At 40.3% G+C, this 144179-nt stretch overlaps 1 protein-coding gene across 1 annotated transcript; it reads right to left on the reverse strand.

Moving 5' to 3' along the window:
- Positions 1-52193: 52193 nt before the first annotated feature.
- DHX15 (DEAH-box helicase 15) lies at positions 52194-104741 on the reverse strand. The gene is made up of 14 exons (XM_082838325.1): positions 104528-104741; positions 98263-98698; positions 94917-95110; positions 79801-79960; positions 78022-78240; positions 73519-73686; positions 65460-65546; positions 64296-64445; positions 63781-63889; positions 63074-63265; positions 60080-60202; positions 55663-55853; positions 53956-54125; positions 52194-52743 (listed from the first exon to the last, which is right to left on the reverse strand). Exons 1-14 carry the CDS (start codon positions 104596-104598, stop codon positions 52626-52628), a joined length of 2388 nt encoding a protein of 795 aa, XP_082694451.1. The 5' UTR covers positions 104599-104741; the 3' UTR covers positions 52194-52625.
- Between the last annotated feature and the right edge of the window lie 39438 nt (positions 104742-144179).

Here is a 144179-nt window from a genome sequence, read left to right on the forward strand (position 1 = left end):
TTGCTGTTTGGTTTTGTTTTGTTTTGTTTTAGAAACTTGTTCTATAAGGCCAGTTTCATTGGGGAAAATAATCCTAAATCTATTTCTAGTGCAACTGTTACTAGCAGGGTCACAAAATCAATTAGCAATGGAGTCCTACTTCCTAAAAAACAAGGATTCGACAAACATTGTAAAGATGATTCCATTCCCCTTTACAATTTTTTTTTGGCTCTTTTCCCAACGCTATGTAACCCTTTTAGTCTGACATCACGAAAAGAAAGAAGTAAATAATTTCATTAGCACTGCTGCACAGGCCTCAGAGTGTGTCCCCAACTTCAGAGGCTATGTCACTTTCTAGCTCGGATGACTAATTTTAATCCAGAAAATGTTTAGCAATCCATTAAAGTGCAATAAGATCCAAAATAAAACTTTACGTTTGATTTACTAATTAAACTGTTCTCTTGACATTGTCAACAGAGCAGATTTCAAATGATGCAAAGATCTTAACTCTCAACTAAGTTTGAAAGCTTTCTTGCCTGCTCGTGACAGAACAGAATGGAAAGCAACTCCCCTGTTTAGATTACTAACTCACATGATCCCACCTCTGCTAGCTCTGTCCCTATGCTAAGCAAGAGAGAGGGAGGGGGACTGCTGGTGGGAGGACTGTAAACTCGTCCCTTGGAAGAACCTTTATAAACTTCCAAAGTTGAAACAGTGAGTAGGGCAGACCCTGCCCCCTCACCTGTTCTTCTCTCTATATAACATTTTTTATTTTTCTTTCTTGGTACTTCACACAATTTGAACGAGATGATGGATAGATCGATGGATGGATGGATGGATGGACGGATGGAAGGATGGAAGGAAGGGCAAATAGATGATAGATTGATGATGTATATACACATGGAGACAGATACAAAAGAATTTATATATAATATATATTATATATATGTCATGTGATCTATGTCTCTCCCACTAAATTAAAGCTCCTTGAGGGTGGGGATAAGCACAATAAATTGTAGGTACTCAATAAATTTGGTTGAATGAAAAACAAATCGACAAAAAAAAAAAGAACAATCTTTGACAACTACTCCTTGACAAATTCCTTCTGCGCTTTCCTTCTGCCTGGAATGCCCCCTCTGCCTCATTCTCATCTACCCGAATTCTCCCCATTTTCCAAAGCCCAAAGCAAATGTCCCTGCCTCTTTAAAATCTTCTGTGATTCTTCCAGCCAAAAGGAAACTCCCCATCATCCAAATGACCACTGCACTGTTACCCACTGCTTTCTTAAAGCACTACCCATTTTCTAACCTTCTCTGCATAGCGGTGAGGTTCCACTTGAAACCCACACCCATGTTGAAGGCGGCAGGTTTTATCCATCTTTGATTTCCCTGTCACCCATCGGTTCGTCCACCTGAAGGCAGCCTAGCATGGTGGTTAATATTAAAACATGGGCTCGGAAGCCAGACATGATAGATACAGATCCTGACTGTACCACTTACTGACTGTGTGACCTTGGTTGTCACTTCACCTCTCTGTGCCTCGGCCCATTTGTAAAGGGTAATATGCAACACTGATAACAGTACCTACCTCTAGGGTTATTCTGATGACAAAATGAGTTGTTCTATGTAAAGCACTTTAAAAGGTTTCTGCAATGTTATAGTAAGTGTTCAATGCAAGAACTCTATTATTATCGACTCAATCTAATGTATTGAGACTACTATGCACCAGGCACACTGCTGGACTGCCACATCAGTAGGTACTCTATAAATATTTGAGGATTGATGGAGAAGACCTAACACTGACTCAGCTCTTTATTAGTCAAGAGCAAAGGTCTTCCCAGGTCCAAGGTCTCACTTGATCTTAACAACCATTCTAGGGGATGGATGTCATCATTCCTACTTTTATGCAGAAGCAAATGGAGTCCCTTCTGCTCTGAACTGCACAAACACATATTTGATGGGTGAAAAGTCTCTATAGTGTTCACCTCACAAGCCCTCCAACTTCTAGAGATTTTTTTCCGTCCCCTCCTGCAGCTCCCTCAACTTCACCAGAAGCATCCTTTTTAGCATCTGTTCAGCCTGACTCCTGTCATTAGATACATTCTTGTGTGTTTATAATGCACCACTGATTTGTTTCAGACTAAATCGTGGGATCTAAAAATAAAGTGATGTTGAACATATTTCTTTGCATATTAACTTTAAAGAAATAGATTAATCTTTTAGAAATAATCAAAAATGAATGATCCACTCAGCATGTAGAAGTTACCAAAAAATAAAAAGTTAAAATTAAAATTACAACCCCTCAGATTCCCACTTTTCCTCCTTTATCCTTTCTGAATTTATTAATTTAAGTATACACTTCATAATTTTTCATTTTAAAAATTAAGAGGTCTAGTGAGCCTACAGTAAACCAATCATCTTCTTCCCTGGGGACACTTAAATGAAAGCAGGATTCATTTACTCTCCAAGTCAAATTCCCATTTTCAAAAATGACACTGTAGAATTGTCCTCATCATCCTAAGAGATGGAACAAATAAGAATAAACGAAGGGACACATATAACGGTATAAAAGTTTTCTGAAATTTCAGACATTTTCCAACACCTCTGTCTGTCTACTACAGGCCAGGCATGATGAGGGATCTTGAACTGAAGAAGGCACTGCTCCTTCCCACAGGGAGCTTCCTAAGTGGTAGGAAGGGGAGGTGAAACTTACACATTAACGATGACAACTCAGGATGGAAAGGATTATGGGAAAGACAGTCACGGGAGTGGGACAGAGAAATGAATTCTTGCTGATGTAAAAATACGACTCATCTATTTGATAAATTATTTAAAATGTTGCCCCCTTCAGAACACACTCACACACACCCATTTTGACAATATACTTCTTTTCTTTCTTTGCAACCTGAAAACACTCTCACTCATGAGCCCTTGGGTGTTTATCTTAAGCCACCAACCAGCCTTGGTGGCATCATTTTTGTCAATTTGATGTCTTCTTATTACTCAGAAAGGTTACATCTGCAAATAAATATACATTCTGGTTGCAACACTAAATAATGAAGCAACCTGCAGTCCATAAGATGCAGTCATTCCACGCCACATTTCATTTTGGAAGAGGGAGGGCTACAGTCGACTGTGAACAATTACCAAATCATCAATGGAATTCAATAAATGTTGTTTAAAAAAACTAATTATTTGTTACAATAACCAGCTACTACTGCCACTTTGTATTTGGAGGTTTGTAAACTACTTCCATTTGAAATGTAATTGATTCCATTTTTATCATTTGTTCAAGTTTATGGGGTTGTTCTCATCCTAAGAGATGATAACATCTATTTTCAGCAAATTATACATTATAATTCCTCATTCAAAAGCTGTAACAGAAAACAAAATGCTAATTTATGCTGTAAACAAAACTACAGAATCATAATCATTCATTGTTAACTTTAGGGACTGAACTGCTACTGGAAATAATAAATTGGAGCAAAATGTGGTAGGGGGTGATGGTTAAAGTCCTTTTTCTTTTTGTTTGTGCTTTTTTGGCTTGTTTGGTTTCGTTGTCACACAATTAACACACTTTCTAATACGCTTTCAGGCAAGAGATTACATGGATTTTTTGTCTTCTCCCAGATATAAGCCAGACGTTCTTTGTCCCATAGCTACGACCTGCAGCTGGATATTTCAAATCTACAGGAAGATGTGCTCACAAAGAAATCAGAAGCGCACCCAATCAGAAGCGCACCCTAAAAAGGGGCGGGGTATTAGAACCGCACGCCTGCATCTACGTATGTCGTTAAGCTTCCACGCCCACACTGCCCTTTACCCCAGCGATAGCCCCCCTTCTCCGTGCCTCTCCCATATAAGCATTCCTCTGCAGCACCTTCTTGTCAAGGTGAGGTTGGCAAGCTTCCCCTCTATGTCAGGGAATACATGGAATAAACAAACAAACAGAAGTCCGGTAACTTTAATAAATCAGGTCGATTCTTATTAACCAAAAAAAAGGGGAGGGTAGATGTGGTCCCACATCCCAGACACTGCTTTCCTTAAGTAACTATCTTCAGGTGAAAGACAGTAACAGCACCCAACGGTACTTTCTCTTCCCCATTTTTTTAAAAAAATATAATCCAAAAGAAAGAAAGATGTTAATATAATTATGTCAAAAATGTGAATTCTTTGAAGGGACCAAAAAGTCACACTGCCGTCTTGAGTAAATCACTTTTCTGCTGCCCTTTCATTTAATGCCGTCTGCTGTCCACATTTACCTCTCCAGTGGCAAAGTGTGATCATTGATTTCCTATGGTCTCTCTCTCTCTGGAAGGAAGTTCTGCTTCCCTGATGATGACTACAAAGGGTAGGTGACCCCATTCTCATTCCAATGCAAACCCAGCACTTTTACATCTCCACTAGGGCCGCAGGAACGTGCAACTAGACAGAGACTCTTTGCCCTCTTCGCTGAGACTGTCTTGCTGTAACTACTGACATTTAATGTGTTCCCTCCCCTTCCCACAACTGTATTTTAGAAGATCACGATACAAGTGATGAACCACTAAAAGGCATTGGTTCGTGAGGGACATAAATGTTAGGTGCGTGATTTGGTATAGAAGACATATGTTATAACGTCGCCATGACGAGAAAGGTAAATCTCAGTCTAAATCGCAAACACAGCTATATACAGAACAAACCCAAAATGATATAAGTTTGCTTATAAAAGGAGAGTGAGTTATGCCTCAAATATATATATATATACATACATACACATACCTATACCTATACAAGCTACGGTCTTGGTGTATCTGAATGATTATTTATAAAAATTATTCTATTCGTGTACCTTAAAATTACATTCCTTCTGTACAGTGTTATCTTCCTGATGCCCACATACATTTGGAACGAGCCCTCCACTAACTCGTAATTATCTGATGTTGGGAGCTGGCAATCTGAAGACCCTCTCTATCTCTCAACCTGGATGAACCATTCAAACCGAAAAGAATGGTAAACTCGAACATTTAGTCCATCACCAAGAAACAAAAAAAAAGCATCAGGTAGTTAAGGCTGATTTCGCCAAAACAAAAGACTTCAACTCATTCCCAAACAGAATTATACCTGGTTATATAAATAACCAGGGGGAGAAAAATGAGCAAACTTGGACAAGCAAAGGATTTATTCATTATTTCATGAAGCTGGCAAATGACTGACAGCATAACAAACTTGCTAGAAACGTACCTGTGGCCACACAGCATTTTTCTGTTGTACTGGAGAGCAAGTCTAATGTGGAGAAAGAGTAAGTGGGACTCTGGGCTCTGAAACCAGACTGCCTGGAGGATGTCCCAGTCTGGCCCCTAATTAGCACTGAGGTCTGAGGCAAGGTACTTACCCCTCTGTGCCTTATTTTCTTCATCTATAAAATGGGAACAATAATAAATGTATCTAACTCATATGTTGTGGAGATTAAAGGAGTCACAGACTTTTAATTTGGAACAGCGTTACTCAATCGTAGCTATTGTCACTGTACTTTGGTTCCCAAGTTTTAGGGTGACAACACTTTATACAGAAAAGAGAACAAGACTTTCAAGCTTGTACCTTAAAGAAGCTGCCCTTGCTGGAAGATCCACAACAAACCCAAGTCTCTTTTACTTTTCTGTCTACCTAGGAGAAACCCAATGTTGGAAAAACTGGGATAAGGTGAGCTGGATTTAGAGGTAGATTTCTAAAATGTATTTGAAGTAAATATATAGAAATGCACCTAAAAACTAGTTTGCAGCTCATACACTCATCTTCAGGGAAATTAAAATGTTTTTAAACAAAGAAGCCCTGTTTATATTTTTCCAGCTTTAAGATACTGGCTTCCTAACAACCTTGTAAGCGGAGGACGGTCCCAAGTCTTGGCTCATCTCCATGGATCCAAGCAGTGCTACCACTTTAAGAATTATGAAATACCCAGAAAAGAGGGGGAAAAATATTAAATTCTTTACGGTACTTGGACTGGATGGAAAAGAAGTGCTCCTCAGCGGACTGTTTCTGCTTTGGCCATCTATATTCATGGAAGGAGTGCCAAGCCCTACCCCTCACCCCCCCAAAAAAAATAGGCAGTCAGCACAGCGTTCAACAACTTACCCAAATCCATTAATGATTCTGCACTGAAACGTCTAGCCTGCTTGAAAAGATAGAGTGAGTACAAAGAATTATAGGTCTTGGCTAACAAAAGTCCAGGGCTGAATTCAAAACAGTCACTGTCTACTCTGAGAAGAGAGCGTGTGTCCTTATAAGGATGCCATTTTCCATTTCTAGTCTGGCAAATTTGAGGGAGTGGCAGGGGGAGGGGGTTAGGAAAGAAAAACAGTTAAAGGCAGAGTCGAGTCTGCTGGTGATGCCTTTATCATGAACTCAGGTTTAAGCTAGACCCAGTAACCAAAGAACTGGTCAATCGAGTGAATAAAGTCAGATAGCTGGCCTTGTGGACACCCAAGCAGTCAGCTAATTGGCTTCATTTTTCACTTTCAGTTGATTACTTCAATATCATACAGACCTGGCCTGCTTCAATTTGGGCTTACAGAGGGACAGCTAAGAAGGTGACCCAGGTCCCAGCTGCAAGCAGTAATGACCAGTGCGCAGTTTCCTGATGGAGGCGGAAAGCTTCAACAACTATAGGAGAGACGCGCAGGTTGAAAAAGCACAACATAAAAAGATAGAGTTGGGTTCTGGAAGCTTGCACTACTGCCATCCCTAGGCGTGAAACTGTAAATTAAAGAATGGTCTGTTGTCTGCTGCGCTGAGCCAAATCAGAGACATTTCGTATACGCACTTTAATTGGGGTTTTCATTCTAATTGAAGAAATAAATTCCACCTAAGCAGATGCTCCCCGCCCCCCTCTCACTATGGTATGTTTTGCACATTGGCAAGTGGGTGCAAAATTTCTGCAACATGGTCCCTTCAGATATAAGATGGAATTTCCCAGTTTTTAAATGGTAACATATTCGGCTCTAATACACACTGGGTTCTCTCCAAAAAAATCACCCCAATCCACCCTCCCCCTGCTTTAATAATAAAATGTCACAGAATAACTAAAAACCTTCCAGTCAGCCATGATTCGTGTTTGGGTTTTTTGGGTCTGTTTTTGTGTTTAGTAAGGAATAAAGGCACCAGTCGTTTCCAAATTTCCAGGTCTCTGTATAAAGAACCCCCATTTCCATTAGTTTTTTCACTTGCTTGTTTATCACCAGAGGTGTCATAATCATGTTTCTTGTGAAAATGAAAGTAATCAAACTGCCTTGTGATTCCAGGAAAAGAGCTTCTTAGGGAGACATGCCTGCGTTCTATTGATGTTGTAAAAAGGCTTCTTTTACATGGTATTAGATGTTGAGAGCATATCATATTGATCTAGAAATAAAAAGGTTGTTTGTTTTTTTTTTGTACAGGGAACCCTGACCTTCATAAGCACTTTCTAACACTAGGAATAGGATTTTATTTTTAATTGAGGTGGAGTAAACAAATTGTATTTGAAGAGCATTGCTATTTTTAGGGAATGGAAGATTTGTAAGCTTTTGGGCAGCGATTCAGGTAAAAATCATGAATAAGTTGCACTCTTTCAAATTTGGCCCAGGCCTCCCCCTAGCAGCCCTGCCCAGAGTCCAAGATGAGAGTTGGGGTTGCCTTTGTTTAATTAACGCTTTTTCTCCTAAGGAACAGTTAGGAGCAGGTTTCTTAGTCATTTAACCACGCTCAAATGCTGAAATGCAAACTGGCGATCAATAAGAAACTAGGTCCTTATACCTATATATTCTTCATCCCTGAACATGGTGATAGGGCCGCGATGGAAGCCGCAAGTCCTGGTAAGACTCACTGCCACTGCCTGGCTGCATCTATCACCAGAGATTAAAGCCTCGGTAGCACTTTGAGGGCACCTTTCTCTAATAATGTACATCTCTCATTTGTTTCTGTACTTTATCTTAAAGTTCATACCGCACCAGTGGAAGAAGAAATCAATATTTCAAATAATCTCCCTTTCCCCACCATACAATGTCACTGCACTAAGAGTAGCACGCCACCCGGTACCGGCCTGTGAGCTAATCATCCTCCACAGAGCAGCGCCAGCTGCTTTGTCAGAAATTCTTTCCGATTTTCTTAGCAACATGAGTCTCCCTTTCTAGAAGAAAGATCTTGCCTTTTGGGAAAACGCTTTTCCAAATCAAGTTAAACTAACTTTACCCGAAGAGACCGATAGTTTTCCTCTTTTTAAAACGCCACCCCCGCCCCTTCTCTGGTTCTCTCCTTCCTTTACTCCAATCCTGCCCGCACCCCTCCCTCTCGCCCACCTCCTTTGGTTTCCAAGGAGTTTGCACGTGATTGCCAGTCTTGCAAAATCGGGCCGTAGCCCTTCGCTTTTAAAGGCTCTCAAACGACTTGCTTCCTATCTCGTTAAAAGATGTTGCCAAACCTCCCATCGCTGTAAAGCTGTATCTCTGTGAGCTTCCTTACACCCAAATCTCCTTTCTCTCTCCCTTGGGAGGTAAACAAAGTGCGGGAGTTTCGCGGCCCAGAGGTGCAGGTCGGAGGTACGCGCCTAGAAACTTATCCTAACGCAGCTGACTCCCGGACTCGGGGGCGCGGCGCTGCCAAGGAATCCCTAATCCCGCCCCGGCTTGTGCGGGGTGAGTGGCTCAAGCCTTTCCTACACCTCTCGGTCCTCAAAGACCAGCTGGGGTTGGTTTCTGACTCATCGACAATCTCACACACACACGCGCGCGCGCGCACACACACACACACGCACACACACACACACACACACACACACACACACACACACACAGGCGCGCGCGCGCGCGCGCAGGCGCGCGGACGCCCGCTCCTGGAGAGCTGGAGTTTGCCGAGCCAGAGGGATTGTTGGCTCTCGGCAATCCGGAGCCGGCGCCGGGAGGCACGGAGAGCACCCGAGGCAGGGTGGTCTGGAGAAAGCCCCCAGCGCCTGCCTCGTTCAGCCGAAGTACCCCTCCAGTTCCCCAATCCCAGCGCCCGCCCGACCCCCTCGTCAGTTCCTGCAAGTTTCTACTCCCAGCGGGGCCTCCCGTTTCTCGGCTGCCTTGCCTGAACCCCCAGTTCAAGCCGCCACCCCGCCCCCCCCGTCGTCCCCCCTCCCCCACACCGCGGCCCCCGCCTTCCAGAGCTCCGCACCCGGCGAGCTGCCGGCACGCTTCCGGGGAGCGGCCCAGACGCCCCCACCCGCGGCGGCAGCCGGCCGATCTGGCCGGAGCTCGCCGCCGTCTCCCGCTGATGCTGTCTCGGCGGCAGGAGCCTCTCCGAGGCTCCCGGGCCGCCCTGCTGTATTATTCACTCGGATGGCCACGGCGCTTTCTGGAGAGCCCACGCCGGAGACGCGAGGTCTTCGCCCGGCGATTACTAGTTCGGCAGTCTCAGTTTCTTGGAAACTGGGGGTGTTGCGGGGGCGGCGGAGCGCATTTTTCTGTTGTTTCGCTTTGGGGTATTGGCTCTTTTGCCGGGAGCTCGCAGGAGCGCGCTGCGCCCCGGGCCCAGGAAGGAGCGCGCCAAAGCCGGCGAGTGCCGCGGGCAGCCCGGCTAACGGCCGAGGCGGGCGGGCTAGCTGAGGAGGAGAGACGCCGCGGCGGCTGGGCAAGCCGGGCAGAACAGAGCTCTTTTCCTCGACGCCCCCCAAACCCCGCCGGCCTGCTCCCCCCGCGGCGCTGGCTCCGCTGGGCCCGGGAATCCCCCGCGCCCCGGACCGCCCACCGAGTTGCTGCTGCCTTTCACCATTGCTCCTTCGCCTCGCCTCCCGCCCCAACTTTCCCCAGCCTGGACTCGCGCGCGTACACACACACACACACACACACACACACACACACACACACACACACACACTCACTCACACTCTCCTCTCCCTCGACTCCAGCTCCACTTCCCCGTGTAGTTTGGAGATGACAGATGCCTGTAGACTTTCACCAAACAAGCGGTGGGGGCAGCAGACTACAACAGTTATTTAATTAAAAGGCATTTTTCCTCTCTTTCTCGCTCTGGCTCCCGGAATAGCTTCTGAACGCCTAGACCCTGAGCACATGCCTGTCTCTCCAGGTTACCAGTGGCCCACTAACACCCATCTCCTTCCACGCCCCCCCCTTCCGGCGTCTACCCCCAGCTCCTCCGCGCCCCCCGAGCCACACCGACAAGCACACCTCGAGGCCGGCGGCGGGGAGCGTCGAGGGCACGATGCAGCCGGACTGCATTGCACTGTCATCAAAGTTAAGTGTGTTTGTGGGGTGCTTGTGCGCGCCGGGGGAGGCTCGGGGTCACGGGCACCGGAGCATCCACTCTGCCCCCCTCCTCCTCGGGGTCAGGGGACGCCTCCACTTGAGACTGCAGCCATTTTAGGGAAAGAGGTGGCTTGGAGCCCGGGGGGTAGTGGAGGGGGAACAGCACGTCGCGGGGGACTCAGAGCTCCGCAGCCCCTCGGCGCAACTGGAGGGCGGGCAGGCGCCGGGCGCACAGGGGCGCGGCGCCCGCGGCGACTTGGGGAAGGTTGCGCTCGAGTTCCCTGGTTTTGCCTGGAGTTGTTCGGGGTAACGTGCCGGCTCCTACCTCTCTCTCCCGGGTTCCCGCTGGGCTGGGAGGTTGGGGCGGGGGGTGGGGAGAGGTCTGGATGGTAGATTGCACAAGGGAGGGACGCAACAGACCCTGGAGACTGGAAAGCTAGTGCTGGGGGAAGGCGGACACCTCCTCTCGCCGGTTGGCACAGACCCAGACGGTGCGACCCACTTGGCCCCCCCAGCCTCCCCACCCCCTCCCGAGCCTCTGCTTCCCCGCCGAGTGCCAAGTGAGCGCACGGCTGGGGGCACGGGGCGCGACGCCGACCGGCACCGAGCCACCCCTTACCTGGTTGGAAGGGGTTTCCCAGGAGGAGCCGTAGTTGTAAAAGAAGGAAGAGAAGAAGGTGTCTTCCGACAGCCCGCAGCCCGCCATGCTCTGGATGCAAATAAAATGAGGAAAGAAAAAAAAAAAAAGCACACACACAAAAGCAACCAAAATTTTTCAAAATCAAATTAAACCAATAAGCGAAGAAGAAATTCTCTCGAAAAATAAAGAAAAGGAGGGGGAAGGGAACGGCAAAGGGAACGGAAACTCTCGGCGGTGCTCCCTCTCCGGCTGAGGAGGGATGCTCGGGCTGCCGCTGTCGCTGCTGCCGCTGCCGCCGCCGCCGCCGCCGCCGCCGCCTTCTCAAGACGGTACCTAGAGAGGTTCGTCCTGACTTGAGCAGCCGCCGCCGCCGCCTGTGCCGGCTGCGTGTGTGCGCGCGTGTGTGTGCGTGTGCGTGTGTGTGGTGTGTGCGCGCAGAGCGAGAGACCGCAGGGGAAGCGAGAGGGCGAGAGAATGAGCGAGCCGGGATGGAGGGCGCAGAGGCAAAGCGGGCGGGCGTGTGCGCGCGGGGGTGCGTGCGTGTGTGTGTGCGCGCGTGTGGCTGGGTGTGCGTCTGTTTGGGGAGCTCACTGGAGAGCCGGGGCCGTCACGTGGGTGCGCTGACTCCGCCGGCTGCCGGGGACAGCCTGTACTACAGCCACGGCCACTAAATAAGCCCTCGCCGCCAGACCTTTGCAGTCCCCCCCAGGCCGGCGGCCAACCCTCCCCGCGGGTCTGTGCGGGCCCCGGGACTGCAGGGGGCGCGGGTGCGGCGGCGGGCAGGTGGGTGGGTGGGGAGGGGGTCGCCCCAAGCCTGGACTGGGAAAGAAAGATACCGGCGGGGAGGCACTTGTCCCCCGCTACGCCCCGCACCCTCCTGGCCAGCCTTCCTCACACCCTCTTTGAAGATTTTTTTTTTTTTTTAATTCCTAAAATTGCTTTCCCGTGCAGGGACCCCTCTTACAGCCACGGGGAAATTATTTTCACACAGTTGCTACGTCTCAATGGGTTTTTTTTCCTTTCCCGGTGCTCCACGTCTCCCGCGCGCGCGCGCGCACACGCCGACACACACACACACCCGTGGCCGCCTCCTCCCATCCCAAATGCAAACCCACTTCCTTTTGCTGTAGTTAAGCTAAGTCAATGCTACATCAAACTAGGCTAGGCTGAGAGAACTGGAAAGTGGATTTAGGGGACAATACTGCCCCAGCAGGAAGAAAGGCTCTAGTTTGGCATTCTGTTGATTTAACAGTTTAAAACGTAGAAGGATTTTGTAGCTTCTGCACTGAAATTCAGGCCCCTTGAGTCACAATTCTTTAAATGGAGCTATTTCCTTAAGTCTATTACATGCTATAAAACTGTAAACTGATAACCCCCGCCCCCAAATGGTATTTTAGGACCAAAGCTTTCTCTCAATTTTAGTAATTGAATATCCAAGAGGATTTTTTCTGCAAAAAGCCATTCCTTACCTGCTCCCCCCAACTTTTTATAGATATTCATAGTAAGTAAAATTCAGATAAAAGTCCGCGTATCGGTGTAGGGTGCTCCTACAAGTATTTGAATCCTTCCAGGACAACTTGAAACAACCTGTTATAGACAATTTATACTGTTTTCTTTCTGAATCCTTTTTCCAAATGCTGCCCATTTTTATTCAAACCAATCGTGCTTTTCCAAGACTCCACACTTCCTCTTTTAAATTCCCCACTTGAGGTCGAAATCCTCTGTGAAATCAACATTTCCACAGCAACCCAGTGATGTCACAAACATCGGCTCATGATTTCAGAGGGAAAATAAAGCAATAGAAAAGGATCTCTCTAGAAAGACAGCTTCTGTTTTCCTGCAAATGGCATTGCTCCTAGTAGCGATTCAGAAAACATATTAGATTTCTGGTTAAATACCTGTTTTCTTTTTTCTGAGATTAACTTATTTTTCAAAGATATGTCAAATGATCTTAAAAGAAATAGGTCACCATCCTCTTTCCTGGGTTCGTGAAGAATGGTGTTTCAAATCAGTGGTCTCTAATCACACTGGCCACTAGAGATTTTAATAAATGGGAAAAAGATGTTTTTTTCTAAAAAATGATGGCAGAAAGAACACTGAGAGATGAAATTTAATGTACTAACTTCAGATCCAAACAATGCTGACTGACCTGGCTTCAAAAATACAGTCGTTTTTAAGGAGTACTAGACCCATGGAAATTCTATTCGGTTATCAAAATTAGTGCTGATCTCGCCAATATTGAAGAGAGGGGCTTTTCCTCCATCGTTCCTTCTATTGTTTCCTGGATCTCCAGGCTGGGAGAAAGAGGGAAACAGTTTTCATGCCGTCCCCCCTTTTAACCCCCTGCAGTCTCACGCTTATCAATATTAAACGTAAAGGGAATGGAAAATAGAAATGAGGCCCAATGCCTGGGATTTCTTACTTACACTTCCTGTCTAAATAGGTCCTTTAGATAATATTTCCACAGAGCACTATAGAGATTTAGTCTGTAAGGTGTTTTTCATATACATTTTATCTCAAGTTTACATTCTATTCCTACAGCCACTTACTGCTTCCCTGGTTTCCCCTCAGGTCCCACCTCCACCCCAAGGAAAGTTAATTCTGTCTCTGTGATCCCCTTTCCTATTTGCTGAATGAATAGGTTTATTCCTTACAACAATCCTGGCAGAATCGAGACTCTTTAAACCCATTTCAAAGATGTGGAAATAGGCTCAGATATGCCAAATAACTTGCCAAGGTCACCCAGTGGCAAAGTACTGGGAAGTGAACCCAAACTTTGTGACCACCCCCCTCACCTATCTCTCACATCCAGATCTAACTGAGCCCATCAGAGCACTGCTCTTACATGACCATATCACACATCCCTCCAAGAGCAGAGTCAGTGGTTCCACCCTCTAGCTGCCCAAATTGGTGGTGTGTGTACATCTGTGAGACGTGTTCATTTAAAAGTTGATTGCACGTTCACTAGCTCATCCACTCTTCATGAGGACCCTGTTAGGAAGCTATTATTATTTTTGTTTTAGAGGTGAGGAAACAGAGGCTCAGGGAAAGACTCTGATCCCCATCCTACCCAGCTAGTAAGTGGCAGAGCTAGGTCTTGAACCAACGATTTCTGGTTCATGACTTCTCTTTCCTTAAAAAATAGTCTTTCCCATCTCCAAACACACAGGAAAATGGGTATATGGATCCACGGAGCAGGCAGGACCTACAGAGACATCCAGGGAGGGAGAGGCAGGAACAGGTGGAAAGAATCTCCTCTGAGCACCAAACAGGGGAACATTCGTAGACAGAAGTCTGGCCTCCAGCCACAAACATTTGGCTGCCCTCAAATCTCCAGCTCTTTCTTTTTCCAAACAGGGGAGGCCCAAGGAGGGTCACCTGGATAGGCTTCTGCCCAGCTTGTCCCTCTCCCAGGGCAGCCCTGCCATCCTGAAAAAATTCTTCCTTGGTAGGTTCGCTCACCAGGTATTAGCACAGTAACGTAGAGGTTTGTTTGCTAGTTCCCAAAAACATAAAAACAAGCCACCCCTTCTACCCCCACTGGGGCCCAGAACAGATGGAGACAACCCCTTGGGAAGTCGGGGGAGCCACAAGCTCATTGAGAAAAGATCATCCCGGCTACCATGCTAACTCTTTGCTCTGCAGTATTCAGAGATACGAAGATGGAAACCGCGTTTCATTTCCAAATCCCCTGTGCTTGGTTCTCTGAAGACAAACCAAACTTCTGCACGCATTCCCCTGTCATACTGCCAAGTCACGATTTGTCACACTGCAAATGTGTGATTTGTTAACTTGACATCTTTCCATTAACAAGAAAATACATCTTTATTCGTAAACACTTTCCCCCCTAAGAAATGTTTTGCATTCATTTCATATTGGAAATTGGTTAATAGTCCATATGAGGCTGGGGTGTTTTCCTTGTTTATAAATGAGTTGCATTAACACTCTCATACCACTAGGGTGTCATTTAGTGAACGGTTGCTCCACTCTGCAGATGCAAGAGGCCAAAGTGTGGTGGATGAGGATAAAAAATGGTCGTTTTGGCAAAAACTGCAGATGGGAAGCAGATGCACAGAGGAAGAAGATTTCATTCAGTCTTTTTCCTTTATTAAAATGAAGTCTGCTAATCTGTCTTATTTTAAAAAGCCCTCTGAATACAAACTCGTGTTAATTCCAGGCACAGTGGAAACCAAAATCATCCCTGCCTTCAAGAAGTTTACAGTCTTGGGACTTCCCTGGTGGCGCAGTGGTTAGGAATCCGCCTGACAATGCAGGGGACACGGGTTTGATCCCTGGTCCAGGAAGATCCCACATGCCGCGGAGCAACTAAGCCCATGTGCCACAACTACTGAGCCTGCGTGCCACAACTACTGAAGCCCACGTGCCTGGAGCCCGTGCTGCACAACGAGAGGAGCCACTGCAGTGAGAGGCCTGTGCACTGCAATAAAGAGTGGCCCCCGCTCGCCGCAACTAGAGAAAGCTCGCGTGCAGCAGCAAAGATCCAACACAGCCAACAATAAATAAATTTATTAAAAAAAAAAGTTTACAGTCTCAGCACATGTTGTTTGGTCTACCAATTGGTTTAGTTGCCGATTTTCTTTATAGTTGTTTAAAAATTTACATTCACTCATCAAAATTATAATTACCCTGGGGAGAGATTAAAATTAAGAAGTAGTGAGACAAGGAAAAGTTGAGAGGGCAGAGGGATGGTATAGCAAGAAAGAGACAGGGAGATCCCGTGGAAAGTGCAGAAAGAAAAGGGCAGGAAGAAGGATGCAGAGGTTCATGCAAAACCCAACTACGGCAGAAAATGAACCTCAAAATAACTATGACAATAGTAATAACAAATGTGTAACGAATGCTGACAATATGTCAGGCATGATGTTAAACGTAAGGCAGCCTTACTTGGGGCTGCCCTGACCAAAGGGAAGTGCATTAAAGTGCAAGCTGTTTATTTGGGAGGAGATCCTAGGAAGCATAGGTAGGGAAGTAGAAGAAGTGAGAAAAGAAGTGAAGAAAGGATTAAAGCGGGCACCTATGGGCAACCAGAGCTTAACGCCACTTGGGAACCTCTGGGGGCAGTGGAGGAAGCACCCTTCAGAGTTACCCCACTCGAGGGCTGAGGGCGCTGGGATACGGATCCGTCAACTCCTCAGCTGACGGCTGCTCTCAGGTGTCGTTAACTCCCCAGCACGTCCAACCTGCGGCAAACGTGGGCAAAGTGGGCGCCGGCAGCCAGAGCAAGTCCTCAGGCAAAGGGATGCAGAGACCGCTGTTCGAACCTGGGGCCACATACTTGGAAATGGTAAGGGCTGTGGGGCTATGGGTGAGGCACCAAGAGCATCTGCACCCCAAACATTGACTCATTTCATTTTACAAAAACCTTTTGAAGTGGGAACATTTCCACTTTTCCCTGAGAGAACATAGTCTAGGAGAGTAAGAAGGGGCATCTGTTGTTTTTACCCAGTTAACTAACATCAGTTCCCTCTTCTGGTAACAGCCCCCTGCTTTTCCTTTGAGGAACATTCCCTCCCCTGTCTCATTTATCTGACCTAAGCCCCTCACTCCAGGGATGTGCAGGTGACCCAAGCTGACCTGATAAGAGCACTACCTCAGACTTTCACTGGACCTGTAGGGCTATAAGAGCTGTAGAGCTGTGTTCTTTCTGCTGGGAGAGCAAAGCTGGGAGGATATAGGCCTGGAGCTCTTCCAGGCCCTGTTACACCCACAAGAATGAACCCAACTGCTTCAGAATGAAGCCAGCTCAGAGGAAAGCCAGCACTGAAAGGAAGCACCACAGATTCGTGACTTACATCCTCTGAGCGACTGGATCCAGCCCAACCTGAAGCCAGCCACCGCCCTGGACTTTCCAAGTATGTAAGCCAATAGACTCTTCTTTAATTATACTCCAGTTGGGGCTAAATTCACAGAAGTTAAGCAACTTTGCCAAGATCATACCTCTAATGAATGTGGAGGTAATATTCAAACCCAATTAACCCTAATTCATTTTGGTGCTACGGCCCATGTTCTTAGCTCACGCTCTACAGTGGCAAGTAGTATCTACCACAGGACAGAGCTCAGAGCCACAGCACCCTCCTCATTGTCTGGCCCTCACTTGGAACCTCTTTCCTTCCAGAAGCAGCTGCCAGTTTGTTTAAGAGGATGATGGATCGAGGTGTATCTTGGCTGTATTTGAATTGCTTGTTCCATCAAATCATTAAAAGCGCAACCATGTGTTAATGATGGTCACTTAAGAAAGGCTGGAGCGGAAGTGACAGAAAGCTTAAAACGAAAACAGAGAGTTAAGACCTTCAGTTTTTTGATGAGCCAATCAGGACCCACTTATGGACAATTCCAGTTTTAGTCAGGACTCTTGGTTGTAAGTGACAAAAACCCCACTTCACTGGCTGAAGCAAAAAACAAACAAGTGAAAACTTTATTGACTAACCTAACTGAAAAGACCAAGAGTAGGCCTGTCTTTGGGAAAGGCTGGATCGCTGCAAGTCTCAACCTACATCAACAACACAGTTTCTTGGTTTTACTTGCCTTTGGGTTGACCTCATTCTCAAGCCTGCACAAGAGCCTCCAGCAGCGCCTGGCTCACCTCTTCCTTTTTATCAGTAGTCCCAACAGAAAGAGAGTAGACAGATGCCCCTCTCTCTCAACAGTCCCAGCAAAAAATCCCTGACATTTCAAATCACTGGCTCTGATCGGGTCATGCGCCTATCTTTGCGCTAATTATGGTAGCCAGTGGGACACAATGCTCTGACTGACTGGACTTGAGTCGCATGCCCATCCTTGGCTCTCTTGATGGAGTCAGCCCATGAAAGCATGTGAACTGAGACTGGAGAAGATGGGGTCCCCCAGAGGAAAGCTGGGGCACATACTAGTAATCTCCTCTTTCTAGAAGAATGATGATTGGCTGTCAAGCAGACAGATACGGCAATCATCCCCAGCAGCACTGTGGTTGATATTAGAGAAGACTCATGACCTCGTCTTAGTCTTTAAGGAGCTCATACTATGCTCGGAAAAAAAGGAACATTACATGTAGAACAACAAAGAAAATATGTAATAATAAATGAAGTGAATTGCAGGTTCTTATTTGCAGGCAACAGAATACATGTCAATGCTTTAAGCAGACAGTCTGAGGAAATTCATATCATTCCTGGGAGGGCCAGACAATTGGGTTCGGATGCTACAAATAGGAACAAAGCAGACAGAAAAAGAAGTGATATGACAGTAGGGACTGGACATCAGAAAACTCTACCGCCCACTGTCCCAGAAGAACAAAAAGTCTTTGCCACCTCATTGGCCAGAACACCTGATCTCCTGCACTTAGCAGCCACCAAACATTGCTCACTTCTGCCTGTCAGTCCAGAGCAGGTGTGTGCACTTGGGGGGCATCTTATGTGCAAAGGAGTCTGGGAAATGTAGTTTTCCACTGTGTGGCCTCCAAGTACCAAAAGGTTAATTAGGAGGTGTGGCAATGGATACTGAGTTAATTTACAATACCTGCCACAGAGCAGATGACAGGAGTTCAGACCGAGAGTAGATGATAAAGGCTGGACTCAGATCACCTGTCACACTGTTTTGTCTGACTTGGCTCTGACATTTGCTAAAAAATTAGAGGATCTCGATTCCAGGGGATAAGATGCCCATAGAAGCCTGTACTCTTCAGACCACTCCTGGACCATACCTGCAAGTCCTGGGTGCCATCTGAAGACAGATGACGGCACATTGTGTCTGTCGCTGGGAGGCAATTAGGAAGACGTCTTGACCATGATGTATGAAGAACAACCTGGACATCTCCCTCCCCTTCGACGCCTATATCTACTGTTTCCTCCCCTTAAACCTTCCACTTTTCTCCAATTCTTCCCCATCACTCTAGGCCAGGCCACTTTTCTCTTTCACCAGGACCTTACAGTAAACTCCTTTCCCTTCCTTTTGTCTCCATTCTTGTTCTCTACTTACCATTCAAACAGAATAAGATTTCAAAGCACAGGTCTAATCAGGGCCTCCCTTCAGTGGCTTCCACTGCTCTTTGGATCAAAGCCCAAGTCCCGTAACAGATACCCACTATTACATATAAAATAGCTAAGCAACAGGGACTTGCTCTATAGCACAGGGGGCTATACTCAATATCTTGCAATAACCTATAATGGGAAAGAATCTGAAAAAGAATAAAGTTTTAAAAATATATATGTACATAAAATGGGTAACTGAATCACTTTGCTGTATACCTGAAACTAACACAACACTGTAGATTGTTCAGTTGTAAACACTTCAATTAAAAAAGTAGTAATTACTATTGTTTAAAAAAGGCCCAATCCTTACACGGGCCCCTTCCAATTCCTTCAGTCTAACTGTCCTCACCCTCTCCAAGTCTGGCATGATTTTCTATGTTCCCGTGTGGCTTAAGAAGCGACAGGAGCGGGCTTCCCTGGTGGCGCAGTGGTTGAGAGTCGGCCTGCCGATGCAGGGGACACGGGTTCGTGCCCCGGTCCGGGAAGATCCCACATGCCGCGGAGCGGCTGGGCCCGTGAGCCATGGCCGCCGAGCCTGCGCGTCTGGAGCCTGTGCTCCGCAACGGGAGAGGCCACAGCAGTGAGAGGGCCGCGTACCGCAAAAAAAAAAAAAAAAAAAAAAGAAGCCACAGGAGCCCTGACGATCAGATTCCTACCACATTATCTACCCGGTCTCATCTCAAGTCCCTTTCTCCTCTGCTCCTCCTCACGTCTCCCAGCCACACACAACCTCAGTGCTGCCAACACTGATGCCCAGAGACATCAGATTCTCCACATGGGTGTAGCTTTGCCCCTATGGCTCCGTCTGCCTGGAATGCCTTTCCCACCTTTCTGCCTGGCAAAGACCTCAACAGCGAACTTGGGAGTCACCTTTTGGGGGAAAGCCCTTTGTAAGAGTCCCAGAGGAAACGACATGTGTCTCTCTTAGCCCTGCTCCCACCATTCCTATGGTCCACTGCCCACAGGCCGGTCTTTTTCACGTGGATTTTCCCACCTAGCCCAGGACCAACTCGATAAAAGTTGACCGAACAAGACCAAATAAACTTTTTTTTTTTTTTTTGGCTGCATCGGGTTTTCGTTGCTGCACGTGGGCTTTCTCTAGTTGTGGTGGCTTCTCTTGTTGAGGAGCACGGGCTCTAGGCACGCGAGCTTTAGTAGTTGCAGCACATGGGCTCAGTAGTTGCGGTGCACGTGCTTAGTTGCTCCACAGCATGTAGGATCTTCCTGGACCAGGGCTCGAACCCGTGTCCCCTGCATTAGCAGGTGGATTCTTAACCACTGCGCCACCAGGGAAGCCCCAAATCAACTTTAAAAAAAAAAAAAAAGTCATCCCTCTACACAGAAAGCAGTAATAAAGAAAATGTGTTCTACTACCACCTTGAGACTTCAATTAATGTGCTTTTCTCCTCGTGAATCCTTGCTTCCAAACAAACAGAACCTGACAGCCCGAATTAAATCATTTATCTTTCTAGGTCTCTGCCTTGGCTCTAACACTAGTGAAGAAGCCTGATATCTCATAAGAAACTGGCAGAAACAAAAGCTGCAGCCCGGTACCCTTGACTTCATCTGGTTTTATAACCCATACACACACACGTGCAGGAGAAATGTTCATCTCCAACTCTCTTACCTAGGCGGAATTAAACGCCAAATTATCAGACTTGATCATTACCAGACTTGTTTCCTCCCATAAACCCTAAAGAGTGGTGTGTGTGCGTGCGCATGCGCGCGTGCGAGCGCCTGCTCACGTGCACGACGACAGACCACTTTATCCGACTCCATCCGTGAATTACACAGTGCAAACAGCCTTGGCAGTGAAGAACACAAGCAGAAATGGAGAAAACTTCTGCTAAATGTTATGTTCCAGTTCCTTCGTATACATTTTAATGGCTTTTGACTTAGAGTGACCTCTGTGTTTCCAACCATGGGCCAGTGAGGAAAGAAAAGACCATTTCCACTCTGCCCTGTATAATTAAATACCTAGATGAAGTTTTTTCCCCCGTTCTGCTTTTAGAGCCAAATAATGCTGGTTTGCATTCCATCATCATATATAAACACCCACAGGCCAGGATAATTTACCTTTGCTGTTCTAGCCCCTTAAATCAGGGCACCCTGAACTGCATTTAAGCATATCGGAAGGACCTCTGGTTATGGAGCCTGCAGTATTTATCTTTTTTTAAATAACAAAAATATCCTCTTTACAGTCTACTATTTGGAAAGAGATAACATGGATACAGGCACTCCATAGATAATCCTCAAATCAGGTCTATGGATTCAGACATCTTTTTTTTTCTTCAAACCTTTGTCTTAGAGCTGCTAAGTAGTCACTAAAGAGAGTGGCTTGGAGGTCGCTTCTACCAGCTTCCCCTGCTGAGATCTGGAGAGTGAGATCCCAGCAAGGAGTAAGAAGTATCAGGAACGGTCAGGGGGGCAGGCAGGCTGTGGGGGAGGCCTGAGGGACGCTGCACAGCACGGCGGGTCGACCAAGGTTTCTCAGACTTAACTATGTACATGAACCACCCAGGGACTTTGTCACAGTGCGGATTCTGGTAGGGCTAACTGGGGCCTGAGATTCTGCATTTTTCTCGCAAGCTCCTGAGCGATGCTGATGGTGCTGGCCCAGGACCCACAAGTCAAATGATGAGGCTTTTAGACCTCAGGCTCCCAGTCAGATAGGCCTGGCTGGGAACCACCTCCTTGGTAGCTGGGCGCTCTGGGACAAATTACTTGACCTCTCTGGGCCCTGGATTCCTTATCTGTTTAACAGTGACGATAGCAACCTAACAGGTCTGCCAAGAGGATTAAATTGTGGAATGCATGTGAGGGGCTGAGTGTAATGCCTGGCATGTCCTTAGCGACAGAATGGAGACCAGGGCCCACCTTCCTCACTCCCCGGGAAGTGTGCCTTGCCCATTCTAGTATTTCATTCTTTTTAGTATTCAATGACTTTTCTTGATTTTATTGTCTCATTACACAACGTAATACATGTTCGATTAAAGAAAGAAGACGGGAAGGGAGGTAAAGAGGGAGGGAGGGAGGAAAGAACAGAAGAAAATAAGACCTATCCCTATACCTCCAGTCATATGTATACACATATCTTAACTAATGGAATTGTATTGTCCACCTCATTCTGCAAGCCTGCATTCTCACTTGTTCTATCAGGGTAACAACAGAAACAATAACGGTCATAACGACAGCGAGAGCTCATCTCCATTAGGCTCTTGCTATGTGCCAAACACCCGTCTTGCACACTAAGTGCCTGAACTCATTAATTCTCACAACTCTTTGACATGGACTCTTATCGGCCTCATTTTACAGACAAGGAAACTAAGGCGCAGAGAGTGTCACTTACCCAAGGTCACACACTGGTCAGTGGGGAATTCAGGTTGGAAACCAGGCAGCCTGGAAGCACAGCCTGGGCCTTTAATTCCAAATTCTGTACCCTTCATGGGTTCACCCTAACATGCTGTTCTATTGCCTGATTTTTTTTCCCACTTGCCACATCGTGAATATCTGTTCATGTTATTTCATATTTTTGCACAACATCATTTTAGGGGACTGCTAAATGGTAGTATTCCATTGCCCGTTTTACAGATGGGAAAAGCGAGGCCTGGCTGCTCGCTAGAGGGCAAACAGTAAGAGGAAGAACCATGCCCCGCCTGGGGGCCTAGGCCCCGTGCACCTGAGCATGCCCTCTGGTCACAGAGATGCTGACTGCGCACCTACCACGTGCAGGGAATGTGCTGGCCTCAGTGGAGAATGGAAGACCGACAGGATTCTTACTCTTGTGGCCCTCGCTGTCCAGTGAACTGAGCCATGCAATAAACTCAGTCATTTTTTATTTGGACGAGATGATGTGAGATAACTACGAGAGAAACAATTCTACCCTGTGATGTGGCAAACGGAAGGGCTGGTGATCATTTAGGAAAACTGAGGAGGTAAGATTTGAAGGGATACCCAAGTGACAAGAGGAGGGAATCACACAGTCATCTAGAGTCAGGTTTATTTAAATCTCTCAACGTAAAACAAAAGCTTAATGGTAACCCTAGGGAAGGGTACTCAGGAGTGTCATGTCCCTACAAAATTCTCATAACATGTAAGAGTGCACAGTGGGAACAGCAAGGCTAGGGGGCCATCCTGGATCTGTCCTCCATGCAGCCTTAGACAGTCTCAGTCACCCCATCTGCAAAATGGGCTTGGGACACTTACCCGAGGGCAGGGGCGGGGCTGCTGTGAACATGAAATGGAACAACGTGGGAGACATGGGACACTTTAGTTGCTGTTGACCTTGACACTGAGTGGTTGACCTGGCTGTTGAAGGGCCAAATCTGCGCTATTGAGACATCAATATTCATCAATAGTAGAATAAGGAGATTCCTGAGACCTCACAAGCTATACATATCTGGGAGCATGTTGGGCATGGACACGTGTCATGATTAAGATTCAGATAATCCTTCCCACATTGTTTGCTGAGTCTCACCACCAGGGCAGCTTAGGACATTCTGCGTAATGACTTTGGCTTCTCGTTTAATCTGTTTACTCTGGTAAACTGAGGGAGAAGTCTAACCAGGGTCCCCTGAGCACCTTTGACCTCTCTCAACTCTCAGGTGGTGTCATTGCTGAGGTAGAGGCCCGGAGGGAGGTTGCGGTAGGGATTCTTCCTCACACATCTTTGCTCAGGGCAACAAATAACACTAACAACGGCCACTACCGTGCGGGCTAAACACTCTACATCCAGCGTCTAACTTCATCCTCTGACCTCTTGTCCTCTCCATTTTACAGATGCGGGGACTGAGGTTCCAAGAGGCTAGGGAGCTTGGCCAAGGCCACACAGCCAGCCAGGCAGCTAGCACTGTGCCAGGTCCCTTCCGCATCCCCAGGCTGGGGCTCAGCCTTCCCTGCACAGGGACCACTCCCTCCCATTTTTCCCTGGTTAACTCCGATCTCGTTTGGATCCCAGCGCTGTCACAGTGAAATGCCCATATCGTGGGCACTCCAAGCCACCTGTCAGAGCTACAACTGCACGCCGTGCACACAACCATGGGCTTCCTGTACAAAGTCGGGGTTGAGCCCAGCTCAGATATCAGGCATCAGAGCTGGAGCAGGTGCCGCCTCTTCCCAGCTGAGCGCTGGGCGAGTTCTCTAGCCGCCCTCCACCTCAGTTTCCCGGGCTGTAACACAAGGAACATAGGAATCACGACCTCATGGGGTGGCGGCAACGATGAAATTCACTGATGCTGCCGCATGGGAAGTACCCCGCGGGTAGCACCCGTAGGAAGGGGGAGAAGGCCGACCCCCCGCCCCCGCCCACCAGGCTCCACCAGGGCAGGACTGTGCCCGGCTCAGCAGAGCAGGCCTGCCACCAGCATCTGGAGAACTCAGTGAGATACTACGATCATCATCCCATTTTACACACCAGCGGTGAGTTCCTGCCCAAGGTCACCCAAGCTGGTGGAGGGGCCGCGCTGAGCCTGGCCCTGAATCCTGTGTGCGTCCCCTCTTGGCCACTCCCCGCTGCCCTTTGGGTCTTTCCTCCCGTCTGTGGGGTAAGAGGCCACAGCCTGGGTGGGAGAGGTGGCAGGGGTGTCGCGGAAGCTCAGAGGGAGGCCCATCCTCACACCCTCTCCCCAGCATTCCCACCGCCCCGCCCCCGAGCCTGCACAGGGACCATGAAGATTTCACCCAGACCCCGTGGTTCCGAGCAGCTGGCAGCAGAGGAGCTGAAGGGCACTCCCGGGAGGGGGACAGAGGGGCCCGAGGCGTCCAGACCTCCCTGCCCCGGGCAGTGGGGCCTCCCGTCAGGCCTGGGGCTCCTGGGCACAGGACGAGGACAGGGAACCTCTCAGCTGTCAACTGCCCTCGTGTTTTTAACTTGTTCCTTCATTTCCCCAGGGCCTCACATGTGGCCTGGGCCTAAAGCTCTCCTGTGAAAGCTCCACCAGGGGTGTTTTCTGTGTCTTTAGAGGAAGGACTAACCCAGCCAGACCGTCTCCATTCCCCTCCTTTCACCCCCTCAGACCAGACCAGCCCGGCCTTTTTTTCCTCTTGAATTTAAGAGCCTTGCAGACACAAAGATCCTTTTAGCTTTTAACATATTTAATAATTTATTATTTATCTGATATTTTGGTAAATGTATTCCTCAGATCGTGCGTCTGCATCTCCAGTTTCCAATTTGCACCTACCTGACATGGTTTATATTACAATCCATTGATGCTCTCAAGGCAGGGTTTCCTCTTTTAACACTCCTTTACAGCCCTAATGAACTTCTATGCTCCATTTACTCAAGAAGACAGTTCTTTCCCCCTTTTACATTTTCCTGCTCACAGGCATACAAATCATATGTGTCACTAATACAGTGTTGGTTTTCCCTGCGTTGCTTCTTTTTTTAAACATGTTTGCCCTTCAGCCTGCTATTAACCAGTTTCTTCCTACTCTGAGAAACTTGCTCTTTTTAAATTTCATCATTCAGTTTTTTTCCTCGGGGATTTTACCCTTTATTAAGAAGTCAAAACCAATTTTGGAGCGATCGTAGATATCAAATAGTCTCATGAATCTTTTGTATCCTCCACTGCTCCTGACACAGGGGTGGGCACACAGCAGGGACACTGTAAACACTTGTTGCAACCAGGATGGTCGACAGGCGATTTTTGAAAGGCAGGGCGGTGCAATGGCTAAGTACACAGGAGCGAAATCTGACTGCGTGGATTGGTTTAAATGCTCATTTTTATCCCACATTAGCTGTGTGACCTCAAGCAAGTTACTCAAAGGCTCTGTGCTTTAGTTGCCTCAGCTCTAACATGGGAATGAGAGTCATTCTACCATCTTCCAAGGTTTGTTGCGAGGATTAAATAACTAAAGCGCTTAAGATGGTTCCTCACCAAGCAAGCTCTGAATAAACAGTGACTTTTGTTATCACTGCCTGCCGACTATTTGCAACTTTCAGATATTATCGATTACCTTGGATCACAGATAGAATCAGGCAAATCATACTTCTCCCCTCCCCTCAAAATTAAGAACCACACATGATGAAGGTAATAAGATCTCGTTCCTCATTGTCTACACGGGATTCAGGCGTGTGGAATGGCCCCTCTGTGTGACCTCAAGGCCAGCATGTATAAAATGGGAATGATGCGTCGTCTCTTGCTGGGGAAAACGCCCACAATCCCCGTTCTCAGACCTATCACCTTCATTTAAATAATTTCTCGACTCGTTCGTCTAAAATGAATTGCCCACATACTAGTTCAGAACAGTTGCTAACAAGCCAACGGAAGCCATCGGGTCGTAAGGATGTGTCGACTCAGGTGGCAGAGGCAGAAATGCCCACTAGGGGGCGAGCGCGTTCACTCCTTGTTCCCTGTGGTGGCTCAGTCCCAGAACCGGCTCCAGCCCCTTCTCTGTGTGCACTACCGCCTATAATTCCCCACTGCCCAGCTCAGGAAGCTGTATTAACTCCATATCAGACCTGAGAAATCTCAGGCTAACCTGCCCAGGATCACAGCGCTGAGAGGAGAAACTGCAATGGAACCCAGATTTCTCTTACTCTACCAGGCTGCCCCCAGATCCCAGAAGAAGGCAGCCCTCGTCATTGCCCGGAGGAAGCGAAGGTGTGCAGACACCTGAAATGTAGACACTGACAAAACGGTGGGTCACTCGCATCTTCCCCCCAAAACGAGCACAGGATTAGGCCTACATTTCCCAAAGTGTGTCCCATGGAACATAAGTCCTGGGAGGTGCTCTGTAAAAAGGGTCTGGGGCCATACCAAGTCTGTGAAACATGGCATTCACTATTCTGTCTGAAATACAAAGTACACATTAGTTTGTTAAAGGTTCTGATAAGTCCTGCAGTAAAGAAAACTCTTTGCTTGACTTTGTTTAATCATTAGCATTTCCCTGGCCTACCTGACATCTGGGTTTTTATATACATATGACATCTTTTAATGTTCACTTTGACAAATGCTGGTTTTGGCAAATAAGGAGCATAATGAAAGTGAAGAAAAGGAACTTTACACACATGAATAATGAACTGATACAGATGTCTCAAGGACAGAGGAAAATGTGTCCAAGCAAGATACTCATGGAAAGTCTGAATTATGAAACAAACAGAACCAAAACCATAAAGAAACCTAAAGTCTTTATGATATGGAAAACCATTTCAGCATTCAGGATGACTCCCAAATATAATCCAGAAGACAAAATAAAATGGCAACCAGGTTGCTTCACACCATGGGGTACGAAACCTCTATTTCATTAGTTCATGCTCAGAGCTAAGATCTTCACATGGAATGATGAGATTGCTATGTTCCCCAAAATGATCGGATGTTTGCTAAGACTCTGCAATGAATGGCTTAGAAAAGTACAGTCCATGAAGCATTATTTACACTAACCAAGACATGGAAACAACCTAAGTTGTAGTGGCTTGTACATGTTTCCTTCATGAGTCTATAAGCTTCTCTTGCATATACCAAGAGTCTAAGTGCTATGGTTGGGCAGGACAGACAAGCACCACTGCTGGGAAGGATGGATGGATGGATGGATGGATAAAGAAAATGTGGTGTATATAATACAATGGAATACCATTTAGCCATAAAAAAGGAAATCCTGTCATTTCCAGCAACATTGATGGACCTTGAAGACAATCTGCTAAGTGAAGTAAGTCAGACAGAGAAATTCAAATATTGCATGATTTCATTTATATGTGGAATCTAAAAAACAAAAAAAGCAAAAAAAACCCAAAAACAAAACCCTCGAAGAGAAAGAGATCAGATTTGCGGCTACCAAAGGGAGGGAGGGGCATGGGTGGGGAGGAATTGGATGGAGGTGGTCAAAGGGTACAAACTTCCAGTTATAAGATAAATACTGGGGATGTAATAGATAACATGATGACTATAGTTAATGCTGCTGTATGGTATATTTGAAAATTGTAAAAGAGTCCTAAAAGTTCTCACCACAAGGAAAAAAAATTTTATAACTATATTAAGTAATGGTTATTATGTAAACTTATTGTGGTAGTCATTTCACAATACACGTATATCAAGTCATTATGTGGTGCACCTTAAACACATGCAGCACTATATGTTGATTACAGCTCGTTAAAACAAAACAAAAAACAAAAAGAATTTAAAGCAGTATTTAAAGGATTACTCAGTTAAACAAATTCAAGAGAACCTGAAATAAATAACCAAATAAATAAATAAAAGCATCAAAACAACACACAAAAAAAGAAAGAGAAAAAAGAAAGAGGAAGGAAAAAAAGGAAGAGCGAGAGAAAGAGAGGAAGGAAGGAAGGAGGGAGGGAAGGAAGGAAGGAAGGAAAGGAAAGGAAAAGAGGGAAGGAGGGTGGGAGGGGGGGAGGGAGGGAAGGAGGAAGAACAGTCCACAGGGACAGATGGTGAGACCCACGGCTGGCTCTGAAACCTGCCTTCTCCAGTTCAGTGAGAGGACAGCAGAGACAAGTAAGGAACCAGGTGCTGCTCCACAGCTGGAGCTGCTGAAGGACTGACCCTGAGTAGACCCGTGGTCAGCACTGGAGCCCAGCAGCTTGTGCTGACCTCATGCCTCAGCACATACAATAAAAACAATACTTGCTGTTCCTGGTGGGTTAAAGATAGGTGCAAATCCTTTGATACTTCTCCTTTTAGTAGGTGTGGTCTAATTTGCCTTCCCTTGGACCTGAACTGGCCCTAGTGACCTGCCTGACCAAGAAAATGCAGCAGCAAGAATGTTCTGGGACCTCTGAGGCTAGATCACTGCAGCTTCCGTCCGTCTCTTGGGACACATTCTTGGAACCTAGCCCCTCTTCTGTAAGGAAGACCACGCAGCCACGTGGAACTCCAGCTGAGCCCCAGCCGTGTGAGCGAGCCATCCTGGAAGTGGATCTGCCGGCCCCAATCATGCCATCTCAGCCATGCACTAGCCGACGCCACCCAGCCAAGTCCTTCCCAAATAACCTGACGCTCCATGCACGGAATATACGGTAAGATGGTTGTTTTAAGCCACTAAATTTGAGGTCATCTGTTAAAAAGCAATAGATAACTGGAACACAATTTTATTGAGCTACTACTATATGACAGGTGCCAAAGTAGATGCTTTGTATGTTATCTCCTGTCATTTTCACTAGAGCCTCCATGAGGTAGATATTTAATGATAAATATGTGAGAATAAGTTTTGTCCTTGGGTGAATTAAAAAATTCACCCAAAGTCACATAGGAACACTGTGTTGTCTGTCTCCAAAATCTTTAATGACTAGAAAACTCTTTAGGGGAAGAATCCACGAAATATGCTAGGGATAAAATAGGTGGGAGAAAAGCAGAATGAATGGTGAGTTTGTGTGGGTGCAAGGGAATACACCTCAGATTCTGGCCTAAAATAAAAATAAAAGTTGTAGGCAATTGGAGAATTTTCGTGAAAACACGCACTCCCTCTGCCTTCAGCTTTATCACTGCTATGCAATGAAATAGGAAAATGGAGGCAGGGAATATTTTCACAATGTTAAAGATATTTTTTCTTTTAAATTACCAAAGCTAGCACACCGACTGTGCCCTGACGTTTGTCTTTAATAACAGCACCCATGGACGTAGCATCTACTACAGGTAGGCATTGCTTCAGGTGTGTCACCTGTCAGGTAACCTCAGGCACATTTCCTTACATTTTTGTAAGTGCTTTGGAGTTTATAAACCACGTTTACCCACATGCTTATTTTATCATGAGAGCAGATGCTTTTCCTGGGGAGCAAACAGAGCAAAATGAATCAACAATTAATATTTATCAGGTACCACCTATGTGATTGAGAAATATGATCTTCCTTGATTCTCCCTTCCCACTAGCTTATTTCCTTTGCTTTCTTACTTAACAGTTTGCATTGTAATGGCTTGTACATGTTTCCGTCATGAGTCTGTAAGCTTCTCTTGCATATACCAAGAGCCTAAGTGCTATGGTTGGGCAGGACAGACAAGCACCACTGCTGGGAAGGATGGATGGATGGATGGATGGATGGAAGGAAGGATGGATGGAAGAACTGTATGCATAGTTAAGCGGTTAAGAGTGGTTAAGACCTGTGGAATCACCCAGTCCTTACTACATTATTGACCATGTGATTGTGGGCTAGGGACTTAACCTTTCCGAATGGAAATACTATTACTTACTTCCATAGAGTTACTGGGGATTAAATGAAATAATAGATATCTCTCATAGTGGCTGATACACTATTAACTCTCAAAAGCAGAAGCTGTGAAAGGAGGAGGGGATGCTGCAAAGGGGGAAGAGCTGGAAGGACAGGAGGAAAAAGAAGTCAGCACAGGGAAATACCTGCCTACTATAAGAAACAAGCAGACGTTTCTGGCCCCTTCCCCTACGTATTTACATATAATGTGGTATCTGCTTTCTTGTTTGACCATTTCTTTACTAACTTGCTGGATTAACCGAGGCCGCCCAGTCCCTCTGTAAAGCGCGCTGACGACGCCCACAGCCCATGAAATGCTCAGAGCTGGTTTGCTCCACTTCAGTTCGCCCACATATTCCCACAAACTGAATCAATCTTTTGTTCCCCAAACCTGTGGCTGCCAGTTTAATTCATTCGTACCACAGACATTTGAGCACCTGTGATGTGTGGGCACTGTTCTAAGCTCTGGTGAATAAGACAGAGAAGGCCTGCTCTCAGGGACCTTCTATTCCAGTTATACGTCTTTGATTTCATAGTTTAATCACATACTATGAAACCTGTGGGAAAAAGAAGTCCTTGTTCCTATGAAAACCAAGTGAAATGTTTTGCCATGACTGAGTGGATGCAAGTTGCTAAAAGAAAATTGCTGTTGAATCTGGTGTGGGCCAGATGACCAGACAGTGCTGGGAGCATTGGTAAGAATCCAGGATTCCGCTCTGCAGGTGTATTAAAGTTCTTCCCAGCCTTTAAGGAAGCCGAAAGCAGAGGTTAGAGATGACATATTACTTCAGCGTATGGCTTGTGCAGACAACAAACAAGAAACTCTAATCAGACCTAGATAGCAAAGTAGGAAGCTGGTGAGGCAAGCGAGGAACCCAGGGTGCAGAATTTCGGGAGGACTTGCCCCAGCACCATGCGCATACAGGGTCGGCACCCCACAGTGAGTGCCTCCTTTTATTTTGTGCCCGAAGTGCCTCATTTGCCTTCCCCCTGGGGTCAGCCTGGCCAGGTGGTCTCAGATCTACGTATGTTTTAAGGTAAAACATTGAAGGGGTATAACGTTTTTAAATATCCATCATTTTATCAACCAACCAACTGGTTCCAAGCTTATTGGAAAGGAGAGCTTCTGCGGTATCAAAAATATGCATTCAGCTGTACAATAATGGCAAACCTTTATCGAGTGCTTTCCATGGATCAAGCAATGTTCTAAGTGCACTGTGTGTGAACTCTGTTAATCCTCTGCTTTGTTCTAGATACTACTGTTATCATTCCCATTTTGTAGACAAGGAAACAGGCACTGCGAACTCAGTTGCCTAGTCGCAGTGTCTGGCTGCAGGGTCTGAGACAGCAGTACTTACTCTCAGAGGCCACATGAGTCATGTAGGGCACGACTACCCCCGCCCCATGCTCTACTACCAGCCCTGTCCAGACAGTCGGCAGGGTTCCATCTCCCTGGCCAGAGTGATTGGCTCAGGAGTGGGTATGGATCCCAGCTGATGCATCCTGAGACCGGGGCTCCCAAGAAGAGCCACTGTCTTTTCAGTTGAGGGAGCTGCTAATGAAGTGGATGAGTTAGCTGGTGGTGTCCCCAAGAGGAGCCTGAAAAAGCCAACAGAGAGGAAAGCAGAGGCAAAAGGAGGGGAGAGACTGAGTCCCAAAGCCATTGTCTGAGCTTTGGATCGAGCGCTGCCTAAAGCCAATGTACCCCTCGACTCTTCCACTGTACAAACCAATACGGTCCCAGTTTTACTTAACCCTATTTAAGTTGGGTGTTCTGTCGTCTACAACCAAATTTTTTCTAATTGAAAATTTTCTAATCGCAATCCTCTTTTCTGGATACTCTGATCATTGAATGAGTATTTGTTGAGAAATTATTAGGTATCTGGTCCAAAACTATATGCTCAAAGGGCGATTATCCAGTTTAAGACAGTGTCCCTGCCTACCAGGAACTTACAGTCTCACTGGGAGAGATATGCCCACCCTACCCACCCCAACTCCATCAAAAGTTGGATAATATTAGAACTGCCTCAAGGCAGTATGTGCCAAATGCAAGGAGGGATACTCACTGCTGAGGAAGGAGTGCCCTGGAGTGGCCTGAGAAGGTAAGGATGGGTCTTGGAGGACAGGGAAGATGCAGCTAAAAGATGAGTAGCACTTAGGCAGAAAGGAACAGAAGTGGTAGACCCCAGAAGCAGACGCTGAGACGACAATGCAGTGTGTGTATTTTATTTGGGAGATGAGCTCTGGAAATACGGGTAGGAAAGCAGGGTCAGGGAAGAGAAGGAAGCCAGTAAAAAGGGCACCATCAAGCTCACTACTGCAAGGGCACGGAGCTCTATCCAGTGTGCAACATGCTCGAGAATCATCCCAGCTGAGGAGAGAAGAAGGTATTTATCCGCAAACTTTCTGCCCGATACTGGCTCCAGGCTGCTCCTGGGGCCATTACCTCACTGCTGGAAAATCAGGAACAGCCTGGGCAACCAGGCACAAGTGCTAGTCCCACAGGTCTGCGACAGTCACCATTCTGCCTGACTGCCTTTGCACTGAGCCAGGACAACCAGGATTTTTGTCCCCAACTGTATCATAAAACCTGTCAAGTGTCTTACTGAAGCCTGGGCAGTTTGGGGCCAGCGGGGAGTGGGTGAAGGGATGTTGGGGAATGGGGTACTATTTTTGTAATGTTAGCGCCCAGGGAATGTTTCAGGAGTCAACATGGCAAAGGCAGGGAGTGAATCCAGACCGTCTCCCCAGTTCCCTCCCAACTCTGCTGATCTCTGATGCTGAATTAGGATGAAACAAAGCTGCTCCTCCAGAAGCCCAGGTGAGCCATTTGATCAGAGACATTGGATTCACCTTTGTCCTCTGCCCAGCACAGTGGCCCAAATCCCCACAATTATGGTTTTAAAAAGCTGCTGGCCTTGGACAGGTACTTCTTTCTCATTTGCAAAGTAGAATTAATGCCAATTTCTTGTTGGCAACCCACAGTGTGTTTGAAGCATTCCTTGATTTAAGCAGAGTGCCTGCATTTTAATGAAAGATTCAAGGAAGAAATCCACAAACTACACTAAGAATACAGGTGAGGGGGGAATGTCATTTAGGAAGCCCTCGAGCGAGAGGATTCATACCACAAGGAAGATCTTTCCTTCTTTCCTTCATTCAACAAATATTTATGGAATCCCTACTTTGTGCCAGGTAAAGTGAACGAAACAAGCTTCTGCTTTCATATATAAATAAAAATATATACGTACATGTATATATTGTCAGGTAATTTGATGCTATGAAGAAAAATAAAGCAAGGTAAGGGGAGATACAGGGATAGGAGTGTGTTACTTGAAAAAGGCCTCTCTGAGCAGGTGGCATATGAATAGAGAGAGACCAAGGAAGGTGAAGAAGGTGGAGGAACCCAGGCAGGTAACTGGGGGGAAGGGCATTTTAGAAAGAACAAACAAGAAGACATTACCATACTGGTTTATAGCTTTTACATAAAGCATGTGATGCAGGTTGCATTAGCTTCCTATTGCTGCTGTAACAAATTACTACAAAATTAGTAAAATAAAACACATTTATTAGTTTACAATTCTAGAAGTCAGAAGTCCAAAATGGGTCTTGCAGGCTAACATCAAGGTGTCAACAGATCTGTATTCCTTCTGTAGGCTCTAAGGGAGAACCTGTTTCTCTGACTCCTCTAGCTTCCAGAAGCCACCTGCATTCTTTGGCTTTTGGCTCTTTCCTCAAATCAGTCCAAACTCTCTCTGCCTCAGTCATCAAATCTCCTACTCTGTGAGCCTCCTGCCTCCTTCTTATAAGGACCCTTATGATTATAGTGGACCCACCAAATAATCCAGGATAATGTGCTCTTCTCAAAATCCTTAAATTAATCACATCTGCCAAGTCCCTATTGGGACGTAAGGTAATCTATTCACAGGTTCCAGGGATTAGGACATGAATGACTCGTGGGGGTGGGTCATCATTCAGCCTACTGGTGTACAGCCAACGGTCATAATGCTGGGACCCCTGAAAAGGATGGCAAAATGTTAACTGTTGATGCAGGGAAATGGATACATGGGAGTTCATTACAAAACATCTATACTTTTGTACAAGTTTGAAAAATCCCATTAAAAAGTCTGAATGGGATTTTAGAGAAGGACCAGCTGAGGTTTAAGGGAAAACCTGGCTTTTGAATTAGAAAATTTAAGATCTATTTGCACATGAAGACATGTTCTAACTCATGAGTAATCAGAGAAACACAACTTGAAATAATGAGATATGAAGATGGCGAAGATGAGAAAGTGGAATGCCACCAGCTGGCAGAGGCGTGGGGGGAGCGGAGCCTGTGCAGCCATGCTGAGAGCAGCACGGCCCTGCTCTGACCTGGCACCCAGCACAGAGGTCCGCACACAGGTGCACAGGGCGAGTACAAGGAAGTGTTCCACGCAGCTTCGTTTACGGCAGTGCAGAGCTGGGGGCAACTTGTGTGTCTGTCACTGGGAGCGTGGGTGGGTAAACCGTGGGGCTTGCAACCCACGGAGCACTATGGCGTAGTCAGAAGCAACAGGTTTGATGTACCCACGGCAACAATGGACCTTAAAGGCATCAAGTCGAAGGAGGAACAAAGTAAGAAACAAATTCTCTGTGAAAAGTCAATTCAAAATACTGTCCCACAAGACAAAAGTCCTCATTTGGAAAGACACATATAAACTAGGAAATGGGACTTCCCTGGTGGTGCAGTGGTTAAGAATCCGCCTGCCAATGCAGGGGACACGGGTTCGAGCCCTGGTCCGGGAAGATCCCACTTGCCGCGGAGCAACTAAGACCTTGCGCCACAACTGCTGAGCCCGCGCTCTAGAGCCGGTGACCCACAACTACTGAGCCCGCGTGCCACAACTACTGAAGCCCGTGCGCCTAGAGCCTGTGCTCCGCAACAAAAGAAGCCACCGCAATGAGAAGCCCATGCACCGCAACGAAGAGTAGTCCCTGCTCTCCACAACTAGAGAAAGCCCGCGCTCAGCAACGAAGACCCAACGCAGACATAAATACATCAGCAAACTATGGCTCTCAGGTCAAATCTGCCCTTTGTTTTTGTAAATAACGTTTTATTGGAACACAGTAACCCATTCGTTTAAGCATTGTCAGGGGAAGCTTATCTGTACAAATGACGGTAACATGCCATACACTAAGGGCCTGATTAACTTAACCCTCTGTGCCAGAGGTTAAAAAAACAAAGAAGGTGGTAAGAAGATCTAGGCTTGAGTCCTCACTAGCTAAGAGAGCCCTGGGAAGTCACTTTTCCTGTTTGCTCCTCAGTTTTGACTGTAAAAATGGGGCAATATTCATCTTAGAGACAATATACCTGCAAGTGCCTTGTGAATTATAAATGGCTCTTCAAATGTGAAGGCTTCTTAGTATCAGGGGTGGGAATGGTATCGCAAACATGTGTCCTCCTATAATCCAATGTTGCCTTCTTCCCAGACTTCCTACTAACAGTGTCTTATCCTTTCTCTTCCTTGCCCACTCTATGGAGACACTAACGGTAAGGAAGTAGCCAGAAGGGAAGGCAAAGAGAAGGGAAACTGCAGACCAACAGGATCCACAAATGGGAAGCAAGCTGGGAAAAGAGTTAGAAAAGCTTATCAAGGGGAGATGGGTTGGACCTGACTGTGGCCACTGTCCAACAGGCCTCAGAAGACAGCCGACTTAGGACGTAATATCGCCTCATGACATCCGACGTAGAGGGATGAGGGAAATTGGCAATTTCTGGTAACAAGGTCCAACAGCTACCATTGCTTAGGTGCTGAGCACAGAGCAGGCGTATGCTGAACACCTCACGTACATAACCTTATTTATCCCAAGTACCTCGTACCATGATCCCATATGACAGATGAGAATACTGAGGGTATCAAAGGTTCAGTAATTATTCCAAGGCCACAGAACTAGGAAGTGGCAGAAGCAGTTCATTCAGCCCTCCCCACAACCCTACGAGGAATCATCACCACCGCATAGATGTGAAGTAACACAGCTGAAAGTGTTTGTGGCAGGGCCTCAGAAGAGTGACGCCAAACGTCCCAACTTTCACCACCACTTCAAAACGTCTCCCTGAGACCCAGGGCCCAGACGACCATTTATTAGAAAAGCCCGTTCGCTTTCTCATGCCCTGAGCCATGCCATCCAAGAGAACATTCTAAGAAGTAAAAGCAGACTTGAGCGCTGCTGGAGACCTACCTGCGAGGGGCTGAGCAGCCTGCTGTGCACATTCCCTTCCTAAAGGCGCCCAGCTCCTTGCTGTCGGTAATTGAAGGGAAGGCTACCTGGTGTAACTAAGAAGCTGAAATTTAAAGGGGAGATGGCATAAAGATAAGAAAATCAGCTTTGGAGGAGGGAACAGGACCCTAGGCCTAGTGGTGAGAACTTGGGCAAGTCGCTTCTCAAACTGTCAAGTTGGGTTTGCTTCTTTGCAAATGGAGACCTTCTTTCCTGCCTGAACCTGACCCAAAGTTCCCAGTCATTTAAAAATTAATCACAGTAATAATCTACTGGGTACTTGATCCTGGGAAGGGACTATGCCCTTTTACATATACTATATAATTTTATACTTAATACAAACGTGTGAAGTAAATACTAAACTATCCTCATTTTATAGATGGCAAAGCTTAAAGTAACGTCCTCTGTCAACTCCGGATTTGAATCCAAGACTGCCTGACCAAGAAGAGCCCATGATTTTAACCCAAGGTATCTAAACCCTAAATTCACATTAGAACCAAATGGGGAGTTTTGGGGGAAAAAAAAAAAAAAAAAACCTGATGTGTGGGCCCAATCTTAGAGATTTTGATTTCATTGGTCTAAGGTGGGGCTGGGTTGATAACCACTGGCTTAACCGTATTACAAGGCAGCCCCCTATTAAAAACTGACCAGCTGCTCATGGTGCCCATTCCACGTCCATGCACAGAAATGCACCAAGGTGCCTTAATACAGCTATATAACAAACTAACATGAAAAAGCTTCATAATGTGTGGTACGTGGCAATATTCTCAAGCAATTAAACTTGGCTCTTAGTTATTCATACTACTTTATATAAATACAAATGAATATATTTGGCTTTGCAATTTTTTAAAAATCTGAATTTGAAAGGTATAGCATTCTGATAGCATCATTTTAGGTTGCTGGGTTTTGTTGTTGTTTTTCTTTTTTAAGGAAAGATACAGTAATATAAATGAGGAAAATGAATCAAGCAATAAGAGAGAGCTCTGGTAAAGAGAGTCCAGCCAACATTCCCACCCATACAGGAGTCCCAAATTGCAAGGGTGACCCTTAGGGTTTTGTTATGTAGAAGTTTACATCAGGGTGACTTTTTGCAAGGTCAGTCAGTGAGGAAGGTCAAAGTGCAGTGGAGAGACTTACATTTTCCCTTTTAAATCCAGAATAAGAGTAATTAATCCTTAAGCTGTGCAACTAGACTTCAGCAAGTAGGTACTCCTCGCCAATTTCTAGGTTTAAGCTGAGATTGTCACTGTATATTAAAGTTGCATTCTGCGCTCTCAAAAACAATTTTCTCACCTGCTTATTAGCTAGCTGTGTGACCTGGGCCATTTAGTATCTCTCAGCCTTACTTTCTATATTGAGCAGTAGGAATAATACCCAGGGTTCTTCCCGGTGTTGCTGTTAGGACAGAATGTGTTCATCTGCGCAAATCAGTCCAGCACAGCGGCAGGAAGAGAGAGGGGCCTCACCAAATATCAGTTCTCCACCTTTCCCATGAATGCTCATGCTTGGTTATTGGACATAAGGCATGACTCAAACATATCCTTGGAGGATCTCGGAGCTAGCCTTTTCTGTTAAGAGTTCCGAAGTTTGTTTTAAATACAATCACAACTGTACCTTCACCATAAGCCTTGTTGATTGGATTAGGCTTATGCATCAAATAGCACAATCTCACATAAGACCTGTAAGTGTTGTATGTTACCTGAGTCAGGATGAGCTAAATACATTGTAGCAACAGAGTCCCCATACCCCAGTGGCTTCTACAAACGTGGGTTTATTTCTTGCTCATTTCCATCTGGGGTCAGCTGGGAACTTTGCTTTGTGTGGCCTCACTCTGGGACAGGGCCATGGCAGAGGGAGATCGGTCAATGGGAATCACACACTGACTATGCTCTTAAAGCTTACAGTCTCACTTCTACACTGGCCTAAAGTGAGCGAGTCACGTGGCCATACCTAACTTCAAGGGAGAGGAAAAAAACTACCACCTGCCTGGAACCAGAAATATTTGGAGAATCACACTGATGACCACCACAGGGATCTTACAGTTTACAAAGCATTTGTCACAATGATTGCCCAATTCTCAAAATATCCAAAGTAGCAATTAATTAATTATATGTGATAATTCAATTATGAGGAGTCAGCAAACACGAACAAAAACAGAGAAAACCCAATGTAAACAGTTTGGGCAACTCTGCCCACTATTCTGAGTGAAAGTGCCTCCGGCTTACGAAGCGTTGAACTTGCTCTTTCCTCAAGACATGTCTGCCTCTTGAAGTACGTCTTCGGTAATGAGTGGGATTCTCATTTTGATTGATATTCTCTAGTAAATGGCCTCTGAATGAAGGCCAACTATATCAATTCTCAGCTTAAAAACTGTGATCTTTCAATACTGAAGGAAAAACTGGCCATTTTTTTTTTCTTGAAATAGCTCAGCATGCATCTGTAATACAGCACCTTCTTGGGGAGATTTAATTTGGACTATATAATGATTTTTGCCTTAAGGTCTGACTTCAGTGTCTGACCCCTGGGTGAAAGATGAGACTTCACTTTATCCCTCTCCAAAAGAGGAGGGAATGAACAAAGGCTCAGCAGTCAAATAACAAGGACACTGAGGAAGGAAGCGGCTTAAATCCCCATCTCCTCAAGGCAAGTCCCCTGTGAAGGGATAGCTTAAATGCATCTCAAGCATTGTGTGGCCCTCTGGGTCTGGCCCCTGGCTCAGTATTTCACCCACCTCTTGCACCCTCAAGATCAAAGTGTGAGGCAGGAGGCTAAGAATAGCCTCCTCTTTTCTTAGTTAATCCTGGCAAGGAAGTGTTCTGGTTTCAAAGCCTGACCACTGGGTGTCAGGCTTCGGGGGAAAGAAAATAGAGATGGTTTATCAACACCACTTAATTATGCCAATAGAACCCAAGTGAGATTTGCTAAAGGATAGAAAATCAGCTGGCCCAAGTATGTCAATATGTCAGGGAATGCTCACTAAACTTTCACTCATCTGATTAAATCAATAAATATTTATCTTTTCTACATCTGTAGGAATAATTCATTAGATAGCACAGTGCTGTGCCCCTAATCCTCTCTTGATTTAAAGATTAAAGGGGGGTACTTCCCTGGTGGTCCAGTGGTAAAGAACCTGCCTTACCATGCAGGCGACGCAGGTTCAACCCCTGGTCAGGGAAGTAAAGTCCCACATGCCACAGGGCAACTAAGCCCGCCCACCACAACTAAGAGAGAGAAAACCTGCACGCCACAACTAGAGAGAAGCCAGTGCGCCGCAAAGAAAGATCCCACATGCCGCAACTAAGACCTGACACAGCCAGAAAGAAATTAAATAAATAATAAATCTTTAAAAAAAAGATTAAAAGGGAGTGGCCAATTTCTATATCAAGCAATTCTAGAGACAGATCACCTGAAATCTTCCTGCAACAAAACACCTGAGAATGCAGAAGAAATATAACAAGATCTTTTAAAATGCGTAACTGAGCACAGCAGGAAATAGGGGAAATCCCCAAGATGGGGCTGGAGGAAGCAACCGACAATTCAAGGAAGGATTAGGTGAGGGGGTACGCTTTGACATTTGCCAAACTTGGCAAGACAAGGACGGGAGGAATGGGACTAAGGGGTGGAGCACAACTGTGATTTCTTCATAAAGCCTTGGCCTTCAAAAAAGCAAGTCTCTAGTGGCACAGATATGACAAGGAAGTTCAGTTTTGCACTGGCTGGGGGTAGGGTAAGGTGTTAAGGGAAATAACAATGCTGTGGAGATAACTGAGCTCTCCCTGCTCAGTTATCTGCTCTCCCCACCCTTTACCTCCACCTTCAAGGTTTGAAACCCATCTCTCACTTAGGCTTGAAATCTTGGGCAGGTTACATAACCTCACAGCACCTCATAAATTTAGTTTATGTTAAGTGCTTAACACAGTACTTGGTACATAAAAGTACTGTTCAAAAATCATAGGGCAAATCAAAATGTGTTTGATATGTGTTTTTCTTCCAGAGTTCAACATTTTTCCTTAAGAAAAAGTCCAAAAATGATTTATTTCCTTAAGTTAAAAAATAAAGAAGTCAAAATTTTCATTATTTGAAAACTGAATGAAAAAGAAGTACACTCCATCTTTAGTTGTAAAGGACCAAGATTTCACATGCTTATATGATGCTAATCAAATGATTAGAAAAAAACAGCCTGACATCAGCAAAGGTTCGAAACTCCCTCCACAATGAAATTACTAAAATAACACATACACAAAATGTTTTAGTAACTATTATCCAAGTTCCCTTAATGCCACTGGCATAGTTTAACAACAGTTTTTATTTGGGAAAAGAAAGAAATCAAAAGGGATTATAGGGCTTCCCTGGTGGCGCAGTGGTTGAGAGTCCGCCTGCCGATGCAGGGGACACAGGTTCATGCCCCGGTCTGGGAAGATCCCACATGCCGCGGAGCGGCTGGGCCCGTGAGCCATGGCCGCTGAGCCTGCGCTCCACAACGGGAGAGGCCACAGCAGTGAGAGGCCCACATACCGCAAAAAAAAAAAAAAAGGGGGATTATAAATATAAAAGCCACCATGTATGTAATTGCACGGGGGAAAGCCCTCACTTGGAATGAGGAAACAAAGTAACAAAATGAATGACCTTGAAGCAAACTTGGTTATTTCAGGGCTTTGATTTTCTTTGAAAATGAGAATTTGAAATCAATGGCTTGAGGTCCCTTCCAGCATTTCCTTTGATTTTGACGGCTGCTGCAATGGCACAGAAGTTATCCATTTGGCCCTCCCATTCCACAAAAACAAAACACATTATCATTTTAAGAGTCAAAGAGTCAAACTGTTGTTTTGAATTTTAAAGCACTACATAACTGCTAAGGTTAAAACTCCCCTCTTTCAAAAATCCGAAAAGGTTGAATCATCAGAGGATAGAACCCATCACCACTGAAAACCAAAGTGGATTTTCAACCTAGTAGAAAATCTGAATTGACAAAGCATGCAAAAATTAGCTCAAATAGCTGCAGCCTTCCTCCATGAGTATCCTGGTAAATGCTCAGTGGTTTAAGTGTTTATTGTTTATGCTGCAGAAAGCAATGAGGCTGGAAGCATGAATGTAATATGCCCAGAAACTAGAATCTTCATTCAACAGGGAAAGAGTTTTCTTCAAATAAAAATAACACAACTAAAAAATTCCAAATTCTTAAAAGGTTTAATTTTTTTCACAGGATTCTTTTTTTTGGGGGGAGGGGTAACACATGGGAGCGAACCACCAACTGTCAATCATGTATTTGCAAAACTCCTGATATTTTACAGTCACTGGATTTACATACATTTGTAAGTGATGTTTCTCCACATACACATACAGTGAAAGACACTGTCCAAATAACTTCTGATGTAAAGAAGAACTTCGAAAGAGAAATCACTTAAAAAATCAAATCTTATATAATAAAAATACTTTACGCACAGCATTCACACATTTGACGGTAGATCCCAAATGCTTATCTAAACAGAGGGAATGCAATTAAGCTGCCTTCACTCAAAATGGTGCCAGAGGGCAACTACCCCATTTACTAGCCACTGATAAGTCATGACAACACTATTTCACAGCCCGTCACCATACTTCTGAAGCCCCCCGCCCCACCCCAGGATTCAGGATTTCCTCAACACTAGGGACTTATCTCAAAAGCCTTAGTTCAGAACAGTAAAATAAATAAAGATCGCAATGCCACATTCAGAAACTAGGTAATGGCTTGGAAGTAAAAAGGGGGCGGGGGAGAAATGAACTGTCACTTATCTGTTTTTCTAAGTTTTCTATTTTTTAATAAATAGCAAAACTAAACTTAAAACACTAACTTAAAAAATAAATCTAGCAGACTTAGAAATTCTGTGGGAAACCCAATGGCCATGGAAAACTTTTAGACCACTTATTAGTAGGTCTTTGTTCAGATATATGGTTCAGACATAATTTAATAATACATATGAACATGGTTATAGTATTTATATTTACTAACGAGAAGAACTTGGCAAAAGACACAATATTCCTTATCACAATAAAAGTTTTGAAAAGATTCTTTAGATATCATATGTATACAAAAGCTATTAGTATTCATTTTTAATACAAAATAAGCTAATTTCCTTACTTATACCATTTAAATATTATTTTTCTCTCTTCCCTTATGGAACTGGGGGGGGGGAATGCTACAGAAGAAAAACAACTGATGTTTCTGCTAAATAGTTCAAAAAGTCTTCCGTAAGTCTAAACACCTGCTCCTGCTTGCCTAGCTGTGTCTAAACCCTGTCAGGAGACTAAAAAAGGAAGGTCAAAACAAATAAGGCCTTTCCCTGGAACCTCTACTGGACCCTTTGAGAGTGCATGACATTCTGAGTTTCCCTTGTAGACAAATACTTCAGACATTTATTTGTAATCAGATACTGACTTCAGTAGATTACAGCACAGGATCTACAAACAATCACAGTCACTACACTATCAATTCATAAATATAATGTGGATTATCCATGAAAAACTTGTGATTCCTTTCAATACATTCAATACATTCTTTTGGGGTACTTCCCGGCAAGCATCCCCTAGCATATAATAAGGAAAAGAAAGCACTCAGGTTACTTAAATCTTCTTGTCATATTCACAGTAGTATCAATTTTTATAACAGGGGAATCTCTTTCCAGGTGACTCTGGCTAAGAATCCTAAGAGTCAGGGACTAATAAACAAGACAGACCTCTGGAAGGTGGTCACAATAAATATTTCAAAGTTCGTGTAAAGAATGGAGCTTTACTCAGGCCCCACGAAATACCCAATCATATTTGTAACAATGGAATAGGAAAAGTTGCTACTTACAGGCATCCACTGGACCAGGTGTTAGTTATATACTATTTCATTTAGTCAACCCAACCCTTTGGCAAAGTATTATAACCAATTTCCCTTAACAAATGAGGACGCGGTTAGGTAAGTCACGTCCAGTATTTCAAACCCCATCAATCAGTTTCTAAAGCTCATTACACGATATTCCTACCCCATATTCCTCAGATAATCTGGTTTCTAGCCTGGTGGTTAAAAAAGGAGTAGGCAGTCTAAGAAGTACCCCCATCACCAGTGAGGAAGCAACAATGCAATAAGAAAAGCAAACATAAGAAAGAAAGCCACGGTGGTGAGATTTTTTAAATATCTGCTGAAAAGTTACTGCATACCACACCTAATGTTAGGTACTAGGGACACAGTGACATGTGACACAGCCCCTGCCCTTAAGGAGCTCACAGCCTATCAGAGAAAAACAGCCTTAAATACTCAACACTCCAAGGACAGAAATGGGTAAGACAATCATCATAATGGCTCGAAATCACAGGGAAAAGCAGTTTAGCGTGAATTAAGTAGGAGGGAATATGATTCACTTCGGTTTGGAAATATTTCTCATCCCCAAACTAAACAAGTTAACTTTTGGATTATGTTCACTTCACGCTAGCATATTACTGATCCACTTTAAAAACAAGAAATAGTTGCAGTGAAAATCCATACTATAATAAAGCAAGTTACTGGTTTAAAAAACATCCCATGAGCCCCTGTAGTACCACTTGAGGAAGAGGAGCACCAGAATGCAGTAAAGTTCCTTCTCCTATTTCCTTGTGAACATTACACCAGAACGGAAAACTAGATCCACCTCGCTCACACATGTGCCTATGTGGATAATGTTCTAAACTTACGTGAGATCACAATCTGAGAACCATGCAATCAATCAGAGACTCCAACTAGGCTTTATATATCCAAGCTCCCTAGTACACAGCTCAGGGGAAATCCATCAAGCAGTGCAGGGAGCCCTTAGGCTGCGAGAGGAATGCCAGTTCCGCTGAGTGGCCACGTGACCTTGGACCTCAGTTCTTCTGGGGAGGAAAAAAAGGGGAGGGGGGGAATAATGCAGTCTACCCTAGAGGTAGGAGATTGAGTTCTGATCGAGGACTCTTCAGAGTTCCTATGAATTATTTTAAAAGTTGCTATTGATTGCTTTCTCTTTTCCTCCACCATGACCATCATTTCTACTGCCTTCAGTCTACCTGTTTCTTAGTGAGAACAGGACAATAACTGTCCAAGAGAGCTGTTCATGGAAAAGTCCTCTATACTAAAAGATATCCAATATTACCTTTCTCTATAGTAATTACACAAACTGTGGGAAATTTGGGCTTCAAAGACTTTTCTTAACCCGGATAAACAAAATACCTTGTACCAAAATTGACACGAGCGGATCTCGATCATCACATTACTTTGAGACATCTCTAAAGCAATCAGGACTTTCTGTACAAACTCCTGTTTCTCTGAGGTAATTAAGCGTCTCTAATAAAGGCAAGGAAAAAACAGAATCAGGCATTCAAAGTTTAAAAAACACCTTTAAGTCATCGGTCCAGCCTCTCTTAAATGTAAAAAAGGTAAACAATGAGAAAATAAAATGTAAACTATATTTTAAATTACAAAAAATTTCATTAATATAATTAATCATGGGAAGTCATGATAGCACAAAGCAGCCAAATATAAAGCTTTTAAGAATTTCTAAGTAAATACTTTACAAAATAGTCTTCAGTACATGTTTTTGTACTAAGGAGAACTGAGGCTGTACAATAAAAAGCAAATATACTAAAGTAATACCATGCGCTCACTACTGCAATTCACAAGTGAAATTCTAATCATTTTTTCTACAATTTACTGCACAAATTTATCTATCATTCCTTAAACATTAAAATGTTTCCCTTGTAAAGAAGAATGTTAGCACTGGTAAATTATCCCTGCGAGTCAAATACTAGGTTCTTTGACAAGGTACTATAATATATAATAGAACTAGTGCCAAAGAGCTGAAGTATTCCCCAGCATCTGACCTTAACAATTCTACTTCTTTATGTGATCTAAAATAAACAACACTCACCTCTGTAAGCATTAAAATAAATTTCCACTAGCATGCCTCTGATTGTGCATCAGATTTGGCTAAGTCAAAATTTCTTTCAACTGCCAACAATTCTACATATGAATAACAAATTAAGCTGAAATTAAGACACCTCTCAGCAAAAACATGACATTTATTACCGAGTGTAGAATGTGTTCACCAATGCCATTAACCAAAAATCGCAAGAAAACAAGGCATAAGGAAAATTCACTGCTACTTGATGAGTTTACGGGTATAGTTGCCATCCAAATCTAAATACATGGAATGCATTAAACTTTAAGTATAAAGAACATCTGCTTTGCCTAAATTTTTTTTTTTTAATGGCAAGATCTTAAAAGACTTTACCACTTTTCTCCATGCCTACTATAACCATCCTCAACCTGGGGCAGCCTTCTCCCTGTTTTCAGTTCCCAGGCTACAACCACAGAAGAGGAACCTGAGCAGAGTGAATTTACTATCAGATTCCTAAGATCTAAACCCGCCCATGAGGAAGGCATCCCTTTGATGATCCTTTGCTTACTCACAATCAAACCACTTAACCAACTGTCACGCATTACTCCCTTCCCTCAAGCCTAAACTTGATTTCCAGTGCACACTAAGATCAATACATTCCCCCACCCCCATCAAAACAGAGGCATTTAGGGCTTCCCTGGTGGCGCAGTGGTTGAGAGTCTGCCTGCCGATGTAGGGGACCCAGATGTAGGGGACCCAGGTTCGTGCCCCAGTCCGGGAAGATCACGTGCCAAGGAGCGGCTGGGCCCGTGAGCCATGGCCGCTGAGCCTGCGCTTCGCAACGGGAGAGGCCACAACAGTCAGAGGCCCACGTACCGCCAAAACAAACAAACAAAACAGAAGCACTTGAGTTAGGGTCCCTTAACCCTCCCTTCTATCTTCACCTTAGTCTTTCTAAGGAAGTTTTCTCATTTCCTAGGCTACCACCACCAAGCTTGGCCTCAACCCGTCTCTCTTAAAGACACAGGTCCAAGTTTTCCCTAAAAAGGTTCAGCTGGGTCCCCTTCTTTAAAAAAATATCCCTCCCATCTTGATCTCAATCCTAACCATGCAACTTCTTGTAAAAAGTAGCCTTGGCAAGCTTTTCCTAGTTCAAAACCCTCTCTCTCTCATTCAACAATGCCTAACAGAGGGCAGGTTGGCCATGCAAGGGACTCAGGCAAACTGAAGAAAATGTGCCTCCCCTCCAGGGGCCAGCCACAAACCCCACTGCGGATTACTGAGTGCCATGCTAAACATCAGGTAGGCCTGTCCTTGCCTGACCTATGAATATTTTGAAAAAACCTTATGTGATCATCTTTCCCTTTCTAAACAACGGCTCTACTTGGTTTGAAACACCCCACGGTCACATAAAACAGATGAGCTGGCTGAAATCTGGCTCTTTTGGCTACCCATTTGCAGCCTCTGCCTTAAACATAAACGAGCTAATCCAATGATTTTGTAGATTCACAATTCTCATCTACCCATAAAAGTGCACCATCTAAACTTTTATTTCTTGGTTTTTCACCTCTCCAATTCCCTTATTGTAGCTTCTATACTTGTAACCTCTGCCATTTCTCTCTCTACGTGGCAACTAGGATCACAATAAAATGATCTGAAGCCTAGATTCGCAGTTGGCACACCAAACCATTTCATTCACTTGTACCCTAAACCAGCTATCCTTAATGACTCCTTTGCTTTATGTCACTACTTACTCTTGCCCTTTCACTCTTATTCTTCTGTTTGGGTTCAATCTTCTTACCTGGATTATAATGTTCTAAGTGGCTTCAGTGTCCCTCACTACTTCCAATCTATCCTCTATAGTGAACTCAGATCCACTTTTTTTTTTCGGTACGCGGGCCTCTCAACTGTTGTGGCCTCTCCCGTTGTGGAGCACAGGCTCCAGACGCGCAGGCTCAGCGGCCATGGCTCACGGGCCCAGCCGCGCCGCGGCATGTGGGATCCTCCCGGACCGGGGCACGAACCCGTGTCCCCTGCATCAGCAGGCGGACTCTCAAACACTGCACCACCAGGGAAGACCCTAGGATCCACTTTTAATCTAGCCTTTAAAGCCCTCCACAACTCGATCCCTACCTAAATTCACAGCCTCATCTGACCTCACTCTACAGCGTATACTCCAGCCAAAATGGAATACTTGCTGCCCCCTTAACACACCATCAAAACTGGCCCCGAATGCCCAGAGCACAAACCATTAAAGGGGAAAAAAAAAAAAAAAGGATAAATGGGACTTCATCGGTATTTGAAAGTTCTGCTTTTTGAAAGACACCCTTAAGAAAATAAGTCAACAGGCTGGAAAAACATTTGCAAGACATGTATCTCATCAAGAACTTGGATCCAGAATACATGAAGAACTCAACAATAAAACTAATAATAAAAAGGGCTAAAGATGTGACCAGTCACTTCACCAAGAGATGTGAATGACAAATAGGCATGTGAAAAGATGTTCAACACCGCTAAAGACTGGTCGTGCAAATTTCATCACAGTGAAATGCAAATGGAAACCAAAATGAGGGACTACACACCTACTTAAATGGCTAAAATTTTAAATAAAAATGGGGGACTCCCCTGGTGTTCCAGTGGTTAAGACTCCGAGCTTCCAGTGCAAGGGGCAAGGGTTTGATCCCTGGTTGGGGAACTAAGACCCCACGTGCCGCTCAGTGTGGCAAAAAAATAATAAAGGGGGAGGGTGGTAATTACAAAACACTGGCAAGAATGAAGAGCAATGAAACATGCACTGACGGTGGGACAGCAAAATAGTACAGCACTTTGAAAACTGTTGGGCAGCTTCTCATAAAACTAAACATGCGTTCCTAGGTATTTACACAAGAGAAATAAAAACCGATGTCCACGCAAACACCTGTATGCAAATAGCTTTACTCATAATAGCAAAGGCTGGAAATAACTCAACCTTCCAGCAACAGGTGAATGCATAAACAAATATGGTACATACATAATGGACTACTGAATATACCTATATATGCAACATGGATGACCCTTAAGAGCATTATGCCCAATGAAAGAAACCAGACACAAAAAAACTACAACCAGTCTGATTCCATTTATGACCTTCTGGAAAGGGCTAAACTAAAAGGACAGAAAGTCTGTGCACTTGCAAAGCTCTTGGGAGTCGAGCAAGGGGATTAGTGAACAACGGGACAGGGGGAAACATTTTTGGGGTGATCAAAATGTTGTGTATCGTTTGTGGTGATGATTACACAACTGTATAGATTTGTCAAACTTCACCAAACTGTAGACCTAAATCAACATGGTAGTTTGCTGTATGTAAATTATACCTCAATTAAAGCAGAACTGTCTCTGGACCATGACTCCTGGCCTGATAATGCTGTTAATTGTCTAAGAAATACTTAGTGCCTATTGCAATCTTAATAATTGTTTGATGTGCAACTAAACCACAAAATTTCCTGATTACTTAACCCCAAATTTGCAAATGGCTGCCTAGAATCCAGCTTTAAGAGTTAAGAAAAAAAAAATCTAAAATTTATAATAGGGAGACTTAACATATAAATTCGAATTTCCAGCTTGGTTTAAAATACCATCAGGCAAAAAAAAAAAAAAAAAAATACCATCAGGCATTGTCACATGAGAGCCAGGGATGTGAGCTTACCCCAGCCCTTAACCACTTCCAATGGACTCACACTTAACCATTTGACTTACTTGGCTGCTTAGTTATCTCACTTTACTCAATACTTAACTAATCCTTAACCCATCCTTCCTCTCTGATACCTATAGTTCTTTACCACATTCATCATACCTTGCTTTATATTATGGATCTTTGAACACATTTTAAAAATCCCAACCAGACCATAATTCCAGACGGTCTCTGAATTATCAATCTATTTTTTTAGACTCACACAATGCCTTCCAGAGTTGGTACTTAATAAAATGAACAGTGATCGGTATTACTAAGCGATGTATACAAAAATTGTATGAAGGAATACCAATAACAATAAAACTTCTATCAGGGAGAAATGTTAAAAACAAGTTATAAATGTAGTTTTCCCATGAGTTCTCAATCAGGTTCCATTTACTACAGTCTATTATTAATTATAAATGAAGACTCTACAAAAAATAGCATCTTTTCAAACAGAATAAAACAGGCCCACATATTAAAAGAATGCAAGAAACTTGCCAAATACAAGTAACTCCCAGGTTTGGGTTAAACTTAGTGTATGATAACAGAGGCTGCTTTTGCTAGGCTAAGTTCAAACACTTTAGAAATGAGCAATTAACAGTCCAAGCTAGAGAATTCACAGTAAGCCAAACAGGAAAGTTCCCAAAATCTAGCCGGTGTATATCAACAGAAGTACTTAAAAGTCACTACAGCAGTAAGTTCTCAATAAACACATTTGCCTTGATGATGGCAAGATAACTATCTGACCACTTGTACGATGGTTATCTTTTACCTACGGATAAAACATCCACCTATTTTATCCATAAGTATGGTACGAGGGCACCTCTAAAAATGCCTGGAACCAGACCACAATCCCCTCCTCTACTTTCACTAATATAGGGTAATGTAATCTTAAGTTGCATTAACAGAAGCAATGGCATGTCTGGTCCCCTGGGAAATACAAGTTCCACGGCACTTTGCCCAGCTTAGACCACAGTATTGACTACAATCCAGAGAACACCCAGCAGAGGTTAAGCAGGAACATTCATGATATCTATAGAAACCGTATCAAAGAGGAAGGCTGAGGAGGAAAACAGGCTGTACAGCCTAAATAAGAATAAAGGAAGATGACAGTTAACTCAAATAACTAAATGGCATCATGCAGAAGAACAGCCAGGCTTATTTAACCTTACTCTAGAAGAATTGAAAACAATTAGTTACAGTGAAAGAGTATGCTCAGCATTTCTAAGAGAACTATTAAGATGTCTTCTAAAGTAATGGTTTTGCTCTGAAGTATCTGAGCAAAGGAGATGGCCATTAAAATTATTTAGAAAAGAATCCCAACTATTTGCAGGTACCTTACAAACCTAAAATTCTAGAACTAAGTCATATACTATATTAAAAATTCAGCATAGAATCCTTTGATTTTTGCAATTCTAGCTAAATGGACTGATTACAGGGTATGTATTTTATCCTGCCCTATACCCCCAAGTTGTGTTCATTTCCTCGGCCTTTACAGACAAGCATTCTACTTGCTGATTGTCTTCCTTCCTTATGCTACCTATTCTGCACTCTGTATCTAGGGGTTCTGTATCCATGGTTGGTTGAATCTAGGGACCTGTGTTTACAGAGGGCCAATTGTACTATGCCATTTTATATAAGGGACCTGAGCATGCACGGATTTTGGTAACCACAAGGGGTCCTAGAACCAGTTCCCCACAGATACTGAGAATGACTATATTCACAACAAAAAGCAGTTCTACTTATTTTAAACTGAGAGATAAGGAGACCTCTCCAGAAAACCTTCAAAAAAGATTTTCTGAATTACTATGGAGGGAATTTTAATATTTTGGTAGGCATGATAATAGGGAATAAAAACTCGGTTTGCTCTGTTTCCAGGCAGCCACTCCCAATGCACACTCATCACTTGTAAGATAAAAACAATACCAGCCATTCCCAGAAACTCTGCCAAATAACTACCTAACATTGTTCTACATATCGCTCTATAACTTGTTTCTCTATAAGAAAACCGAATGGTCGAACTCTAGATTTTAAAAAGCACAAGGTTAAAAACACATACAACACACTGAGACCTATTTAAAATTGGATAGATGGTCAGATTATAACGATATGCAACTGATTTACCAACTGTATACTGTGGTATAATTTTAACAGATAATATATTACTTTGGCAAGACCTACCATTTTAGTAAACAGTGTTATCAAGTGCCTAGACTTTCTTAACCTAAAAAAAAATGCTAGCATATAATATTGCCAATAGTTAACGTAGGACAAATTTTTAAACAATTTAAATGAAACCTAAAATATTACTTCAGCATGTAAATTACTCCATGGGACCAAAATTAAGCACTTAATAGAAGCATATTAACTCTTTCAAACCACTAGGCATCATTTAACAATTAACAGCTACCTACACTGAGAAGTATCCCAGTAACCTGAAATACTCTTAACTTGCCCAATTAACTCCCTTACACCACATACTAGATATATGCCTCAAAGTATATTGAAATCCCAACTATGTACACCTATAAATTTAACATTTAAATATTTTTAAAGAGGGGAAAGGGAGAAGAGGCAAGTCCAGACATTAATGAGTACAGTATTTACTCTTCAAGTAAAAGGAACTGATTTACTAAGAACCCTTTGATGGGTCACACCCTAAAGACGGGTCGCATCTAAAGACCCTTTGATGGGTCATTTGTGGTTAAAAAAAGGGTTTTTAACTTGTCTGTGGCCTGTTACAGGGAATGGAAAGTTCACATTTTAACACACTACACTAATTACTTTGTACATTGCATAAAACACCCAACACTGAGAATTCAGTAAAACTGACCAAGATCTACAATATATCATTTCCTATTGTCTATTTAATACAAACATTTGTTTCAGTGACTAGAGTGCTTAGAATGGTATAAGTAAAACAAAAACATCTGCTAAAAATGTGGTAACAAAATAATAAATAATCAGTCTTATGGAACGAACTTTAAGATGAAGAGAAAACTATCCTTTAATTATTCTGTCTTTGGGGATCCAATTCTGAGTAAAAACTACATACTTTATCTCATTAGATCACATCCTGACCTAACAAAGTGCTAAGCTATGTTCTTTAAAACACTGCTGTAACGACTACTTTAAAGAGCAACCCTGTGGAAAGATGCTGAATATGTAATCATAGTACACTTACAATTCAAGGAGAGAAAAAAAAAGTCCCACACTGGGGAAGAGAAGAAGCCATACTTAAAGAGACTAGAACAAAAATATCAAAGTGCTGTGGCCAAAATTAGTATAAATAGACTTTATTGAAGTCAGTGCCTCTGTACTGAGACAGAAGATTGTGTCTACATAAGCACAAGTTGTAACATTTCACAACTTCTAAAAGGAATGTCAACAATTACAACGATCATGCATACCATGGTCGATAATCACATTTTAGAAGCATTTTCAACCATTTCTAAAGAAATGCTTATAACATTGTTATATATAGAACTACTTTCAATAAACTGCAAAACATTGATCGACTTTTCCAGTATGAGCTACAGTGTCAACACAAAAGGGAGGCATAAATGTTTAATTTATGAAATCAGAATGGAATATTTACTGTAAAGAAAAATTAAAAAGCTTTCAAATAAAGGCCATTATTGAACCAACGTGAAGAGCACAACTTGAACTTTTGAGTTCATTCATCTTTTAAAGCTGTCCTCTGAATAACTTCAGTTCTAAGCATTGAATTCAGTACTGTGAATATTCCTTGGATTGCAGTTTGGCAATGATGCGGTCCAACTGTCTCTTTGCTTCACACTGTGGGAAATTGCTCATGTCATAATATTGAGGGGCAATTTTCACCAACCTGTCCAGAAGGGGGGGAAAAAATTACCAAATTAACAATTAAAGTACTGGAATTGCTAACGGGTTAGGCATTACTCATTAATATACTGATAAAGAAAGGCAAACCTACAAATCCAAATCAATGTTAAAATTACAAATGCCTAATCCTTATAAACACCACTTTTGATATGTATGCTTCTAATAAGCTGTAAATTTTCTGATGGTGGACTTCCCATAAACTTAAAAAAAAGATAAATTCTTACAAAAAATCCTTTCTTTACATTAATACAAAGATATTAACATAAGGTCATTCATTTCTTCACTCTAGAACACTATTTTGACCAACCTCTCTAAGGTTAGAGTACTGAAGGTTCTATACAAGAAACATCCTGGTATTCAAATGACTGGATCCTCTCATTTTCAAAGTTCTAATAACCATAAATATAACTCTATATCCCAAACAATACACTTGACTGAATCTTTTTTAACGTTTAGCCATACAATTTTTTCTCAACAAAGCATTTAAGATAAAATGATAATATCCTACACAATTTCAGTGTCAAAAGTCATAAATCAGTGTAGGAAATATTGCAAGTGACATCAACTAAAATAAGCGCTTCAGTCCCACCATTCTTGGCTGACGTTTCCTATCTTAAGTTATAGAATAGATTCTGGCAAAAAAGGAAAAAAAAAAGGACACAAGAGGGAGTGAGGTAGTGAGCTAGTGAAGTGGGTGGGTAATTTTGCTTAAAATAAGTCAGTTCTGATTACATTTTGTGAATCAAATATGCAATGATACAAAAAGAGGTATAGTTTTTAATGCTTGCTTAGCTCCTAAAGCACCAACATATAAATAACAGTTGAGAGCTAATTATAGTGGGACAGATAAAATATAAAGACTGACTGACTTCTGGAACCAGAAGACTTGAGTTAATCACAACAGCAAGAGAAGGGCTCTAAAGACACTCTTGATATCAGTTAACTGTAGCTTTATATTTGGCTCCAAATCCTGCCCATGTCCGTACCAACGATCTCACTGTCCTCTTATCAAACCAAACATGTTAAGAGGTAACCATACCATCAGGTCAAAGCCCCATAACTATACACCGGACTATATACCTTAGTGATGAAAACACCAAATTCCCCAGAGTGAAACGAAAAACAAGTCTCCTTTCAGATTCCATTCTGAGCAAATGGTAACGAAAACTTTTACAACGAAAGGCGCTGAGCTTACCATTCGGGCTTGATATCTGTACATGTCCGGATGTAATTCTTTGTTGTAAGAACAAACTCATTATAAAGCACCCATTCAGGCTTGTGGTCAAGAACAGTAGAGGGATGCAACTGAACCACCTGGTTATCTTTCACAGTTAAGTAATGCCCTGTTCGTTCTAAATGTGCCACCTGAAACCAAAACCCAGTAAATTAATACGATACTTCTGATGTGCTAGTTACAAAACAAAAGAGGTGTAAAGCTACCTATATAATTAGGGACAAGCAAGCCTCACCTTTTGCTTTTTATCTGATGGCTATATTTATCTACCACTGCCTAATAAAAGCAGGCATCAGCCAACTACAGCAGGCCAAATCCAACTCACTGCCTATGGTTGTAAGGCCTGTCAGCTAAGAATACTTTATACATCTTTAAATGATTAGGGGAAAAAATTCAAAAGAGAAACATTTGGTGACACTGGAGTGGAAATCACGTGAAATTTACATTTCAGTGAAGTTTTACTGGAACACAGGCATTCCCATTTGTCCAAGGCTGCTTTTGTGCTACAAGGGCAGGCAGAGTTGAATAGTTTTAATAGGGACCTAATGGGCCCACAAAGCCTACTATATAGTATTTGGCCTTCCTGCCTTAGACCATCTAGAGTAGGTTCTTAATGCCAGGTGACAATTTTGTGGTAGCTGAACAACTACTAAAAGATTAATTATCTACAATCAAACACATCAATTGGTGGCACTCATCTAATATCTAACAAATACCAAAGCAGATGAAGATAGCCCTTTCCAATTCTAGAACTCTAGTAACATAAAGAATATGTGTGAATAATAGAAATGAATAATACATAATAGAAAATAAACTCAATTTTATTCAATAAATATTTACTAAGCACCTACTAGGTGCCAGGTACTACACTGCATGCCCTATTTCTAATAAATTTTAATCTTAAGAGAATTAGAGATCCATAATGCTTGAATAACAGAGCAAGGCATGAAAATCCTAACTCTAGTAAGATCTTATAAGATGCCACAATAAACATTCTGTTGCTTTGATTTCAAATACCGACAGTGCGCCAATCTACTTTCATTCTGACTCAGTGCATTTAAGTCCATTCTATTTATTGAGCTCATCTGGCCTTAAGGCAGGCCACATCTTGCTTAAAAGACAGAGCCAAAGGAGACAACGAAAAAAACAAGTGGGATATATAAGAGATAACTAAAACCAATCCCATCCCAAGTAAGGGACTGACTTGTTTTCATCAGAAAAACTTTGCATTTTTAAAAACATAATCTGTTGTAAGTCCCTTAAAATAAATACTCACTAGATTTACCTGACAAGTTTTACTTCAGCCTCCAATATAAAACACAAAGCTAAATGAAATGTTTTAAATTATTTTTCTTTATTACTTAAACCAAAAGACACGCCTGGCTTTCCCAGCACCAAGTGTCTTAAAGACTCCATTAATAAAAAAGTAATTCTAAAATTGATGTCTATATAACTGGATCACTAACTATGCCATTTAGTGAATTAATTTAGACACGTAAAAACTTCTCAGTGTATCAGTTCATTCAAGAATTTGGACATAAAATTTAAGATCAATATTTATAGGCACTCTTTAACTGAATTTTTGTGTTTATGTGGATTCCAAGGGCTGCTATAAAAAACAAACATTATGTAAACATTTAATTATGCACTTCTGTATTATCCACATACCTGCATAAAATACCCAGTAACCAAAGCTTTTCTTATATTAATATAATAGTCCCTGCTTGTAAAGTCAGTACTTCGACGAGGCAAATTAAATCTGTCCATAATTCTCGATAGCTGCTGGCGTACATTGTCTGCTGACATCAGGGACCTGTAGTTAATGAAGTTGTCATAACACCACTGAACCGATTCATGATCTACAAAGTTGGAGGGAGGGAAAATAAGAGGGACATGAATCATCCAAACAGGTATATTATCTAATTAAAAAAGGAAATCACTATAAACAGTAAGCTAAGTAATCCAAAAGGGAATAACCCACATCATTTTTATAAATTAATCACAATGTTATCAACTTTCCTAAAAATCTGGAGTGAAGTTCAAAATTAGAAATAGCACTAAGGTTTCTGGCTATTGAATGACAAAACAATGGTTTTGGATAAACTATTTTAATTGTTCTGAGTTATTTACCCATAAACATGATAGTCTGACAGGGGTGGGTTGAGAGAATTTGGAAAAATGCCATGTCTTTCTCATTTTCAAAGAAAAAACAAGCTTAGATTAAGACTATCAAATACAATTTAAAAGTTATAAAAATGAACTTCAAGTGACTATTGTGTGCTTTGCTTTACTCCTGAGCTAGAGCATCCCAAACTTAGTGTTTAGAAGTTTTACTGTGACCCATGTACCTCTTAGTGGTTTAAAATACAAGTGACATAGGTTACAAGGATGTCTGGAACACTCACTCTTATAAACAAAGCTTATATCAAAGCACTTCAAGTAATTTCACTACATATATTTTATTATCAAAGGGATCTTTCTCCATTGATAAATCCTTCCAACTAACCTAGAGATGCTCATATAAGAGCTCAAACTGTAGCATCATGTAATACATTACACAGTGCCATTTTTATGTCTCAAAGTCACAATGGAAAACTCCATTATTTACTTCAGAAGCCCTTCGATAAATAAATCTAAGAGGGTTATTTGTGAAATGGGGGGGGGCCTTAAAATATTACAACTATGATGATACTTTTCCAGCTATGTGATATACAGTAATCTTTGGCATAGTCCTTTCTCCTTGGTTCTAGGATTCTACGAATTATAATATACATATTCTTAATAGTTTGTCAGAGGAACAACAGGTATATTAATAAATGTTTATCCATTACAAAATGCAGCCACATTTCAGAAACAGGGTAGGTGGATAGATGGTGTAGTAAATGACCTTTAAATTGAAGACCTGACATGTTAAAATGTCCATTAATTAACCCATCTGGAATGAGAAATAAAAGGTATCCAACTGAACATACTGACATTTAAAGCAAAGCACTGAGTATCTTCAGAGATGAAACAAAGAAAGTATGTGCTTAATGAAAGGTAACGTCGAAACAGACAATAAAAAGGGGGACTTCTTAAAAGGGTTGTTCATTTGCAGACTCTGATCTGGAGTGTAGTGTTTCTGACATGCTAAACTTTTCACAGAATTCATACACTAAAGAGTAACAGAATAGGAATTTTAAGTTGTCAAGATAAACAAATAGTATCTGATGGTTTTACTATGTCTCTAAATTTTTGAGAAATAGTTTGATAAATGGGAGGAATAAAATCTAAACACGGGAACATTTTATTAAAATAATTCTAGCTATATATTTCTCACAGTGAAACTACTCTTAAGATCTAAAGCCAAACCATTAGCACACACACACACAAACACACAGAGAAATTAAGGCACTGCAAAATAACTTAAATCTAGTTCTGTTTCCCAAGTGTTAAAACAAATAGTATAAAGACTAATTTATCTTTACTATGTAATCAATCATTGTTTTTAATGAAATAGATCGTCTTGACTAATATCTGAAATATTTGCTAATATCTGCTAGTTTGCAAATACACAATGTTTCAAATACAACACAGCATCACTTAAAAAATAGTTAAAACACCCCAAATTCAATAAATGGATCTGAAATGTCCAAATATTATGTGGAGATCAAAGTCTGATGTTATTTTTAGACTAGCTCTCCTTATTTGAAAAGGTGGCAGTGATTAAAGGCTAAATGTCCAGTCATTCTGTTTCCTTTGACCTTATTAAGAAAAGCGTATCGAGGAAAAGGTCTAAAACTAACCAACAGCTTACCATCCCTATGTTAGTGAAAAGCATTTAGTAGAAAAGGATCATCTATCTAGTGAGTAGATGTTCCCATTCTACTTCATGACACTCCCTCTGCTCAGAACGGGTAGGAGAAAGCTTTTATAGGTACCTACTGTTCAATATTTTCCTAGAAAGTTCCCAACTACCAAATATGTGTATAAAGCACAAGCATTCTTTAGCAATTTTATCATTTAAATCTTAAAACTCCTCTAAGATACTGTAATGTTACATTTATATGTAAAAATGAAAACACACAGTTCCACTATAAATCTTAAATTTCATTTTCAAACCAAACTATGAAATACAATGCTGTGCTAGTTATCATCAAAAGCTTAAATGACAAAATAATACAACCTAATTTTAAAAGAATTAAAATGTCCTGTGAGAGAAATAGGGTTAAAAAACCATGCTGCTCCTACAGAAATCTTTTCATTTCCACTTAAAACAGTACCTTAATAACGTCAAGGGATTCTGAGAACCAAGATGGATGTGAATCTGCTCCTTCTCAAGGCAGTTATCACAATCTGTTAACAAGTTACGTGTCTGGTGGTCACACAGTTATCAACTAGCATGCAATACAGTTCGCACCACAACAGGAATATAGTGTATTTCTTGAATTGATCTATCCCATCAGGAATAAAGGCTTTAACATTATGCATTACCAATACTTTGGACACAAGAAGGATAAAATAAATTTTCTGACGTAAACTATGTATTGGCCTCATCTGTTTCTCAATTACTTTTCATTTACCTCCCTTATCTGCCCCAAATTTCTCAGATCCAGGAAGAGAAGGACTCTCTACCTTTTCCTTATCTGATATTCATCAATTCTATCAACTCATATCAGAGTTCGTGTGTAAGACACAGATGTGCAATTTGGCTGCTAAGGTCCTTGTTCCTCATACTGGCCCTCTAGCACTTCTGGACCCTGAATGAATAAATTCACCCCTATCCCCAAAGAGATGTGCCAAAGTCAACAGACTATTTTAAGAGTGTAAATAGGATTTTTTGAGAAATAAAAATGAGATTCAAATAAAACAAGGAGTGCAAAATTTGAATGTCTATATAATAAATTAGGAAACTAAATTCTTATCAGCAGAAACCACAAACTTTCAGAGTGATTGAAGACACCACATTCCTGGAAAAGGGTGATGTAGGGCTATCAGTCTCTGATAACGTATCACCCAACAGGTTAACCTACCAATATGTAGAAATCAAATACTTTCAGAATCTATTGCAATTATTTCCACATTTTTTTCCCCTTTACATTTTCCTCTCATTTAATTTTTATAAATAGTGCATTCCAACAAAAGCATCTAGCAATAACTGTATTATTACCACTATGCTTCCTTGTTTTCAAATAACTGGAAAATGTTTTTCATGTTGCTAAATATTCTCTGAAAACAATATAAAGCTAGAACAATATTTCATCACGTTGCTATAGCATAAATCACTGAACCATCTTTCTACTGGTGGGCATTTAGGTAGTTTCCATTTTCCCTTACTATGATAGATAACTGTGGGATAAAAAACTTGAAACATATCTCTGTCCACAGAATACTAAAAGAAAATCTCACAGATTATTTCTGGGTCAAAGGGTTTGAGTTTGTTAAGGTTCTTGGTAACATAAAATCTACTGCTTTTCATAAACATAACATAAATTTACATTCCCAGCTCTGGTGTAAGACTGCTCCACTAAACCCACTCCCACACAACTAAAGACTATTTTTCTTTAACCTTTGCCAATTTTATAGGTGAGAAAATGGCACCTCTCAATAACAATGCATTTATTGAACTACAAGTAGAGGTGAATTTCCTCCTCATGTTTATGGACCACTTATAGCCTGAGAATGGTCATTCACATTTATAGCCTGTATTTCTATTTTGTTACTCTTTTGTAAGAGCTATTTATTAGTAAAAATATTAGACAGTAATAATTCTATAATACAAAACCATTCACAAAAAATGCAAAATTAAAACAAAAGTACATCAAAATCTGTATGTTCATGGTAAATTTTATACAAGTATTTTATCTTTATTTCTCTGTATTTTCCAGGTTTCCAGTGCTTTTTCCCTGATTATAGAAGTAAACAACTCTGGAAAAGATGGGCAATTTCTATTTTAAATGATAGTCATGAGTTTTTTTCTAAAGGATCTCTGTGTTTCTAATGTAAAGTTGTCACGGATAATAAATGAAAGTGCGATGAAGAAACATCTTATATGCTGCAAGTGACATTTAGACAAAAGAGTGCCTTCAATCTAATTTACACTTACTTTGTTTAAAAGCGTGGTAGACATTCAGCAGTGTCAGATGATCTCCATCTATGTGGGCAAATCTCATCTTGGCCTCATCTGCGGCTTTCTTGGCCTCCGTGGGGCGAACAAAACACTGTGGGACTAAACAAGGTTGGTATGGGCCCAACACAAACGCCCATATCGATGAGTCACGCATTCACAGATAGAGGAACAAGGCCTAGCTAGGTCAGTTCACAGAGCATAGGGCAGGGCAGGATGGCCTCCAACTGCATCTTGGACTGTTTACTACCTTGATTTGGTACATCAACACCTAACCACATCTGTAAGACAAGAGGGTTTCAAAGCTACAGAGTACCTGATTATTTTTAACTAGATCTAAAAGTAGGCATCAAAACAGCTATTCTGAAGGCCATCAAGATACTAGGAAGCTCAACTCATTTCAAAAACCAGTGCCGATAGCTCTACCAATAGCCAGAATTACGGTGTTAATAGCCTTTTAGCTAAATATAATTTTTTAAAAGGCCATCCATTGAATCCACTGAATGGTTATGAAAGTGATGAAGCTATACTTGCAGGGCTAAAAACAACTTTCCAACCAGTGTACTGCCACATTTCTATTGTAATTCTTCCCTAGTGCTGTGGCTATTACCAACTGGTGGGTATCACTATTAGCACTGGTGAGCAAAAGCATATGTAAACATAAAAAATATCATGAAATCTTGGGTTTTGATGATAGCAGTAGTGGTGGAAGGTTAAACCGCCTCTGAATTAAGAAAATTCAAAAAGGCTGGGAATATTCGGCCTAGTTTTCCAGCATTTTAAGAAAGATTAGAAAATAAAGTCCCAAGTTCTTTTTTTAAACTGTATTTGAAGACTTCAATATAAAAGCAGAATCCAATATTTTAGAAGTTGACAATTAGTCTGAAACGGTCATTATTTCAAGGGTCATCAAAGTATATAACTACAGTATTTGTTTAGAGCCTCAATATTAATTCACATAAAACTTTAAGTTGTTACATACAAAGCGTGCACTATATTTTTTGAAATACAACTTTCCTTAATTCACTTTAGCAATTCCATAGTCGTAATAGCAGTATGAAAATAAAAAGACTTAACAACTTGGGACTTTGTGAACACATTTTTAAAGCTCTTAAAACTTTGTCAATTAAAAAAATTATAAATTATCAGTTCAGATAGAAGATAATGGGAATAATCGACAGTGAGATCAAATACAGTATCAATTACTCTTTGCCATACAGTTTCCCCTTTAAAATGATTCCAAAGAAGCCAAATAGAGACAATGACACATAATCACAGTAAATACTAAGTCTTGCTTAATGTAACTGAAGCAAGGTAATAAATAAAAGTACAGAAACCTCTCATAGCTGTGAAAGTTAATGTGAACTAGCTACCAGAGTTAAATATTGGGTATAAGAAGCACTCCATAAGGCCCCTGATTTGTACTATTTATATCAGGACCCGAAAACTTCAGCAACTATTTAAATGGAAAACAAAGCATTACAAGCTCAGCAAACTGTTTCAGTTCCGTGACTTCTTCCTCACACTTTAATAACGTTTTCCCCCACAAATGCCATGCTTAATAACCACTGCACATAAGTGTTCACTCTCTTGATGTGCTAAAGATGACCAGTAAACCCTACGTTTTGTAGAACTAGTACAAATAAGAGATGTAGTTGGAAGATCTCAACTGCATCATAATGACCAATTTTTTTTAAGGGCTAATTTTCTGAACTCAGACAATGGTAATTGTATAGTATGCCTGATAAGAGAACCTAGAAAAATAAAAACCGGGCAGATAACAAATACACAATCTGTTAAAACTCTTGCCCCACACTTTCTCTAAAAACTAAAATGTTGGGTTAACTACAACTGGGAGAATCTAGCAAAAACAACATATAAGAAAAGGCAGACAACAACCTACCACCACCTCCGCAAGAGACTACAATTTCATTAAAATGATTCGATACTGCCCTGCCCATCTGCTCTGAGTCTGATCAATCATAACTCTGCAAAAAAAACATTTTAGCTAGTTCTTAAATTAAAAATTCACACCATTAAAATATACATCTAAACTAAGCCAAAATTTTTATATTTAGAAATTTTAAAAATTTCCTTTAACTACATGTAAGATTTTGAATTATTTGAGGCATTTAATTATAAATAATACGAATAAACCACTCTATGACTGGAAGTCAACTTTCCCCAGTACTGAAACTAGTATTATAGAGTACTTTGATAGTAAAAACTTAATACGTTTTCTATTTTACGCTGCAAGAACCAGTGTATATTTTTATATTAACAGTATTTTTTTTTTTGGAAAATCTAATTTCCAAGTTACTATTTATTTATGAATTGTTACTATTAAAAACAATAGTATTTGTTCAGCTTAATGTTCTAATTTTTAAAATAAGCCATTTTATCTATTAGACATATTTATTTTATCAAGTGTTTTCCTGTCATTGTAAAGGAATTACCATCAGGTTAGATTTTAAACCCAGAATTATATATTACTACTTCTATTTATTTGATACTAAGTTTGAAGTAAATGTTTGATTGCCACTGCAGTACGATTTATACATGTAAAAAAAGCTCACTCTTTAAATGACAGTTTGCTTTGTCTCAGGCTCACTTAATAGTGCCAGCTACTAGAACAAAGTTCTTCTGGTACTTTTAGCAATAAACTGCAAAACTAATGGACCTACCAAAGAACTCAGTTATGATGTCTTCAGACTTATTCTCTTATTGAGATTTTTATCTGCACTCAAGAGAGCCAATGTTTTTACTATACTGTGTGCACAATGACTTAATTTACTTTTGTAAATACTATGTCATTATGAAGCTACTTTACAAGATATTTAGGAAGCAAAATGAGTCCCTTAAAACCACCTATAAAATCCACTACCATACTAAATATTAGAAAACAAAACCAAAAGTGAAGTCCACCCAAACTTTGAAGAGCTGGGCTTTTTTTAGTTCCTTTCCCTCTATTACCTGACAACATAGCAGTAATAGATAGGACCTCATTAGAACAGTTGTAGTCACAACTTGCAATAACCATTTTAGCGAGCTGTGGATCTAGAGGAAACTCAGCCATCATGGATCCCAATTCAGTCAGATCTCCATCATCATTTAAAGCAGCCAGATAATTCAAAAGTTCTAGGGCTCTCATCAGAGTTTCAGGAGCTAGGAGGAAAAGGCAATATAACAGCCAAGCAAAAACGTGACAAAGTACAAATTATTATAAGCATTCTCATTTTTCATTCTACAGTGGACAAAACTCGAAACTCAAACTGTCATCAAATTCAATTACAGCGATCTAGCAAACTATGAATCATATAAAATTGCAAAACTTTCCTGTATAATAGTAAAACTGTCATCTTCCTAAGTACATTAAATAACTGTTAACTCAACAATGTGTTTATCAAACTATTTTTCTTCCAAAAAAAAATTGGGAAAATTTTCATTTTCATGCCCTGTCAATAACTCCCAGAATAATTTAGCTATTCTGAAGGGAAAAAAAAAAAAAAAAGAATTTGCTCTTTTATCACTCTTTTAGTTTTAATGCTAACACACAAAATTTATCTTGACACATTGTAAGAAACAGGTAAAATGTATTTAATATACATACTGAATAGGATGCGGAGAAAGAGTCAATTTTGGTTAAAAGGTTTGATAAAATATGCTTTGAGAATTCATACCTGGTGGATCCATAAAATCAAAATGCACCAAATCATCAATACCAAGTTTCTTCAATTGTAACACAACTGATCCTAAATTAGAACGCAAAATCTCAGGATAGGTGTTATCCTAGAAAAATACAAAAACATTTGTTCTGTTAAACATTCCTTTATCCTCTTGCTCCAAAAAGCAAAACGTATCTGTTCTCTGCCCCCTCAGCTATTAACTTTTGGCATTTCTTCTAAACCGCTGACTAAAGAGAGGAGAAAAACACTTATGGACTAAAAAGACTAAAAGGGAATCAGACACTTTCTATGAACTATCTTTATAGGGTTCGAAGCGTTACTGCTGCTGCCCACCTAGACTTAGAACTGTAACAAAGATTTGTATTGGTAGACTATACCATAAATCTCAGAAAAACTAAAGAGATTATAGTGCCAAAAGGCAAGATAAAGTAAATGAAGTAATTTTCTCCTGGTAACAAATTCAACTTAACCTTCCAAACACACTAGGAAGGACACAGTAAAACCCTTACCTGCATTTCTGTTTTGTAAGCTTTCTCTGTATAAAGTCTGAAGCACTTCCCAGGTCTGGTTCGTCCAGCTCGACCAGCCCTTTGCTGAGCTGAAGCTTTACTAATGGCTGTCACTAAAAGGGACTCGACTCTGATTCGAGGATTATATACCTATTGGAATGGAAATAACATTAAGAATGATTCTTCCTTCAGTTAAACACAAAACTGTGATCTAACAGAAGTATCCAAAGCCCACAGCTAACCCCAAAATAAACAAAGTAGTACTGATGACCACGATAAAACCATGCGGGGCCAGAAACAAAATTCATCGTCTTTACTCCTTAACTTTCTTTCAGGTATTCTGTCTCCAACATTTTGAGAGACCCAAACTAACGTGAAAAGTCTCTTATCTAACACACAGATAACTTATATCATCTTTACTCTTCCTAATTTAAAATAATTTCAGCTTTACCTTACTCTTATATAGTGGATTGTGCTGAAGGTTTTTGCCTGAAAAGAACCTGTCAATTTCAACACCTTGGACATTAAGAAAACTATTTTGAACTTAGTCCAGAAGAAGTCAGTTATATGCTGCCAGTTTAAAGGACAGTTTTCTATCAAAAACATGAATACTATGTACAATGAATTCTCCCAATTATACTTATAAAATGTAATCAAATGCAATCAAAGATCTTTAAATTATAAAACACAGTTTTATTTATTTACTGAGCAGTCACTTCATTTGGTAAAAGTGCTTGGTATTCAGTACTATTAAACTAGAGGTTAACATAGTACTTTTTATTCAAGTACTGTGCCTGGCACATAGAAACTCTGATTTAGTTGGGGAGTGACTGATATGCAGGTTATGATAATCAATCCTGTATTTATTACTACCACCATACTCCTTACATGAACATACACTCACATACAAAACACTCACCATCACTACAAAGAAACAAAGAAAACAATGCAACCGAAAAGAAGCCTAGGGTTAAACATTAAACATGGGCTTAGTATGTGAAGGCCAGCTAGAACACAAAGGGTTCATATCTCAGAAGTCTGAAAATGAAACACAAACTGGAAAATAATTCTAAAAAGTAAATTTAAGCCATTAAATGAGTAAGCAGTAAGTACTGTTAAACTAATACTAATTTATAAAGTACTAAAGTAGTACAAAATACGTACCTTTTGTTTCGCAAATCCAGGATCAATCACAAATACCACACCATCTATTGTCAAAGATGTCTCTGCAATGTTAGTTGACACAACAACCTGTTAAGAAATAAAGAGTATTTAACTTATACTACCGGCCAAGTACAATTCAAATAGTAAGATTAGCATTAACTTTCACTAAACAATCAGTTACAACCCACTAAATAAACCAGAAATAAGGTCTGATCTTTAATGACCAATGCTATATAAAGACGAATATTTAAGAATTCAGGGCTTCCCTGGTGGTGCAGTGGTTGAGAGTCCGCCTGCCGATGCAAGGGACACGGGTTCGTGCCCCGGTCTGGGAAGATCCCACATGCCGCGGAGCGGCTGGGCCCATGAGCCATGGCCGCTGAGCCTGTGCTCCGCAACGGGAGAGGCCACAACAGTGAGAGGCCCGCATACCGCAAAAAAAAAAAAAAAAAAAAGAATTCAAAGTTTCATTAAGCTCATCATAGTACCTTCCTTTTTCAACAAAAAATCTTCAGGTTATTACTCAATCACATCATGTTTTGATTATTCAAATAGCAGAAGAACATCAAAAGAAAATTATCAATAAATCAATATAAGCTTACCTCACAGAATGTCTCCCTGAGAGAACACTCCTTTGTTAATATCCAAACTCCACACAACATGTAAATCTTTCAATATTTTCAGGCAACATTGACAAAGGAAAACTTTATATCACCAAAACTCAACTCAGTATTTTAAACAAAATGGCACATAGGGATGAAAACCTCAAGTTAGAATCCAAGAATTTGCAGATCATCAGAACAGAACGTGGATGTTTTGTAAAGTGTATAGTCTCAAAGGGGGTGTCACTGCATACAAGGAAACTGTTAATCATTTTAACTTTTTATTGACAGGGAATAATGTTTAAAGCATTTACATACTAACATGATAGCTTGCTTTTTCATGTGGGTGTTTTACTGTATTTTAAACAGGTTTTAGAAGATTAGGGGCTTGAGAATGACATGTTACATAATTTTTCTTTTTAAACAATGGGAAAATGGGATCCTCATTATTATTTTCCCCAAAACATCTCATTTTGGGAACAGATTGCTGCCATTAAGTAGGAGATACGTGTATATGCAAGCAGTTGACACAGAAGATAGATCAGAGTCTGCTCTTAAAGCTTTTACAGTTTGTAAAGAAACATTAGAGGTGGAGAGGAAGTGTAATGACATCAAAATGGGCTGTAAGGTTTCCCTGGTGGTGCAGTGGTTGAGAGTCTGCCTGCCAATGCAGGGACACGGGTTCGTGCCCTGGTCCGGGAAGATCCCACATGCCGCTAGGCTAGGTCCGTGAGCCATGTCCACTGAGCCTGCGTGTCTGGAGCCTGTGCTCCGCAACGGGAGAGGCCACAACAGTGAGAGGCCCGCGTACAGCAAAAAAAAAAAAAAAAAAGCGCTCTAAGATTTTTAAAGTGTTTATTTCCAAAGTGAAGACAATGAAAACTTACTGAGAAAATGGCGTTTAGGAGAGTTGTTGAAGGTAAGGTGGGATCTACCCACAAGAGGGAAGGGAAGAGCACTAGAAATAGAAGGTTCGGCTTAAACGAGAGAGCATATGGACAAGAATGCCCATAGGCACATGTAAGAAAGGACTCACAATGCCAGGAAATCTTGGAGGTTTAAAAGATTACTAGAATGCCGTGGAGCAACTAAGCCTGTGTGCCACAGCTACTGAGCCTGCACTCTAGAGCCTGCGAGCCAAAACTACTGAAGCCCATGTGCCTAGAGCCCGTGCTCTTCAACAAGAGAAGCCACCGCAATGAGAGGCCCAAGCACCATAACTAAGAGTAGCACCCGCTCGCCGCAACCAGAGAAAGCCCGCGCACAGCAACGAAGACCCAACGCAGCCAAAAATAAATAAATAAATTTTTATATATTAAAAAAAGATTACTAGAACATCACTAACAGGATAATATTTTAGAATCACTTGCATGTCTAAGACAAAAACGCTCCCTTTGTGCATTGGTCAGTTGAAAAGACTACTAACTAGCAAATGGACAATAAACCATAAGTGGTTTGATGCTAATGAAATATATTTTCCAGAACATTTTGAAGACACGCACATTCAATAATTAGAGCTGAAGCAAGCATAAACAAGGTTAACAGGTGAACTTAAATAAATACAACCAGAGTTTATTTAATATTCTTCTACAAAGTCAGTGTGTTGTAGTGGAAGGAGCAGGGGTAGGTGGCAAAGCCAGGAATCAAACCTAAATAGCTAAGTAAGAGTGGAGAGGTTTTAACACCCCCAAGGTTTAATTTCCTTTTATAACTCTTGTATACTAGTCTAGCTGAGACAGAGTTTTAAGATATAAACTTAGATAATGTGGAAAGCCCTTAAAACTATACAGAATCACAAACTACATGCCTGTGATTACATAAGAGGTCTTGTAATTTTCTGTTATTCTGGGGTGAAAATGGTTGCCATTATGGATAGATGTTGTACTTCTAGATAGATGTTTAAAACATATTTTGGGGGAAAAAAATTTCACTTATTTTTAATAGAACAAAATATACTCAATGTAATAAAAATGTATTGATGTGATTAACCCTTTGAGTTATTTAAAAACAATTTTTGTCCACCAAATAATTTCACTTGGTGTTCATGTGTCTTCTCTGGGTGTGTGTGTGACAAATCATACAACACCTTATAAAGTGGTGTGGATGTGTGATTTCACAAGTGTTTAAGAATCAGGTGATTACACCAACTTTGACAAGCTCCGTGTCATTACTGATGATAAAGTCAACTGCCATCCCAAAGTCACACTCTGAAATACAAGCATAAAAACACCTAGAGAAGCATGGTCTTTAGACTTTTTCCAAAGATTAAAAAAGTAAATTGGTTAAAAAGCTTTAAGGTGATAAAAACTTTTTTTTGAGTAGGACCTACCTACCCTATGAGAGGTGGGTTTTGGGACAAAAAAGGGGAACAATCATATAACAAATTGCACAACTCTGAGGGAGGTATTTCTACTGACTCTACCACTAGAGCTGGATAAACAATACTAACTAAGGCTAAATAAAACATACACACCCACAGATTACAAAAGAATAGAGAAATAAATGAGATGATAAAAGTTATCTAGCTGTCTTGGAACCTTAGCAGTGGGGTGAGTGAGGCAAGCCCTAAGTATGTTCTAAATGTGTTAAGTGGCACATGATCTAATTAGGAAGTGGTCATAACACAGTGATACTGAATTTGTCAAGGGACTTACATATTACTGACAGGAATATATACGTTATAAGCTTTCTAGACTGTAGCTTGCAAATAAGTGTTCAAAGTGTCTTAAAGAGTGTTCAAACCTCACTTGCAAAGGAATTATTGCAGGTAAATAACCCCATATATAGAATAAACATTATGACAAAAAGTCTGGCGATGCCAATTCTAATCTTTTTATATTATATGTGTTAAGAATAAACTCTCAGCTAGATTTATCCCCTTCCTCCTCAATAATATGCCTTCTAATGGAATCCACGTTGATTTATTTCAGTAATTCCATTTCAAAGTACTTGAGTTGCTCTACTTGAATTCTATTTGGACACGGTAATGCAGTTAAGTTAAACAAATTTGGATTTTTAGTCCCTAGGGAACTCGGTGGGGGTCTCCAATTCAGTGAGGACATTAGCTTGTTTGTAAATGTCCCAGCAGCACCACACTAAGTTATCTTCAGATAGTGTATTATTAAGCCTCTCTTTAAAACTATAGAGCCATCACCATAAGGGCCATTTCTCTTTTATATTGAGCAATGTATGCTCTAAGCATACACTGTTAATTAGTAAACTCTAAGATAAGCTACAGAAAAATCAGCTATTTGTATGGACAAAATTAATGAAAACTAAATAAAAACAAAAATAGTTGCTGGATTTTAATAACACCAAATCTACATAAAACAGCAGCTGTAAGTCTTAGTCAAAAAATGCATACAAGTGACTTACTGATGAGTAAACTTTCATGCATGTACAAAACTACTGTAGCTTTAGCTTAAAGTCAAATATTTGAACAAATGTCAAGCATGATCAAAACAGGTAACAGTCTCCACCCTCACATAAATTTATGAATTGCGTTCTCAACCTTTCTTTTAAAACAATTTATTTATTTATTTATTTTTGGCTGTGTTGGGTCTTCATTGCTGCACGTGGGCTTTCTCTAGTTGCAGCAAATGGGGGCTACTCTGATTGCGTTGCACAGGCTTCTCATTGTGGTGGCTTCTCTTGTTGCGGAGCATGGGCTCTAGGCATGCGGGCTTCAGTAGTTGTGGCTCTGGGGCTCTAGAGCGCAGGCTCAGTAGTTGTGGCTCGCGGGCTCTAGAGCGCAGACTCAGTAATTGTGGCGCACGGGCTTAGTTGCTCTGCAGCATGTGGGATCTTCCCGGAACAGGGCTCGAACCTGTGTCCCCTGCATTGGCAGGCGGATTCTTAACCACTGCGCCACCAGGGAAGCCGTCAACCTTTCCTGATTAAAAACTTGAAAGTTTACCATTGGTGCTATGTTGCAAGTCCACATAAAAAGAACTCAGTAACTATTTGTAAAAGGAATACTGGTTAAGTACCCAGTGCCCATAAAAGATTACATTTAATATAGCCTACATTTAAAAACTTGAGTACTAAAAAGCTGTTTTGTTATTAGTTTTACCACAATCCTATTAGGAACCCTATTTTGCATAAATTAATACAATGAGTAAGATAATAAGGTACTACCTTACAAAACGTGCTCAAATATAAAGTAATTTAACAAAAACATGAATCAAATAGTATTTTGTTTCACACTGGAAGCAGACTGTAAACCCCAAATGTTCCTATGTAATTTTATTTATTTATCTACTTACTTATTTTTGTGCTTTGTCACACTCTTTATTTTTTTTTAAATTGGAGTATGGTTGATTTACAACACTGAGTTACTTTCTGCTGTACAGTTTACATATATATATATATATATCCACTCTTTTTTAGATTCTTTTCCCATATAGGTCATTACAGAGTATTGAGCTCCCTGTGCTATACAGTAGGTCCTTATTAGTTATCTATTTTATATATAATAGTGTGTATATGTCAATCCCAATGCCCAATTTATCCCTCCCTGTAATTTTAAATGAATTGTATCAGTCAGTGACAGCACTCTTGAATGAAAGTCCCATTCTAGTAACTGGCAGTTATGTTTAATTAATGAATTCATGACAAAAGAATCAAGCCTTGGCCTCTAGTTCTTTGTTTTATAATATAAATAGGATATTACCAAAGTTGTAGCATTTAAAAAAGAGAACAGGAAAATAGCAACTGAATACCAGTTCTTACTGTTCTGGTATCCACCCACATTCCCTCATGTAACCTGTGTGCATCTTAATTCTTACCCTTCTTCTTTTCCCACAATCCCACCAATCCTTTCTTCTATTCTAACTGAACCTGCCAAGCCCTGGGTCTGATGGTCACTTGCTCATCTCGCCTGCCAGTCACTGCTTGGCCTTAGTGCATTTCAACAGTCTCAGGTTTTCAGCTGGCACTCCTACCTTCCCTGACCAGCTTCAAAATACATGATTTGCTGGGTGAATCCTCCTCTATAAACTTCTATAAAAATTGTTCACTTTCCCTTAAACATGCTGGGGTCCAATGTGTCTTTCCTCATAAAGAATAATGCACCAATTGCCAAGGGAAGTCCTCCCTCCCCTGGGATCATCCAGGGAGGCCATGACAGCCCTCTTCTCAACCTCTAAGATGAAGCTGACTCACGCCAGGAGATAACATGATTTCCCAACAAGAGATCCTATAGCTTTAGCTGAATGAAACATCATTAATGGATGATGAAATAGCACTGTGGCCCTTAGTTTTGATTCTGAATTAAAAGCCTGAGATGGGATCCCAAGGTGAGTCCAAGCCCTGGGAACTCCAATGGCCTCCCCTCAACATCTGTGGCCATCACACATATATCCAACTGCTGCTGAATCACTCTTTTCAGAAAGACAAAATTCTCCTAAATATCCTAGGATTTACAAGAACATGAAAAGCAATAGTTTTAAAAACCAAACAACTCATTCTATTCCATGGGCTTTGGCTGTAGAGTCTACAAAATGTACCATGTACTGGACTGACACCAGACTGAACCTAAATTTCCAATATACTAGTATTAACAGAGCAAAGAGCTCAGATATGAAGTAAGTTTTAATGTGTGGGCCCAATAGTTCTCAAAGTAACTCAAAATGGAATGAAGAGAACTACATGAAAAGACAAACATGGCAAATCTTGCTGTAAGCCAATTTTACTCAAAGATAAATAAAAACACCATTTTAAAATTAAAACGAATGCAGATAACACAAAGTGTACATGATTTCAAGAGAAAATTAAATCACCTGCCTGGACGATGTACTAACTCTAACTCCTCTTTACTACAGAAAATGTTTACGAAACAGCTATTTTTATATACATCCATTGACAAAGAGTGAAGTTAAAAACTCCACAGAGAATGAGTACTTTTCAGTCGACAAATCAACTTCAAAATTATATACTAAAGTTATCACTTAAAACTGTCCCCCAAAGTTCTGAATGCACATAAACAGAAAATATTTTAAAACATATTCTAGAGACAGCACTGACAAAAATAATTGCAATAATTGAACGTAATGAAGCTATGATCAGACTATTTTTTTTAAATAATTGCAATGTTGAACATAATGAAGCTATGATCAGATTATTTTTTTAAAAGTCATATTCACTACTCTTGTTGATCTATGAAAAACTCAAAACGTAGTATTTTTCCTTATCAACCTCCTGTTAATTTATATACCACTACGCTGGGGGTGCCTAACTTTTCAGTAAGTTCTTTCCATTTGAAAAATGTATCTGGTTCATTTAACTTTTACACAGCCATGTAAAGAGATAATTAACCATGATACATTTAAATATCTTTATAATTTGTAATTTTCCAACAATCATCAAAAATGTTGGGAAAAAAGATCGAAAAAATACAGCAAAAAAAATTGTGAATCTGTTAAGCTAGAATACAGACATAAGAAAGCAATAAATTCCAAATCTGACTGACAAGCAAGTCATAAGTGAGTAATATTTCCTAAGACTTTTCTACATGAATAAACTCAAGAAATGTGTAACAGTTGCCACGAGGGCCTAGACTGTTCTAGATATGTTAGTACCCTGTATACAATAAGCTTAATCCCCGACAATCATCTCCCCAAGGTGATGAAGGTAATCAACTATACCCAGTTTAAAATATGCAAACTTTAAAACCAGATCAAGAATCGTACCAAAATTCACATGCAGCTTATTATATAGCCTAATAAGTGGCTGGGCTTTTTAGAAGCCAAATTGACTCTAGTGGCTTTCCAACCTTTTCAAACAATGCAATCTTATTTTCAAAGGATCTAAGAGAATCTCCATCTCTTAAAAAATAAAGGCATAGCTACCTGTATCAAACTCAGATCTCCTTCCTATACACGCCCCCCACACACACAAAGCACCCAGAAACAAGGCTGGAATTCCCCTGGCTCCCTTCCTGTGCCAGGCAGATATCCACACCAAAAGGATCCACAGTTCCTGCCCACAAGAAATCCAAATATTTACGCAGTGTGATTAGTGTTGCTGTTATTAGAGATCTGTGCAGTCACCATTTCATACCTACAGACATGACATTTGGTTAGGTCTTGACAAAAATTCTAGGCAGAAGCCAAGGCACTGAAGAAAAAAGTACTTAGTTTTTGCCAAGTGATTTAATGTGGAGGAAGACATCTGGCTGTCTTCCTCACCCCAATCAACCTTCCATTTGCTAAGGAGGAACTTCTGGGGAGAGAGGGAAGCAGTATCTGCTCTTACTCTAAGGTCAAAAGATATGCAAAACTCTACTCAAATACATTTCTTTCTATTTACTTTGGAAATACAGGTAACGCTGTAGCACACAATTCAGATGACAATCACCCATAACTTACTCCTTTATAATTAATTCAATATAGTTTGATATCTCACAGACAAATCTTTCGGCATTAATGCAATGTTTATAGAGAACATTTCAATGCTACCTTTCTTCCAATTGCTCCGTTCTGCTTTTTTGGAGGCGGAGGCTCAAAAATGCGTTGCTGCTGCTGAGGTGGGAGTGTAGAGTACAGTGGAATGATTTTAATGTCACCAACTTCAGGGCCCAAATCATCAACCTCACGCTTTATTCTCTTACAGGCTTCATCAATTTCCTACAAAAGTTTGAGTTTGAAAATAAAATGAATATACACTGAAACATTTTAAGTATTTATCATAATCCTAGTTCTATGCACCTTATTTTCATTTTAGTAATCAAAATTAATTTAGCAAATTTCACTGGGATTTCCAAAAATAATCCAAGAAACTGACTTCTGTAGTCAAGTAAACACAAAATTGCCTTATTGGCATTCCACACCCTTTTTCTTAGACTCGATATCCTAATTAATTCTCAACAAACTGTACTAAAATTGAAATTTCTCACCCAGGAATATTTAACTGCACTCATAACCTTTTCAATTTTCACAATCTAAAAGAAATTGATGTGCTAGATATTTTAAACAAGCCAATTAGGCTTTAATGTCACGTATCACTAATGCAATTATATGGAAGATTTGCTTCATTGTGCTTAATGAGAACACACACCTCTACAGTATCAACATAGATATTTAACAACTAGGTTAACCCAAATATCTTAGAGCCTCTTAAAAAATTTCCCTACTACAGAAAACGATTCCAATACATTTGCATTCAAACCCAGTTTTAAAGAGAGGACACACAATGAATACTGAGAGTGTATGAGCGACAGGTGGATGGGAGGCTCTAGGGGATGGCAAAGGGACTTGAAAATGGGAAGGGAGCCAATTTTAAATTTTACAGAAGCTTTGATTTAGTTAAACTCAGAAGTATGCTAAATGATTTGGCAGTCTGTCCAATAATCTCTACCAGAAGTTACCCTTATTGACAAATTATCTTTTATTCAAAAGACAATGATTTTTAAACATTTATCAGGTTAATTTATTGTATATTATAATCAAGCTAGAATAATTTTCCTTGAAATGATTGTAAATCAAAGTGCAACTCTGTTTCCATGTTAAAGAATACAAAGATTTTGGATACTTAAGAACAACAAAAAAAAGGTTTTTTCCATCAATTTCAAACATACCAGTTTTCTTGAATAACAGATAAAGTCTTGAAAATTGTGACACAGAAAATTACTACTAAGTATTGGATGTAATAGTTTCCTTTGAGATCTAAAGTTTCCAAACGAAAATGAAAGTTTGCTATTCACTGAAAAAAATATAACAAATGAAACAAATATTTTTACCAAAAAAACTGATTTCAAATGCTGTACCTAGATTAGAATGCCCCCTGCTGGTATACAAATACAAAATTAGACCTCTTCCCCACCCCTGCAAAAAAAACTGAATATAAATCCAAAACTAGATTTTATATATTACATATCCTATAGGAAAACTGACACCAGTATTTTCAATTTTGTTAATTCTATAATATATTCAACTGGAAAATAAATGGTCAGAAGCCACCAAATCCCAGATTTTATATAGAAAATTAAAAGTGCCCCAAATCATGCATTTGCAGACTCCAGAAATTTTAACAAGATTATTGTACTTGGAAGTACTAGAAGTATTTGCTAAGCATGTATGGAGCTAAAACAAAACCACTATTGCACAGGATATAAAGACTACTCTAAAGAGCAGAGGGGAAAAAAATGCCACACCATTTATGTTTTTATACAAAGTTCTAAACACTATGCTTTTAAACTCAGCAACAAAATTTTCCCTAAATTTAACCAAACTTCCAGAGTCAACACTGTCAGTTCTGAAGACCACAAAGCTTATTAACATTCATCAGCACAATGCAACCTTCTGCTTAGTCATGAATTGAGAACTGAGACAAAAGTTTAAGAGTTTCTGAATTCAGGAAAGACTTTCAGCTCCAAAAGCATCAATATGTATGTTAGTAAATTAATTCAGACCCTACTAATTTAAAGAATCTCAACTCCTGCATGTGGAAAAGATTCAGTGAAATTAAAGATAAAAGAATATACTGCTTAAAGAATGAAGGTTTCAACATCTTTAAGCATCTACAATTGATATTTCAATTATAATCATTCTTATCTAATTCAGTAGCACAGCTCCTCTAAAGAGTTCTTCTAGGAACACTTGATTTAATGGATTAACAAAAAAATAATACACATTCTAGAATTCACATGTTTTCCAACCTTTCACCAATTAAAAACTGGTCTCTCCCCTCCCAAATTAACTCAAGGGACTACAGAAAACACAACTGTTTACGTGGTCAAAATGGTAACATGGTCATCATTTTTAAATGTCAAGATAGCTAAATTTTATGGATGCTATTCAAATTTATGGAGACAGGAGTACTGAATTCCCAGAATCTACCATTTAACTGACCAAGTAAAAATAACAGGTTCACAGACATGAGGAATAGTAGTATTGCTACCTTATCCTTAAAGGTCTTTACATTCTTCAAGACTTTATTAGTCTTCTAAAGGAAACTTAAAAATGCAACAGGACACATGTAAACCTAGTTCAATTACAGTAATACTTTACTGAAAGATACACACATTTGAAAACCTTGGGGCTTATTCCCTTCCTTTCCCCAGCTGTGGGGTAGCTGCCAAAATATCAACCACAGAAATTTAACTCATAGAAAAGCATCTCAGGTCGTCTCCATAAGGCCATCTGATATATTTTTTTTTTTTTTTTATTTCCGGTACGTGCGGGCCTCTCACTGTTGTGGCCTCTCCGTTGCGGAGCACAGGCTCCGGACGCGCAGGCTCAGCGGCCATGGCTCACGGGCCCAGCCGCCCCACGGCATGTGGAATCTTCGCAGACCGGGGCACGAACCCGTGTCCCCTGCATCGGCAGGCGGACTCCCAACCACTGCGCCACCAGGGAAGCCCAGGCCATCTGATATTTTTGATAGAATTCTAATATGCTTGTCTATCTGAACATAATGACTATTTTGAATAGCCGTTAAAAAAACATGCTATGCACTTTGGAGGAAGTGAGAAACTATAGAGACCATACACAAAAGAACAAAATGAATACAACAGCCTCAACATTGCATTATAGGATAAACACTGTTTACATGCATCTAAAAAGCATTTGGTACTCTTGCTTACAAAATATATATATAAATTTTTCCATTCAAAATGCATACAAAGGGAGACTAATACATACAGAGATCTATCTGTAAAACTGAATTTGCAACCCACCTTTTTTCCCAAAAGAACAAATATGATTCTCTACTGTGAATGATTTTGCACCCCCAGGGGACATTTGGCAACGTCTACAGACTGGGGGAGTGTAACTGCATCTAATGCGTAAAGGCCAGAGACACTAAGAAACATCCTACAATGCATGGGGTACCCACAGCAAAGAATTAATCAGCCTACAACATAAATAGTGCTATGGTCGAAAAACCCTGCTCTACAGAAAAGAAACTATGGTCAATGGGACAGAAATAATAAATCATATGGACAATACTGAAAAAATGCAAGGGTAAAAAAGTCACTCAACATTTATAGCTCTTAATGCAACAGCATTTGATCAAATATTATATATCAAGCATCCCTGCAGACTGAACGCAAATAAGAGAGTTCACATTCTAGTGGAGGTGAATGAACAGCACAGATACAGAACATTTCCACCTATGAAGAAAGTTGTAATGGAAAAGCACTCCTCTAGAACCTTGCTAGGAATAGAATCTCAGGCCCTACCTGACCTATTGAATCAGAATCTTCAAGCTTTCTAAGTGATCAGCACATGTATTAGTTTGAGAAGCAAGTTCTAGAAAATTCACAAAGCCTACTACAGCAAATGACAAGCTTTAAGAAAACCTCTAGAAAAGGCTTTCTAAAACTATTTTATCCAGATAGCTTTCATTGAGCTTATTTAGCCATCAAGAATTTTTCAGCACACCTGTAAACATCCTGTTGGATATGAGTTTAGAAAATGCTGCATCTGAGAATAAAATTCCTATCTTAAAATTTATGTAAATTCTAACTAAGGAATTTCAGTGATTCCTTCCAATCCTCAGTAAACACATGCAAGAAGACAAAAACAAAACACACACATTTGTTTTGATGGTAGATGGGCACCTGAATTACCTGAGTTCACTTACAAACTAAATTACTGACTATAATAACCAGATTTCACATCACCTGTGATTCAAATTCATACCTCAGCAAAACTGCAAATTAACACAACACTACTCACCACCCAGGTCTCTCCAAAGTTGAGACTACAATTGCTAAATCTTGAAATTCTAAAAGCATTTAATATTCTTAGGGTAATTAACTAGAACACAAAGACTAATAGTATAAAAGGGTATTCCTAGAGTACACAGATAAAAGGAGTTAAATATTTCATATATATATACAATCAGGTTGAAGAAAAACTTTAAATACTGGGATAAGAAATATATGGTTAATATATGCCAAGTTCTTAAAGTTGTTGCCTAATAGAAACTATAAATAATGAAGCAAATAATGACAATACCTCTTGACCAGTTAAGAAAAGTAGAAGATCTCCTTCCTCTTCTTCACACATATGAATCTGGATCACGGTTCGAATTGCTGCTTCAAGATAATCTCTCTCTGGTTCGGGAGTATAAAAGATCTCAACAGGATGTGTACGCCCAGGAATAGTTAAGAGAGGACAGTTATCAAAGTAAATCTGGAATTTTCCTGCATCTAGAGTAGCGCTCATAACTATAACCTGAAAAGAAAACAGTAAATTAAGTGAAGCTGTCTTCAAAGATCCTTATGTGGTTTTAAAGTAAAAAACAGAAGAGTAATGTTTACTGCTCCAAATATGTCAATATGCCTAAATAAACTGTGATTAAAAAATTCAAATACAGAAAAGCTGTGCTATAGTAAGCTATTTACATTTTTAAAAAGTAGGAATAAACCTGGCATCCAATAAATAAACTAGAATACATGTTCATGAAGCAACACCTTGAAAACCAAAGTTTATATAATTACATGATATGTAAAAGGGATTGGTAAAAGACAACATAAATATGTAGTATGATTGCAGCTATGTTATTAAAACAAAACATGACAACCTTGCACATAGGGGAAAACAGGAAGAAAGCGCAAAAACAAAACAAAACAAAATATTTCTCTATTCTTCCGAACCATCTTTATTAAGCATATGTTCTTCAGAAAATTTTCTAAAACAGAGGCTTTCTATACTGCTGTAAAAGCCACAGTGAAAAAAGGTTGTTCAGGTGCAGGGTTGCATGACCGTGTAGTCACCCTCCTTTTATTTAAATTATGACGTTATATGACCCATTAAAAACGTACTTAAATAGAAGGCTCCCCCCTTAAACATTCCACTACAGAGTTCTTAATTTCTACTTTGAGTTCCTAACTAAAAATTTCAGTAGCTCATAAGGTTTAATCAATAATGACAGTACTCATATAGTTATTCAAATATATTCTTTAAAAGCATAAATTTAATATTTATAAGCCAAATCATACTCAATATCAATTTTTCTTAAGACCAAGAATCTTTCTGCCTAGTATACAAACCCTCTGTAACACATACACTAACACACGATACTAAGTTCCAATGAATGGTACACACATACACACAGACACAATGCAAAAGGGGAACTTCATAAACTTTGGGAGACAAAAACGTCAGCATATTCAGTCAGTTTTAAGCCCTTATCAACACAGTAACACTGGCCAGGGTCTAAGTGGTGTAATGGACAGAAAAACAAACAAACAAACACAAGACCCTAGGTTAAGGGAAGGCATTTCTAAGGAGTGGTTTATTCTGGGTGTAGATATTCCACTCTCCAGCATTACGAGTTATAATGAGCATGTTTGTGTTGGGACAAGGACAAAGATTTGATCCTTAATGAAGGCGTTCCCTGTACTTAATAAAGTCAGGGTGAACAGAAGGCTTAAAAACACCATTAGATCATTTAAAACAAAACAAAACAAAAAACAAAAAACTGGGTGGGTTAGAAACTGAAAAGATTTGGCTTAAAAATACATTACTAAAATATATTACTAAAAATACATTACTAAAAAATACATTACTAAAAATACATTACCAAAAAAATTTGGCTTAAAAAGGCATTACCAAAAATACATACAAGGTAAATTAGAAAGAAAGGATAAACCACTATAGGTACTCCTATTGGTTGCTTCTTTTACAGGTGATTATTTTTTGTAGTCGATTAGAGTGAGCATCATGTGCTCCCTGTTTTTTATATATACATACATATATAGGTGTTTTTTAAGAACAAATAAATTAATTCACCTTTAAATCTGATCTCTGTCTAACAACCTCCTTCAGAACACCCATGAGAATATCTGTAGCCAATGTCCTTTCATGAGCCTCATCAAGAATTATTACACCATAACGTTCCAAGAGAGGATCATTCATAGCTTCACGAAGTAACATCCCATCAGTCATATACCTATATTGACAAAGAACATGTTAGTTAAGGTTCATTTAGGGCATTTTAAAACTAACCTTCATGACATAAATATGAAATGCAAAGACATCAGATAAGTCAAAATTAAACTCTTATTCAAACCAAGTGTGCTATTGTTTCATAATCAATTGCAAAATTAAGCTTCCAGAAAAACTTTTCAGTGAATATATCAAAGTTATACATTATCAAATCCTCTCAAGTGAGCCTGTAATACTGCAATGCATTGAGAAAACAAGGTAAATCTGATGATGGAATATAACAAACACATGGTTTCACACAAATGCCAAAGCAAAATTAGTCACTTAAAAAATTTCTTAAAAACAAAATAAAATTTTAAACAAATATTCAACCTGCGAATAAAACTAAGAAACCATTTTAAGTTGCTTTATCACATTACAGCACTAAAATGTTGTATTTCTTTAAAATCCTAATAATTCCTCACTTAAGCTAACAGACTCCTGGTTCAAAAGGACTAAGAGAGCACAAGTCTACCATCTTTCTTTCCCCAGCCCCATCCAATTCAATAAAATGATGGTAAAGAATCATAAAAAGGAATATATTCATGGAATGAGTAGCAGCATTAGCACTATGGAAATACTGATAAATACATATGGAAGAGAAAAGGCAAATGGCATTAGCTGTATCAATGAAGCAAAGAGGAAAACTAGGCTTAGGGATGGCTCAAGAGAAGACAGCTAATGTGTAATACAGGCACTCAGAAGAAGGGTGGTTTGCAGAATGGCTGTATGGGTCAGCCATCTCCTGTCCATTCCATTCTGGCTGCTACTGTCACTAACACGAAACGCTATCCTACATTTGGCACCTGGACAAATTGCAAATGCTGAAGTCACAGGTCATTCAGTTAAAATACAAATCCATGGTTTTATTTACAGAATTAAAAGCAGTATAAAAATCTGATGTCATTATTTATGACTTCACTATTCTGGCTCTATTTTTTGTTTTGTTTTGTTTTGTTTTGCGGTACGCGGGCCTCTCACTGTGTGGTCTCTCCCGTTGCGGAGCACAGGCTCCAGACGCACAGGCCCAGCGGCCATGGCCCACGGGCCCAGGCACTCCGCGGCACATGGGATCCTCCCGGACCGGGACGCGAAACCATGTCCCCTGCATCGGCAGGAGGACTCCCAACCACTGCGCCACCAGGGAAGCCCCCTGGCTCTATTTTTGACAAATTAGTCTAATCTAATCTTTCACGGACCAACTTGGTATTTTTAGCTAAGGCCATCCGCTGGAGCACCAAGTTCAGCAAAATGACAGTATACAACCCACAGGAAGCCCTCTCTTTATTTTACCTGAACTTAATTGTAAATTAAGACTTTTGGCAAAGAAATCCATCTTTACTCTTTATATGTTATGTTTCCTTCTTCTTTGGTCCTATTTTAAAAAGGAAGCTACCACATTCCTGGCATCGACACAGCATTACCTGCAAGATTATTTTATATTAAGACCATGAAGCAAAAACAGAGCCAATTAAACTATGACTCAATGCCTTAACCACAGTGCACTACGGTGCATGAATCAGCTACACTATCCTCTAGATGCTCTGAAATATCTTTTATCTCTTTGAGGACATGTGGTGCTTTCTCCTGCCTTCAGATGTTATTACTGACATGAGCTGGGCAGTCCTTTTGCACATTATCTCAGTAGCAAAACATTAATACAATTTCATCTACTTGTGGATAATTTCCTTAGATTCAACAAAGCTCTTGTCTGTTGCTTTGCAAGGCAAAAAACCCGAACTGGTCACTCTTTGAACAGCAAATATCTGCTTAAATACTATCAAATTTACACTCTACTGCTCAGTTTGCAAGCCAACTCATTTCAACATGGAATCTTAGTGTATTATTTTGAAGATACTTTAACAAATGAACTCAACATATGTAGTTACGGCAATACATATTACTTATTTGAAGTGACAACTTGTACAGCTAGATCAAGTTCAAGCACTGACAACCACCTAACTTCTACCTGCTTAGAAGACCCACATAGACTGTAAAATGCTTTCTAATTTCACATATTAAAATTGTGATTAAAAAGCCACTAAAGTATCAAACTTTCACTTGAAAAGTCCTTAAAAAAAAACAAAACACCCTTTTATTTTGATCTTTTCTCATATTCCTCAAACTTCAGACCACCAAAACACTATGGAGGCATCCAAAAGGAGAGCTAACCCAAATGCTCATTCTTTCATATTTTTCTGAGAAGAGGGGAAAGGTTACAAATGGCAGTTTATATATTAAATTAATGGAACTATTATTTGCCTTCTTTTATTAACAAATTGTATTACCTATTACCAAGTTAAATGGTCAACTAAACCTGAACCCTCTGACTTCCAGATTCTACAGACTCCTAATAGTTCAATATTGATTAGATCATCACCCAGTGATCCAATTCTATGACGTTACAGTTAATTATCTCCTGCATCACCAGCTAATATGGGAAGCTTGCTGTTTGTACAACAGAGAGCTTCAGGAAAAAAGACATTTGTGAAGTTGGAAAATCTCTCAAAGATACAATCAAATTTGCTGCTTTCCCAGTGAAGAAAACTGAGTACTAGCAGTTAACTTTTCCAGGGTCTCAAAACCAGTTAAACAGCTTACTAAGACTAGGTATCAGTGTACTGATTCCCAATCCCAGGCCCCTCCTACACTAACACACTCTCGTAGAAGTCCCAGATAAATAAATGAAAAAGATACCTGGTGATTTGCTACTGCTAGATGTATGAAACCCTTTGCTAAAAAAAAAACAAAGTAACCTGAAACAGAGCACAAAAAAGGGAGAACCAGGTAGGTACTGGTGGTCCTATTAAAACCCTAACCATTTTCTTTTAGTTAGGTCAAGTTTTACTACCTTTCATAGTAGTGATAAAATACTTAACCCAGACTAAGGGGTGAGCCATAAAAATAGGGGGTCACAATAATAAATTGTAATTACATTATTCTGAAGTTTCAGTAATGGACTAGTAAACAAAAATTGCACAGGACGGCCGAACTCTACATTTTACTGGATACCCTATTCTCCAGTGTTTTTTTAACTGTCTTAGGACAAAGACTAGCTTAAAAAGTCATCAGCATCACCTGGGAACTGGTTAGAAATACAGAACTGGCCTCACCTCAGACCTACTTAATCAAAAATTCTGAAGGTGAGGCATAGCAATCTGTGTTCTAACAAGCTTTCCTATGATTCTGATGCTTGCTAACTTGTGGAAAGCACTAGTCTAAATTAATCAAGTTAAACAAGAGGCAGGGTATTCCCTGGCGGTCCAGTGGTTAGGACTCCAAGCTTCCAATGCAGGGGGGCCAGGTTCAATCCCCGGTTGGGAACTAAGATACCGCAAGCCGTGTGGCATGGCCAAAAAAAAAAAGTCTTTGGCGCTATTAAAATAGAACTTAAAAAAAAAAAAGAGGCAGATTAAGCAAAGTAGATGGTTAAGGTGGCAAAAACATCCTTGGAGCAAGTCAGAAACAGTCCCTATTTCCAAACAGGACTGTCTATATAATAAAACAAAGCAAAAAAACCCGGTGTGCTAAGTACTATCAATTTAGCTTAAGTATTTTTTGCAGTCAATGCGCACAGGCAGACGGCATGGTACAAGCCAACCGCAAACTCTGATCCCAACCAATGTCACAAATTCTGGTATAAACAAAGCACTTTAAAACATTATGTACTGCAAACGTGTTATTTGTTTATAGTTTTCTCTACATATATTTATAATTTTTGAAACATCTCAAGTAGTCAGATTCAAAGAAAAGTCATAAAGGGAAAAAAGATCCACAGAAAGGTGACAAATGCTTTGCAAAATGAACACCAGAAATTTAAAAAAAATTTTTTTTTTTTTGTGGTACGCGGGCCTCTCACCGTTGTGGCCTCTCCCGTTGCACAGCACAGGCTCCGGATGCACAGGCTCAGCAGCCATGGCTCACGGGCCCAGCCGCTCCGCGGCATGTGGGATCCTCCCGGACCAGGGTATGAACCCATGTCCCCTGCATCTGCAGGCAGACTCTCAACCACTGTGCCACCAAGGAAGCCCTAAAAAGTTTTTAATAATAAACTATGTATTATTTATAACTTTAATGAATGTCAACAAGTAATGCTCAAGTTATGAGTGATGAAAAACTGACTAGGGCTTCCCTGGTGGCGCAGTGGTTGAGAGTCTGCCTGGCAATGAGGGGACACGGGTTCAAGCCCCGGTCCGGGAGGATCCCACATGCCGTGGAGCAACTAAGCCCGTGCAACACAACTACTGAAGCCCACATGCCCTAGAGCCCGGCTCCACAACAAGCCACCGCAATGAGAAGCCCACGCGCCACAACAAAGAGTAGCCCCAACTCGCCGCAACCAGAGAAAGCCCGCGTGCAGGAATGAAGAAAAAAACCTGACTGTATGGGTAAGCAATCCTCAGTAACAGTGTTCTCGGGGGGGGGGGGGGGGCCAATAATAAAAGACTCCCTGCCTCAGCGCCACCCCCCCCAATTCCAGACTGATCAAAGATGTTTAAGACAAAAACATACTAGAGTACAGAATACATGGAGGCTTATTTAAAACAACCTTGGCCAGGGTGTGATGTAAAATCCACATTAAAAAGTGGTTAAACGCTTGTATAAAATTCGTGTTTCTGCAAGGCATGAAATGTCATAAACAAGGCAAGGAAACAAATGGCAAACTAGGCAAAAACTGCAGCTCATATCCAGAATGCCAAACTGCTAAAAGTTCATACAAATCAGTAAGAAAAAGGCCGACCAACCATAGAACAACCATAGGACAAAGAATAGAAAGTTACCAAATTTCATCAATCCTGTAATACTGTATATTTTTAAAATTTTCCTTCTCTGTGATTGGCATGCATTTTATTTTTATTTTTTCCACTCATGATTTTTTAAATTGAAGTATAGTTAATTTACAATGTTGTGTTAGTTTCTGCTGTACAGCAAAGTGATTCAGTTATACATATACATACTTTTTAAATATATATTCTTTTCCATTATGGTTTATCATAGAACACTGAATATAGTTCTCTGTGTTATACAGTAGGACCTTGTTGTTTAAAACATACATTTTGAAATAGCACCTGTCAACCAGGTAGCAATACTCCTGGAAAGATGAAAAAAGCATCTCAGATTCCCAAAAAAAATACAAATGGCCCATAAATACATGTAAAGATGCTCAATTTCATACAAAAGAAATGCAAATTAAAACCATAATGAGATTCTATTTTTCACTTACAAAACTGACGAAGATAAAAAAAAAGTTCCACGGACAAAGTGTTGGCAAGAGCATGGAAACTGACGCTCATTTTCTCATCCCTTACTGGTCTGGGTAGATAAAATCTCTGTGAAGGGAAATCTGGCCACAGCTAATAAATTCAAACACACCCTTTGATCCAACCAGTTTCATTTTTAAGAAACTCATTTCACAGATATACTCACCTGTACACATGTGTGAAAAAATGTGTGTACAAGATTGTAAGGGAGTACCTAGGGCAGCAATTGATTTTAATAACAAAAACTGTAAATTTCAGTGTCCATCAGAAGAATTAAACTATGCAGCCATTAAAAAGAATGAGGCGGGCTTCCCTGGTGGCGCAGTGGTTCAGAGTCTGCCTGCCGATGCAGGGGACACGGGTTCGTGCCCCGGTCCGGGAAGATCCCACATGCCGCGGAGTGGCTGGGCCCGCAAGCCATGGCTGCTGAGCCTGCGTGTCTGGAGCCTGTGCTCCGCGACGGGAGAGGCCACAACAGTGAGAGGCCCATGTATCGCAAAAAAAAAAAAAAAAAAGAGGTAACTTTGTTTATTGATCTACAACAACCTCCAAGATAAATATAAATGAAATCAGCAGCCATACGTCTTGAACCCGCCCTACTATATACTCTGAATTAATCTGTTCTGAAAATCCTGGTTACACGGTGCTTTTCCAATACTGTTAGGGTTTTGGTTACCTTTCGAAGTATAGGCTTTATCCTGGCATGATTAAATACGCATGTAAATCAAAACTATGTTCTTAGAGGATCCAAAATTTGTCTCAGTATGACCCAAAGAAATTCTTGGTATCTGCTTCAAAGAGTATTTAGTATAAATGACAGGCACTGTTCATTCTGAGTAATTAGACTTACTGCTTCACAAATACTTACACATAACTATATGGAGAGATGAAGAATGAGGATGGAGAGGAATAACAACACATACAGTAGTTAAGAACACATCCTTGTTGGAAGACAAACCTTGATCAAGTCCCTGCTTTCTTACTGGTGTTCAACCTTGAACAAGTTCAACTTCTCTAATACTCCATTTGAAAAATGAGAATATGGTAGCTATTGTTTAAATTAAATAAAACAATGTATATAAAACACCTTACTGCACCAACTGCCTGGCACTTGGTAAGTATTCAATACAGTAGAACTCTACACTACACTCTTAACTAACCTCCACCTAATGAATGAATCCTTGGGAAAACCACCCTTACTCTACAAACATACTGTAGTATAACTACACTTTTGTCCCTGCCAGTTGGGACAACATAATCATATGTGACATGATGATCAACTTTTAGAACAGAAAAGAGAGTTGTACGTATGTATCCTAAGTTGTATGCTCCAGAAAAGCTTGAAAAAGATAAATCACACACACAAAAACTATCAAATGTGTGAGATAACTACCGAAGAGTGAAAAGTGTCTGGAATTCCAGAATTCCAAAAGACTGAACTCTCTTAAATTCCAGAAAACAACACCTGTGTACTTTGCAAGTGTTTGAGGTTTAGATCCCACCTTTAGAACTAGACATTTTACTAAGTAATGGAACTCCAAAGGGCCCATATTCAAGGAAATGGGTTGGTCCTACATTAACAGATTGACGAATGAATGTATGGGTTTTAAGCTAAAATAAAATGTTTAACATTTTCATAAATTTTCTATTTACCACTGTTTTTATTTTATTTTAAATTTTGACTGCATTGGGTCTTTGTTGGTGCACATGGGCTTTCTCTAGTTGCGGCGAGCAGGGGCTACTCTTCGTTGCGGTGCACAGGCTTCTCATTGCAGTGGCCTCTCTTGTTGCAGAGCATGGGCTCTAGGCATGCGGGCTTCAGTAGTTGTGGCTCACGGGCTCTAGAGCGCAGGTTCAGTAGTTGTGGCGCACAGGCTTAGTTGCTCCACAGCATGTGGTATCTTTCTGGACCAGGGCTTGAACCCGTGTTCCCTGCATTGGCAGGCGGATTCCTAAGCACTGCACCACCAGGGAAGCCCTACCACTGTTTTTAGATTAACCCACTACAATCCAGTCAAGTGACATATGTGTCTCTATTAAAGAAAAGCTACCCATATTAAAATGCCTACACAAACAGGTTTGTGTCTGGTAATTTCTTCAAAGTTATAATGGATCAAGACTTCTGAAAGAGACAATGACTAAAAGAAGTACTTACACACTTTCCTACCACAAAACCTATTTTTGTTTAACGCCCCTATCCGTAGAATAATTTTTTAATGACAATAGTAAGGAACAGAAAAATAACAAAGCTAAAATAGTTTGCATTTATCAGGAATAATATTCAGAAGATAGAACTACATAGAGTACAGTGATTTTATAAAATATTGTTCTTTTCACCAGCAAATATGGTGAGTCTAAACACCCTACCCTTCCTTCACAATGCCAACACTATGAAATGGTTGATTACCAAAAAAAAAGCAAACAATTTTTAAACATGCTTACAGTGAATGCTATTATACTTATTAAAGAGCTACTGATAGTTATCAAATACCTTCATCCATCAAAACAATTTTTTTCCAATATCAGTTAGTACTTCTGTATGCCATGTGCACAAAAAAAGTTGATCATACATTTTAAGTATATAGAAGTCAGTTTAAAAAATGAAGTTTTTTACCTCTTTTAAGTGACCTGGCTATTTCTGGACTCATCACTAACTTAAGAAAGTCTTCTTGTGCATGTCCAAAATAGCTAGCACTATATGCCTCAGTTCTATGAATTTATTTTAGACAACTTCACAAACCTGATCCACAAGAACACAGCCATTTAAAAAAGCAAGACATTTTGTTGTTCAATATTAAGATCTCCTAAAGGACAGCTCACATACAATCCACTAAAGCACAATCTAATTTTACTGTGTAGAAAAATAAAGGTGGGAGCATCCAATCTGATTCCGCAGACATCACATTAGCAAATAATGGTGGTTAAGAATGAAATAATGACTGAGTTTTTTCTTTCAATGTCCAATATTTGTTTAATAATCTATTAAGTTGTTAGAACATAAATACTTATTAGGTTCTTAGAACCAAACTACTAAATAAGCAAGAATTCTGAGTTATTTCTTTAGGCCTAGGGAGTCATGAAAAAACTCCTGACATTAAGCATGCTGCAAATCAAAGCAGCATGGGAACTTCTACTCTACTTAAAATCTAGCTTATCTACCTAGTTAATTTGCCCATTTAAGTCTCTCCATCCTTCTCAGCTCAGATGAAATACCACCTCTTCTGTGAAATCATCTACACAATTCATGTGAAATCATCTACACAATTCATGTGACATTCAAACTACATTCTTAATTGCTTCATAGCTTACCTCCCCAACCAAGTCAGAAAAGAGCCAGCAAAACTAGCTCGGTTCCTTTATATACATAATGATCCTTTCACTGGTAAAGGGATAAAGATTTATATAGGCTCACGTTCAGTCTGACATATTCTTACCAAAAGCATTACCCAGTATGAGCAACACTAATCTTACTATAACCACAACACTATATTTAGCATGATATCAGTTACAATGAGAACAAATCACTATTAAATGTAAACAGTCACATGGAAAGGTACTATACAGTACTTGGAATAATTTGCAATCTACAATGTTTTAATGCAATTCTAATATCAAAAAAATGGACAGGGACTCCCCTGGTGGTCCAGTGGTTAAGAATCCACCTTCCAATGCAGGAGACATGGGTTCAATCCCTGGTCGGGGAACTAAGATCCCACATGCCGCCGCAGGGCAACTAAGCCCGCCCGCCACAACTTCTGAGCCCTCTCGCACTAGAGCCCACACACGAGAGAGCCCACGTGCCAAAACTGAGCTCTCGCACGGCAATCAGAGAGAAGCTTGCGCGATGCAACAAAAGATCCCACGTGCCCCAAACTAAGACCCGACACAGCCAAATTAATTAATTACTTATTTTAAAAATGGACCAAAAAAGCCAGACAGAAAACATCAAATCACACTTATCAAGTATATATAGCCTCATAGTTATTAACTGAAATGCTGAAGATCAGCAGCCAAAGAATACAGCTTTATTTTGGCAAACAGCCAAAATACATTTGGTATGTGTTTCAGAGTTAAGGATCTCATTAAGCAAAAGAAATTAATGGAAAAATAAGGAAACTAAATCTTTTTTTTCCAAATATACTGCATGCAAATTTTCATAACTTTTGAAGGAAATGTTCTCCCATCTTCACAACAGAATTTACAAAGCTAGGATCAATGTGTAGGTTCTACTTAGTGTTTTTTTTTAATTTATTTGGCTGCGCCAGGTCTTAGTTGCAGTATGCAGGATCTTCAGTTGCAACATGCGGATCTAGTTCCCTGACCAGGGATTGAACCCGTGCCCCCTACACTGGGAGTACGAAGTCTTAACCACTGGGCCACCAGGGAAACCCCCTACTTGGTGTTTTTAAAGATGTTGTCACTGTAAACAAAAGAGACTTCTATAATCCCTTGCGAGTGCCTAAGTATAAACACAAGCATCAAATGTAATACTATATGCAGACCTTTAGGAAATCAAGTTAGCTTTCTATGAATTAACAAAAGCCAACAGAATTTCAATTCTAAGGTGACAACAGTGATTTTTTTAGTCTCTATGACAGGAACTGCTTAAGTGGTAAATAGCCACATTTACTCTTTATTCCCACCCCTTTCTAAAGATCCACTAAAACCGCCTTTCCCTAACTTCAGTGCTACACTTGAATTAGAACAAAGCCTACCATATAACAGATGTTCAATAAAGTAGTTTATAATTGATGTTTGTATAATTAATGACCTCTAATGACCAGATATCTGTTTCCACATCTTACCTTCAGTCCTAAAAGAATATTTGGATTCATTGATTAATTTCATATTGACAAGTAACGTTTAATTCAAGCTAAAACTCCCAAATTGTAATTCAATTGTTGTATTAAAAGGAACTTTATTAAATTGGTTTTATAAGTCCATTTTAAATTAACCAGGTTAACTGGTTAATAAGATCCAATAATTTCTCAAACTGGAAATCTTCCACCACTATCAGCAGCAGCAAGAGTAGAAATGTTGACTTAGCACTTGCTGGGTAACAGGAATTACTCCATGGGCTACACACAAATTACACATGTGATCTGAGAACAACCCTAAGATGTAGTTGTTATTATCAGCTCCATCTTCTGAAAAAAGCAATAAGCTCAGGGGAGATTAATTACGTGGCCAAAATCACACCTAATAAGTGGCAGAGCTAGGACACAACTCAGGCACTGCAATCCTAGAGTCTGTGCTCTACAATCTCTTTCCTTTTGACTCTCTTCTCAAGTCAACTTTTCAGAACAAGACTGTCTTGTTGGAAACCCACTCTGGAATCTCTAAGTAGTCCTTATAAAGCTGGTGCTTCGAACTGTTGTTTCCAGGGGTCCCAAAGAATTTGCTATGGCAATGTCTGATAAATCCTCCCCAAGGGTCAACCTTAGATACTCTATTTTACTGGGTTCTTATATTTGTTAAATATTTTTGGATTCTCTTTCATCTTCTTGCCTAGACTGTCTTTTGGAGATTAAAAAATTCTGCAAGTTTCCGATCCATGTTCCATGGAAAAGTACTTCCTTGGCTGGTTTGCTCAAAACTTCTCTCCCTCAAGTTTTACAAAGGGCTTACCACACCTTAAAACCCAAGGCTTTATTTCTCCCTGTCACTTAATTAAATTTCAGCTATGTCCTGTCTTTTAACTTTCCTTGATTTTCTAGCATCTTCTCCTGAAGTTATATAAAAGATAAACATCTCAGGATAGTGCACAGTCATACAGAGCTAAAAGCATGTGTCCTCCAATAAAGAGCTGCAACACTTTCTGCTTCATCAACATTATCCTAGGTTGAGTTCTTAGTCTTGTGACATCCCAAAATTGAAATGAATCTGATACCCAAAAGCAAAAGATTCAGAATAAAAGGCAAATTATGTACATAAAATCACTATACCTTCTCCACCAAGACAAGTTTAAACAAATCAGGGAAAATGTCTTTCCATGAAAATTCTACCCTTTCCATGATTATATTTAAGATTCACCCTTAGTCTACATTGTAGTGACAAATTTTCACACTCCTCTGCTGCCCCTTCCGTGTCCTCAGAGTTTTTTTTTTTTAAAGGATTCATGCACAAGACATGTCTACAGATACAGACACAAACTCTCTTCCCAAAGGGTTTATGTTCCAATTAGGTAAGGAAAAAAACAAAAAAACCCCAATCTCTGATCATCCATACTGTCTACAAACCAGTCCTGAAATATCTCAAAAGCCATCTGCCATGGAAATGCTGATTCACACAAATGAGTTGGATACTTTAAATAATATGCAGACTACAGTGCCTTCAAGCAAAAAGTATGATTTTTCCCCCTTCAGAAAATAAGTTTTTAAAAATGATGTTCCATGTGCCTAGAAAGATCTGCTTCTCTGTACCCCAATCCCTACTCCTGGCAAACCATTACTTTTAGTTCAGTCCTTGACTTAAAATTCTGCCTTCTCTTTTCTAGTCTCAACTGAATTCTCAAATGATGCTTTCCTATACACTCCAAAATTCTCTTTCAGAGCCTAATCATAATTTTAGATTTTATATTTACTTTTTTATTTGCTTTACGTAGACAGGAACCAGATTTACTACTATACCTAGCACTGCCCAACACACAGAAGGTACTCAATTATTAACTGACTGAATTAATAAGCATTACTGGATTCCCTCAATATCACAATCTCTCAGTAATTTGGCAGTTTGAGGAAAAAAAACAGAAAGGAAGCATACCACCTAAAATAACAGCGAAATTAGCTACTAAATTAATAACTTAAATATTATGATGTTTTCCCGAAAGTTCAAGACTACTAAACTGCTCCATTCCCTTAAAAGTTAACAGCTCCTTCACAAAGAATGAAGAATGGATTTCTTAAAATTTGTTACAAGTCCAACTACAAAGTGTTTAAAATCCTGTGCAAAACTGTTATCAACCTCTTCCTAATATTAAAATGAATTAAGATATTTTTCACTGACTCATCACAAATTTGGCAACTTAATCTTTCTGACTATTCTGGTCTTCTTATTGCTACCTCATGAGGTACCTCTCCCAATAATGTGCATTCCAAGATGGCCAAAGGAACATAAATATACTGCAAAAGAAATACTTTAGGGAGGGAAAAAAAAAGATGGGAGCAGGCAAACACACAACAAACAAAATATAAAAACATTTAGCAGTGGTGGTTTTGAAAAGTAACTTGTCTACTGGGACTGGATAGCTATTTAAGGCTAGTCTAACATACTGTGCACTAATTTACACTAGATCCAATCCTCTAAAATAGCATAATATTAGACCTAGAACCTAGACATATATGTGTCCCAAACACTGAAGAAACTATCTTTGGACCATTAATCTGTATAGAGATGATTTAAAGATATAATTAGGCTAAAGTACTCTCAAACTTATTTAATTAGTAAACACGTATTTGTTCAGTATACACAACGAATGAGGAAGGGCATGGTTAAATTCTCAGCTCCTGAGCAGAATCTTTGTAAGTTAGTCCTCTTTACCATCCTTCTATGGGTGAAAATTAAAGGCTTCTTCTGGCTACACAGTAGATACATAAGCATTTTATATCTATATATGAAAATAGTTTATGGAGGGTACTGATAGTTGTCTGATGTATTCACTCTTCCTACCCAATTAACTATGTAACCGATCCTCGTTAAGTTAAAGCTTTAAATGTTTTGAACACTGGGTTCTCAAGAAATGAGTTGATAGATGACTATACAAAATACATACAGGGATTCGTTAAGACACTGCACTTAATGAAGCACTTCCATTAGTTAAAACTACCACTAACCCTGTACTACTAGGATTTGATATCACTTAAAGATAATACCAAGTCAGCTTCTAGCTCTTCAGAAGATTCTAGAAGAAATTCCAATAAGCTTACCCTGTCAAGAATTAAAGTTTTTTAAATTTTATTATAGCCTCCAGAAACCATTCCATTAAAAAAAATCACAATGCCAAAGATACTTTCATTTTGAGCTATCATATGTTACTTGTCACTCCCTATTAACTGAACCAAAATCTTTCACAAGCATACACCTTTTAAAAGCCTACCACTTCCTACTACAAACATACACAACACACCTTCTGTCCCAACACTGCATGTAACTTTCTCATCTCCGAATTTCCAAATTCTGTTCCCCTGCTCAACTGTGGCTTTAAAAAAAAAAAATTCAATGCATACTGAATCAAATTTTAGAATATTATTCCTCCTAAAGGTGAGTAAAATCTGCCTTTTATTATCCTCAATTGCTTGACATTATCTAATCTTAAATAAAAAAATCATAAGTTAAGATTTTGCTTATGTAGTGTTTTTGTCAATTATATTGTAATTACAACCAACCAATAATGTGATTACACTAAACTAAAAAGATTTATTCAATGAAGATTAAGGTTTAAGCCAAAAACATGTCTCATAAAGTCATAAAGACAAGCTGAAGTAAACACCTAAGTTCAATTGCTATTAAAAATGAAACAATCTGAAGTTCTAATAAAACAGTATATCAAAGAAACTAAGAAATTGAAATGAAATTTGAGGGTAACAATGTTCTGATTATGGAAAAATTTTAAGTTGTGATATCACAGTTACATTTCAAGAAATCTTATCTTCGAGAGATGCATTGAAATATTTAGATGAAAGTGTATGATGCCTAGGATTTACTTCAAATTATATGGGACATATAAAAGGTTGAGATATGGATGAAATAAGATTGGCCAAGTTTGAAGATGCAAGACAAATAAACATGAGTTCATTACAGTATTATTCTACTTTTACATACATTTGAAGTTTTCTGTAAAATATATAGTTTCCCCCACAACACAGTATGTACCTCTGCCATCAAAGACTCATGTCACTGTCCATGTAACATTTTATTCCCAATTGTCTTTTAAAAACAACCTGAGGGAGAAGATTGTATCATGACAAGGAAATTGTTTTTAACAAATGATTGAAATGTCATACATACACAGAATAAACAAATTTTAAAAAGGGGAAGATTTTCAAAAGCATTACCATCAGGCAACAAACATCACTACTTACGCAGAATGGAAGTGTTAAGATGAAGATAAAAAACTAGGGAAATTAAAGAAAATGTTAGAAAAAAGATCAGTATGGTTGTCAATCATGTGCACCATGGTATAATGAAGAGGAACGAGGTCTTTGAGGAGACTCCAGAGTATATCACAAGACAAAAGATTCCTCCTTTTAGCTCATAACATATGCATGGTAATAGCTGTACAGTTAACATTAAAAGCTCTCTCACCCAAATAAATCATACCCCTTCCCACACATCATTTGTTCTAAAAGTAACTGTCCTTTACTAAATATATCATTTTACTTTTCTATCATATTTAAATGATACAACATTTCACCTAAGATATTGCACCAAGTAACTAAAAAATCTGACCTTTGAACTTCAATGACCACTGAATAGCTATACATATATTACTACCAAGAAAAAGAATCCATATTAAAAAGTCATCTAGTAAGCATAAGAAGGTCTAATCTGGATTATTCTAAAGTCAGATGGCTTGAGACTCCACTAGCCAAGTCCCCTATCTAGTGGCAGAAAATAAAAACAGAGGGGAAAAAAGTGTTCATTTTTAAAGATAATACTTACTTAAGAATGGTTTTTGCACTACTGCAGTCTTCAAATCGAATGGAGTAACCAACTTCCTGGCCCAACATCACATCCATTTCATCAGCAACTCTCTGGGCCACACTCATTGCAGCCACTCTCCTGGGTTGGGTACAGGCAACTCCTCTTTTGGGTCCTGGTAATGATCGCATGTACTCCACACACCACTGTGGAATCTATCAAATAATTTCACATTTAAATTAATTCTACTCTGCCTGTGCATCAGGTATATTTAACATGAAGTGTTTTATCTCATTCTAATAATTTAAAACAAAATTCAATTTAGGCACACCACAAATTATTACTTATGACTTATAATAGCATGAGCTCTCCAAGCCAAGGAAGGGTCATGTATAACACTGATATGTCATAACTGTACTCCTCAGTGAGCTAGGTCCACTGAGGCTTTGCTGAACATGCTCTATGGTGTCAGTGTTCCACCACCAAGCATTTCTCTCTGCACTGGAAAAATTCCAACTTATGAAAATTCTACTTCATAACAAATGTTAGTTCCCAAAAATATTCTAAGAAACTGTAACTTAAATTCCTATACAATTTAAGTTACAAATTCAGCTCATACTTGGTAAGCCAGCAGAATCTAACTCCTATCCTTCTCCCCTCAGAAGTATGCACAATGGAAACACCTTAGGTACATCTTAAAAGTTAATTTTAGTTAACTATCAAACTCAAATTCAATAGGACCTATAGAAGCAGCAACAGCACTTCCCTGAAGGAGGGAAATGAAGGGTAAACAAGGAAAAAAAAAAAAAAAAAAGACCAACAAGCATAAGTAGTTGGTTGTTGCCATGATGACACTGCATTTCCTAGCTGTTCCATTATCAATAGAAACTAAGATATTTGATAATTTAATGGTTCTTCTCTACTCACTTACCTGTGAAAGAACCATGGGAAAAATCTAAGTGCTTACTACATTAAATTGGAATCCACTCCTACAAGAAGGACATGATGGATCTCCATCAAAGCCTCCAAAAGCCTAACAGATTTTAATGCTACAGGAAACGTGGCATTTTTTTGGTATAGGATTTGTACAGTGATATTTGAAGAATACTAGTTGTACTATTACTACTTTTTTTTTTTTTGTGGTACACGGGCCTCTCACTGTTGTGGCCTCTCCCGTTGAGAAGCACAGGCTCCGGACGCGCAAGCTCAGCAGCCATGGCTCACGGGCCCAGCTGCTCCGCGGCATGTGGGATCTTCCCGGACCGGGGCACGAACCCGTGTCCCCCGCGTTGGCAGGCGGACTCTCAACCACTGCGCCACCAGGAAAGCCCTATTACTACATTTTAGTTAGGTTCCTTCTGCAATTTTGTTTGGAGAATTTCACTTTCTGATAGGCACAAAAAGATAACCCAAAATGGCTAACTATTCTTAATGGTTTTGAGTCAAAGTTTAATAGGAGTATGTGGAAAAAGCATTTGCATGAAATTCACTATTTACAGTTGTTTCCCTTTGAATACCCCAAATCCCTGCAATCCTAGGTATCCATGTACCTTAAGTATTTAAAAAAAAAAAAATACTAATCCAAAAAATCACAAATCTTGTTTTGCGTTCACCTGCCCTTCTTCTCCACTAACTGCTACTAAATAAACTCATCTCTGAAATAAGGTTAATCATATAAGACCACAGAAGAGCAGTATGAAATAAATATAACTTTGGCTATGAGACAAAGGGACAGAGTTTTAAATACTGAACCCACCTATATCTACAGTGTAACCTAGGGCAACCCACTAAACCTCTCATAAATCAAAGCCTCATTTTGCTCATCTGTAAAATGGTGATTAACAACTTCCTTGCATGGCTGTTGAAAAACTTAAATGAGATAATACAAACTACATAGTGCCTGGCTTTACCCAATTGCTGACTAAATGGGTGCTATTAATACTACACAAACTAGATAAACCAGTTGAAATAATTATTAAAAATATAATATTAATAAGCTTAGAGTTATATCTTTTCATGTATTCTTTAAATTTCCATAAGGTGATAAAAATAAACCAACAGTTTTAGCTTCTAACATCAGCATTACATTTCCTCCGTTTAAAAAGAAAAACCATACTTAGGCTCAGTCTTATATTATATAACAAAAGCCTCCAATCTGGGTTGCTATTGTAGCCTTCAAAATGTCTCCATGAAATACTCAAATTGACAGACTTGTGGCATTGTGTAACTTAAATTATACACATACAGGATAACCTGTACATGTAGTATGCTCAAATCTAAACATGTTCACAGGTACATAAACATGGAAAATCAGGCCCGTAGGAAACACAGCAATTATTTCTGCGTGATAAGTAATTATTAAATTCATTTCAACACTTTCCTGAATTTTCCAAATTTTCTACAATAGCCAGGGGCTGCTATTTTTGTAAAATCTAAGAAATTTTCTGATGGATCAGGCTCAAGCATCTGAAAATGAAAATATGGTTACCTCGCTCATAGCAAGAAAATGCAAATTAAAAATTACACTGAAATACCATTTTTCTCCTGTCAGATTTGCAGAAGTTCAAGTTCAGTAGTACACTCTAGTGGTTTCCCACATATGCTCTCATACATACTCATGGAACGGTTAACTGATACGTTCCCTATAGAAGGCTATTTGGCTGTACGTTCCACAACTATAATCCATCTTCTGACCCAATAATTTCTACTTCTGAGAATTTATCCTAAAGATATACTTGCCCATGAAAAACAACCATGAGAAGCAGCCTAAATGTCTATAACATGGGCCTAGTAAATAATGGTTCATCCATGTTTGAAAAATATCCTAAATATATTTCTAATACAACACTAACATGTGTGTTTAGTTCAGGGGTGGGGAGGACGGGGACACTATTGGATGGAGGTCACAAGTAAAAAGACTTTACTTAGCTCTTCTATTTTTTTTTTTAAAGAATAGATAATATTCACATAGTTCAAAACAATTATAAAAACAAAGAAATGAAAATGACAAAAACAAAACCACTCCAATGGTTCAGCTCTCTCCACCCAAGCACTGGAAAACAAACCTTGTGCCTCCAAATATGTACCACCCCAGATTCAAAGTGGGTGGGAGAGTATCACTGCCATAATTTACATAATAAAACTGGAAAAAAACAGCACCGCTGTTTTTCCAAAGAGACTCAGGAAAACAGGTACTCCCTACAGGATTCCAACCCCATAAGTCACTAAAAGTTGCTAAACATAAAAGCAGCTATGCTTCAAAAAGTTCTGACAGACAGCCAATGAGAATAACCACCAGAACCAAATACGCAACATTTAGTAAACATAAACATTAATGAAGTACGTACTGTGGTATTCAATAACTCACCTGTGTTGTTTTACCAGACCCAGTCTCACCAACAAGTACAAAGGATTGATGTCTAACCAGAATATCTGTAAACCTATCCTTGTACTCCCAAACAGGGAGCTGAAGCCGTTTCTTCAGAATATCATAGTATCGAGGCGTATGGGGTAAGTTGGTAAATGGATTAATGCACTGTGGAAGTGATGTGTGTCCTGCATGTCCGGTGTGTGTAGAATGAGCAGAATGTGTTGAATGTGCTGAATGTGCCGAGTGGGTTGAGTGAGCTGAATGGGAAGCTTTTAAAGGTGGTAATCCAGCACTGATAAGCATAGCATTCGTGGAAGCTCGCAATTCTTTCTCCTTTTCTTTCTCCCTCTCCCGCTCTCTATCTCCTCTATCTCGTTCTCGTTCCCGATCTTTAGACCGATCTTCACGATCACGGTCACGATCTCGATCCTTCCTAAAAAAAAAAAAAAATTTATAACTCAGATTCCAAATTTTATGCAAAATGTTCATAGCGGCGTTATAGTCACAAGAAAGTAAAATGTCCAACAACCAAATAAACTGATATAAAACTCAAAGTATCAGAAACAATGAAAAAGAACTTGTAATCAAGGATCCTCCATGCCTTATCCATAAACATCTTTCCCTTCCTTAATGATGCTTCAAATTCTATTAAGGAACAGTCTCTTTCCACCTTTAGCCATTCTGCATGTAAAATCCTTTCCTTCTTAGAAATTAAAAACTGAGGGCAGTGTGGGAAAAAGGTAGGGACAAATTAGGCAAAAAGAGAATGGCATCAGAGCCTTTCCCAGATTCTCCTTCAGGTTACATGAAAAGGTATTTTCACACTGAAAGTATGTTCAAAATTTAGCAAGAACTAAGTCTTTTATTGCTTCTGGCCTCAAAGACAATTCCACCTCACATTACAGTAATATAAACAAAATTCAGCACAAAATTCCGAGTTAAAGAATTAGCAAGTTTATTTTCCTAAGTTAACGCTTTCCAAATTTTGTTCAAAATGCATATATTGCTCTATAAGGAAAACTAAAACTTTTTATTCTTGTTTTCATTGTTTACTCTTGCATGTATCCTTAACAGCAATAGTAAAAAACACTGGAAGTACTTTGTAAAACCTATGTATACTTTGATCATCCATAAAGGAAAAGTAGCTCATTTAAAAACAAGCTTCACTGAACACTATTAAGTTGTTTAAAATGTTTAAATTATGCAGATGACCACCATATTAACCTTAGGTCATTTAGCCAATTCCAGCATGTACTTCTAGATACTAGAGATGATCCCTAACCAGTAAGAATTTTAAAATTATCTATACTTATTCATTTTACTAATCTAGTTTATTTCAGACTAAATCCTATAGCAGACAAATGTGCCACAAGGTGTTTGGACTCATTTGAAATAGTGAGGCAACTTGGAACCATGACACAAGCTGCTAAACATGTCATTATTCCTTATCCATAACACACACAAGACATACAAATTTCCCATGCCCCAATTATCAGTAGCAGACTAGGGAAGACCATTCATTCTGATGTAATGGCAAATCAGCTGGGCAACAGTTACTCCCCTTCGTAGAATACAGCTAAAATGCTGAGCCCAGCATGAGTTAGGATGGTTCCCCAATTACAAAAATGGTAAGCTGACCAATTATATTTGATATTGTCTCTTCTAAAATAAATAATTCTATTCCACAGGAACTTTCCTAAATAGAGAAAAGCCTTATTATATGTTCACAAATATTCATACACACATATATTTTTTACATATATATAATCTTTTCATGTATGTATATATAAAAAGTGATTCTCCCTTCCCCCAACCCAATGTTCACCTTCTACAGAATTACAGGACATACAAGCTAGGATCGGAGCTTCTCATCCCATGTGGCATAAAGAGAAAGAAATCAAAGGAACCTAAAGGATAACCTACTCAGCATACAAACTGAAGTCCCACAACTCAGAACTTAAGCTTCCTGGCCTATCTTCGCAATATACCATCAACCATCCTTTCTTTGCTTCTCTCATTCTGCTCCAGTTTAACGTGCTTGTAATTAAATAAGTATTTGCACAGCTCCAAAATGTGAATGAGAAAAAGTTTACAACAGGATAGATAGATACGTGTCCAGCAAAGCGAGAAGCACTGTAGTCAGGAATGGATTCAAAGACTAGACATTTTATAGTTCATAGAACATAAAGAATCCTTAAAGAACATCTGGTCTAAATAATACATGTTTTTCAAGGGCCTACTTCACCAGAAACTTTATTACCAAAAATAACTGCAACAGAGGAAGCATAAAATACATTCTGAAGACACAAAGATTAACTGCTGACCATGAATTGGGGTTTAACTCTAATATAAGAGTAAAAGGAGCACGAGCACCTAGATCACAGTTGCATAACCACTGGAAAGGTATAAGCCTCAATTTACTAATCTGCAAAGCGAGAAGTATTAATAAAATAGTCTCTTAGATTAAAATTAGAAAGCAAATTCAATCACCTAGAAATGTTGCCTGTGATTCCAACTACCCACCTTCAACAGGAAAGGGAAGATAAAAATTAGGGTCAGTGGGGGGGGGGGCTCAAACCCACTGCTTCATAAATATATGCAGAATATTGTGTATATGCATGTTTTCTTTTTTAAACAGGCACCTTTATTATAAAGGAGTTTGTTACTTAGAAGATTTACTAATCGAGGTATAATGCTTAAAAAACTAATTATCAAAGCAGTGATCACTTAGCCACAATAATGGCAGGGAGAGACACAACAGGACACATTTGTTTAGCACGTGGTTCAGTATTTTATCTCAGCTTAATCCTGGCTCAACACTTAAGCTATATGACCACATTTATTTCTTTCCTCATCTTTAAAAAGCTCTTGTGGGGTATTGCAAGGGTTTAATGAGTTAATATATGTAATGTGCTTAAAGTAGTGCCTGGAACATAATAAATGCCCAATAAACATTGGTTATCATTTATTTTTTAAATTTAAAACACCACGTTAAAATTCTACATGGAGTAACAGAAACTAAAGAAATGCTAATGAAGATGTAAACTGGTTATCAAAATCAGAGTATTTTAAACAAGCATTGATTTTAATCTGGTAATCTCACTTTCAGAGACTTCTAGGGATATAAGTACACATAAGGATGTTCATCACACTTTTCACTTGTTAGACTAGGAAACTACCAAAACGTCAGTGAACAGGAAATTGGTTAAATAAGTTATGATACCCCTTTACAAGTGGAATACTATGCAGCCAATGAAAAGAATAATGGATATCCATTCCACAGTTTATAAAGTATTTCTGGGTGAATTTAAAGAAATCAAAGCACAAATAATACATATTAAAAGATCCTACTGGTATCAAATAGGATACCTGTGAATAAATATGCAGAGATCTAAAAAAATTTTCATCAAGGGATTAAATGGGGATGAAGATTTCTGATAATTTTTTTCCCTTTTCTTTATATCTTTACGAATGGACGTTTCTTGTGTTCCCTGGGGCAAGTTACTTAACCTCATCACAGAACTGCAGTGAAAACCTGTTTATAAAGCACCTGAAAGTTTTGGGAACACTGTACGTACGTTATCTTATCTATGTTTCACATTTTTAACCGAAAAAATTCTTATCAGGCAGTAATATCAGAAACTAACATCAAAGTGAAAAATGTCCCTGTTTTCAAAATTTTTTTCCATACTTCAACATTAAGTTGTCTTTTGGTTAATAATTTTACACAGAAAATGTTGTGGGAAAAATGGAAAAAGGAATAAGGTCAATATGTAACAGAAACCTTCAACTTCTCTACCTGTTTCCAAACTTAAAATATAGCAAGAGTAAATAAAGCCATATATAGTTTGGGAGCATGAATTTGAGTAAAATCTCTCACTTAATTACCTTCCCTTCTGAGTAGCAGGGAAAATGGGACATCCATGTTTGGCAGTGGAGTTCACAAGACTGACAGGCCTACCCTCTCATGTAAAACCACCTGCTACTTAGCAGGGCTTTAAAAAAAGAAAAGAAAAATCTGCAAGATTGCATGACAGTCAACAAATTATTTTGTTGACTTTTTAAATTATTAAATATGAGAAAAAAAAACCCTAAGCACTAATAAACACTCCAAGCCCACTGCTAAAGAAAGTTCTATCAGAAATGACATTCAGGTGACACAGAAATGAGTATACAAATGTCCCTCCAAAATATCTCAGAACTTGAGCTTTATTCCAAAGATGAACTCTCGTTCATTTACAGGTAGATGTCATATATAATATCCAAGAGAATCAAAAGGTCACCACCAAAGACTTAAAAAGTCCACATTTTTACTAAGGATGTCGGATTTGCAAGGAAAGGGGAACAAACCCATGTACATATCATGGGCCCACTAATCCCCCAAAAAGCATTTAAATGGTGCACATACACACAAATATTAGTAAGTGAATTCATTCCTTCCCCGTATATTTTTTTCCAATCTGAATTCTGTGAGAGGCATTAGTTGCATCTTAGCCAGATGACAAGCAATTTATTTTTGCTTCACAGGAACAAAGAACCAAGTGTTCCCTACTTTACCAACCCATTGTAAATGTCATTAAAATAGGCTGTAATGACTCTTAACTACAGTCACAGTCTGTGTGCTGTACTGGAAAAAGCAAGAGGCTAAGATTGAAAATTAAAAGATCAAGGTTCTAGATCCACCTGTAAACTGTAAGGTTGCACAAGCCACCTTAACAACTCTGGGTCTCCATTTCTCATCCCTCGAGTGGAGCCGAGTATACGCTCTTTAAAGTCACTTCCAGCTCTAAGGAGCCTGTGACTTGTAGCTCAAATGTGCTCAAGTTCTGCTGTGTGTGTTGGGGTCAGGGAGAGAAAGCTGACACAGAACACTGTAAACTAAAAAATGTACACGATTAAACTGTTATATATTTATGCTTTCCATATTCAATATACGGAAAGCCACCAAAAAGTATACCCTATCCTGGCTTATACTCCTCAGACACAGACACCTCAATCAACCGAAAGGAAGGACTCTGAGTGAACAAAAGTTATACAGACTTGACACAGTGATTCTGCACACGTACACACACACTAAAATGCAAAATTATGCAAAGTATTGAAGATATTCAGACTTTCATGTCTCTGCCTGAATTATCCAAATAAACCTCTGTACTTCAGGAACGAAAAGTACACACTGGACAAGAAATGATTTTGATGCAATTGCTAAGGTTAACTGTTAAATTCCTCTGCACCTTTAAGAAAAGGTAAGTAGAAAGGAATCTGAAACACCACGGGCGTGGTCTACTTCAACTCCCAAGCAACCTCCCGACGGGCGATACTTTGCCGTAAACACTAAAAACTTTTGAAAAGGGTCTTCTCGTTTCAAAAGCTACCTAGGAACGAGGGCCGGGGAGGGACACAGAAAACAAGAATTTATTGGAAAAAAAGAATGCCTTCTAATTGCTATCCCGGGGATGCCCAATAACTACTGTTTTGGCCAAAGCAGGAAATAAAGGAGATGGCGGGAGCGTGGGCAGAGAGCGGAAGTTTGCCTAGTATCTACTTTGAAGTGTTTGAATGGACCGAGGCACGCACTCTCCCGCCAAAGTATAAACTCCGCGTCTCCAAACCACCAGCCCTCCAGCCCATCAGGTATACTCCACGTTTTCCTTTCTCCCGGCTGGCCCTCTACTCTCCCCTCCCCCGAGAACTCCTCGTCCGCACGCCTCACTCTACTCCCAGCACCTCCACCCCAGCCTACACAAGAATCCACGCGCTTCGCTCACTTTCCGGCCTCCGCTTCTCCCCTTGCTGGGCGCCCAGCCGCCCCCCAAGGTCCTCTCCCCGACCCCGCTGGCTGAGAAGTACCTGGTGCCCTTGGAAACGATTACTCCCGCCGCGCCCTCCCCCACCCTCTCCCCAGGCTCCAGGCCTCACCAGGAGCCCAGGCCACGAGGTCCGCGGTTCCCTCCCGTCCGCTCCCCTCGAAGTGACTCTTGCTCGACTCCGCCCGGGGAGGAGGCACCCTACTGGCCACGACAGGCCTCTCCGCTCTCCCGACTGGGCCGGGCGGCCACCGCGCCACTCAGCTCCCCGCGCCCTTGCCGGGCCGAACGCCTGGGGGTCCGCTCTCCCGCGCCCCGCCGCCAGTGACCCGAGCCCAGAAGAAAACAAAAGAGTCAGGGCCCGTGGCCCGCTCGGCCTAGCCCTCCCTGGCCCGCTCCCGGCCGGGACCCCAACAAAGCCTGAGCCCCTGCCTCGCGCCCCCGGCCTGGCTTACCCATCGGTCCCCGCACGCTTCTTGCCGGAGGGGTAGTCCTCCCCCAGGTCCAACCGGTGTCGCTTAGACATCTTCGGACTCTTCGAGCGGGCGGTTACGAAGGAAGAAAAAAAGAGAACCTAGCGGCTCTATCGGTGCAGTCGAAGGCAGCTACAAAACTCTGGAGGACCCCCACCCCTCCCGCTACAACAGCCTACACCGTGCGGCCGGAACCAGGAGCTAAAATGGCGGCGGCGATGAGGGCTGGGCCTGCGCGCGCGCTTCCGCGGTATGCTGTGCGTGCGTGCGTACGTGCGTGCGTGGTGCGCGCGCACGCATAGGAGGTGGGAACTCAAGCCCCGCCCACCGCCTCGTTGACCCGCCCTTATTCCGCCCTCCGCCTGGCAGGCACTTCCCGCCCTCTGGGCGGGTGCTAGGCGGGTTGGGCCCTTGGCCCCTTCACGGCCCTCCGATTTAGGAAATTGAGAGAAGAGAAAGTCTAATCCTAGTTAGGAAATCCTATCCATCTGTATTACCCTGGCATTAGGGGAATCTGAGACCCACAGAGGTTGAAAAACTAATCGAGATTATACAGCTGATAAGGGACAGAGCCAGGATTGGTACCCAACTATAACTCCTGATCTAGCACTTGAAGCCACTGACCAGACATTCTCAACTGCAGTGGGAAAACTGAGGTGAGAAAATGTCAAGACTTACCAAAATGCATTTTACCTTTTTTTTTTAATGTTTATTTTATACTATAGTTGATTAAACATTTTGCCTCTTTTTACCAAGCACGGACAGATTGCACTCAACCTATTGATGTTTTTACTGGAATAGGGAAAATTGGCAGTAAGGGCATAACTTTTTCCTGTGTGCATATTATGTGCTTCCACGCTGTTAACCCTACTTCTATTCTCATTCTTACAGTAACCCTGCAAAGTAGGTGTTATTTAATAGATGTGAACACCAAGACTGAGAGAGGTTATGTCACACAGCCATTAGGGCTGTCCCTAAAGCCGTAGCAAATTGTTGGGATAGAATGACTTTATGACTTTTGTGACTCTCTCCCCCCAGAACCTATCTGCTTGCTCAGTTGCATTCATTCCCAGAAAAGCACACAAGAAAAAGATCTGTGAACCAGCCCAAGCCGGGTGATCTATGTAGTTTGCGCAGTGGTCATTTGGATGCCCTGGAAGACCATATTAGGGTTCTTATCCAGTCCTCAGAATTGCAATCTCTAAGGTTAAATACAACTCTACAATTGCAGCTTATAAAGAGAATTCTTTTATTTTTTTTGTACAAAATCCACATTCCAAAGTCAGCCCAAAGAAAAGTGAGTATCTTCACTTACAAAATACCCAGTATAACTTTCTACCCTAAAAGTACATTAACAGCATATTGACTTTTGTTGGAGATCATGATGTATAATCACTGAATTGTAAACCTGGAAGGGTTTCCAGTTGACCTTCTCTTTCTGCTTCATTTTCCAAATGAGGAAATCTAAGCCCTGTGATGACCAGGTTCACCAGTTAGTGTCAATGTCAGAATTAAAATCCAGATTTCACTCTCACATTTCCAGGCTCAGGTCTCCAGGTTCCCAGTTTGAGGGATACTATAAAGTCCTCTAAAATTTTGGAGAAACAATGAAGGAAAAGCTTAGAATTCTGCCTGCAGAAATGCTCCACCCTAAGAGGCATCAGCCTGTCATAAATGTGCAAGGAAACTTGGTAAAGGAGGAACTGAAATCAAAGTGATAAGACTTCTTCCTTGGGTCTAGTGTGTATTTAAAGAAAACTGTAACCTAATCAATTGTGTTGTGACCTGAATGACTGAAGAGAGGCTGTATTTCTCTAAGGATAGTGGCCTTTCTGGAATCTACAACAGGGGAGCAAAGGGCCAGAATCTGCCAGGATGTTTACACTCTCTGTGAGGAGGGATAGAGTTCTGGATCTGAATGACTCACCCTGGATTTTCAGGCAGAATGGTCCCTAGAATAGAGAAGAGCTATCCACCAGCTCCCCTACAGCTTCCCAGAAATGTTGCCAGAGGAGATTTCCTTTACTCTTACTCTACCAGACAACTCTCCAGTCTATTATTTGGTCTATGGCATGACTTTACTCACCTAGAGGGAATGTCTTACGCAGCTAACCAGCTCCAGGTGTCAAGCCAGAGGTGTCTCCCAACCTAACTTAATAAATAATATTAGCTAACACATATAACACACACATATACTGGGTCCCACAAACTGTTTCTTATATATATTAACCTATCAGATCCTTACAGAACTTTAAGCTGGGTGCTATGAGTTAGACTTGTTTACAGGTGAGGAAACTGGTGCACCAAGAAGCTGAGTATTGTGGCCAAGATGACAGTTTTGGATTCATCCCAGAACAGTCTGTGTGCTTAAGGGGTACACGGTAGTGCTGCTGATAAATAGGTATTCTTATTCCACATTATTCTCCTAGGGTTTGGTTATTGAGGATAAGTTTCCCCAGTCAGACAGACTCAATGTGAAATGATAAGTTTCTACACTGTCAAAGGGGAGGATGCGTTTACAGAGCTCTCAATGAACGGGTCAGGATTTAAAAGACTTGAACCCACTCTGTCTCCAGAGCCACATGATTAACCACTGCACTTTGTCACTATTATCTATGCCTTAATTACTTCATTTACTTATTCACTCAACAAATATTTATTAAACTCCCATGTCAGGCATTGAGTTAAGTGCTGGGAAAAAGAGAAGAATAAAATAGCCATAGTTCCTGCCTTTATGACACTTATCAGAGGGAGAGAGGCAGGCATTAAACAGATAAGTACATAGGTAACTATATCTGGTAAGTGTTTTTAGGCCATGCAAAGGGAACAGACACTGCGAGAGCATATAACAAGTGGCCCTTATCTAGAGTGAAGGTTAGGGAAGACCTCTCTGAGAAAGGGACATTTAAACAAAGACAAGAATAAGCAGTACAAATTGGTCAGTCAAAGAGGTAAGAAAGCATTTCCAAGCAGAGGAAGCAGCCTGTGCAAAGGCCCTGAAACTTTCAAAAGTCAGGTGCAATCCACAGACAGAGAGAACATAAGTGCAATGAGATGAGGAAGACGTGATCCTGCAGATGCAAGAAGGGGCCGTTTCACGCAGAGCGTGAGTTGTCTGCTAAGGATATTAAGACTAGCCTTCCCAAGAGTAATAGGAAGACATCAAAAAGACTTAATTGGGAAAATATGATCACTTGTGAGGATTTGCCAGGATCAACCGGCCAATCTCTCTTTTTGAATTCTCTTTAGTTGCAAAATGCTCACAAATTCAAAACAATCTTCAGTAGTGCTTTTAATCACCCTGTCCTCTCTCTACCATTTAATAGAAACTGTAACAAAGTGTAGTGGGCACTATGACTTGCCATGGAAATTCTGCTTCAAGAATGAAAGACATCCCTCAGTTTCTAGGAGTGCTACTTGCAGATGGTACTCAACTGTCTGCTCCCTTCAGGAATTTCCTTGGTTAAAGAGAGCTGCCTGGGACTTCCCTGGTGGTCCAGTGGTTAAGAATCTACCTTCCAGTGTGGGGGACGCAGGTTCAATCCCTGATCACGGAACTAAGATCCCACATGCCACAGGGCAACTAAGCCCGTGCGCTGCAAGTACTGAGCCCGCACACTCTGGAGCCCACACACCACAGCTAGAGAAGCCCACACACCACAACTACTGAGCCTGCACCCTCTGGAGCCCATGCACCGCAACTAGAGAGAAGCCTGTGCGCCAAACAAAGAGCCCAAACACTGCAACAAAGGTCCTGCATGCTGCAACTAAGAAGCAACACAGCTAAATAAATAAATAAATAAAGAGAGCTGCCCAAGGCAGCCTGAAGACGTTGTGGAGGTATAAACACCTGATCCCTTTACATAACTAGGAATAACCGTGAGCTTTGGCGCATCAGACCTCCCTATGGGATCAGCTGAGGCTGTTATTATTTATGATGGTGTCTCTTGTACCACCATGCATTTTGGCCACTAACCACCCAGAGTTAACTCAGATGCCATGATTTAAGGGCACAGTCTCCAGTAAGACTGTCCTTACTCCAGATGCCATCCACAAGCTCAGGGACCAACAGGCCACCTGTACTTCTGACCAACTGGCTACAAATTTGGGGTTTCCCACAACCTACTCAGGTTCAGTAATTTGCTGGAATAATGATTCACAGAACTCAAGAAAGTGCTATACTTATGATTACAATTTTATTATAAAGTATACAAATCAGAATCAGCCAAATGAAGAGATACATAGGGTAAAGCCTGGGAGGGTCCTAAACACAGAGCTTCTGTGCCCTTTCTCTGTGGAATTAGGACACATCACCCTCCTGACACATCAAGGTGTTGTTCACAAACCAGGAAGTTCCACTGAGCTTCAGTGTCCTGAGTTTTTATTGGGGTTTCATTACACAGCCATAATTGATTGAATCACTGGCCCCATGATGGAACTCAATCTCCAGTCCCCTTCCCCTCCCTAGAGGTCCAGAACCTAGGCTGATGTCACATGGCTGAAAGCCTCAACTCTTTTATCACATGGTTGGTCTTTCTGGCATGACCAACCCTCATCCTAAATCATCTCATTAGCGTAAACTCAGGTGTGGTCCGAGGACCCACCATAAATAACAAACTCACTCCTATCCCATGGGAAATGCCAATGGTTTAGAAGTTGCCTCCCAGAAACCAGGGACAAAACCAGTCAAATTCTTTATTATATATGTGATATTATATATATGATATTCCACAGACATTCTAAGGCTGATAATATTGGAAAGCAACCCCAAAGAAGCTGTAGAACCTACGCAGCAAGTACCAACAGAAGCCAGGGAAGTATGCATGTGATTGAATTCTGAAGGTTCTGGATAAAAAGAGAAGAGGGAGGCGGAACATAAAGTCCAATGAGGGAGAATTTATCAATTTGGGTGTACTCTCCCAGGATACGGGTTAGCGCAAGAACCCCAGGTGATGGCATGAACACACTCAAGATGTCATCTAGAAGCATGGCAAAAACAATGGCCCAAACTACATCAAGTAAGGTAGAAATGCCGGAACTGCTGTGGTTGACAGTGTAAGGGGTGATTAAACAGCTCAGGTAAGTGAACATGCTAGAGCGAAAATACTTACATAAAGCTGGAAAACTCAGCAGATGAATATATTCCACAGAAAAGTTCAGAGGACACACCACTTAGCAAATCGAAAAGGAATTTCTGTAAGAGGCATCATCATCACTCATAACTTCAGTGGTGGCTGTCATCGTAGTCCAGGGCTGAAGACAGAAGATGACATTTCAGAGCTGGGCTTCCTGAGAGAGGTAGAGATGATAGCACCCTGTAACACAGAGGTCTTATGGTGGCATTTAAACATCCGAAACCAAGTGGATGCTATAAGGTAGGAGTGCAGTCAAGGGGGCCTGACCCACAGAATTATGGAGATGGTAAATAGAACAAGGCATCTAGGGCAAAATGGATGGACAACCATCAAAGGAAGCCCTCAATCTGAACAACCAAAATAAATCAAGGATGCAAGATCAAGAGGTTAAAGAAAGTTGCCCCAGTGAAAGTTTGCCCAGTTTCTGGACCTGAACTATGTCAAAAACCAAATTCTTCACACTGAGCAAAACAAAGCAGAAAGATGAGTTTATTGAAAGGCTTTTGACCTGCAAGGTGGGACACTCAGGGCTACCAGAGCAATGAATTCTGAGTTGCTCACAGACTAAAGGGTTTTTGGGAGGGTAAATGCAGAAGTTATTTGGACTTTTCAGCTGATTGGTTGCCTGGTGGTCTTCTTCCTTATTTTGGTCAGGATAGTGAGTCAGAGGAACAAGGAAATCCAAAGATGGCATGAACAGACTTGGCATTTGGGGACTGACCCGCATCCTCTGCTGATTTCTGAGAAGAGCTGTAAATTCCTGCAACTTATGTTAGGTAACGTTAAGTTTCATTTTTCTTTAATGAACCCTAATTAGCCAACTCCATTTTGTCCCTAACATAAGTGACTCCATTTTAGTTTTGGGTTTACAACCAGTTTTTGGACCTGGAACACATTAATTAAGGGAGAAATATGTTCCTAGGAGAAAGAACTCTACAACACCGTAACAGTGTATTCAGTAGTCATTCCCCGAGTCCTTTCCTTAAGGGGTCTGTAGCCATTTGCTTATGTAGCCATACACTGGGGAAAAGAGAGTACCCAAACGTTTCAAGGACAATTGGATATAGAACCTGAACTGACATTGACACTGAGAGACTCCAAGTGCCTGTATGGACTCCGTTAGAGTGGGGGCAGATGGGAGCCTGGAATGGAGGTCTGGCCCAGGTCCAGCTTGTAGCAGTTTTCCTGGATCCTCAAACACAACCACTTGTCGTGTCCCCAGTCCATAAATGTATCAATACACTTAAGAATAGACATCCTTGGTAGTTTGCACAACCCCCCATATTGAAGTTTAGGCCTGTAAGGAGTAAGAGCTATCATAGTGGCAAATGCCGAGTAGAGGCTTATGAAACCATCCCCCCCATCTCAGCCAAGATACTAAATAAAGAACAACCTGGGGAGGAATTTCCACTTACACCACCAGCATGTAAAGAGCTTAGAAGTTATCACTCCCGTTCTTAGAAGAAAAAGCTGAACAAACTCAAAGCCAATGGCTTTTCTTGAAACCATTAGAAAACTGAGGTTGCAGGGTAAACTGCCACCCTGAACTCTGGAGAGACAGGCAAGTTCAAAGAGTCATAGCAAAGATGTGATTACCTGGAGCAGAAGCCACTGGAGCCATACCTGGTTGGAACGCTCACCTCAATGGTCATTTTGACAAATTGCTAATGGCTGAGTGGGGACTATTTAGACAGTGAAAAACCCTTGTGGGCCTCAGTCTTAGGTGGGCTTTCACACTCCAGTAGGTTTTACCTCCAGGAATCCCACCAAGTTTTCACAATAAAGAGCCAAGAAAGATACTCTTGTGGCGCCGGAAGAGATGTGAAATACGCCCAGAACATTCTCCATAGCAAGAGCTTACTTTCCAGGAGAGAAAAAGGCTCTTACCAGAGGCTTCCCACCTGGGTGGAGGGCATTTCTCCCACTCCAACCCCTTCTAGCCTTCCTGTTTTATCTAAGGGTGTGAAAAAAAAAGCTAAGGCTTGTGAAGGTCACAGCTCAGGAACACAGGCCCATTAGAAGATAGATTCAGTGATAAGATTAGAGAACACATCGCCTGCCCACTCCTTACCACCACCCCAGCAGGGTTCCAGTGTAACAGTATAACACGATTAGCACTGAAAGAGCTGCATGATGAGGACTCAAACTGAGGATGATTCCATAGGGAAACCACAGTCAACCTGGAAGACTAAATAAAGACAACAGAGGAATTTGAAACCTCTAGCACCTACAGGTACAGTAAACATTAAACACAGCCCAACTTCTGCCAGACTAACATAAAACCTCACGCTAAAGACCTACTGTTTACTTCAGTCCCTGTTGCCCAATACATCATGCTGGCTTTCAAGAAAAAAATTACAAGGCTTGCTTAAAAAACAAGAGAAAACATAGTCTGAAGAGACAAAGCAAGTACTGGAACCAGAATCAGATATGACACAGATTTTAGAATTATCAGACAGGGAATTTAAAATAACTCTGATTAGTATGCTAAGGGCTCTAATGGAAAAAATGGATAACATGCACGAGCAGATTAACATAAGCAGGGTAATACAAGTAGAGAAGTGGAAACTCTAACAAAAGAATGAGAAGGAAATGCTAAAAGTAAAAAACATTGTAACAGAAATGAAGAATGCCTTGCAAAAATTATTAACAGAAGTTCTTCAGGGAAAAGGAAATGATATAGGTCAGAAACTCAGATCTACATAAAGAATGGAAGAGTATTAAAGAAGGAATAAAAGTAAAATAAAATCTTTTATTTTATTTATATTTTGTTATAGCAAATGGATAAGTTAAATGAATGACAGCACTGTTATAAGGGATGTGAGGGAGGAATTGGGGATATTCTGAGTTACCTGCAATAACTTAGTATGCATGAAGCAGTGTAATGTGATTTGAAGATGGACTTAGATAAGTTTAAATGTATATTGAAAAGTCTAAGGCTACCACTAAGTTTTTTTGGAAGTATAATTGATATGCTAAGAGAGGAGATAAGATGAAATCATATAAAATGTTCAATTAAAACCTGAGAAGGCAGAAAAAGAGGAGGTGAAAAAAGAAACAAAGAACAATTGCAATGAATAGAAAACAGTTACAAAATCAACTCAGAGAAACAACAAGAAACAAACAACCCACTTAAAAAAATGGGTAAAGAACTTGAATAGACATTTCTCAAAAAAAAGATATACAGATGCCCAATAAACACATAAAAAGATGTTCAACATCACTAATCATTAGGGAAATGCAAATCAAAATCACAATAAGAAATCACTTCTACACCCGTTAGGATGCCAATTATAAAAACAAAAAAACAGAATATAACAAGTGTGGGACTTCCCTGGTGGCCCAGTGGATAAGACTCGGTGCTCCCAATGCAGGGGGCCTGGGTTCGATCCCTGGTCAGGGAAGATCCCACATGTATGCCACGACTAGGAGTTCACATGCCACAACTAAAGAGCCCACTTGCCACAACTAAGGAGCCCACATACTGCATCTAAGGAGCTCCCCCACTGCAACTAAGACCTGGTGCAACCAAATAAATAAATATTTTCTAAAAAAAAGAAAGAAGCACATGGTGTCCAGGTGGCTCTTTAAAAAAAAAAAAAGAATATAACAAGTGTTGGCAAGAAATTGGAACACTTGTGCATTGCTGTTGGGAATGTAAAATGGTGCAGCCACCATGGGAAACAGTATGACAAGTACTCCAAAAATTAAACATAGAATTACCATATGATTCAGCAGTTCCTCTTCTGGGTATATACCCAAAACAACTGAAAGCAGGGACTTGAACAGACATTTGTACATCCATGTTCATAGCAGCATTATTTCACAATAGCCACGAGGTGGAAATAACCCAAATGTTCATTGATAGATGAATGGACAGAGAAAATTTGGTTTATACATACAATGGAATTTTATTTAACCTTAATAAGGCATGAAAATCAGACCGTCTACAATATAGATGAATCCTGAAGACATTATGCTGAGCGAAATGAGATGTGGCGATTAATGGCGGTGGAGGTTGCACAGCAATTTGAATGTACTAAATGCCTCCGAACTGGACACTCATGAATGGCTGAAACAGTGAATTCCGTGTTATACAGTCATCCCTTGGTATTCGAGGGGGAGTAGTTCCAGGATCTCTGTGGCTACCGATATCCACAGATGCTCAAATCCCTTATATAAAATGGTGTAATATTTGCATATAACCTACGCACATCCTCCGGAATATTTTATATAATTAATTAGTTTAAACCAATGCTAATTTTTAAAAATTTATTTATTTATTTTGTTTTTGGCTGTGTTGGGTCTCTGGTCGCCGTGCGTGGGCTTTCTCTAGTTGCGGCGAGCGGGGGCTACTCTTCGTTGTGGTGCACGGGCTTCTCATTGCGGTGGCTTCTCCTGTTGTGGAGCACAGGCTCTAGGTGCACGGGTTGTCACTAGTTGGGACACGCGGGCTCAGTAGTTGTGTCTCGCGGGCTGTAGAGCGCAGGCTCAGTAGTTGTGGCTCACGGGCTTAGTTGCTCCTTGGCATGTGGGATCTTCCTGGGTCCACGGGCTTAGTTGCTCCTTGGCATGTGGGATCTTCCCGGACCAGGGCTTGAACCCGTGTCCCCTGCATTGGCAGGTGGATTCCTAACCACTGTGCCACCAGGGAAGCCCCCTCCTGTATATTTTAAATCATCTCTAGATTACTTATAATACCTAATACAGTGTAAATGCTATGTAAATTGTTGTAAATACAATGTAAATGCTATGCAAATAGTTGCCAGAATGTGGCAAATTCAAGTTTTGCTTTTTGAAATTTTTTTCAAATATTTTCCATCCACCATTGGTTGAATTTGTGGATGCAGAACCTATGGATATGGGGGGCCAACTGTATGTATTTTACAACCCACATTTTAAAAAAACTGAGAGAAAAAAGGTAAATATTGTTGCCTCCCTTAAAGACCTAAGAGATGGATGGGTGGTGGTTCCCATCATACCTCTGTTTAATTTACCAGTCTGGCCTCTACAAAATCCAGACAAATCCTGGAGAATGGCGATGGACTATCACAAATCTAACCAAATAGTATCCCCAATTGCAGCTGCTGTGCCAAGTATGCTATCTTTGCTAGAGCAGATTAGTAGGGACTCAGGTACATGATATGTGGCCAGTGATCTGGCAAATCGACTCTTTTTCTATCCCCTATCAAAAAAAGAATCAGAAATAACTGACATTCCTTTGGAATGTGCGACAATATCCATTTATGGCCTCGCCCTTAAGCTATGTTAACTCTTTGTCCTCTGTCATAACATAGTCTGAGGAGACATGGACCAGCTGGACATCCTGCAGAGTATCACACTGATCCAGTAAATTGATGACATCATGCTAGTTGCATCAAAAAACAAGCGATTGCTAGGATATTGGAGGCCTTGGTAATTTACATGCATCCTCAAGGGAGATGAACTCGAAAAGACTCAGGAGCCTGCCACATTAGTATTTTTTCAGAGTCCAGTGATCTTGAGTATGTTGGGGCGTCCCTTCTAAAGTAAAAGAGAAATCACTGCATTTTGTAGCTCCCATCATGAGCAAGGCAGCACAATGCCTGCCAGGTAGACCTCTTCAGGTTCTAGAAGCAATATATTTCCAGAAGTACTGCTCCAACTCACATACCTGGTGACACAGTAGGATGCCATTTTTCAGTCGGGTCCATAGCAGGAAAGGACTCTGCAACAGGTCTAGGCTGCAGGGCAAGCAGCTATTGGCCTTTTGGACCACACAGCCCAGCAGAGCCTATTAGGGGTATCAGTGGTGGGAAAATATGACATGTAGATTTTATAACAAGCCCCAATAGGAGAATCACAATGTAAATCCATAGAATTCTGGATCAAAGCCATGCCAACTGCAACAGAGAATTATACACCTTTGAAAACACAGCTCCTGGAATACTACTAGGCCCTGATAGAGATGAATGCCTCACCATGGAACACCAAGTGACCATGACACCAGAACTACCCCTCATGAGATATTTCTATCACACTTTGCAAGGCATTAGCTGGGGCAGACCCAGGTAGAAGAGGTACATCTAGCATTGAATGTGAACAAGACCTGAGGGCACAAGCAAGATGCAAGAGAAGATAGCATGCAGGTAGCTCATAGCATCATGCAGGTGCTGTTATGCAGCACTTAGTGGTGTGCTGGAGCCAGTCTGCACCAGCTCATGAGAGCTCATTGTTGTTTTCAGGAAGGGTTGCCATCTTGTCGACATCATATTGGTGGTTTGAAATTGACCATAGTGGAAGTATTTACACTATGAAAATTAGCTAATGTTATAAATCAGATATTTTTTTCTCCTTTTCAGGAAGCCAGTTGTTAAATATTTACCAGTATACCACTGCTCAGCTCACATCTCTTACTGCATAGGGGAATTTTTGATGATCAGTTGATGCAGGAAAAAAAGCCTGAGCTTGATTCACAAATGGCTCACCTTAGTTTGTTGGTGAAAGCTAGAAAGGGGTGATGGCTGCACTGCTGCCCCACCCAACGTGGTCTTGAAAGATGACGGTGAGGAGAATGCCTCCCACCTGGTCAGCTACTTTATGTGGAAAGAGAAGTGGCCTGAAATTAGAATACACAGGGACTCATGGACAGTGCTGGATAGCTTGGCCCTCTGATCAGGGGTTTAGAAGCGGAAAGCTTGGAAGACTGGGGAACAGCAAAGACAAGGGTAAAGCCATGTGGTTGAACATATGGAAGTGAGCATAGAGTGTGAAGATCCTTATTTCACATGTTAATGACCATCAGAGAACATCCATCATAGGAGACGTACTACAAAAACACATATCCAGTTGATACAAGCCAGCCTCTGTCATCAGCCACTCCAGTGCTTTCATCTTGGGCACATGAATGGAGTTCCCGTGGTAGCAGGGATGGAAGCTATACATGGATGCAATGGCACAGGTCCCTCTTAAGGGTTATCGACCTACTCTCACCACTGAATGTCTGACCTTCTCGCAACAGAAACCAACAGCACAGTCCCTCCAAGAGACCAAGCAACCACCTGATGACAAGTTAACTACTTTGGATACCATCTACCCTTTCCCAAGGATAGATGTATATTCTAGGTGTGGATTTGCCTTTCCTGCCTGCCAGCCCTCATCCAGTACCATTATCCAAGCACATATAGAGTGTTTAATCCTCCAGCATAAGATTCCACATACTACTGTGTCACACTAAAGGGACTCACTTAACATTAAAGGAAGTGCTGGAACAGGCATAATACCGTGAGATCCACTGTTCACATCACATACCGCCATACCCAGAAGCCACTAGCCTGATAGAAGAGCCAGCTCAGAGCCAATACCTTATGAAGATGGCATGCCGTCCTGTGCAATTCAGGGGACATTCTAAATAAATGACCCTTATAGGGTGCTGTTTCCCCAGGAGGTAGAATACGTAGGCCTAGGAATCAAGAGGTGCAAGTGGGGGTACTCCCATTTTCCTTCACTCCTACTGATCCATTTGGGGAATTTGTGCTTCCCTTTCCTGAAACTCTAGGTTCTGAACAGTCAAGAGTCTTGGTTTCTAGAAGGCAGTACTTCCACCATGGCTGCCAGCTGGGCTCTTTAAGCTCCTCCTGCCAAGGTGTCGGAGGACAAGAAGAGGAATCACCATCCTGGCAGGAATAATTGGCCCTAGTCACCAGGAAGAGGTAAGACTGCTGTTAGACAATAGCGGCAAAAAAGAATATGTTTTCCACCTGGGTGATCCATTTGAGCATCTCTTGGTACTCTCTTGTTCAGTTTTGGTAATAAATAGACCAGTGTATCAGCTACAGACTGAGAACAGCATTGTGACCAGGGACTCAGACTCTTAAGAGTTGAGGGTCTGGGTCATACTACCAGGTAAGCCACCAGGAGCACCAGAGGTGCTAGCTGAGGGTGAGGGTAAAATAGACAGCCAGTAGAGGAGGGAGATGATGAGTATTAATTGCAGCACTGAGACCTACTATAGTGGTAGTGTGTGTAGTTGATCCCAATAGTGTACTTCCTCCCCAGGGTAGTCTATGTCTAACGACTGAACATCATGGAAGTATAAATCCTGGTCCCAGCTGTCATGATCTGGACCAAATTGGGAGGGCTACCCTAGCTTTGGAATTCCTATTAGGATCAACTTACACCTTTTAGGGGACTAACACAGCCAAACTTTTCTCTCTGCCAAATTCTACTTTCTTTTCTGTTCTTTCCACTGGTGTTGATCCCTGAAGCAATCCCTAGTAAACTTCCTACATGCTAATCTCAGGGTCAGAGTCTGCTTCCCAGGAAACCCAATTTAAGATACTAGGTTGGTTTCTTTATTTTCAATATGAAAAACCTCCAAACAAATTCTAGATTAATTATCAGAAAGCTTGAAAGCCTCATATGTACATTGATTAATTCATTCATTCAACAAATATTTATTTAGTACCACCTATATATCAAGAACCATTCTAGAGGCTAAGGCTATAGTGACAAAAACATAAAAAGATTCCTCTCCTTGTGGCACTTGTATTCTAGTGGAGGGTAACCAACAATGAGCATGAAACAAATAAGATAATTTTGATGAGTGCTATGAAGAAAATAACACAGGAGAGTATGATAGGAAGTAACTCGAGATGCTAGAGGTATGATGGGTTCCATGAGGAAGGTGGTTAAGTAAAGCTTCTCTTAGAAGATGGCATTTGAGCCCAGATAAGAGGAACCCAGCCTTTTAAGAACTTGGTAAGAATATTCCAGGCAGAAAAAAGAGCATGTGTAAGGAAGGAAATGAGTGTGAGCATGTAAAAACTAGGACAAAGACCAGAGTGGAAGGAGGTGGTGACCAAGAGGGAGTGGGCTAAGAGGAGGCCATTGAGATAGGCAGGGGCCACATTATATAGGACCCATGGGAAATTGAAAGGAGTTTGGATTAATTCTAATCTCAGTGGAAATCCATTAGAGGATTTTAAACAAGGGAGTAGTATCATCCGTTTTATTTTTTCATAAGTCAATTTAGTTGCTGTTGGAGAATCAACTAAGGGGGAGAAAGGCAAAAAGTGAGAACAGGGAAATTGTTGTTGAAGTAGCCCAGGTAAGAAATGATGGTGACTAAACCTGGAATGGTGGCAATAAAGCAGGTAAGAGGTAGTTGGATTTGGGATCTATTTTAGAGGCATAGCCAACAGGACATGCTAATGGATTGTCTCAGTGGAAGTTCAGGATAACAGAAAGGAGAAGAATATAGAATGTCTGATCAACTGGATGGATGGTGGAACTGTTTATTAAGATGGGGAGGATTGTGGTGGGTGGGTTGGAGGGAATGAATCAAGAGTTCTAATTTGGTGATGCTAAGAGACATGACACCGAATGATAGGTAAAGTCATGAGTTCCGGGCCCCAGAGAAAGGCTTCAGGTGGGTAAAAATTAATACTGGTTTCCCCCAGCAAGAAGTCAGGCAACCTCTGGATTTCCAGACAGTTTACTGTGAACATTTAAGCGATCTGGGGCAAGGATATCAGTGAATGCCCCTCGCCCGTGGCATACACACCTTCTCTCTCCTCCCTGTGTGGGCACTCCAGCCCAACTGTGATGGCTCTGGTCCAGGTTCCCAGGGCCACAGACTCCAAACAGCCACATTGCCTTGGCCCTGTAGACACTTGGCCAAGTGGGTGAGTATTGCCTGAGAAGAGCCCCAGGGGTGCCCTCTGTAGCCCAGGGCTCGGGGCAGGAGCCCCGGCTCCCTGGGTCTAAGGGAGATCTTGCTCTAGGCTCTAGTAATGTGTGCCAGTTTCTCCCCTCATCATGATAACTGTATAAATAGAGCAGTAGGAAGCTCAGGGCACCTAGTTATCAAGCCCCATACAGGTGCTGAATTATTTAAGAGGCAAGTAAGAAAAATGGGAGCCTGTAAAGAAAACAAAAAGGAACAGAAAGTGAGGAAGGCAAGCCCACCAGACTGTGAGAGACTTGAGAACAGTGGCCACATCATAGCCAAGCTTGGATCCTCAGCACAATGCCTGGAACTTACTAGGAGCATGGGGACAGCTTCTCTTTCCAACCCCAGCTTTACACTCTTTTAAGGCACATCTTCCTCTTGGGGAAAGTACCAGCAAGGAAGATTTCACCATTTTCACCAACTCAGTAGAGCCTGACCTCCATTGGTCCATGTTTCTCAGTTGGGTGAAATAAATGTCACTGTGCAACCAGCCTTTTGGTTCTTGTTCTCTTGGATCTGCATGCCCACAAAGGGAGTCCATTGTCTTTCTGCACTCCCACTCCTCAGAGGAAGCTTGCAGAGATAAAGCACCCACACTGCTCTCACACACCCCCTCCCCACCAACCCGTTCCCCCAACAAGAGGAGGGAGGCCTGAAGTTCCCCAGGGGTGCTACTTCTGTTCAAAGAGGAAAGAAATATTAGCCCCACTATCAATCTCACGTTTAAGATGGTTCTTGGTCAGTTCTCCAAAAGCCAGTTTTCTAAAAGCCAACTCACCGAAGGCTGATTTACTGAATGGCCCAGTCTCCAAAGCCCAATCACCAGGAGGGAGTCTGATGTGGGTCTTTTCTGTATCTTCCATATCTCTCCTTAACATGCTCATGTTTTCCTCCACCTTCTTGAACATATTTGTTATTACTCCTTTAATGCCATAGTCTACTAATTTTATCATCTGTGTTATTTCTGGATCTGTTTTATTGATTGATTTTTCTCATCTTTATGAGTTATATTATTCTGCTTCTCTGCATGCCTAGTAAATTTTTATTGGATGCAAATAGTTTGAATTTCGTCTTGTTCAATACTGGATATCTTTTGTTCCTTTGAATGGTTTTGGGCTCTGTTTTAGGACACAGTTAAGTTACTTGGAAGGAATTCAGTCCTTTCAAAACTTGTCTTTATACTTCGTTAGTTGGGTTCAGAGCAGCCTTTAGTCTAGGGCTAGTTCTGGGGATTGTTCTGCCTGATCTTTTCTGGTGGTCTTCCCCTAACCTCATGTAGAGTTCTCACACACATTGCTATGGACTGAATGCTTGTGTCCCCCCCAAATTCACATGTTGAAACCCTAACCCCCAATGTGATGGTATTTAGAGGTGGGGTCTTCAGGAGGTAATTAGGTTTAGATGAGATCATAAGGGTGGGGCCCTTATGATGGGATTAATGCCCTTATAAAAAGAGGAGGAGACCAGGCATCTCAGTCTCTCTGAGACACCAAGGAAGGCCACGTGAGGGTATAAACAGGAAGAGAGCTCTCACCAAGACCCAACCAGACACCCTGATCCCAAACTTCCAGCCTCCGGAATTGTGAGGAATAAATGTGTTTTTTAAAAATTTTAATGGAAATACAGTTAATTTACAATACTAGTTTCAGGTGTAAAACATATCAATTTTTTTTTTAGATTATACTCCACTTAAAGTTATTACAAAATAATGGCTATGGAAATAAATGTCTGTTGTTTAAGCCACCTGGTCTATGGCATTTTGTTGCAGTGGCTGAGCTGACTAAGACACCTAGGTACTGATGAGTACTGAGCTGAACTCTCAAGGGGAACTCTCTGTGGATCTCTGAGCTCTCTTCATGTGGCTGTTTACTATCTTCTGGCCTGACCCACAAATTCCAGCTCCCTTGACCTCCTCAGGGGTCAGAGACCACTCTGTTTAGGTGCTCCTTCCTGTGCTGCAGCTGAGAAATTCTCTCCAGGGGGTATGCTTGGACAGTCTTAGGGTTCACCTTGTTTGTTTTCCTTCTCCGTGCTGCCTGTTGTCCAATGCCTGAAAACTATTATTTTACATATTTTTTTCTAGTAATTTCATTGTATAGGAAGGAGGCTAAATCTGGACCCTGTTATTTCATCATGGTCAGGCAAACTCAGTCTATACTATAGACTCAATGCTCCAGTATCTAGTAGGGAAAGTCTTCCCTCATTTTTCTTTTTACTTCAAAACTTTCTTGGCCATTTGGGTCCCTTTCTCTTTCATATGAATTGTATAGCCAGCTTATTAAATTCCCTTAGAAAGTCCTGTTGGGTTTTGGATTGGGATGAATTAAATTTATATAATAATATGAGATATAACTGATATCCTTATATTTGCATATATCTTGCCCTTGAATGGGGAAAGTTAATATCATAAAATACTACTTCTCAGCTGCTGATGCTTTCGATGGCCTGGAAGGGGAGGATGCATGATACAATTGGATTGGGCATTTGAAGAACCAGTGGAGGACAGGCTGGCCATTTCAAGGTTGATAAGCTGGAAGGAGGTGGGAATTCTATTGGATTAAAACCTTAAAATTCTAAAGGTTAAGGAGATAAGAGTGATCTCTGAGACAGTTTATTATGAGAAAACAAGATAGAGAGAAGTATATATGGTATATATATTTAAGAAAGCGGAGATACATATACACATATATAGATACTGTGTATGTATACATGTGCATAAATCTATAACTACTTAAATTAAAAACTGTAAAGCTAATTAACTATAAAACCAGTTTTCAATGACTTCCTGTGGGGAAGTAGTGAACAAGCAGAGACAGAAGCTGAGCTTTTCTGAATATTCCCTGCTTTTAGATTTGACTTTAAAACCATATACGTTTTACACAATTATACATCAAACTTAAATTTTTAAAAAGCAATCCCTAAACACTGAAAGTAAAATAAAACAAATGAACCCACTCAACCAGAATCATGTTTTGGTGGCACAGCTACCCAGAGAGAAGCAATTTAAAGTGACTTTTAAAGCACAGTAATTTGATAGCCCATCCCTAGTGGGATATGCCCTACGGACAAAAAAAGAATTGCAAAAAATATCTTAAGCTGCCCTGAGAAATCCCACATTTTTTGAGGCAGTATTAGGACCGTTATTCTCAGACTATAGTGTATGTAGAGTGCCCTAAAGGAAGCAAGTAATTCTGCTGAGATTGTCAACAACTGAAATTTTTCAGTGTGGTAGGAAGGAGGTCAATGAGTTAAGTAATAACCCTGTAGTCTTTAATTTGAGTTGAAACTATTAGTATAAACTCATGACATGTACTCTTACCAGCAAACACCATTTTCTACTCTGTCCACTGAAAAAAAATTCCAGAAACAGTGACTAAGCCAGTAACATCAAGTGCCCAGATGGTGGTCCCAAATTCAGTTTCACCTAGAAGGCCAAAGGGCCCCTTGGATTACAGCCATGACAGATCTAGGGCAGGAAACACACCACCTGCCCTGAGTAACAGCTTCCTGCTCTCTGGTGTGACCTTAAAGATTCCCAGGGCTGTGTCCAAAGGCCTCACAAGCCAACCTGAAGAGGCTCCCACAGGCCACTGAAACATGAATAATAACTTTAATAGATTGAAATATATCCAATATGATTATGCCCACTAGTTCATAACAAAGCAAACAAACAAAACAAAACAAAAGTTAGTGGTCACTTTCAGAAGATTCTAGGAAGTCAGCTCATCTGAAATCAATCTCTTATCTTGTTTTTTTGCATAACATGTACCTCCAGGTACCCAAGTAGTTGTAGTACTTTTGTAGAAGAAACATCTAAAGCTGCTTCCGTTAACAATACAGAAGGAGTGATGGGGTCATAACGTCACCACTGTGCAAGTTCTAACAAATCCATGGATAGAGGAGTGCTGAATAACAAAGAGAATCAGACATCCTGTGCCGTCCTCTGTGAAGAGTATTTGCCAGAAAATTGAACCTGAGTCTGATCAAACTTCTAGATCTAACCACTAATAGGCAGAAACTAAAGGGACAGAGGAATACATTAAATGACACCACAGAGGTGCAGTTATCAAAATGCAGGCTAGGAAATGCTACTGGAAAAAACAACCCATTCTCTTCAGTAATTGCAAGAAAAAAGTGTGACAGGGGAGGAGTCTATAGATTCAAAAAAGATATAAAGACCTGTCACAACCAACTGCAATTTATGGCCTTATTTTGATTCTGAGTCTAACAAATAGACTAAATAATCGTGCGATAATTGGAGAAATTTAAACAGTGACTAGACATTTAATTATCCAGAAATTGTTCATTTTTAAGATGTGATAATATTTCTCTTTTAAAGAGATAAATACTGAAATTCTTATAGACAAAAAATAACAATAGTCTCCCTAAATAAATATAACACATTCCATTTATTATCCTAACAGGTTTTTTGGGGGGAGTGGAAGGAGTTGATAAAATTGTTTTAAAATCTATATGGAATACATATGGAAATATAAAAGCCTGAAAAGCAAAGAAAACTATAAAGAAGATAAATAATGAGAGACTTGCCTTCAACTGAAAGCCATTGTAATAAAAATCACTGTAATACAACCAGAATGGTATTGGCATAAGAGTAGACAAATCAGTGGAACAGAAGAATGGATCCAAATATAGATCTCAGTATATATCATAATTTAATATGTGACAAAGGTAGTATTTCAATTCTGTGGGAACGAATGGTTTATTTAATAAATAGTGCTGGCATAACTGGCTATTCATCTAGAACAAAATGAACTTGTATCCCAGTTTCACAACAATACAAAAATAAATTCCAAGTGGATTAAAAACTTAAATGTAAACAGTAAATCTTAGAAGAACATTTAGGCGACTACGTGGAAATCTAGGGGACAGAGAACACCTCTTTAACTAAAACCAGAAATCTGGAAGTATAAAAGATAGACATATTTCATTATCTAAAAATGGAAAACTTTTATATGGCAAAAGATACCATAAACAAAGTCGAGTCAAAATATGCATTTAGAAAAGTATGTGTAATGCAGATAACAGATAAAGGGTTAATAATTCTTACATGCAACAAATTCTTACGAAGTGGTAAGAAAAAGATAAACACTTCCATTTTTTAAAAAGGGCAAGTGTATAAACAGGCAATTTACAGAATACCAAATCCAAATGGCTAATAAGCATATTAAAAGGTACGCAAACTCACCAGCAGTCAGGAAACTGCAAATTAAAATAATGAGACATAGGGCTCCCCTGGTGGCGCAGTGGTTGAGAGTCCGCCTGCCGATGCAGGGGACATGGGTTCGTGCCCCGGTCCGGGGAGATCCCACATGCCGCGGAGCGGCTGGGCCCGTGAGCCATGGCCGCTGGGCCTGCGCATCCAGAGCCTGTGCTCCGCAACGGGAGAGGCCACAACAGTGAGAGGCCCGCGTGCCGCAAAAAAAAAGTAATAAAAAATAATGAGACATTACACCCATCCGACTGGCAAAAATTAAAAAGAATAGGACTTCCCTGGTGGCACAGTGGTTAAGAATCTGCCTGCCAATGCAAGGAATATGGGTTCGAGCCCTGGTCCGGGAAGCTCCCGCATGCCACGGAGCAGCTAAGCCCGTGCGCCACAACTACTGAGCCTGTGCTCTAGAGCCCACGAGCCACAACTACTGAGGCCCACGCACCTAGAGCCTGTGCTCTGCAACAAGAGAAGCCACCGCAATGAGAAGCCCGCGCACCACAATGAAGAGTAGCCCCCGCTCACCGCAACTAGAGAAAGCCCGTGCACAGCAACAAAGACCCGACGCAGCCAAAATATAAATAAATAAAATAAATAAATAAATAAATTTTTAAAAATTAAAAAGAATGATATTATCTATTGCAATCTCATGCATTGCTTGTGAAAAGTGTGAATGGTTATTGCCTTTTGGAAAAAAATAATCTAACAGCATCTATTAAAATAAAGAATCCACATACCCAATGATTGCACTACTGGGAATGTAGCCAGTAGAAATAAAAGAACCAGTACAGAAGGCTATATGTAACTTGTTTATTGCAGAATTATAGTAGCAAAAAACTAAAAACAAAGTGAATATGCATCCATAAGGAAATGGTTGAATAAATTGTGCATTTATCTGCGTCATAAAATACTATGCAGCTACTAAGAAGAAGGAATTAGAACTACTCCCCATGAATTAGAAGGATTTCTTCACAATGTTGAGTGATAAAGACAAGATGCTGAGAATTGTGTATATTATGGTTTCCAGCTATAAACTAGTATATGAGTGTATGTATGTATGTGTGTATATATGTAAATGTATATATTTGTGTGCAAACTTCAGTTTGCTCATGATTACATGACCTTGGGGAAAAAGCATGGAATGCTCTACAGGGCGTTGTTAACAAGGGCTATGCCAGGTTGGGGGTAGGGGGATTAGTTTTGGGTAGATGCTGGAAGAGGGTAGAAGGAAAAAAAATCTAATAGAAATTTTTTAAACTAGCATAATGATACTATATATATATATATATATAAAACACACACATTAGTATGTATATACATTATATATACACACATATACATGTATAATGTGTGTGTATATATATATTAAGAGAAAAAGCTAGAGTTGAATCTATATCGACATATTTGCAGGGATATTCATGATATGTTGTTAAATTTTTAAAAGCTAGTAATGTGTATGGTATGATTCTATTTTGTCAAAACAAAGAACATAAAAACAAACCACTATAACTGTGGGCTGCATAAATGCTTGTAATACTGAATGAACCATGAAAAAGATGTGAAGGGATAAATGCCAGTTGTTAACATTTGTCACCTCAAAGGGGGTTGAGATGGGGATGAAATGATGATTAACTTTTCTTTACACATCACTGTAGTAGTTTCCTTGTTGCAATAAAGCTGTATTGCTTTATAATTTGAGAAACATAAAGCAGAGAAAATAAGAAAAAACTATAGTCTTTCACTTAGAGAACATATTATCTTTCATGATATATTGAAGTCTTTTTTTCCCCTTAAAGTTTCTTGGTATTTGTTGTTTTCTTAATCGTGAATAAGTGTTTATCAAATATTTTGGGGGCACCTATTGAGATGATCATCTGGTTTTTCTCCTCTGTTTTCTCTTCAATATCTGTACTCTCCCATGTGGCGATCGTATTCATTCTCAAACATCATACATGTGCCAACAAGCCCCAAATACATATCTCCAGCCCAGACTTCTATTCCAAACTCCAGATCCTGGAGAACTGCCTGTTGACATCTCCCCTTGAATGTCTAATGACATCTCAAACTCGACACAACTCTCCCAAATTCCACCAAACTTATTCTACATGCAGCTGTCTTTATATCAGATAAGGACAACTTCATCTAGCCAATTCTCAGGCCAGAAAATATGTGTCATCTGTGACGTTTCTCTTTCACACTTTTACACTCAATGCATCAGGAAATCCCGTTCATTCTATCTTCAAAACGCATTAGAATTGACCACTTTCATTACCACCACTGCTTCCAACCTGGTCAGAGCCACAATCCTCTCTCACCTGCATTACTGGTGGTCCTGTGTCTGTTCTTGACTGTCTACAGCTATTCTCAACAGGACACCCAGAGTCAAGCCCTTTAAATGTCCATGAAATCACATCACTCCTTTGCTCAAAACCCTGTTCTCTCCTCTCCCCGCCTACACACGTCCCCCTGCCACTGCTCCCAATTCATTTAGATTAAAACCCAAGGTCTGTACAAGGGCTACACAATCCAGCTCCCTGTGACCTCTCGACCTCATCCCCTTCCACTTCCAGTTTCCTCAAAGTTCCTAGAACATGACAGGCATACCACTCCCGCCCTGGAGTCTTCATATTCACTGTTCCCTCTGCTTTGAATGCCCTTCCACCAGATAGCTGCTTGGCTAACTCCTCTCCTCAGCGTGCCCTACCCTAACCACTTTATTCAATATCCAGCCTCCTACTCCCACAGGACAACTGTCGCTCGCCCCCATCTACTTTTTCATCTTCCATGGCATTCATCCTCTTCTCCAGACTGAAATGTTTAAGTTTATCTTTTATTGTCTGTCTCATGCCACTAGAACACACTCTCCAAGAGGACAAGAACATTGTTTTGTTCACTGATGTGACCCAAATGTCTAGAACAGTGCCTGACACATAATAGATGCTTAACAAATATTTGTTGAATAAAAGAATGAATTAATGAATTGCATTAGCTCCTCCAAAACCAGTCCTCTCAATGCTATGATTCCTCTCTTGGATGTGTTTTGAGCTGTAATGTTCTACAGGATTTTAAAATTTCTCTTAAGTATGACTCTTACTGCTTTTCCTCTTTTAGGAATCTTTCCAAATTTCTGGCTCATTATTGAAGCTTTTCATTGTTTCCCCCACACTATTATAGATTTATTTTCTTTTAAAGTACCTCTATGATGATTTCATAGGATTTGGTGAGTAAGGAAAGGCAGATGTGTGTGCTCCCTCCTCCCACCCTTGACCTCAGAGAACTGGGAGTTTGTTAGTTTTCATCCGTCTCTCTGAATCTGAGTGAATCTGATGAACTTAAGTTACTGGGCTGTGGGCCCTAGTGACCCCCTCAATACAATGTAGCCTTATGAGGCCTGGCTTGGCCAGCAGCTGGCCTTCCTCTAAAACCTCTAGCTCTAGCCTTTCAAATTTAACACTGTCCTCATTAACCAAGATATTATAAAGTATTTTTTTTCAATTCAGAGAGGAAATGAATTGCATAAAAGCTAGATAATAAAAATGAGGTTCTAATGCCTGACACCACATTTCCTTCTTACTAATCAACTCAAATCTTAAAATCAAAGATATCCACCCGCATCCTTAGGGAACTCATTGAAAATCTTATGCAGCTGAAAAAATTTCTAATCTCCTTTTACCATAGCTCTACTAGTCAATTAAAGACTTTTCAAAATGTAAAATACGCATTTTTATGTCTAGTCTCAAAGTCACTGAAGACCAGATTTTGACCATTGATTTATATGCTGAATATGCCTACCCTATGAAAAGAAATTTGGTTAATTTGGGAGTTTGGAAGTGTGCTAAACTATTTTTATCTGACTCTCCTACTAGCATAGCATTTATAAACTGCAGAAAAACTTGCTTTTTATTCCCTCATTAAAAAAAAATTTATATTCTCAATGCTTTTGGTTTTGTACTTTTATGTAATTTCATGGCTATGTTGGATTTGGAGGAAAAGTGTTCACTGTGAACCCATTTATCCAAGACCAAATGTGAATAAACATAGAGCACGAAATCACAAAACTGTGACTGAATTTATTATTTTTAAAAAAGTATGACTTGGCCTTTGACTACTAATCTCAGCCAATATAGAGAAGAGACCTTGAGCTATCAGCTGAGTCAGCACCCCCCCCCCCCCTCCCCGTCAACATCCAACTGTCAACTGGATAAACCAGTCTTTCCAGATCTTTCTGTTGAATCAATAGACCCACGTCCTTGGCCTCCTGCTAACAGTCTTATCCTTTTCCTCTACCTTCTCTAAGATACACCAAATAAGAACTCTAGTTTGTAAACAATTGGTATAAATGGTTTCTATTATCTTGGGAAAACCTATGCGAATGGAGGCTTTCATCTTATTTTGGAGTTTATTCTATTGTTCTAGCACCATGATAGTAAATAAGTTCTTCCCTGTGCTCATCCAAAATGTCATCCTTTGCTGTAAACTCATTTTCTCTTAATTAAAATTATTGGACATAGAAAATCGTCACTCATCATCCTCTGTATTATCCTTGGAGACAATACACAAGATCTCTCTTTGGCCTATTCTAATTTTTACTTGTGAAAAAATGGAAACCTACTTTTCATTTCTCATCATTTTTGGATGCTGTTCAGCAATTCCATGTGATTATTGAAATGTGGCCAAAATGGGACCCCATTTACTAGATCTTTGTAGAGATGGTAGCTTTTGAAAGATTGAAACAATAGGAGAAATTAAACAGGAAACGATAGATTTAACTGTCTAAAATTTTTGAATTTATATACCATGAAAATTAATAAAGCTGGCTAGGAAACATTAAAATAGTAAAAAATTCATATCTATACAATCTAAAGAATTTACTTACTTGTATGAAAATCTGCTTATATATAAGATCAAATTTTTAATGAATAATTATGTTCATTTTTTAATGCTTTGGTTATTTTCATTTAAAACCATCTTTTTGATGAGTAACATCAAGATGCCAGTAGATACATGAATCCTGAATAGACAATATTCTTATTGGCCAACATTCACTTTTCCTCAAAATCTAGTTGACGTGTCATGTCTTGGAAATCCTCAAGAAACTCCTAGGGAAAGTAAGCTCTTCTTTAAACCTGTGATTTTGTATTCCATAACACACTGTACTGCCCTTGTTTAATAGTCACAACAGTATTCTGCAATTATTTATATGACTGTGTTCCTACTAGAAATAACCAACCGCATGATAAGATGTCAGAGCAGGGACGATGTCTTTGCTTCATTATCTTTTCATTGTCCAACATGGTGTATGCCATATGCAGTAGGTGCTTCATAATTGCTTATAGAATGAATTAGTTCACATTAAAATAAGTGTAAATAGTAATTAGAGAATTATAGAAAAGACCCCCCTTCTCAAGCTCTTAATCAAAAGTCTGCAATATAATGCAATATTATTTTGTTCAAAAAGACTTTAATGTGTTGAAGGACATGTGTTCATTTTGCCTAGGAATTTTAAAAATATGAATATTATTAAAGATATGAAAAGATAAGAGTTTTCCTGAAATTAATTTATAAATTCAGTTTAATGACAGTTTACAGGGTTCTTAAAACTTAGCACACTCATTCCAAAGTCCATCTAGAGAAACAAACATAAGAGAAGAGCCAGATAGAAAAAAATAACGAAGAGAAATAGCCCTATTAAATATTTAAATGTTTCACTAAATTACAGTAATTAACATGCTGTGGACTGCTGTGGAAACAGAAAGATTCTATTAATAAAGAGAATGAGAAATTCAGAAATGATCAGAAGCATGTATAAACATTATTTTACAATAAAGTTAGCCTCTCAGAAGAAGTGATGAAAGGTTGGCCTGTCCAATAAATTATATTATGAGAAATGGAAAGGCATTTGACAAAGGTCATCTGAATCTCTACATCACTTCTTTCACCAAAAGAAATTCAATGGCTTAAACTCTTAAAGTACTACAATGACAACAACAACAAAACCCCTAGAAGAACATGTCAATAAATGAAAAAAAAAAAAGTTTGAATGAGGAAGACCATACTAAGCAGGACATGATATTAACAAACCATGAATGATTAGATTGACTATTTAAATTTTTTAAAAATCCTGAAATTTCCATGCAGCAAAAAAGAACCCTACAAAACAAACAAAAAACTCTCCATAGACAAAATCAAAAGATAAACAAGAAACAGAAATAATAATGTTTGTAATACATGAAGCACGAATCTCTTTAATATGCAGAGTTCATACCAATCCATATAGAAAAGATTAATGTTCCAATAAAAAGATGAGCAAAGGATATGAACACAAAATTCATAGGAGAGTAGTAAATGGCTAATAAATCTATAAAAAGATAATAAAAGAGTATCAAAGTAAAACAATGAAATTCCATTTTTTACTTAGCAGATTAGTAAATTTTAAAAAAATTGATGACATACAGTATTGGCCACAGAGAGAGGAAATTAATACTCCCCCCAAAATTGGTGGAGGGGTGAGAAGGTGCATAAAATATTCTAGAGGGGTTTTTGGCAATAGTAATAAAACATTTACATTAAAACAAACAAGCAAAAATGTGTTTAAGGGTGTTTATTGTAGCATTGTTTGAAATAATAAATGCTAGATACAACCTGAATGTCTATCAACAGGGAATTAAATTATTACAGAGCCATACAATGGATCTCTATGCAGCTCACAGAGAATGTACTAGAATAGAAGAATATGAAAAGGTGTCTGTTATATCATTAATCAAAAAGAAAAGCAAGTTCAGAACAGTGGTAGAATAGGATCCCATTATTTTTGTGTTGTCATTTTTGTTTTTTTTCACTGCGTTGGGTCTTTGTTGCTGTGCGTGGGCTTTCTCTAGTTGCAGTATGCAGGCTTCTCATTGCAGTGGCTTCTCTTGTTGAGGAGCATGGGCTCTTGGCACGCAGGCTCCAGTAGTTGCAGCATGCGGGCTCAGTAGTTGTGGCACACGGGCTGTAGAGCATGTGGGCTTCAGTAGCTGTGGCACATGGACTTAGTTGCTCTGCGGCATGTAGGATCTTCCCGGACCAGGGCTTGAACCCATGTCCCCTGCGTTGGCAGGTGGACTCTTAACCACTGCACCACCAGGGAAGTCCCCCCCCCATTTGTTTTTTTAATGAGTATTAACAGCATTTATACTTTGCATGTATTTATATAAAAGCTATCTGAAAGGACATACCATTTATTAACAGTGGCAACTTCTGGAAACGGGACTGAGAGGAGAAAGTTATGATAGAATTTTACTTTTTACTTTACACTTTCTTTTACTTTTTTATGAGTATGAGGTACTTTTGTAATTAAAGTTTAAAACGTAAAATAAAACTCACATTTTACATAGCAAACATTAGAGGCAAAACCCTTTGACAAACAATCTGGCAAACAGGTGATGACCCACAAGGCTGGGGCTAGGGTGGGGCGAGAGAGGCACTTGCTTTGGGCACAAAATTTAAGAGGACATCAGAAAACCCAGAAATCAAGATGAGTGATATTTTAATACACTATTTAAAAACTTTTTTTATTGAAGTATAGTTGATTTACAATATTGTGTTAGTTTCTGGTGTATAGCAAAGTGATTCAGTTATACATATATATATATATTTTCCAATTCTTTTCCGTTATAGATTATTACAAGATATTGAATATAGTTCCCTGTACTATACAGTAAATCCTTGGTTTTTATCTATTTTGTACATCATGGTGTGTATCTGTTGGTCCCATACTCCTAATTTATCCCTCCCCCACCTCTTTCCCCTTTGGTAACTGTAAATTTGTTTTTTATGTCTTTGAGTCTGTTTCTGTTTTGAAAATGAGTTCATTTGCATTATGTTTTAGATTTCATACATAAGTGATATCATATAATATTTGTCTTTCTCTGTCTAGTTTACTTCATTTGGTATGATAATCTCTAGGTCCATCCATGTTGCTGCAAATGGCAATGTTTCATTCTTTTTTATGGCCAAGTAATATTCCACTATATATATTTATATATACATTTATGTATATATAATGAAATATATGTATATACCACATCTTCTTTATCCATTCATCTGTTGATGGACACTTAGGTTGTTTCTATGTCTTGGCTATTGTAAATAGCACTGCTATGAACACTGGGGTGTATGAACCTTTTCAAATAGAGTTTTTGTCTTTTCCAGATATATGCCCAGGAGTGGGATTGCTGGATCATATGGTAACTCTATTTTTAGTTTTTTAATTTTGTCATTTTAAGAATGGTATATAAGGCTTTCCTGGTGGCACAGTGGTTAAGAATCTGCCTGCCAATGCAGGGAACCCGGGTTTGAGCCCTGGTCCGGGAAGATCCTACATGCCGTGGAGCAACTAAGCCCGTGCGCCACAACTACTGAGCCTGCACTCTAGGGCCCTGCGCTCTAGGGCCCGTGAGCCACAGCTATGAGCCCACGCACCGCAACTACTGAAGCCTGTGCGCCGAGCCCATGCTCTGCAACAAGAGAAGCCACTGCAGTGAGAAGCCCGCGCACCACAACAAAGAGTATCCCCCGCTCGCCGCAACTAGAGAAAAGCCTGTGCCAGCAGCGAAGACACAACACAGCCAAAAATAAATAAATAAATAAATTGGAAAAAAAAAAAAGGAATGGTATATAAACGGAATCGTACAATATGTGACCTTTTGAGATTAGGTTATTTTATTCAGCATAACAACCTTTTAAAATTCATCCGTATTGTCGCGTGCATCAGTGGTTTGTTTTCGTTGTAGAGTAGCATTCCATGGTATGGATGTTACCATGTCATTTTCAACCATTCACCTATTGAGGGAAATTGTAGTTCCAGTTTTGGGCTGTTTCAAATACTGATGCTATGAGAAATCATGTGTCAGCTTTTGTTCATTTCTTTAAAATAAAAGCCCCAACTATCAAACTCTTAGAGGAAAACATAGGCAGAACACTCTATGACATAAATCACAGCAAGATCCTTTTTGACCCACCTCCTAGAGAAATGGAAATAAAAACAAAAATAAACAAATGGGACCTAATGAAACTTCAAACTTTTGCACAGCAAAGGAAACCATAAACAAGACCAAAAGACAACCCTCAGAATGGGAGAAAATATTTGCAAATGAAGCAACTGACAAAGGACTAATCTCCAAAATTTACAAGCAGCTCATGCAGCTCAATATCAAAAAAACAAACAACCCAATCCAAAAATGGGCAGAAGACCTAAATAGACATTTCTCCGAAGAAGATATACAGATTGCCAACAAACACATGAAAGAATGCTCAACATTATTAATCATTAGAGAAATGCAAATCAAAACTACAATGAGATATCATCTCACACTGGTCAGAACGGCTATCATCAAAAAATCTAGAAACAATAAATGCTGGAGAGGGTGTGGAGAAAAGGGAACACTCTTGCACTGCTGGTGGGAATGTGAATTGGTTCAGCCACTATGGAGAACAGTATGGAGGTTCCTTAAAAAACTACAAATAGAGCTACCATACGACCCAGCAGTCCCACTACTGGGCATATACCCTGAGAAAACCATAATTCCGAAAGAGTCATGTACCAAAATGTTCATTGCAGCTCTATTTACAATAGCCAGGAGATGGAAGCAACCTGAGTACCCATCATCGGATGAATGGATAAAGAAGATGTGGCACATGTATACAATGGAATATTACTCAGCCATAAAAAGAAACGAAATTGAGTTATTTGTAGTGAGGTGGATGGACCTAGAGTCTGTCATACAGAGTGAAGTAAGTCAGAAAGAGAAAAACAAATACTGTATGCTAACACATATATATGGAATCTAAGAAAAAAAAAAAAGGTCATGAAGAACCTAGGGGTAAGACGGGAATAAAGACACAGACCTACTATAGAATGGACTTGAGGATATGGGGAGGGGGAAGGGTAAGCTGTGACAAAGTGAGAGAGTGGCATGGACATATATACAATACCAAACGTAAAATAGATAGCTAGTGGGAAGCAGCCGCATAGCACAGGGAGATCAGCTCTGTGCTTTGTGACCACCTAGAGGGGTCAGATAGGGAGGGTGGGAGGGAGGGAGATGCAAGAGGGAAGAGATATGAGAACATATGTATATGTATAACTGATTCACTTTGTTAGAAAGCAGAAACTAACACACGATTGTAAAGCAATTATACGCCAATAAAGATGTTAAAAAAAAAAAAAAAGCCCCAGAGTGCAATTGCTGTGTTACATTGGCTGTACCATTTTACATCCCCACCAGCAATATAAGAGTGGTCCAGTTTCTCTGCATCCTCTCTAGCATTTGGTGTTTGTTATGGGCTGGATTATGTCTTTCCTAAATTCATATGTTGTAGCCATAACCCCCAGTACATCAGAATATGAGTATATTTGGAGATAGGGTCTTTAAAGAGGTGATTAAGGTTGAATAAGATCATTGGGGTAGACCCTAATCCAATACAACTGGTGTCCTTATAAGAAGAGATTAGGACTAAACATATACAGAGAAAAGACCATGTGAAAACACAGGGAGAATATGGCCATCTACAAGTCAAGGAACAAGGCCTCAGAATGAAATCAACCCGGCCAACAGTTTGCTCTTAAACTTCTGGCCTCCAGAATTGTGAGAAATAAATTGCTGTTGTCTTCAGCCACCCAGTCTGTGGTATTTGTTACAGCAGTTTTAGTAAACAAATGCAGTGTTGTCATAATTTTTTATTTTAACTGTCTGACAGGTGTGTAGTGACATCTCATTGTACTATTAATTTGCATTTTCCTAATGCCTAATGATGCTGAACATCTGCTCATGTGCTTATTTGCCACTTGTATATCATTTTTGGTAAAATGTCTCTTCATGTCTTTTGCCTGCTTTCTAATTGGATTGCTTGTTTTCATAATGTTGACTTTTAAATGTTCTTTGGATATTCTAGAAATGAGACCTTTGTCTAATATGTGATTTGCAAATATTTTCTCCCCATCTATAGCTTGCCTTTTCATCCTCTTAACAGGGTCTTTCACAGAGCAAAATTTTAATTTTGATGAAGTCCAATTTATCCATTTTTTTCTTTTATGGATTGCTTTTGGTGTTATGACTACGAACTCTTCACTAAGTCCTAGGTCCTGAAGACTTTCTCCTATATTATCTTTTAAAAATTTTATAGCTTTACATTTTTTTTTTTTGCGGTACGCAGGCCTCTCACTGCCGTGGCCTCTCCCGTTGCAGAGCACAGGCTCCGGATGCGCAGGCCCAGCGGCCATGGCTCACGGGCCCAGCCGCTCCACAGCATGTGGGATCTTCCCGGACCAGGGCACAAACCCATGTCCCCTGCATCGGCAGGCGGACTCTCAACCACTGCGCCACCAGGGAAACCCATTGTGAGTTAATTTTTTTTATAAGGTGTGAGGTTCAGGTCAAGTTTTATTTTTTGTTTTTGAGGAGTTTTTTTGTTTTGTTTTGTTTTGTATTGCCTATGGATAGCCAGTTGCTCCAGCACCATTTACTAAAAAGACAGTCCTTCCTCTGTTGGATTGCACTTGCCCTTTATCAAAAATTACTTGACTGTACTTGTGTGGGGATATTTCTGGGTTCTCTATATTGTTCCACTGATGTATATGTCGATCCCTCTGCCGAAATCACACAACCTTGATTACTGTAGCTCTACAATAAGTCTTGAAATCAGGTAGAGTGATTCCTTCCATTTTTTTCTTTTTCAGAATGGTTTTAGCTGTTCTACTTTCTTTACCTTTCTATATAAAGTTTAGAATTATCTCGCCTATCTACAAAAAAATATTGCTAGGAATTGCATAAAAGCTGTATATCAGTTTGAAGAGAATTCACATCTTTAGTATGCTGAGTTTTCCAATCCATGTATATGGAAAGTCTCTATATTTACTTAGATTGTCTTTGATTTCTTTCATCAGAATTTTGTAGTTTTCACTATACAAGTCTTGTACATGTTTTGCTAAATTACACCTAAATATTTCACTTTTGGGGAGCAATTGTAAGTGATGTTGTATTCTTAATTTTGATTTCTACATATTCATTGTTGGTATGTACACAATTACTGGCATCTCTACTAGTATACAATTTATTTTATTTTTTATAAATTTATTTTATTTATTTATTTTTGGCTGCACTGGGTCTTCGTTGCTGCGCACGGGCTTTCTCTAGGTGCAGCGAGCGGGGACTACTCTTCATTGCGGTGCGCAGCCTTCTCATTGCGGTGGCTTCTCTTGCTGTGGAGCACGGGCTCTAGGTGCGTGGGCTTCAGTAGTTGTGGCACGTGGGTTCAGTAGTTGTGGCACACGGGCTTAGTTGCTCCATGGCATGTGGGATCCTCCCGGACCAGGAATTGAACCTGTGTCCCCTGCACTGGCAGGCAGATTCTTAACCACTGCGCCACCAGGGAAGTCCCCCAAAATATATTTTTAATACATTTATAGTAATGTTTCAATAGTAAACGCATTTAGTTTTTTTACAACTTTAGTAATTATTTTGACATTGCAAAATATAGCAGGAGGATGACTGGACCTTTGCAGCTTAACTCAATCGTGTAATAAAAAAGACACTTCACCATCCATACCATCCCTGAGGAAATAGCTTCAGTAGCTAAATTCTTATCAACTTCCGGTAACTTTTGCCCATACAAGAAATCAAAATGAATTAAAAAGGGGAATTTTCTCTCCAAAGACTAAATTTCTAGATTCATATACTTTTTCTATTTTATCTTCTTTATCTCCAGTGGTACATTTCCCCTTCCTGTCTGCTCTGGCCCCGCACACAGAACTCAAGATTATGGTGAGGAATATGGGAATACAACAGGATGAGACCCAGGGGAGTCACTTCCCTCAGCCATTTGTATGTAGAGCCACTTACCTGGTTAAGGCCCTTATCATCTCTCCTGGGGGAATATTGTAACAGCCTCCAATTGGCCCCCCTGCCTCCTCCAGCCTCATTCTCTTCCCATTCATTTTCTGTACAGCTATTGCAGTTTTTTTGTTTTTTGTTTTTTTGCTGTACGCGGGCCTCTCACTGTTGTGGCCTCTCCCGTTGCGGAGCACAGGCTCCAGACGCGCAGGCTTAGCGGCCATGGCTCACAGGCCCAGGTGCTCCGCGGCATGTGGTATCTTCCCGGACTGGGGCACGAACCTGTGTCCCCTGCATCGGCAGGCGGACCCTCAACCACTGCGCCACCAGGGAAGCCCTGCGTTTTTTTTTTTTAAACAAATACATTTGCTCATGAGACTTTCCTATTTAAATCTTTTTGTGATCCCCTCGTGTGTACAGGATAGAATAAAACACGAGACCCTTCATAAGGCCCAGCCACTCCAGCCAGTGTACTTCTTCTGTCTCCATCCTCATAAAGCCTAAACTCTAGCCATTAAACTACTCAGAATTTCCTGAATAAGCCAAATATTTTTGTTCATTAATATAATTTTCCTCTAATTTAAACTCTCAATACTCCTATGACAAAAATGTACCTATCTTTAAAGACAAACTTAAAAAAAATCAACATTTCAGAAAGCCAATTACTTTCCTTCATCTCCTGTTTCAAATAAAATTTACCACTCCCTTTGTCATGTCCCATAGTCCTTTACCCTTTTACCTGTGACCTTATCTTCCTAATCAACAAGTGTGACACATTTTCTGATAAATATAATTATACTAATGAGGACAATTAGATAAAATACTTTAAATTAAGACTACATAGCACATTTGACAATATATTATAATCATAAACACATTTGATGGTATAATATCTTGATTTTAAGACACTATTGATTTTAAGATGGCATATTTATTTAGTAATACATTTTTTAAAAGACTATTAATCTACATCAATCTACATTTTTTAAACTGCCAAATTTATCCAGATAATTACATTTTACTTTTTTTGTTTAGTATTACAGGGTTTAAGTCTTCAACATAATGAGAATCTAAGGGTCCTTCTGAATCACATCTCATCACCTGCAGTTTGCATGGCATCACGGTTTATATCATGATCATTTTGTAATCTGTTCTGGTGATAGTGACCCCTTTAGCATCCTTAGTTAAGATCATTAAGTATGGAGTATATTAAAGATTATCAAAGTTTGTCATTGTTTCTTATTTGGTTAAACTCAGTCTTGGTTGCCATTTAATTAAATGATGTATTGCTGGAAGTTAAATGGTTTCTCTTTAAGTGAGAGGAAGCTTTGAACAGAGAGACTTCTAAAGCCTGAGTGATAATCCTTCATGGTGTGTGAATTGGTTACACCTGCCTCTCCCAGGTTTGTAAGTTCTATCAGCTATTACTGAGAGACTTGGTCGTTTCTACCGTCTTTAATCGCATTGCTTGTTGAAGAGAGGAATTTGTTCAATTTTGTTTGTTTTAATTCTTCATCATAAAATAAGTTTTTGGAAGACACTTAAGCAACAATTAGGAATCCAAAGTTAGTTAAAATTTTATCACCGATGCAAATAAAGGTGAGAAAAGGGTAACATACTCACTGTGCATCACTAAATACTCCTGTGCTGGAGGCTTCTCACTTGTGTTACCCCAGCTGGTGACAATTCACTCTTCTGCCCGGCAGCTTGTAGGAAAGTAAAGATTGGCATTGATTGTAAAAGCACATTTCAATTCCAGAAATATCAAAATTTAACAAACATTTGCATTTATCATCACAAAATTAAGGTATTGTTTATGTGTTTGTGTCCTTCACAAGACTATAAGCTCCTTAGTTCTGCTGTTTTTTCAACTTCATCTCTGTGTTCCTAGAGTCCAGTATGGTGCTTGGTATGTATTATGTGCTCAATAAATACTGTGGAATGAATGAGAAAATGCAAACTGTACACTAATTGGGTAACTAATTTGATACGTGTTCATGTATCAGTTATTTAGTTGGACTGACATAGGTTTGAAGGGTGTGATTCTCAATTTATTCTTCCTTTTTTTTGTGAATTGTGTTAGACATGTTTTGTTCCTCAATTTGAAGAATGTTTTTCTCCAGTTCAAGAGGAGAAAAGTCACATAAATGGATAGAATTTTCTTGCTTAGATTGCCCATGAATCTTTGGAAGCTGCTTCTACTTCTCTGATAAGCGCCAGTTCACAAACAAGTGAATAAACAAGTAGCAAACAAATATTATCAGGACATTTTAGAAATATCTGATAATCCGTAAGTCCAGAGATTGATTTTTCAAGGAAGAGTGTGCTGAAAGCTGTGCTTTTTTATTACACACATGTACTCGTGTCATATCTAGGCTACTAAAATTGTTCTTGGTTCATATGATGGAATTAAGTAAAGCAATGTTTCATGGTGCTATTCAAAGAACCTTCTCAACTGTTCAGGGGTTAGGACTAGATGCACTGTTTGCCCAGAGGCTCTTCAAAGAGGGAAGCATGAAAAGCCTGGGAGTGAGTGTGGTGTTCTAGTTATCCATTGCTTATAATGAACTATCCTGAACACATGGCAATCATTTTATTATATCTCATGATTTTGTGTGTGAGGAATTTAGGCAGGGGTCAGCAACAGTGCTCCATGTGGCATCATGTAAGATCACTCGGCAACACTCGGCTGGAGGCTGGGCTGGCCAGGAGGGTACAAGTCGGCTTTACTCACATGTCTGGTGGCTTGGTGAGTCAGATGAAAGGCTCAGCTCAGCTGGGACTGTCCGCTGGAGTGCCTATGTGTGGTTTTTCTCTCAAGGTGTCCTCAGGATAATTGGTTTTCTTACTAGGCAGCCCAGGGCTGCATGGCTGTTTATGACCCAGTCTCAGAACCATATAGCGGCCCTTCCACCCTGTTCTATTGGTCCAAGCCTACCCAGATTCAAGAGGCAGGGACACAGATCCCACCTCTGGAAAGAAGGAGTGTCAAAGATTTTGCAGCATTGTTTTTTTTTTTGGTTTGTTTTTTTTTTTCGGTTTTTTTTTGCAGTATTGTTTTAAAACTGCCATGAGTGTGGAGGTGGGGAGACTCCAACAGGAAGCCCCGTGTATTGGGGGGAAGACTATGTGCCCATCAAGCCTGAAGGGCATGGTGAGGCTGCAAGTGGGAGGATGAAAAGTAAGGTCAGAATCTATCAGCAAGAGTCAGAAACTACATGATAGGAGGAACTGTTGGCATCATGTATTCAGAAGAAAGATCTATGAGCAGCAAGAAATGATGGAGTTTTCCTTTAGAAGTGGTGCAGTCCCTAGTGTGTGATATGCGTGGTATTGCCCATCAGAAGAACTCATGATTGTTGCTACTTTATGCTCGGACATCTAAGCAAGTTTGATAATGTGGTCACCGGAAATCAGCATTTCTTCTTCTCAGCAACTCAGCCCATTTTCTGTTCCACAGATCCCTTCTGTAAACCCTGACCAGGGGTCACTGTGTTCCTGGCCTTTCCTCAAACAGAGGCTTCTGCTCAGTTCCCCGGTGCCCCCCTAGCTTAACCTCAGGGGCCATGGGGCAGAGGGCCATGGACAGATTTGGGGCTTCTCTGGCTTCTTTAAACACCCAGTGGACCTCCAACTTCCTCAGCAGGTCTCAGATCTGTGCTCTGAATTCTGTCTTCCTTTATTATTTCCTCCACATCCTTCTGTCTCTTTCCTATTCTGCTGTTCCCATCCCCACGTTCCGGTTCACTCAGGGTCTTCTTGAGGCTTTCTCTGAGCTGATACTTTTCACCCCAGATTTCCCCACTAGCAACTCTCAGGATGGTTAACTGTTGAATTGTCAGGTTGATTTCACATGGATAGTTTCAACTTGGCCATGGTAGAGTAGCTATAACCCAGCCCTCCCTACCCCAGAGCCAGTTACCAGCCAGTTAAACACTTACCAGCACGTTATTGCCCACTTCTTTATGATTTTATTTTCTGTCTCTTGCTTCAACCCACCTCTGTCTGAATTTACTTCAGAAATCACCATTTCCACTCACTGTGGGGTCACGGAACATTTACATTTGAAAATATAAAATGGTTAAGAGCAAGTGGCTTCACCTTCTTTAAGCTCTCATCTTCTGTCTGTAAAGTGGTGATAGCAACGTCTTCCTTGGAGGTCGTGATGGGATGAGACCAGGTCATGTAGGTCCGGGCTCAGCAAATACTCACTACTCATTGGCTCTTGTCACTGTGCCGGTCCCCGCCCCACCCAGACTCAGATTACTCCTTTATCCACTGATAGTTTTTCTGGCACTCTCATGTTCTATGAAAAGCTGGCACTAATGATTCATTAGTGTGGTGTGTTTTAAGCTGACAAAAATCACTTCAATGATGGAAAAAGCTCACGACAATCAATCCACCCTCGTTTACACTTCTGTGATGAACTGTGAAACCTAGGTCTCGTTCTGCAACGCTAGATCCTGGGCAGTTTGAGGGATCTCAAACTGTGAATTCTGGGATCATTATCTACGTTGTCATTCTTTCACTTGGACAAAGCTGTTCTTCTGGGAATACCCATCTGGCACGTGTCTATATTCAACTGTGCCCTAATTTTGTAAGAACAGCTTCCCTGAGTTCATTGTGCATTGAGGTCAGATAAGAATCATTTGGGCAAAACAAGCTGTCCCCTCTTCTCCCGAGTCTGAAACACACACATCCCATCCTATGCATCATCTGACATGGGTAGCGGCTGTTAACATGTTTTGCCCAATGGAATTCATATCTGATTCTTCCTGCAAGGCTAATTTAATTTGGAAAAGACTTTTTTTATCCTAAAGTTATTATATTTGATGAGATTAATTGCCCCCTGCTTTCAAAAATGCATATTTCAACGGCTAACAAGGATGTCAAGAAATGCATAAAATAAAAATATAAGGCAGGAAAAAATAGCAGTTATTTGTTTGACGTTGGAAAGTGCCAAGGTCCTTTAATCTGCTGCTTCATGGTCCCAATGGACCATTTAAATGTAAAGTTAGGTTTACTGAGGTGTAATTTACATGCAGGAAAATGTACCTATTCTGATATAGAGTTCTATGAGTTTTTAGGGTTTTTTTTTTTACATCTTTATTGGAGTATAATTGCTTTACAATGGTGTGTTAGTTTCTGCTTTATAACAAAGTGAATCAGTTATACATATACATATGTTCCCATATCTCTTCCCTCTTGCATCTCCCTCCCTCCCACCCTCCCTATCCCACCCTGCTAGGTGGTCACAAAGCACAGAGCTGATCTCCCTGTGCTATGCGGCTGCTTCCCACTAGCTATCTATTTTACATTTGGTAGTGTAGATATGTCCATGCCACTCTCTCACTATGTCTCAGCTTACCCTTCCCCCTCCCCATATCCTCAAGTCCATTCTCTAGTAGGTCTGTGTATTTATTCCCATCTTACCCCTAGGTTCTTCATGACATTTTTTTTTTCTTAGATTCCATATATATGTGTTAGCATACGGTATTTGTCTTTCTCTTTCTGACTTACTTCACTCTGTATGACAGACTCTAGGTCCATCCACCTCACTACAAATAACTCAATTTCGTTTCTTCTTATGGCTGAGTAATAGTCCATTGTATATATGTGCCACATCTTCTTTATCCATTCATCCGTTGATGGGCACTTAGGTTGCTTCCATCTCCTGGCTATTGTAAATAGAGCTGCAATGAACATTTTGGTACATGACTCTTTTGGAATTATGGTTTTCTCAGGCTATATGCCCAGTAGTGGGATTGCTGGGTCATATGGTAGCTCTATTTGTAGTTTTTTAAGGAACCTCCATACTGTTCTCCATAGTGGCTGTACCAATTCACATTCCCACCAGCAGTGCAAGAGTGTTCCCTTTTCTCCACACCCTCTCCAGCATTTATTGTTTCTAGATTTTTTGATGATGGCCATTCTGACTGGTGTGAGATGATATCTCATTGTAGTTTTGATTTCCATTTCTCTAATGATTAATGATGTTGAGCATTCTTTCATGTGCTTGTTGTCAATCTGTATATCTTGGAAACACAAAAGACCCCGAATAGCCAAAGCAATCTTGAGAATGAAAAACGGAGCTGGAGGAATCAGGCTCCCTGACTTCAGACTATACTACAAAGCTACAGTAATCAAGACAGTATGGTACTGGCACAAAAACAGAAATATAGATCAATGGAACAGGATAGAAAGCCCAGAGATAAACCCACACACATATGGTCACCTTATCTTTGATAAAGGAGGCAGGAATATACAGTGGAGAAAGGACAGCCTCTTCAATAAGTGGTGCTGGGAAAACTGGACAGGTACATGTAAAAGTATGAGATTAGAACACTCCCTAACACCATACACAAAAATAAGCTCAAAATGGATTAAAGACCTAAATGTAAGGCCAGAAACTATCAAACTCTTAGTGGAAAACATAGGCAGAACACTCTGTGACATAAATCACAGCAAGATCCTTTTTGACCCACCTCTTAGAGAAATGGAAATAAAAACAAAAATAAACAAATGGGACCTAATGAAACTTCAAAGCTTTCGCACAGCAAAGGAAACCATAAACAAGACCAAAAGACAACCCTCAGAATGGGAAAAATATTTGCAAATGAATCAACTGACAAAGGATTAATCTCCAAAATTTACAAGCAGCTCAATAACAAAAAAGTGAACAACC

This window comes from Leucopleurus acutus (assembly GCF_964270905.1).
Source record: "Leucopleurus acutus genome assembly, chromosome: 4".
Lineage (NCBI taxonomy): Eukaryota > Metazoa > Chordata > Mammalia > Artiodactyla > Delphinidae > Leucopleurus > Leucopleurus acutus.

Excerpts from the sequence above, each read along its gene's own strand:
- DHX15 (XM_082838325.1), bottom strand. The coding sequence starts at position 104,598 with ATGTCTAAGCGACACCGGTTGGACCTGGGGGAGGACTACCCCTCCGGC. Across the intron at positions 79,961-94,916 it reads AGTGCAAAAACCATTCTTAA|GTATATGACTGATGGGATGT; the intron begins GTAAGTATTATC and ends TTGTCAATATAG. Across the intron at positions 64,446-65,459 it reads CTGGATTTGCGAAACAAAAG|GTATATAATCCTCGAATCAG; the intron begins GTACGTATTTTG and ends CCATTCCAATAG.